Source organism: Lactuca serriola, chromosome 4 (genome assembly GCF_051521515.1).
Source record: "Lactuca serriola cultivar US96UC23 chromosome 4, Lser_US96UC23_V15, whole genome shotgun sequence".
Lineage (NCBI taxonomy): Eukaryota > Viridiplantae > Streptophyta > Magnoliopsida > Asterales > Asteraceae > Lactuca > Lactuca serriola.
The window spans coordinates 94,918,956-95,063,134 of NC_136411.1; positions in this window are offsets into that span (position 1 = coordinate 94,918,956).

Sequence of the window (144,179 nt, forward strand, 5' to 3'; positions counted from 1 at the left end):
CTGAGCGAACTCCAGATAGAACTCTAGCAGATCCCGATCCACCTTCGGGTCCGAAGAAGGGATAGCAGCAGTTGAGTTGAAGCAGTGAAAGATGAATGCCTTTCGAGTGATTGGCATGTCAAACTGTGCATCCTTGGAGTTTTCGAGCCCAAACGACATGACTGGTTCAAGCCAAAGAATACTTGGTTCATCAATAGCACACCTTTGGAGCGAATCAAAGGTCCACTTTGGAAAAATAGACTTCTTTTTCTCCAAGAGCTCCTTTTCTTTTAGCTTCTTCTCCAGGTCAGCCGTTTGCTTCTTGAATTTTTCGGCAAGCTCTTTCTCAGAAAGTTTTGTTTTCTGATAAGGCTTTTCGGGAATTTCACCCATAGTATCTTCATAGTCACCTTCGTCATCAGTATCATCTTCATCGATCTTCTTTTTCCTTTTGCTGACCGAAGCTTCATTAACCTTTAGTTTAGCTGTTGGCTTCGGTTCGGGAGGAGGTTGAGTTTTTTCCTTCTCTCCCCTTGTTTCGACTGGACACCAGTCACCGAAACACCCTCAATATGACTTAGGATGTCCAGTGCAGGTCTGAGTTTCTCAGTCAAATGCCTTCGGATGGTAATGGTCATGATGGGATCATGGGTATCAAGGAGGTGAAGTAAAATTGAATGAACATCACCAACAGAGCTTCGAATGACCTCCTGTTCAGATTTCAAATCATTAAGCTTAGTTGTTGCAGTGCGAAGCATGAGGTTCTGCATCTTTAGCTGAGAGGTTCGTTTGTCCAGCTCATCCATGATACTATTTTCCACAGCCAACTATGCCTCCAGTTGAGTCAAAAGGTCATTGACATTATCATGTAGAGTGGCATTGGCAGCTTTGATGGCTTGACAAGTAGCTTCAAGATTGGACCTTTCATCTTGAAGAGAGTGCTGAAGGTTATCAACCGAAGCATTCACCGGTTGAGAATTCTTTTGAGCAGCCGCCTGCAAAGAATATAAAAACAAATGAGCCTCATAAATTAGTTTATCGACTTTTGCGGTCGCTTCTTTGCATTCGTTCGTTGAAGCCTCAACAGCAAGGGAGTCCTTTTGGCATTGGGAAGTAGAGGCGTCAATAGCCTTAGCTGCAGGAGTGAGATATGCATTATGTTCTTGGACAACTGAGGAGAACAAAGCTTTGGGAGCAGCGTATGAATAGGCACTAGAGGAAGAGGAGGAAAGAAGCTAATTTAGCTTGTCATTAACAGCCTTGAGATGGCGTTTGGTGACAGGAGCATCTTCGTCATCGTCACTCTGGACACGGTAGGGACTGAAGTAAGTGGAATCAAACTCCAAGTCCTCATCTCCAAGAACTAGGGTGGTCTCAGTGGATTGGGTAGGTGATAAGGGTTTTTTAGTGATGGGAGGTTCGGTTGTAACTGGTGGTTCAGTTGTGACAGGAAGTGTGGGTGCTAAAGAATGAGCCCTTATAATAGTTGTGGTAGTGGTAGCTTCTGTGAAGATTGGATCAAGGATGGGAATAGTGGTTGATGGTTAAGAGGCAGTGATGGGAAAAACTGGAGGGATTGAGATTGGTACAGAAACGGGTGGATGAAAAGGGGGTTGGGAGCGAACGGGTACCTCTAGGGTAGGCGAGCGAGGCGGGGTATCACCACAACCCGAAGCCTCCTCATCAAAGCTTTTGCTTTCTGATTCTGAGGGAGTAGTAGATTTGTGTTTAGGAGGAACATACTCTGAGCCCGAATCGCTTAAGGATTGAAGTATGAGTCTCCGAGTGGGCTTCTTCTGCTTCGGTTGGGAAGGAGCAGCCTTTTCTGACTTTCGCTTCGTGGGGATTGGACCCTTGGTGGGTTTAGTGACATTCGCCTCCTTCTGTGTCTCGGTTTTCTTTCCCCTCTTGGTTGGCTTGTCAGCCTCTTCAATGAAGCGAACCATGGCTGGTATGAGTTCCCTTGGACCCGAAGAAGGATGCTTCTTGTATTGTTGAAGAACATTGCTTGCGTCAGACACACAGACAAACATGGCTTCAGGGATCGATCCAATGAAGGAATACTTAGTGGGATCGGTGACGATTATCTTGGTGGTATGAAAAGTTGCGATAGAAGAGAGAAGAGAGTCCGCCATGATTGGAACGTGGAGACGATCCATTTCCCACTTTGTAATAATGGACCAGTACATTCCACATGAGATCTCTGAGTGTATTGATGAAGAATACAAGCTTTGAACCAGTTGTTGCCAGATGACTGTCCCATAGTCCAAATTAATCCCGTGGTACAACCCATAAAGCATAGTCATAAATGACTTGCTTGCTCATTCTGAACCGGTGCTTCGTTCTAAGAGACCTTTAAAAAGAAGAGTGAAAAGGCCATTCCACTGTGGAGGAAGGCAAGACTTATTGAACTTGGTAACTGTGGTTAGGGTTTTAGTGTACCCCATTTGGTAGAACATGGAGAACAGTTGACCAGTAGTGATCGAGTCAGGGTTTACCAGAGTTGGGTCTTGAGAGAGACCAATTAGGGCACAAAAGCGAGTCTTAGAGATGGAGGTCTTCTCATTTAGAATATCAAAGTGAATCTGCTCAGCAGCCTTGTCATAGTAAGCTGTTGAATAGATGTGAGAAAGGCAGGTGATAGGAACAACTTCGACCTTTGAAAGAGCATCGACAAGAGGTGAGTATTTGAGACATTCGACAACATACAACATATAGGGTTCATAGATGAAGGGTGTTAGGTCAATGATGAGGTTTTATTGAGGTTTGATTGTGAGAAGGTTGGAGTGAACAGAGGTATCATGAACAAAAGAGGAGTCTGCCATTGATGAAGCTTGAGAAGAAGATGAACAGTGAGAGAAATCGCCCTTATGCTTTGAGAGAATTTGTAAGTGATAAAAAGGTAAAGAGGAGTGTGCCTGATCCTTTTATACATGTAAGTTGGAGAGAGAAATATCCGGCTGAGATCTTGGATTTAATTAGAAACCGTGCCTGAAGTGACAGAGTGAACAGTTTTCATACCCGATGATGACGCAGAAAAGAGAAAGGTCGTTTCCTTTTTACACGCCATTCCATAAAAAGCGCTTTTTCAAATCGTCAAAACGATTGGATAACTGCTGACTCAGCCTTAACTTTATCCCAAACGTCACCCACATATTTTACATGAACCGTCATCTCCTTGTAACTTTATCGGGCATTGGAGTACTTGTAGAAACGAGGCTGTAACAATTAAGACATCATTAATAGAACCAGATTTTGGAAAATCAAAGATTTTCGTGCATAGAGTGTGAAAGATAAAGAAATAAAACAAAATTTTTGAGGGTTTAAGTGATGTCTTGTTGAGACATAAAGTAACTGATTCTGGGCACGAATCTCTTCCTTCAAAGTCAAGAGAGACTTTAAAGTGCTTGTGTGGTTTCCCATTAAATAACGATCAAGTACTTGTTAAGAAGTATTGAAATGCATCTTTTTAATTAAAGCTTATAAAGGGTGGCTTTCGCTTCAATTCATGATTTTGATACTTGATATAAGACCGAAACTGAACGAAGTACTTGTGAGATCAATGTGATCTATTGAACAAGTAGGTAAGGAAGATATTTATTGACTGGTGGACAAGTGAGAAATCTCAAAAAAAAAAAAACTTATCTAGATCCTTGGGGAAGAAAAATCTTGGTAATAGACATTTTCAGAAGGATCACTCAAAATAAAAAGAGATTTCATATAAGAACTGCAACATAGTGATGTTGTACCGTTAATTCATTAATGGTGTTGAATTATGGGTTTCACTTAGTATGTAGTGACACGAGACTAAGATCATTAACACAGATTTTTGTATAACCATAAACCTCAGTGGTAAATGCTGAGAGTCTCAAGGGTTACATTGGTGAGATGAAGTGTGATGAAGAAAAATGATATAGGTGGTATAAGAAGAAAATGTACCTCTGCTAGAAAAGAAGGACCAAGTAGAAAACTCTAAGCTCAATATGAGAAGAGTAAGGTAGCTCATGATTAGAGTGAATGCAACAGCCTAGTTTGGGAAAACATGATTTGTATGTATCATGTTATTAAGGCTTCACTCAAAATCTATAGAGGCTTTAGTCAACATGCAGCATAATGCATCTAGGGACATGTAAGAAGTTTATAGAAAAGAGATTATACCTTCTGGAGCTTCATCATCGAGAGTAACACTTATACAAAAGAGAGCATTAGATTAAAAAGAAAAGAAAAAATATTTTTGTATTTTGTGAGAATGTTTAATTAAACGAAAAAGAAAAATATTTTTGGGTTGTATAAAAAAACGAAACAGAGAAATATTTTTGGATTTTAAGAAAATAATAAAAAAATAAAGAAAACATAAAAGAAAGTATTTAAAAGAGTGTACAAAAGAATACAATCAAAATGCCTTGATATGAAAAAGAAGTGAACGAATTCATAAGGACCGAACCCGAAATAGACCAAACACTCGGTTCATTTCGGTTCTTGGTCGAGCCGAACCCAAAATAGACCGAACCCAAAATAGACCGAATGTTTGGTTCGTTTTGGTTCGCTCTATTTCACTTCTTACCTTTATTGAAGCGAAGGCAATTTTGGTATAGATTCTGCTTCCATCATTCCTAGGCCTTGCAAGATTTTGTTGAAGCTTGCTTCAGGTAAAGCCTTAGTGAATATATTTGCCAGTTGATCAGTTGTCCTTACGAAGTGAATTTCCACGTTGCCATCTTCCATATGATCTTTGATGAAGTGATACCTCAGTGCTATGTGTTTAGTCTTCGAGTGTTGCACTGGGTTGTGACAAATCCTAATTGTACTTTCAGAGTCATAATATAGTGGGATTTTCTTCATGTTCAGCCCGTAATCTCTAAGTTGACTTTGGATCCATACAACTTGAGATGTGCATGATGCATCAACAATATATTCAGCTTCTGCAGTGGAGAGAGAAACACAGGTTTGTTTCTTTGATTGCCAGCTAACCAATTTACCTTCGACAAATTGGCATCCTCTAGTGGTGCTTTTATGATCTAATCCACAGCCACCTAAGTCAGCATCTGAGAACGCTTGGACAAAGAATCCTGAGTTAGCTGGATACCACAGACCGAGAGAGGAGGTTCGCTTCAAATAGCGAAAGATGTTTTTCACAACAAGCATGTGAGGTTCGCATGGGTTAGCTTGGAATCTGGCACAATAGCAGACTGAGAATATGATGTCAGGTCTGCTGGTTGTGAGATACATTAGTGACCCAATTATTTGACGATAAAGCATCATGTCAGTGGTTGGCTTCTCCAACGAAGGTGTAAGCTTAGTCCCAAAAGCCATTGGAAATTTAACTTTGGAGTCTCCCATCATGCCAAACTTAGCAAGCAATGTCTTTGTGTATGCCTCCTAATTGATAAAAATGCCTTCGGGTCCATTCCTAATGTTTAAGCCAAGGAAAAAGTTAATTGGACCCATTGAGCTCATCTCAAATTTAGTTTCCATCAACTTATTGAATATAGCTGTTAAGTTGGGATTCGTGGAGCCGAAGATGATGTCATCAACATCAATGTGGACTATCATAAGGTGGTTACCCTCTCTCTTACGAAAGAAGGTTGGGTCAACCGAACCTAGTTTGGATTTAGACATTTTCAAGAATCGAGTGAGAGTTTCATACCATGCTCTGGGAGCCTGCTTCAGGCCATATACCGCTTTCTCTAGGATGTAACAGTAATCTGGATGTTTTTCGTTCACGAAACCTGGTGGTTGCTCAACGTACACAGTTTCTTTAAGTTCTCCGTTGAGAAAGACACACTTGACGTCCATCTGATAGACTTCAAAGTTTTTGTGTGCAACATAGGAAAGGAAGATTCAAATTGACTCTAACCTTGCAACTGGAGCGAAGGTCTCTTCATCATCAATACCTTCCTCTTGGCAGTAGCCTTTCACAACCAACCGAGCTTTGTTACGAATCACATTCCCCTCCTTATCCATCTTATTTCTGAAAACCCACTTGAGACCAACAACCGAAGCATCTTTTGGAGTTGGAATTAGACGCCATACTTTGTTTCTTTCAAACTCATTTAACTCGTCTTGCATGGATTGGAACCAGTCAGAATGGTCAAGAGCTGAATTAACAGTTTTTGGCTCAACTTTGGAAACAAAAGAATTGAACATGAAAAATTCTACTTGGGAAAATAGTGCAGCTTGTTTCGCTTTGATCTGAGATCGAGTTAAAACCTTTTTTTGAAGAATCCCCAATAATTTGACTTTGAGGATGGTCTTTGGTCCATTTAACAAATGGTGGGTAGTTTGGATCACAAGAGGGATCCAGTTCTACATTGATCTCTTCCTCCAATTCAGATAGAGTATCATCATCATTGATATGCAAATTCTCCCCCTCGAATGATGACATGAGTTCAATATCTGGATCAGAATGTTCCCCTTCATTTGTTTTTTCGGTAGAGCTGGATGATTGTGATGTTGAATTCTCCCCCTGGAATGAAGAACCGTGATCTTGTTGTAGAGACGAACCCTCCCCCTGGACAGAGGGATGGTCACCAGAAGGTTCGCTTAAGACTAGTGTTCCGGTTGCTTTTGGTTGATTGTCAAGCATCTTTCGTGCAGCATCGTCAATGACTTGCTTTAGACTGTCAACTTTGTTATCTTTTGCCTTAGATTCAGAATCGATAGCCTTTTCAAGTTCATCAAAAAGAAGCATATATTGATCAAAAAGATTTGAGATAGGAGCTGTAACTTGACTAGTCTTTGGAATGATTTCCTGCAGTGCATCTTCAGTAGTCTTCATCTTCTTGAAATAGCTATCATCAAAAGTGACATAGTATGTCTCTTCAATCTTCTTAGAGCACTTGTTCAGAACTATATAGGCCTTCGAGTGCAAGGAGTAGCCCATAAATATTCCTTCATCAGCCTTAGCGTCAAACTTGTTTCGGTTCTCTTTGGAGTTGAAGATGAAGCATCTTGAATCAAACACATGAAAGAATTTCACATTCGGCTTGCAATTGTTCAAGATTTCGTAAGGAGTAATGGAGAATCGCTTGTTTAAATATGACCTGTTCTGAGTGTAACAAGTAGCAGCAACTGCATCAGCCCAGAAATACAGAGGCAATGAAGCAAAGCTTAGCATAGTACGAGCTGCTTCGCACAGAGATCTGTTTCGCCTTTCAACGATTCCATTCTGCTATGGAGTATATGCGGTCGAGAAATTATGAGTCGTTTCCTTGTTAGCCAGAAAATCTTCAAAATCCTTGTTCTTGAATTCCATGCCATTTTCACTCCTGACATTACGAACTACTTTCCTCAGTTGAACTTCTACCTGCTTTATGAAGAGCTTGAGCTTAGGAGTAGCCTCTGATTTATGCTTCAAGAATAACATCCATGTAAAGCGATATAAGTCGTCGACGATGACCAGAATATACTTGTTCCCACCAATACTTTCAATGGAAGAGGGACCGCATAGATCGATATGTAACAACTCCAATGGTTCTATCACCTTTATGTTGATAATAGAAGGATGTCTTTGTCAACTTTGCTTTCCCATTTCACAAGCTGCACATTTGTGTTCTTTGTCGAATTTGAGAACTAGAAGACCTCAAACATGATCTCCTAAAACCAGCTTGTTGATATCCTTGAAATTAAGATGAGAGAGTCTTCGATGCCATAACCAGCTTTTGTCTGAGTGATCCTTCGTTAGTAAGCAGACTGCTGGTTTCCCTCGAATTGGATTGAGGTTTAAAGGGTACATTTCCCCCTTTCGCATCGATTTCAACAAAATGCTATTGGACTTCTTCTCGACTATCATCATCAAACGATACCCTCAATCCAGTCCTAACTACCAGCAGAGATACGCTGATAAGGTTGTGCTGCAATCCCTCAACATATGCCACCTTTCTTATTGATAAATCACCATTCGTAATCATTCTGTAGCCTTTGATAGTTCCATATGAGTTGTTGTTGTACTTCAAAATTTCACCATCCTTGAGAGACCAAAATACCCTCAGTTCTTCATTCCTTCCTTTCATGTGACGTGATCAGCCACTATTAATATACCATTCTTCGTCAAACTACTCGTCACGTATAACCTGCAAAATATTAAGCAAATTTAGGAACCCAAAGTTTCTTGGGTCCTTGTGAGCCTTTTACACGACAGGGAATAGTAAGAGAAACATCAACCAAATAAGTTCTTTTAATTAAAGTAGTTTCATCTTTTCTTTCGTCTCAGGAGACTCACTTCCTCATCATCTTCAGCTATCTTTTCTGCCTTTTTCTTTAGCATACAATCTTTGACGAAGTGATTCTTGCCTCCACAATAATGGCAATCAAATCCTGAGTCTCCACCAATTTTTGCCTCTTTCTTGGATTCTTCTGACTTCGAGCCTATCTTCGGTTCCTCCTTCACTTTTTCAGAACTGTAACTTCCCTGCCAGTTTCGGTTCTTGTTGGTTGGGAACTTTCTTTTGATAAACTTTCTAGGGTTGGAAACCATCAGGGAATACTCTTCACCGGTTAGATCATAGTCAGCAAGATCCAATTCTTCTTCTTCTTAAACAGAACTTTTCCCTTTAGAAACAAGGTCTAACGAACCCAAACTGGAAACAACGTTCGTTTCCTTAGACAGTTCACTTTCATCGGACTTCAGAATTCCCACCAGCTTCGCTATAGAATACAATTTAAACTATTCATGTGCCTTAAATGTGGACATGACTACCATCCATTCAGGTCTTAGACCATTCATGAATATGACCTTCTGTTCAATAACCTTCCTTTCGATCCCATGCTTTATCATCTTACTTAAGAGATGATTAAAGTGATCAAAAGCCTGAACAAGTTTCTCTTCGGGCTTTTGTTTGAAATCACCAAATTCAGAAAGCAACAGAGTTTGTATAGAATGTTCAAGATCTTCATCAGTGGAATACAATTCTTTCAGCCTGTCCCATATCTCTTTAGCTGTAGCGCAAGAACTCACCAAACGGAACGCATCTGAATGCAAAGAAAACCTAATCATTCTTAAGGCCTTGATGTTGCATTGAAACTTCTCCTTCTCGTCTTGAGGAATGTCTTTCACATCATTCACAAGCTGATTGTACTCCTTTTGAGTTTTGACAATCTTTAAGGTGCTTGAGTGAGCAAATGGGCCAACTGTGATAGCTTCCCATATCAAGTATCCATTATCTTCTGAGCCAATCACATAATCTTCGAAGTGGTGTGCCCAAACCTCATAATTCTGAGTGTAAAGTATTGGAATCCTTTTCGTTGATCCGATACTATTGGAGATGTTGATTGGATTGGTTTGCGAGTCATCCATTGACATTGTGATGAAGTTTGATCGATAACCTGTTTAAGATCAAACTTGTAATTTTATCGATTAGAGTAAGATCGACAATTAATGAGATACGTCAATATGGAATGACGGCTCAATTAATATCAATCAATGCGGAATAAAACCCTAATAACTTCTTCGACATAAGAGATGTGTATGAATTACACAGTCTCCTGCTCTGATACCAATTGATGCGAATAAATCTAAGATCGTTTAGATCTTTCGTAGGTAAAAAGATGATGAACAAACAATTCAAACACAATATGATTATGAACACCGTATAGAATCAACGTAAATCTTATGATTCAAATATAGTCACGCCTCAGCAGAGCTCAATGAAGAACCTCCACTATAGAGGCGAGCTAGGGTTTACAAAACTTAATCAGAAAAATAATCAAAGCATTACTCACAAAGGCTGCATGCATGCACCTTAAATACTAAACCCTAGAGTAAAATTCACGGTTGGACAGGCCCAAACCGGATACCAAAACTAGGCTAAGGACCGAGCCCATGACGCAACACAATAAACCCAACATATGATATTTTTTATTTAAGAATGGTACATATGATATTTTGAGGTCTAAAATGGCATATAAAATATTATAAAATTTTATGAAAGATAAATGTGATATTTAGAAACTAAGTTGGATAAATATGAAATAATGATTTTTAATAAATGTATATATGAAAATTCTACCATAAAAATAATAAAAAAGTGATTTATTATAATTATTGAATTTTAAAGAGGAAAGAAAGCATGATTTTTTTATTGTCTAACTAACCTAATTTCCTACCTCATTAAACGAACATACTTTTATATGATTAATTTTAATTATGTGAATAATTTTAATTAAAATACTAATATTGGTGATAATAATAGAGATGATGATAAAAATAATTATAACATATATTAGATAAACTATTCCAAATATCACGATGACAATGATGCTGATGACGATGACGATGATGATGATGACGACGAAGATGATGATGATGATGATGATGATGATGGCGACGATGAGGGTGATGATGATGATGATGATGACGATGATGATATGATGATGATGATGAGTCCTCTTTTGCTAAGAAAATACCAAGCAACCCTTACACTTCTAGTTAATTCCAATTGATCCCAAATTAATTCTGATCAATTATTATTTAATTTAATCTATTTGTAATTAATTTATTAATCATATAATAAACTAATAAATTATTTCCAGTCTCTAATAATCTTAATCTAATCAGTTTCTAGTTATGAGTGTAACCCAAAAAGGATTTTTCTTCTAATTACAAGTTTATACCAATTTAGTTATGAGCTTAAACACCTTAATCCAACAGTCTCCCACTTGGGTAAGTGTATAACTACAATTTCTAGTATAACCCTGAACTAAACAGCAAAGATTGCTTTCCAAAGCTACTCTCGAACTCTGATTCAAATCAGACATTGGCCCAAAGATAAGTGATCAACTACTCCATCATTCTACAAGATATCGTATGGATACGAGGCATATATAATAATCAATCTCATTGCCCAAGATTCTGTTTCTCGATTTCATGATTTCTTATGACGTCACCAGACACTAACTGAACACATCAATGTAGTTCTGGTTTCGCTTAGCACTACAATGTTAACATCAAATCATCCAGGGGCCCAAGGATATCACTTTTCCTGTTAAGGCAAAAGGAATGAATTACTTTGACTATATAGTCATACACTTTACTTACCAAATCATGCATGGAATTACTCTTTATAACATCCAATTACGAGATGCATTTGGGTAAAGCAATCCACAACTGATTCGTAAACTATGGATTATATATCCGCTTTAAGAATAGTAGATATTATCATCATAGAATTACTTGTGATAAAATCCATGAAGTAATCACTAAGCGTGGGTTTATCTGATACTCAAAATCCTATTTTCCAAGTACTCATGAATATTGTAGCAATCCCCATGCAATGCCTAATTTCCATAGACAATCTACAATCAATTCATAATAGTCTTGATTCACTACTTATTTCCAAAAGTATTAACGACTGCAGAATTTGAATAATAATAAAATTATTCAAGGAATAAAACATGTAAAATAAAACACAATAATAAATAACTGAAGAAGGCAGTACCAATACTCATAAATAAATCTCTATTATTTAATCACCAAAAAAGTTACAATTTATTTTGTTACAAAGCTTCAATCTATCAACTAATTATTAAAACTAATGTCATCTCTCAAACAAATGCTCCTAGCATACTGGATGTGCTTAGCCTTTCTCGAAGCTTTTTTAGAAGGATATGTAGGATTCTCTTTTGATGAAACTCGTTTCATCAGGAGATACACATCTTCTACTCTATGTATGATGTAACGATATTTCCTATCATTGGGCTTGGAACTTCTATATCTTTTAGTTCTTTGGTTAAAGAAATTGTGCCTTCCTTCTCTCAAAAGAGTTCCATTGGTTCCTCAATAGTTGGAACTACTACAAGATCCCTTATGAAAATTTTCAACCAATTTGTTTCCTTTAATGCTTCATTTGCTACTATATACTTTGATTCACAAGTACAATTAGACACCGTCTTCTGCTTGGAACTCTTCCACATAACCGCTCCACCATTGAAAGGGAACACCTAAGAAGATTGCGAAAAAAGTTATCTATGTCTATTTGGAAGATGGCATCAATATAATCCTTCAATCTTAATGTATCATTTCCACCAAGAACTAAGAACATTTCTTTTGTTCTTCGCAAATACTTTAGGATATTCTCGAATGTTGTCCAATGGGCTCTACCAGGATTATCCTGAAATCAACTAACCATGCTCAAACTACAAGACACATCAGGATGAGTACATATCATAGCATACATGATCGATGTCATAGAAGATGTATATCAGATTGCACTCATGTCATCTATTTCTTCACCAATATCGGAGCATTGAGTGTTACTTAATTTAATAGTATGATGAATGGGTAAATCCGTTTCATGGAATTTTTCATTCTAAAACATTTCACTATTTTATCCATGTATGTAGTTTGGCTAAGTCCAATAAGACGTCTCTTTGTATCCCTATAAATCCTTCTCCCTGGAATGCATGTCGCTTCCCCTAGATCCTTCATATTGAAACATTCACCAAACCAAGATTTTACCACACTTCCACTAACTTTGATATATACACATGACTCATATTCAATTCTAGAGAATCCAAACTCTTTGACTTTCTTATGGAAACAAAGATTCCAGCCGCAACATACTTGTTTCATTCCATAGATGGGTTTCTCAAACGTACACACTCTATCAAGAAATTTGGCACGTACAAAACCTTCTGGTTGACTTATATAGACGTCCTCAGTTAACTTACCATTTAGGAAAGTGATATTAACATCTATTTTCCATATTTCATAATCATGAAAGGCTGCAATGGCAAGCATTATAGTAATAGATTTAATCTTAGCTATAGTAAGAAGGTCTCATCATAGTCAATCCCTTAGGTTTGAGTAAATCCCTTCGTAACCAACCTAGCTTTGAAAGTATGTACTTTCGCATCCATTTCAGTCTTTTTCTTGAAGATCCATTTTCATCCTACTATCTTTCGACCAAGTATGTGATCAACCAAGTTCCATACTTGTTATCATATATGGATTGAATCTCACTATACATTTCCTCTTTCTGTTTGCCAAACTTAGGGACTACCATTGCTTCCTTGTAGTTAGTAGGTTCATCAAAATTGACCAATTTATTATCACTGATGAACGTGTCTTCATCTGTAGTTATATAGAAGCCATAAAGCTCAGGTGGTATACTCACTTTACCGGATTGACGAAGATGTAATGAATTGCCAAAGGGCTCAGCTAGAATCTCATCCTCATGTTGAGTGCTAGTGTTATCAAATTTTCCTTGATTGGATGACTCTAGATTCTCTTCCAATTTAATAACACTCCCACTATCCTCTTTGAATATAACCTCTTTCTCTCTCTCTCTCTCTCTCTTGCTCTCTCTTTCTCTCTCACTATCTCTATCTCTTTCACAAAAGATTCCCCTTTGATCTATGAAGACCACGCTCTCACTAGGTCTATAGAACAAGTATCCAAAGGATTTATGTGGGTAACCAATGAAAATACACTTCACGGAAGTCGCCCCTTAAAGCTGTAAGTGACATCTTGACGTATATGGTTGTAATGCCCGTAAGTTCAGGCTATGCATTTAACAAATAATAGTTTTAATTATTCATTTCATTGAATAATTAAAATCCTTGAATAGGATTATTATAAATAAATGAAAATTATTCGTACACAATACAAGTTTTATAAATGATAATTATATTTAATTATTGCGAACATGTTTTGTGGAAAAATATTATAAGCTTATAATATTTGTATAAAACCTTATTATATTTTAACAAATTACGTTAAACAACATTTCAATAAGAAGATTATTTGGAATAAATAATCTAAACAAATGTTATAGTAGTCGTGTTTACAAACCCATCAGTATAAAGAAACCTAAAATCTGACGTCGTATGAAGAAGTTATGATTTTTCGAAGATTCACGTTTGGCACAGAATAATCGTGTGTGTCATAAAAAATGAAAAGAAAAGAGGTTACTTATTAGCGAGAACAATGTAGACGAGTGTTAATTTCGACGTGAACATGAATCCTTTGATATAAAGAATGTCGAGAATGGAGCTTGTATGAAGAAGAGACGAAATTCAAAAATTCTTTTACAATGTCATGTTTATAGAATATAAAATTAAAATAGATTGAAAATTAGCTAATAAGATCTAAATAACAGTTGTAGTACTAGAAAATACGAATTTATGGATATAAAGAACGTCAAAAAACAGAACTTGTATGCTAGATATATGATTTTTTTTTTAAATATTGCATATTTCCGAAGACGACAACGTGGCACCACCAAAAGGGTGCCACGCAGTAGTGCCGGAGACCCCCTCTTCCACTGGCCTGATGACGTGACCGAATAAGAGATTTACAAGTGGCTTGATGACGTGGCCCAACAAAAGATCGATATCGTTGTGGCGTGACGTTCCGATCGAAAATTGCTATAAATTGCAACGGAATCCTCCTTCCTTTTTTTGCACACATTCTCTCAACATTCACTCTCAAACCTCTCTCGAACCCCCGAGATCTGACTTTTGAGATTCGAGCATTTCAACGGGGGGTTGCCGCATTAAAAACCTAGAAAAATGAAGTATCTAGCGTTGAATTTATGCCTGCAAAGTTTCTAGGTTTTTGATAAAAAGCATGTAAGTTGACTTGCACTTACTACGCTTGATAAGTGTAATTTATATTTAAAGTTCACCTTTGTTATTATGAACCGATAAATAAGATTTATTAGTAATTCTAGTTATAATACTACTTGATCAACTTAAGGGAGTGATGTCTAGGAAAAATCTTAGTGAGGTGTTTAAAGTGGATTTTCCAAATAGTATATTTATATACCAAACAAATCCTATATCTAATATGATCTTACATAGTCATTCCTTATTTGATAGAACTAGGTATTTTTTAGGATTCTTGAATAATCCAAAAATAGTTAATATAACCTTATAAATTTGAACAAAAACTGAAGCATAGTCATATTCGTACTTAGGTCATTCAAAAGGCAAAAAGTGTAAGTGTTAGGCGAGGAGCTAACATAACCATGAATCTTCCAACTCAACCAGGTGAGTGCATAGTTACTTTCATAGATGATTTTAATAGAAGTATTTAATTAAGAGTATGACTTGTATTGTGAGTGCATGATCACTTTCATGATCATGATTTTAATATAACTATCTATTAAATAACATATATTATGTGAGAAAAATATGGTTATATATGCATTAAATGGTTATTTGGTAATACTACATGAGAATCTTAGCTTAAGTATTATTACATACAAACATTTAATGTATACATAATACTTCCTATTTTGTGCTAAGTGTATACATGTATTATGATAGTATTTCATAAGGAAGTAATTATATTAGTAGTTGATTTCAGGGATTATATTCCTACTGAGTTATAAACTCTGATATATAAAGGATGCTTAGTTCCAATTAAGTTGAATAAGTGAATAGTTATACCCTGTATTGTGATAATATTAGATGAACCAAGAGACTATATTAAAAGGGTATTACACATTGAAAGATGGTCTAGTTATAAACTAAGACTTGTCAAGGAAACCTAGTTCAAAGTAAGTTGAATAACTATGTTGTTTTATATTAGGGTGTGTATGAGATTGGAGCAGACAGTAGAACTCTGTTCTATGACACTAGCATGTGTCGAGATATGGACTACATAGAAAAGTATTTTACTAGTATTCCTCCTCGGTTTAGACAGCAAAAAATGGTGTGTCTGTATCGGACAACGGGTGGGTATGTATGTGTCACAACTAGAAATTTTGGTGCCTTGTAACTACAACACTTATAACAAGTATGAATCAATAACATGAAAGCATGCATGATTCTTATTCTATAACAACAAAACTTCATCAAATACTTCATTCTAGCCCTACAAATGGTCAACAAAGAATTGGAAACCTTTGAAACTCCAATTTGAATTCACATCGGATTAGGATTTCCTTAATGGGCCCTAAATGGACCCATATACATGAAACATGATATTTTGGGCCTTAATGGGTCACAACCAAATTAATTTATCCCTAATAGTTCATAAAAATTATACTTTGATTTATTTGGGTCAAGCATCATCTAACTTAACAATAATATGGGCTTAAGGACAAAAAGCCCAAAATCTTCTCTTTTCCCTCTCCATTCTCGGCCCAAGCCCACCAAGAGGAAGAGTTGACTTTGTGTGTGTGCCACCTCATTTTTACATAGAGGTTTTCCATGCACCTCTCATGTTTTCGTGCAAGTCCACTCAAAGATCACACTTCTCTCCTCTCTCTTCTTCTCTTGGCTGAACACAACACACACACACACAAATTCATTCCATTCTTACAAGATCTCTCAAGAAAACTCTCTCAATTCCTCTCCAAATTTTTGAGATCTGAGAAGCTTTCAAAGAGATTTTGCCACAAAACTCATCATCTAAGGTAAGTTCATACTTGGATCTATGACTTAGAATCTTTTTTTTTTTATCAAGAATCTCTTCTAAATCTATTCCAACTTGTGATCTTGCACCTTAGAAGTAACTAAACTCGAGATCTACCAAGAAGACTTGCTAGGATCGAAATCTTCTTCTTTTCTCTCTTCAAATCCAAAAACACAACTCAAGGTGAGCTTCATACCCCACTTTTTTCGGTTTTCATATGTTTTATGGGGGAGAATACAAGAAAATGTGTAGATCTATGTGTATATGCATGCTATGATTTTATGCATGTATGTGTGTGATTTTATGTGTGTTTTTGTGATGAAAATGCAACCAAAAAGGGTATTTTGTAATATAGTTATAAAGTTTCGAACGAGTAGTATTGAATTCCCCGGAAAAACCAATGTTTTCCGATGTTGAAATGTATTCGTAATTACTGATTCTTGTATGGTCTTAACGAATGAATATTGATTAATCCATATTATATATAGTCCTAATTTTGTCTACTTTGATTTCTCGTAAGCCTTAACAAACGAAGAGAAGGGGAGTATTATGTTCCACTACTATCGTAAGTACCTTAGGCTGTCGTGGATGCGATAGACATGATGATTCAACTCGCACTTGATTATTGTGACCTTACTAGCTTTTCTAAAGGTAGACTCTGGCCCACTAGCACGTAAAAGCAATTGAAAGTCCTTTTATAAAATATTGGGTCATTGAAGGCCCAATAACATATAAGTGTTATCCATTTGGGCCCAAAGATCATGTTGGTGGGCTTGCAAGGCCCAACAAGCATGATTTGAAACCCATAAGTCCAAAGTTTGTAGATTTACTCATTGTAGTCATCACGTATCTATTGAAGTGTTTTTAAATTGATGCTAGCTGTTTTGTATTGATTCGAGACCGACTCAATTCATTTAAAACGATATTTGGTATTGAAGGTGTATTCGTTTTGCTTTTTTTCGGTAGTCGGGTATCTTATATTTTGTCTTAATGAATTAATTTGTTTAAAAGTAATATTTTTACCTTTTCACAACCTTTCTTTTATAAAAATAACACTTTTAGTCCTTTATATAAAAGAATTTCATTTTTAGTCCTTAAAACATTTTTTTTGACACTTTTGTATCATAAACTTGTTGAAAAGACATTTTTAACCCAAAATTTAATTTGTAAACAGCTTTAGCCCTTGCAGAATGATGTTTTCTCGGTTAAAACCCCAAATTTTGCAACATTTACAGTTTTGGCCCAAAATATAAAAAGCTTACATTTTTGATCCTTTTTGAATTTGAAAAGCATTTTTGACCTTTGAAATAGTTTTATTTCACTTCAAATACCCTGTTTTACAGAATATTACAATTCAGCCCCTTAAAACTCCAAATTTCGCAATTTTTGGGCTTATTGGGCCGAAAAGCCCAAATTTAGCCCATTAAGCTATATTTTTACATTTTAAGTCCTTTGAAAATTCTAATATTCAGGAAATTGATTATAGAAACTTTTTTGGCTCTTTTGACCCTCAAGAAATCGTGAATTTATAGTTTTTAACCCAAGTTTTGTATTGTTGACAGTTTAAGTCCTATAATGGGTTTTATGTTAGAATATGTTCCTCATAACCTTATAAGCTATTTTTCTTGACTAGATTAGTGTAAAATAACATAGATTATGTTGGTTTCCTTTCTCATGTCATAGATCTCGAGTTAATACCCCTTTTTGGTTGCATTTTCATCCCAAAAACACACATATATCACACACATACATGCATAAAATCACACATAGCATACGCATACACATAGATCTACACATTTTCTTCGATTCTCCCCCATAAAACATATGAAAACCAAAAAAGAGGGGTCCGAAGCTCACCTTGAGTTGTGTTTTCGGTTTTGAAGAGAGAAAAGAAGAAGATTTCGATCCTAGCAAGTCTTCTTGGTAGATCTCGAGTTTAGTGACTTCTAAGGTGCAAGATCACATGTTGGAATAGATTTAGAAGAGATTTTTGATAAAACAAAGAGTCTAAGTCAAAGATCCAAGTATGAACTTACTTTAGATGATGAGTTTTGTGGAAAAAAAAATTTTGAAAGCTTCTTAGATCTCAAAAATTTGGAGAGGAATTGAGAGAGTTTTCTTGAGAGATCTTGTGAGAATGGAATGAATTTGTGTGTGTGTGTTGTGTTCAGCCAAGAGAAGAAGAGAGAGGAGAGAAGTGTGATCTTTGAGTGGACTTGCACGAAAACATGAGAGGTGCATGGAAAACCTCTATGTAAAAATGAGGTGGCACACACACAAAGTCAACTCTTCCTCTTGGTGGGCTTGGGCCGAGAATGGAGAGGGAAAAGAGAGGATTTTGGGCTTTTTCTCCTTAAGCCCATATTATTGTTAAGTTAGATGATGCTTGACCCAAATAAATCAAAGTATAATTTTTATGACCTATTAGGGCTAAATTAATTTGGTTGTGACCCACTAAGGCCCAAAATATCATGTTTCATGTATATGGGTCCATTTAGGGCCCATTAAGGAAATCCTCGTCCAAAGTGAACTCAAATTGGAATTTCAAAAGGTTTCCAATTCTTTGTTGACCATTTGTAGGGCTAGAATGAAGTATTTGATGAAGTTTTGTTGTTATAGAATAAGCATCATGCACGCTTTCATGTATTGATTCATAGTTGTTATAAGTGTTGTAGTTACAAGGCACCAAAATTTCTAGTTATGACATCATCCCCACGTTAGAGGAATTTCGTCCCGAAATACTTTTGAAAGCTAGATTTGAGAATGCGAGAATAGATGAAGGTACTTCTGTTTTATTTGATCTTCACGTTCCCATGTGAATTCTGGTCCGCGTCTTGCATTCCATCGAACTTTCACAATCGGAAAGCGACTTTGCTTGGTACGCTTCACCTCCCTGTCCATGATTTCAAATGGTTCCTCGAGGAACAGGAGATTCTCGTTGATTTCAATTTCTTCTAATGGGATGACGAGAGTCTCGCCGGATAAGCACTTCTTCAAGTTGGAGACGTGGAACACAGGGTGTACATTGTTGAGCTTGTCGGGTGGTTGCAATCTATAAGCTACTGGACCGATTCGGGCAAGAATCTCGAAGGTTCCAATGTATCGAGGGTTCAGTTTTCCCCGCTTCCGAAAACGAATCACTCCTTTCCAAGGAGAGACTTTTAGTAACACCCTATCTCCGACTTTGAATTCCAAGGGCGTTCGTCGTTTATCGGCGTAGCTCTTTTGTCTGTCTCGTGACGATTGTAGCCGTACTCTGATCTGAATTATCTTCTCGGTCGTCTTGCGTATGATCTCCGGTCCCGTTAAGGCCTTGTTTGGCGTTTGCTCTCTCGCTAGCTGGGTGTCTCTTACCTCAGCCCAACACAACGTTGATCTACACTTGCGCCCGTATAATGCTTCGAAAGGAGCAACTTTGATACTTGAGTGATAACTGTTGTTATACGAGAACTCGATCAAAGGCAAGTGGGTATCCTACGATTTTACAAAGTCTATTACGCACGCGCGAACCATATCTTCTAACGTTTGGATGGTTCGTTCGCTTTGTCCATCCGTTTGTGGGTGGTAGGAAGTGCGCATATCGAGTTGTGTTCCCATAGCTTTCTGAAGCGATTGCCAAAAGCGTGAGGTAAATCTACTATCTCTATCTGAGATGACAGACACCGGTACTCCATGGAGTCTCATAATTTCTTTGATGTAGATTCTTGTCAGGCGCTCCATCTTGTAGGATTATTTTATTGGCAGGAAATGGGCGGATTTCGTTAGTCTATCAACTATTACCCATATTGTGTCCAAATCGTCCGTCGACTTGGGTAGTTTGGTCATAAAATCCATGGTAATCCTTTCCCATTTCCACTCGGGAATTACTGGCTGCTGTAGTAATCCAGAGGGATTCTGATATTCCACTTTTACTTTAGCACAAGTGAGGCACTTGCTCACATAAGTGGCAATCTCTGCCTTCATATTTGGCCACCAATAATGTTGCTTAACATCCGAGTACATTTTGTCTGAACCCAGATGGATGGAGTATCGTGTCTTGTGAGCCTCATTCATGACTACCTCTCTGAATCCCCCAAGTTTAGGGACCCATATGTGGTTCATGAAGTAGTATGCTCCATCTTCCTTCACCTCCAAGTTCTTCTCCATTCCAGGCAGCGCTTCACTTGTCTTGTTTTCCGCCTTCATGGCATCTGACTAGGCCATTCTTATTTGCGAGGTCAGGTGGGATTGGATGGTTATCAAGAGAGTTTTTACATGAAGACTTGAGTATTCTTTCCGACTCAAGGCATCGGCTACTACGTTAGCCTTGCCTGGATGATACTTGATTTCGCACTCGTAGTCGTTTAGCAGTTCGACCAAACAGGTAGTGTCTCCAAATCTTCAGAGCGAAGACCACTACTCCAAGCTCCAGATCGTGGGTCGTATAATTCCTTTCATGCGTCTTTAGCTGCCAGGATGCGTAAGCTATCACCTTTCCATGCTGCATGACTACACAGCCTAAACCCTGATTTGACGCATCGCAGTAGACTATAAAGTCATTCGTTCCTTCGGGTAGCGATAACACCGGCACACTGCAGAGTGCTTGCTTCAGACATCGAGATGCAGCTTCCTGCTTGTCCGTCCATATGAAGGGTACACCCTTTTGCGTAAGCATAGTAAGCGGTTTGGCCGTCCTAGAGAAGTTCTGGATGAATCTCCTGTAATAGCCTGCGAGACCCAGAAACTGGCGAATTTCTGTGGGTGTTATTGGGATTGCCCATCCTTCGATAGCTTGGATTTTAGAAGGATCCACATGAATTCCTTCCTGGCTAACAACATGTCCTAAAAAGTTCACGCTTCGGAGCCAAAACTCGCATTTGGAGAGTTTTGTGTACAACTTTTCGGTTCCCAGGGTTTCTAGGATTTATCCAAGGTGTTGGTTGTGTTCTTCTTCGCTTCGGGAATATACTAGGATATCATCAATGAAAATGATTATGAAATTATCAAGAAAAGGTCGGCAGATTCGATTCATTAGGTCCATGAATGCGGCAGGAGCATGCGTTAGACCGTAGGGCATTACAACAAATTCATAATGTCCGTAACAAGTTCGAAAGGCGGTTTTTGGAATATCCTCCTCTCGTACCTTGAGTTGGTGGTATCCAGATCGCAAATCTATCTTTGTGAAGTAACTAGCTCCTTGGAGCTGGTCGAATATATTGTCCATTCGTGGAAGTGGATATCGGTTTTTGACAGCAAGCTTGTTAAGTTCTCTGTAGTCAATACACATCCTGAATGTACCATCTTTCTTCTTGACAAAGAGAACTGGAGCTCCCCAAGGTGAGAAACTGGGTCGGATGAATCCTTTATCCAAAATCTCACTGAGTTGAATGGACAACTCTTGCATCTCCGCAGGAGCCAATCTGTCGGACGATTTGGCGATGGGGGTAGCTCTTGGTACAAGGTCAATTCGAAACTCGACTTGTCTTTCTGGGGGTATCCCCGGAAGATCATCAGGAAAAACATCTAGGAATTCACAAGCTACTGGAATGTCTTGAATGTTGACCTCTTTCTTGGATTTGTCTACTATGTGAGCTAGGAATGTTAAGTCCTTCTTTCGTAGGTGCTTCTGCACCTTAATGCACGAGATAAGACGAAGGTTCGTGCTGGGTTTGTCCCCGTAAACAACTAGGGGTTCGCGATTTGGAAGATGAAGGCGAACGACCTTCTCGTGACACATAATTTCAGCATGGTGGGGGCTTAACCAATCCATGCCAATAATCACATCAAAACTCCTAATGGAAATAGGCATTAAGTTTATTTGAAAGACGTGGTGATTTAAGGCTAGGCTACATCCGATATAGATTCCCCCACTGGATTCTGTCTTCCCATTAGCCATTTCCACCGTGAAGGTTTCATGAAGCTTCTAGGGTTGTTGATTTAACAAGTGTTAGAATTTATTGCTCACAAAACTCCGTTCTGCTCCGGTGTCAAATAGGATGTATGCATAAGTGTGGTTTAGGAGAAACATACCAGTAACAACAGTGGGATCCTGAACCGCTTCTCCCTGACCCATAGCTAGCACCCTACCTGTTCGTGCATTCTCAGAGTTGTTGGTGTTGGGGCAATTCCGATGGATATGCCCTGTCCTTCCACATCCGTAGCAAGTGGGGCTTGATCCCGTGTTATGGTTGTTGTTGTATGTGTTGTTGTTGTTGTTGTGGTTGTTGTTATGGTTGTTGTTGTTGTTGTTGTTTCATTGTGGTTGATTCTGGGGAGGATAGGTCCTGCAATACTTTGCAGTGTGACCCTTCCGATTGCAACTGGTGCAATGCATTTCCCTGCAGTCGCTGTTATGGTGGTAGTTGCACTTGTTGCACTTTGGGAGATTCCTAGAATACTGCCTAGGAGCACTTGGATTAGCTGAGACTGGAGCATGTGGTGTCAAGGGTACTTGAGTGGTTGCAGTGTTGACCGTTGCCGTTTTTGCTTCTTTGCCGATTCCGAGCCTTGTCACCCTTTTCTCTTGTTGTTCTTTCCTTTCTTGTTGTCATTCTCTTTCTTGCCCTCGATTTCCGCTGGCTTCTCGCCCTTTTTGTTGTTGTGGTCGTACAGCTTCTCGGCCAATCTCTTGGCGCTGTCCCCAGACGATCACATTTCCTTGGATCGGGGAGGTCAATCCCCAGACGAATCGTTCGATTTTTTTCCTTGAAACATAATCATGCCAAGGCAAAATAATGATAGCTCACTAAACTTTGATATGTATGCATCTATATCAGAGTTTCGGATAGTAAGATCCCATAGCTCTTGCTCCATCTTCTGAATTTCGCCACGAGGGCAGTACTCAGCCATCAGCATTTCCTTCAGCTCCGTCCATGGCATCGAGTTGGCTACAGGGAGAGTCATGGCCTCTATATGTCCATTCCACTAGGTGAGAGCCTGGTCGACAAAGGTGCACGCGGCATACTTCACTTTCAATTCCTCGGGGCATTCACAAATTTCGAACACTGATTCCACCTTCTCAATCCACCTTTTCAGGGCTATCACACCACCCGTGCCATTAAAGGTTTGCGGCTTGGCATTGGTGAAATCCTTATAGGAGCATGTTTTGGTCGGTCCTTGATTGATCCTGTTGTTCGAAATTCCTGCCCCTTGTCCGTTGACTCCTCCATTGTTCCCTTGGTGAATCTGCGCCATTGTTGCGGTGACCACAACAGACACAGCTGCTTGGAATGCAGCTGAGTCAACCTCTGGAGGGGATGGTCCAGGGTTACTGCAAGTTGGTCGTCGAGGCATCTTTCTGTCATGGAACGGAAAGATGTTGAGTGCCTATGGTTTCGTGAGATGGTGATCCTATAAACTAAGTGTGTGGCACGAACTTACGCAATTTCACAATTTAGCATACAATCGTGGATATATATAACACATAGCAGATTACAACATCACAGTGGAACACATATAACTTTTCATTAATATTATCCGCATTTTTGATACATGAAAATTTTGCTTGGAAGAGCAATACATAAGTGGTGCAATTTCGGCAGCACAACGGCTCTATGAGTAGTGTAATAACTTAAACATAGAGTCGGGGTACATAGCATAGATCCTACTGACATAGTACTAAATACGGGTATGACTAGTCCTAGTCATGGTGGGTCCTATATAGCAGGTAGTAGAGTAGGTCCTCTTAGTAAGGATGACGACGACGCTCAATCGTCGAGGTGACGCACCAGAATTTCAGCCAGTTCATCCGCCTCTTGGGTGATTACCTCTAATTTTCGCTTGGCTCGCGTAGCCCTTGCCTTGGCCATGATGAGTTGAAGCTTCAAGCTGATAACTGCCCCCTCGAGAGAGCGTATATAGTCTGTATCCACCCCTTGAAACATGCAGAAATTTGACGGGGCTTTCGACTGGTGAGGTCCACTACGCGCCTCCTCTAAGCTCTTTTCTTCATCTGGCTCCCAGTCCAGATCATCATAATCGAAATCAACTATCACGTATTCGTCCTGTTCCTCTTCAGGTCCAATGTTGTGTGCCCCTCCTTGATCTACCTCTGGCTCATCCTCGATCATCCTGTGTGCTACTAGGACCTGGTGATACTGAAGGCCCTGGTGTTCTCCTTCCATGTTGACTGAGAAGAAGCATGTGAATAACTATCGTTACTCCTATGATGCTTCTATTATTGTATAGATTGAGTCGCTGTTCTCTTTTTGGTGCTAAAGGGGTACGCTTTTAGGTTTTTCCTACCATCGCGATTTCCTTGGGACACGTGATAGTTGTACCTTAGAGGAAATGTAGTTGATCAGGCTACATCCTCTCCTTGATACAACTGTGAACAGTCCCGACTTTCCCGAGATGATAGCATTATCTTGTTTGGTTTGGTATTATATTTTGTTTCCTAATTCACACAGGCAAAGATGTTTTTATAGTTGTGTTTTTATTTGTGTTGTTTTGTTCAGAGTTGGGTTAGTCCCTTTTTTTGGTTTACAATTGCATATCAATGTGTGGTTAGATATGCTAGTTCACTATAAACAATGCTCTGATACCAACCTGTCACATCCCCGAACGAGACGGCGGAAACGTCCGAGGGCTCGCGTGACTTTAATTGAATATGATCACAATGAATATACATGAATCATAACATAAGCGTCACCATGCATCAATATATTACAACTGGGATTGTTCACATCAAGTACATTGTTTTAACACTACACATTCATAACGTAAATAGTTTGAGTACATTTAACAACATAACATCTAACATTACATCTTACCTCTTCCACTTACCTGTTACCTGAGAATACAAGTTATTTTGGAAAAACGTAAACATATGAAATGTTGGTGAGTTCATAAGCAATGTTGTGATAAAATGATTGGTGTATTTTGTAAAAGCCAGAAAATCCGATATTTTCTGAAAAGACTTTTGTTTATCAAAGTGTGAAGATCCATAAGTTGATGCATGAATGATTTTAAAAACACACACACATGCATATATATATATATATATATATATATATATATGTGTGTGTGTGTGTGTGTATGTGTGTGTGTGTGTGTATATATATATATATATATATGTGTGTGTGTGTGTGTGTGTTTTTAAAATCATTCATGCATCAACTTATGGATCTTCTCACTTTGATAAACAAAAGTCTTTTTTCAGAAAATATCGGATTTTCTGGGTTTTACAAAATACACCAATCATTTTATCACAATATTGCTTATGAACTCAACAACATTTCGTATGTTGACGTTTTTCCAAAATAACTTGTATTTTCAGGTAACAGGTAAGCTGAAGAGGTAAGAAGTAATGTTAGATGTTATGTTGTTAAATGTACTCAAACTATTTAGGTTATGAATGTGTAGTGTTATAACAATGTACTTGATGTTAACAATCCTAGTTGTAATATATTGATGCATGGTGACACTTTTGTTATGATTCATGTATATTCATTGTGATGATATTTAATTAATGTCACGCGAGACCTCGGACGTTTCCGCCGTCTGGTTCAGGGGTGTGACAGTATGGTCATCTTCCGGAGTAAAATGATGACTAAAGACTAAACTATCTTTCACTATATGGAAAAGGATTGTATATTTATTCATGCACTCTATCCCCCTCATTGTTGTCATTATTGAATTATATTGTTGAGGAATCCCCTAGGTAGTAGAGTCTACTCATTTCTCATAGTGATCCATCAGGCTTGATCTTAACTGATCATTGTTATAGGATCAATTCGTGAGAATCAAAGGGATTGTTACTAAGGGTACCTTCTTTTAAAGATTCCATATGTCATATGGTATATCTATATCTTGTGACAACAATTGATTTTAAAGGGTTAATAGATATGATTTGTTATCGTTAACATATTATGGGATTCAAAATCCTATGTGTTTCACCAAGTTTCCCAAAGCTGACCCACTTCAATTTTATGTATCATGGGTAATTGTGTTATGGATATTGAAACTTTATTAGGATAAAGAATGATTTAAGAGACAAAATGCAATAGTATTTAGGAATATTTGGTCTTTACATTGTAATTTATGTTTTGTATTGATTATGACATCCTTAAGGTTTGTTATTTTGAAATAACAATTGTACTCAAAATGTTTTAATCAAATGGGACAAATTTCGCAAACAAAGATACCATGGTTTGAAAGCGTAAAGAAAATTTTCTGGCTCTAAAAAATATGGAATGTCACAATGATGTTCATCAAACTCTACACCAAAGGTATCTTCAATGACTCTAGTTCTTCGATTCATGAGTCTATAATCTACATGATTTGTTATGTATCCAAAAAAATTAATTCATCTGCCTTTGGCTGGAACATCATCAAATTATCTATATTGTTCTTCATAAACACCTACAACCAAAAATCTGAAAATGTTGACATTATGTTTACGATTGTTCACACATTTTTATGGATTTTTTTTGAGATGTTTGCTGAGAATGCTTTGATTATGAAGAAAGCAGTCGGTGGAAACAGCTTCAACCCAGAAGGATAGAGATAAGTGGGCAAAGTTTAATGTTAAATAGACAATCTCTACGATGATTCTATTCCTTCTTTCGACAACACCATCTTGTTTAGGTGTATAGGGAGTGAAGGTTTGTATCGATCATATACATTTTAAGAATGAATAAAAAACATAAAACTAATATAAGAAAAATAATAAATAGAAAGTAAATATAACAAAATTTCTCCAAATTGTTCTTTCACCAAAAAATAGTTTTGTATGCACCTGGAAGACGGGTTTGTAACAAAGAGGAGTGACACAAATCCACAATCACGACATTAGGGTTTGCCCTAATGTTGTATACATACTAATATATACATGTATATTCCTTAACTGAAGGGATTGCATCTATTCCATACTAAGAACCAATCTTATCACCCAGATACCAGATATGTGATCTATTCTCTTATCTATATCATTACCTAATATATAAAAGATTATAATCAGATAACTGGGCTATAAGCTGACACTAATAAGCTTCATACGCTGGTGCTATAGATGTAGTAAATGCAAACGCTGATGTATCAGCATGTCGCGTGTTTGACTCATTAGATCATAAAGTGTGACCTTAACATCTTCCCTATCTGATGGTGCCAAAACTAAAATTCTTCTTAAGATTCATTGGAAGAGCCATTGTAGAACTTGTCAGCTTCCTTTAAGATTTCAAACTTGACTATCTCAATTGATCAAGCTTAAGTTTATCCACTCTTTTACTATGCTCTAGTGATATCATTATATGATATCCTCATTCCACTTCATGGTGAGCTAGTCCATCCAAGTGAAGATGAAACAAATGTTCAATGGGAGCCAAGGAAGGTCATCAGTTCCTTGAAAACACATATGATTCTGACTGTGAATATAAAATATACTAGGCTGTAGTTCTGGAATGAACATATATTAGACTGGTTCAATACCCACCGGTAATTCATTCTTGATATACCGAGTTTATAAGGGAGAAGAAACTTGGTATTTTTGGATTGTATGGGAGCACCAGTTCTGCCTGAGGAGGATGGTCTTGATTGACTAGCTGATGATGAACCAACTGATGGCACATGATTTAGCTTCTTGACTTTTTTGAGTAGTTGTTGTATTGCCAAATTCACTTCTTAAGCGTGAACAACCTTTTGTTTCTCGATTATTCCTTGAATTTGCATCCACTCGTTATAGCTAAATTTGACTAGCTTACGAGCATAAACAACTTTATTTTATTCATAGTATGCTTTCTTTGTAACCAAGTGAAGCTTCAGTGACTCATTCCTCATTTTGGTGCATCTCACTTTTATGATAGGATCAGGCTTTGATCTACGAGTAAGAATATCTCCAAACTTCTTCATATCGATTTGGTCATTCAAGTCTAAAACAATATGTTGTTTCTCCACATTATTATTGAAAAATTTTCTTGACCTAATTATCTGTGGTTTGAACATTAGCATTCTCATCAGCGGAGGCAAGAGCTTGAGCTAGTTTGGTAGACGTAGATTTTGTTTTTCTTTCTTGTTACTTTTGATGAACGACAACATTATATTCTAACATTATTTATCTAACTTCCTCAAACGGTAAACTCCATGTTTCCGCTAATTCATTTAGATCAAAGATGAATTTTCTTTTTTTTAGTAGGATATGATAAAAGATCACCAAAAGAGCTTGCAGCTTCAGCATCATAAGCCCCCCTCCCCTTCGAGAAGGAAGCTTTCCTGTTTCGGGGATTGAGGTGTTTATTGTTAGATTTAATATTACTATCAGTTCCTCGAGGAACAACTTGAGAAATCTTCCCCTCAAAACAAGAACCCGGATAGAAAATATTTAAGGGAGCAATAGGAATAACAGTTTGTAGCATGAAACCAAGATCAAGAAGCACTTCAAAGTCATCTGTCTCTGATTGGTCACCATATTCAGCTTTAGCCTCAACCCTTCCAGCCATCTCTAGCTATGATGCAATCACCACCTGCATGTGCATTGGTTGAATAACCTCTTGATTATTGTAACAGCCCGAAATCTCAGGTATTGTTTAATTATGTTTTTGGGGTGAGTTAAGAGGGGACTCGGTGAGTTGGAGCCTAGACTCGCCGAGTAGGATCGCAGACTTGGTCGCGGGTCCGTGACTGGACTCGACGAGTCCAGATATGGACTCGGCGAGTCGACGCTGTTCAGCAGAAACCCTAACCGTTCGGTTTTGGATCGTATATAATGCTCTCATATGCCGTCATTGTCCGTCTTTAGTCGATTGAGAGGAACCCTAAACGGCTGTGGGCATCTAGAGCAAGATTGGAGGATATTAGGGCTTGAAGAAATTGTTGGGCAAGGAGGAGAAGGGTTTTGGCTAAAGGAACAACAAGGGATTCGAGTTCTACGGTTTGGAGACACAGAGAGGGCATATTCCAGGTAATATTTTGGATTCCTTTATGTTATTTGATGTGTATACGAATCTAGGGTTTATGAAACCCATTTAGTGATTAGATGGGTTATTATGTTATTACCCAGACGTTTATACCCCAGTAATAAGGTGTTTAGAAGTCCAGAAAGTCCCATGATTGTATATCTCGGGACCATACGAAATTCAGGAAGCAGTTGATCGTCTGCATGGCATGGACTCGCCGAGTTGTTCTTCAGACTCGGCGAGTAGCTTGAAGATTTACTGGGACTCGCCGAGTTGTTCTTCAGACTCGGCGAGTGGAGTCGGGGTGGCCCCGCGATTCTTCCAGGAGTAACTCGTCGGGTCGAGGAGGATACTCGACGAGTAGATAAGGAATCTCAGAAAGTTGGAGGACGTCTAGACTCGCCGAGTCGCCATGGTACTCGCCGAGTCCGGTCGAGTTGACCGTTGACCGTTGACCAGAGTTGACCTAAGTCTGACTTCTTAGGGATAGTCACACTTAGAAGATATAAGTATTAATGAGATATGTGATGTTATAGGGAGGTTGTAGCTCGTCGGTTGTGCACGAGTCATTTCGGGATTTGCTAGCATTCAACCTTTACGAGGTGAGTCTTCTCACTATACTGTACCCGGAAGGGTTTGACTGTGTGACCGGAAGGTCGGATATGATATGTGATATGTACGTTATATGTGGTAAGTTATTTGTTATATGTGCTATGTATGTTATGGGCCGGAAGGCGAATATGTTATGGGCCGGAAGGCAATATGTTATGGGCCGGAAGGCGATATGTTGTGTGATGGACCGGAAGGTCGGCGTGGGTAGGACCGGAAGGTTTACCCAGCAGGGACAAAAGTCCCCTGAGACACATGGACCGGAAGGTCAGGGCCTGGAAAGGCGTATGTGCGTAAGTTGTATATTGGGGAACTCACTAAGCATTTATGCTTACAGTTGTTGTGCATGTATTTCAGGCACTAGCGAGGACTATGGGAAGGCGCCGGCGTGATCGATACACACTGAAGAATGCTTTTATGATCTTGGGATTTTGATTATTTGTATTTGACAGAATACTTAAACTATTTATGCTTTGTTTTGAATGGAAATAAATATATTTTTAAAATGAAAAATTTGTTTGAAAATTTGCGTTGTTACAATTGGTATCAGAGCCTTGGTTTGAGAGATTCGGGTGCACCTTCGGGGGTAACTGAACTCAAACCGAGGATTTGAGGAAATTTTTTAAAATAAAGGCATAAACTTTTGTAAATGGTTTTGTGGTAAGCAAGAAAGAAGCAGTGTGTACGATCAGTCAGCGCCCGAATGGTAAAGATCCCCAAAATACCTTACAATATTATATGATATGAATTGTTATGCATGCTAGAAGGCTAGGTATTCATGATAGGACTAGAGTGGCCTGATTTGTGATGCCTTAGTCTAGGGAAGTTTGCCTATATGAGATGCGTTGCTAGTATGCGGGTAGATAGTGCATATCAGAAGTAGAGTACTCACTATCCGGAGTTTGGGGAGGAAGACTTGGGATGAACGCTGATGCGGTGTGGTCGGTAGTATTGGGCCCGTACTACCGAGGACACCGGGTCAGTGGGAGACCCAAGTAAGAATCCCTGGATATCGGGGACTGAGTAGGGTTGCGTATCGAGTACGATTATACTCGGTGGAGTCTCTGATAGTTTTATGTTGTATTTCAGAGACATCATGGTTAGACCGCGCCACGGAGCGAGTTCGAGCGGTGTGAGTGACGAGGAGATTCGTCAGATGATTCACGAGGAGGTAGCGGCGGCGATCCGGGCTGAGATCCCGGAGATGTTTGGGTCTATTAAGACCACACTGATGGAGACGTTCGATGAGCGGTACGCCGCATTGACTGAGGCTGCAACCGCTGCAGCTACCGCAGCTGTGGCCGCTGCTAGGCCACAGGGGGGTGACTCGTTGCTGTTCCGAGAGTTCAGCAACACGAAGCCACCAGAGTTCGATGGGACGCAGGATCCGATTGCTGCGATGAGGTGGATCGCGGATATAGAGGGGTGCTTCTACACTTGTTCATGCCCTGAACACCTAAGGGTACGGTTCGCATTGAACCAGCTCCGTCTGGGAGCGAAGGACTGGTGGAAGTTCGTGACGGCGAACTTCACTTTGGCAGAGACTACAGCAGTAACATGGGAGGGGTTTACTGCCATGTTCAGAGATGAGTACGTTCCCCCGGTGGAGAGGGAACGATTGGTTCAGGAGTTCTTAACCCTCAAGCAGGGTACTGATTTTGTTGCGGTGATCACGCGAAAGTTTCATGAGAGGGCGATGTTCTGCCCCGAGCTGGTGTCCACTGATCAGGCTCGGATGAGCGAGTACTTGGGAGTGTTGAGGAGGGATATCCGGGAGTTTGTGTCAAACTCCACTTACCATACTTTTGCTGAGCTTCAGGCGAATGCCAGGAAGCGCGAGATCGAGTTGGAGACCCAGGCCAGGGAGGAGGCCGAGTCTCAGCGGGTGAACCGGCGACCGGCTCAGTTCCAGCCGGCAGCCAAGCGGATAAAGTCCGCCGATGCGAGCAAAGGAGGTTCGAAGGGCCGCACTTGCGGAAAGTGCGGCAAGGGTCATGAGGGGGCGTGTCGATCTGGTGCTTGCTACAAGTGTGGCAAGGAGGGGCACATTGCTAGGGAGTGTCCCAAGGGATTTACGGTTTGCTTTCATTGCAACCAGACAGGCCATAGGAAGGCTGAGTGCCCTCAGCTTCTTCAGGGATCTGCACCTGCTGCCGGAGCTACTGCGACTCGACCGGTGAAGGCCGAGGCCCCGAGGGCTCGGGGAAGAGCCTTTCAGCTGACTGCGGAGGAGGTCCGCGCTGCGCCTGATGTTGTGGCAGGTATGTTGTAATTCATGTAATTATTTTAATGTCGAGATGTTATGCTTATGTTATTATATGCGTAGGTACTTTTCTTGTGAACTCTGTGCCTGCCTTAGTGTTATTTGACTCGGGTGCGAGTAGGTCCTTTGTGTCCTTAGCTTTTAGTCAGCATATCAGCGTTAGTCGGGAGTCGTTGAGTCGACCTTTGAGAGTTTCTATAGCTGACGAGAAAGTGATTTGTGCCACGGAGGTTCTTCGGGGATGTGTACTAGAGATTTTCGGGGTTGAATTCCCGATTGACCTGATTCCTATTGCGATGGGTGATGTTTGTGTCATCGTGGGCATGGACTGGTTGAGCCGATTCGGCGCTGTCATCGACTGTGAGCGTCAGTTGGTGACTATACGAGACCATAGTGGGGGAGTTCTTTCGGTGTACGGCGAGGGTACCCGTTCGGGATCAGCTTTTTGTTCGGCCGCTAGGGCGAGGCAGTGTCTACAGCAGGGCTGTAAGGATTTTGTGGCGTATGTGATGGATACGCGGGAGGTTTCCGAGAGACCGAAATCAGTTGAGGAGGTCCCTGTGGTGCGTGAGTTTCCAGATGTTTTCCCCGAGGAGCTGCCGGGAGTACCTCCTGTGAGGCAAGTAGAGTTTGGTATCGATCTGGTTCCGGGGGCCGCGCCTATTGCTAAAGTGCCTTATCGTCTTGCACCTCCAGAGATGCAAGAGTTGTCCTCGCAGCTCCAGGAGCTGTTGGGGAAGGGATTCATTCGGCCGAGCAGCTTGCCGTGGGGAGCACCTATTCTGTTCGTCAAGAAGAAGAATGGTTCACACCGGATGTGTATTGATTACTGGGTGTTGAACAAGTTGACGGTCAAGAACCGTTACCCGTTGCCGAGGATCGATGATTTATTCGATCAGTTGCAGGGAGCGTCTTGGTTTTCCAAGATCGATCTGAGGTCAGGGTACCATCAGGTGAGAGTGCGGGACGAGGATGTCCAGAAGACAGCGTTTAGGACGCGATATGGGCATTATGAGTTTGTGGTGATGCCTTTCGGGCTCACCAATGCCCCGACTGTGTTCATGGATCTCATGAATAGGGTATGCAGACCGATGTTGGATCGGTCAGTGATTGTATTTATCGACGACATTCTGGTGTATTCTAGATCTAGAGAGCAGCATGAGGAGCATTTGAGGGAGGTCCTTGAGGTATTGAGGTCGGAGAAGCTTTATGCAAAGTTCTCCAAATGTGACTTCTGGCTGCGAGAGGTCCAATTTCTAGGACATGTTGTCAATCAGAAAGGGATATTGGTCGATCCGGCCAAGGTTGAGGCGGTAATGAGTTGGGAGGTGCCGAAGTCACCCTCTGAGATCAGGAGCTTCCTTGGGTTGGCAGGGTATTATCGGAGGTTCATTAAGGATTTCTCCAAGATCGCAGTGCCGCTCACCAGATTGACCCGGAAGGGTGTTGCATTCTCATGGGGGCCCGAGCAGCAGACCTCCTTTGAGACGCATCGATTTCGGAACTGGGTGCAGTGTTGATGCAGAGGGGCCATGTGATAGCATATGCGTCGAGGCAGCTGAAGCCTCATGAGGCGAGATATCCCACGCATGATTTAGAGTTGGGAGCAGTAGTGTTCGCTCTCAAGATTTGGCGTCACTACCTGTATGGGGTTCGATGTACGATATATACGGACCATAAGAGCTTGAAGTATTTGATGGATCAGCCCAACCTAAATATGCGTCAGAGGAGGTGGTTGGATGTGGTCAAGGATTATGATTGTGAGATCCTGTACCACCCAGGTAAGGCTAATGTGGTAGCTGACGCGTTGAGCCGCAGGGCGGAGAGCACTCCATTGCGAGATGTATGCTTGAGACTGACTGTGATGACTCCAGTATTGGATGCTATTCGTGGGGCGCAGGCCGAAGCTGTGCGACCAGAAATGCAGAAGAAAGAGCGGGTCGTGGGATTAATTTCAGAGTTCGTTAAGGATGGGCGAGGGCTTATGACATTTCAGGGTCGGATTTGGGTACCGTTTGTGGGCGGTACGCGTATTACTTTGATGGAAGAGGCTCATAGATCGAAATTCTCGATCCATCCCGGTGCTACGAAGATGTATTTGGACCTGAGGAAAGAGTATTGGTGGCCCTGTATGAAGAGGGACGTTGCATGGTTCGTCGAGCGGTACTTGACCTGCCGTAGGGTTAAGGCTGAGCACCAGAGACCGCATGGCAAGTTACAGCCATTGGAGATCCCCGAGTGGAAGTGGGAGCAGATCACTATGGATTTCATCACCAAATTGCCGAGAACTGCCAGGGGAGTTGATGCAATTTGGGTGATTGTGGATAGGTTGACGAAGAGTGCACACTTCCTTGCCATCAGCGAGAGTTCTTCAGCGGAGAAGTTGGCAGAGATATATGTGAGAGAAGTGGTATCTCGGCATGGGGTGCCGATCTCGATTGTTTCAGACCGTGATGTGCGCTTCACTTCCAGGTTCTGGAAGAAATTCCATGAGGAGCTGGGTACTAAATTGCATTTTAGTACCGCATACCATCCCCAGACAGACGGTCAGAGCGAGCGGACGATTCAGACGCTGGAGGACATGCTTCGAGCGTGTGTGTTAGACTTCGGGGGTAGCTGGGATGCATATTTACCCTTAGCAGAGTTTTCCTACAACAACAGCCATCATTCGAGCATTGGTATGCCACCTTTTGAGCTGTTGTATGGTAGGAGGTGTCGGACCCCCATTTGCTGGGGAGAGGTGGGACAGAGAGTGATGGGCAGCACGGAGATCGTGCTCCAGACGACAGAGCACATTCAGCAAGTTAGACAAAGGTTATTGACCGCCCAGAGCCGGCAGAAGAGTTATGCAGACAGGCGCCGATCCGAGCTTGACTTTCAGGTCGGCGACTTCGTTCTCCTGAAGGTCTCTCCTTGGAAAGGAGTGATTCGATTCAGGAAGAGGGGCAAGTTGGGGCCCCGGTATATTGGGCCATTTCGTGTGATTGCAAGGATAGGCCGGGTAGCCTATCGGTTGGAGTTGCCAGCGGAGTTGGGTCAGATCCACGACACTTTTCATGTGTCGCAGTTGAGGAAGTGCATAGCCGATGAGTCGGCAGTGGTTCCATTGGAGGATATTCAGGTGGATGCGAGCCTGAATTACGCGGAGAGACCAGTGGCTATCAGAGATCGAAAGATCAAGGTTCTGAGGAACAAGGAGGTACCTCTGGTGTTGGTTCAATGGCAACACCGTAAGGGATCGGAAATGACTTGGGAACCGGAACGCGAGATGCGGGAGCAGCATCCGGAACTATTTGCAGAGTGAGACTTCGAGGGCGAAGTCTAATCCAAGTGGGGGAGAGTTGTAACAGCCCGAAATCTCAGGTATTGTTTAATTATGTTTTTGGGGTGAGTTAAGAGGGGACTCGGCGAGTTGGAGCCTAGACTCGCCGAGTAGGATCGCAGACTTGGTCGCGGGTCCGCGACTGGACTCGACGAGTCCAGATATGGACTCGGCGAGTCGACGCTGTTCAGCAGAAACCCTAACCGTTCGGTTTTGGATCGTATATAATGCTCTCATATGCCGTCATTGTCCGTCTTTAGTCGATTGAGAGGAACCCTAAACGGCTGTGGGCATCTAGAGCAAGATTGGAGGATATTAGGGCTTGAAGAAATTGTTGGGCAAGGAGGAGAAGGGTTTTGGCTAAAGGAACATCAAGGGATTCGAGTTCTACGGTTTGGAGACACAGAGAGGGCATATTCCAGGTAATATTTCGGATTCCTTTATGTTATTTGATGTGTATACGAATCTAGGGTTTATGAAACCCATTTAGTGATTAGATGGGTTATTATGTTATTACCCAGACGTTTATACCCCAGTAATAAGGTGTTTAGGAGTCCAGAAAGTCCCATGATTGTATATCTCGGGACCATACGAAATTCAGGAAGCAGTTGATCGTCTGCATGGCATGGACTCGCCGAGTTGTTCTTCAGACTCGGCGAGTAGCTTGAAGATTTACTAGGACTCGCTGAGTTGTTCTTCAGACTCGGCGAGTGGAGTCGGGGTGGCCCCACGATTCTTCCAGGAGTAACTCGTCGGGTCGAGGAGGATACTCGACGAGTAGATAAGGAATCTCAGAAAGTTGGAGGACGTCTAGACTTGCCGAGTCGCCATGGTACTCGCTGAGTCCGGTCGAGTTGACCGTTGACCGTTGACCAGAGTTGACCTAAGTCTGACTTCTTAGGGATAGTCACACTTAGAAGATATAAGTATTAATGAGATATGTGATGTTATAGGGAGGTTGTAGCTCGTCGGTTGTGCACGAGTCATTTCGGGATTTGCTAGCGTTCAACCTTTACGAGGTGAGTCTTCTCACTATACTGTACCCGGAAGGGTTTGACTGTGTGACCGGAAGGTCGGATATGATATGTGATATGTACGTTATATGTGGTAAGTTATTTGTTATATGTGCTATGTATGTTATTGGCCGGAAGGCGAATATGTTATGGGCCGGAAGGCAATATGTTATGGGCCGGAAGGCGATATGTTGTGTGATGGACCGGAAGGTCGGCGTGGGTAGGACCAGAAGGTTTACCCAGCAGGGACGGAAGTCCCCTGAGACACATGGACCGGAAGGTCAGGGCCTGGAAAGGCGTATGTGCGTAAGTTGTATATTGGGGAACTCACTAAGCATTTATGCTTACAGTTGTTGTGCATGTATTTCAGGCACTAGCGAGGACCGTGGGAAGGCGCCGGCGTGATCGATACACACTGAAGAATGCTTTTATGATCTTGGGATTTTGATTATTTGTATTTGACAGAATACTTAAACTATTTATGCTTTGTTTTGAATGGAAATAAATATATTTTTAAAATGAAAAATTTGTTTGAAAATTTGCGTTGTTACAATTATTCTCCCCCGTTTTGGTTGTATCAGATTGGGGAGGAGAGTTAGGAGACGGTGAAGGAGTTCTTGGAGGAGGATGAGATGGTTGTGGAGGTGGTGGAGGAATATTTGTTGATGGAGGTGGAGGTAGTGGAGGATTATCACATGGAGAGTTTGGTAGCCTGTCATCAACAACCATATCATCATCATCATCATCATCATCATCACCTAAAGCCCTGCATCGCTTCATTGTGCCCATATCCCTTTCAACTTTTGTTAATCTTCTTTCAACTATAGTTATCTGTCACACCCCGAAAACCAAAGGCGGAAACGTTTCCGGGGTTGACTCCATGTTGTGTATCAAATCCAATGTACATAGTAATCACTGTAAACAACCATTACATTACATATATCTGAAAGTTTACATTTGGTTCAAAAGTAAATTGTACAAAAGTTATACATATATCATATGAACATAACGAGACGAGTCTCCCACGCACTCCGTCTTCACCAAAAGAGATCACCAAGTACCTGTCTAATGTGGACCTGAGAATACAAGCAGTTTGAAAATCAGCATAAAGCTGGTGAGTTCATAAGCGGTTTTTGTTTTATGAAAATGTATCGATTTCCTTTAGTTTTCCAAAAAGGTTTGTTATCCAAGAAAATCCCATATTTTCTTATGTTAAATAGTTTCGTTATCTTTCATTACAGTTCAGTTACGCGTTTTAAGTTAACCCCAGGAAAATCCCATATTTTCCTAAATACAAGATTGATTGAATAACACAAAGTATAGTTTAATACACAAAACTATATATTGAAAATCATAGGATTACTATCCCGAATTAGACAAGGATACTATAATATAGACGAACTGTAGATAGAAAGTATTTTGAAAACCTTGGGACTAACATCCCGAACCAGTTACTAGATAGTTTGATATACTAGAAGATATAGATTGTAAACCATGGGACTACTAACCCGAATAAGATTGTTTGGTAAAACCGTGGGATCACTATCCCGAATTTGATATAAGATAGTTGGATAAAATCATGGGATTATCATCCCGTACAAGATATAGTTTCAAAACCATGGGATTACCATCTCGAACGAGATATAGATACAAAACCATGGGATTATCATCCCGAACAAGATATAGATATAAAACCATGGGAGTATCATCCCGAACAAGATATAGATACAAAACCATGGGATTATCATCCCGAACAAGATATAGATTCTAAACAAAATCCCAGCTGTGAATAAATTTATATTAATACGTATTGTGAGTCAGGTAACCATACTGATACGACAACGAGACCTCCATGATGTTAGTCAGACGTCAGACGATATACAAAATTTGTCACCCCAGGCGTGCCCGCCTAACTGTAGGTAGCAGTTAAGGTGTGGGATTGTCAGTCCCGAATAGATCTATTCACAAACTCCTAGCTCTCCCTTCAGGAGACTCTGGTTACACTTCCGGGGAGGATTTACTAATCATCCATAAAGGGTAGTGACTATCTCACAAACTAGTACTAAATTATTCATAGGTTTCTCATACGATACTAAACATACAAAGATTATGAAACATGATACAGTGAAAATAGATACATACAATGAGATTATCTGGCAATACATACAAATAATACGGAGATAAACTGAATCAGACATAGTTTATCTAATATCTTTATATAGATATAAAACAAACGTTAAAGAACCCCAAATTATTCCCATAATAATTTGATTAGTTTGGTTGTTTTCTTAACTAAAATCCATTTAGTTGTAATTGATAAATCATTCCTTATGCTCAACATAATACATAAGGAGTAAAAGAGTTTATAAGTTTGCCAGATATTATTTGAAACACGTCAATGTTATAATTCGAAAACAATTATAGTTTGCTTGTATTCCCCCCCTGAAAACATTGAAAAAACACGGAAAAAGGCGTAGGGGTATGAACTCACCGGACGAGAAATGTGACGATTTGGATGCTAAGCGTTGATTCGGGGCTTGTAAACGCACGAGGCTCCTAAGTATAATGTAAAGATACGCATTTGTATCTAATTAGGACTTAGATTGATTATTTGATAGGGACAATTGCTTCTAGTCGCGAAAACACTCCGATACAAGTGTTTGGAGGGACCCGGGTGACATTTAGGGACACATATAGTTAGGATAATGAATTGGGACATCAAAGGAATACTCCTTAGGGAGTTTACGGCCATAATGACCCTCTCCCCATGAGTTTACGGCCATAAACTCATGGTGGGGTGAGTTATGGCACAAAATGGCTTCAAACACTTAGGGGATAATTTCTAGGCTTGGTTTAAGGACTTGGAATTATTTTTAAACACCAAAATGACATACATAAGGGAGTTTACGGCCTAGCATAGGCTCCTGGCTGTAAACTCCTAAATACCCAAGAAAAATTGTGTTTTCGGTTTCCAAACAAATCACATGTGATTGCTAAAATTGTTTCAAGGCCTTATATGAAATTTTATGGAACATTTGAGGATTTTTTGGAGTTTACGGCCTATGAGACCCACCTCATGGCCGTAAACTCTTCTATAGGGTGATTCAAGATGTTTTAAGGCTAAAAACTTGCATGAAAGGGCTTCTAAAATTCATCTAAAGGCTTTAGGGGTGTTTAGTTGGCATTCTAACACCATGAATCAAGGAGTTTACGGCCTAAGCACAAGCCTTGGCCGTAAACTCATATAAATCCCTCAAATAATGTGTTTAAGGTCCTTAAACTATTTTTGGTTGGTTCTATGATTTATTCCAAGGCTTTTGGTGGTGTTGGATGGCTTTCTAACACTTTGAAATTGATTTTACACCATGTTTTAAGGAGTTTACGGCCCAAGCACTTGCCTTGGCCGTAAACTCACAATGATACCTCAAAAATTATGTTTCAAGTGTCCAAATGCTAATACCAATATTCTATAATTCATATCTAAGCCTTATCAGGAATTTGGAAGGGTTTAAGGTCAAGAAAACCCCATACATATGAGTTTACGGCCCAAGCTTGTGCCTTGGCTGTAAACTCCTTCAAATCCATCAAAACTCATGTTTTAAATGTTATAAGTTAAATTCATGAAGCCATTAAGCCATATCTAAAGTCCAAAATTGTCTAGGAAGGGGTTTAAGGGCTCAAAACCCTTCAAACTTAGTGTTTACGGCCTAGGTAGCTTCCTGGGCCGTAAACTCATATATTGTGTCCAATTTCATGTTTAAATCTCGAATTTGGAAGCCAAATATGCTATAGATTAAGGTTAGGAAGGTACCTTAGGGATTTGAGGCCTTAAAATTGAGTTTTGGACCCTTAAACTTGGATTTAGGAGAGAGGTTAGAGAGAGAGAGTAGAGAGAGAGGGAAAAAGCTTTAAATGAAAGGTTTAACATGTTTATATAGTTCCCAATACTTGGACACGGTGGAATTCTACCCGATACCAGCCTTAAACGAGGCTTTAGGTCGCACCCGATTAAGCTTCCGTCACCCGACGGGGACGTTTCTAAAAATTATGAAATAAACATTTTTGGGCTAAATTCATGAGTTTCTAAATGTTTTGGACACTCATTGAATTAAAATAAACATATAAATTTAACTAACTAAACCCAAAAACAAAATCGGAACGTTTCGACATACGGCGAGTTATACGGGTATAATGGGTTTTCGGCGATGAACAACTTCGGGTTGTTACATTATCCTTCTTTTACATTGACTAAGTAATCTACACAATTGAAAAGAGTTGGGGAAGCACAACATTTTGAAATTTTGATATAGATGCTTCCTGATCACCCTGATTAAGACCATCACTAATAATAGGTGTTAGCGTAGGGGAACCGTCTCAACTTGAGGAATAGTATCTGTTTGAGGAGATGTAAGTGGTTTTAGAAAAAGTTTATCTTGGATTATTGGATCAGTAGTATCTCCAACAAGAGGGGTTGATCCACGACTTACAATGTCATCAACAGAGGAAGAGGATGAAGAAGTAGTTGAAAAACAAATGTGCTTGTTCAACTATTGAGGAGAGTTCATTTTCTTAGTGAAGTCTTCTTCGATGTCAACTGCTGATTTTTCATCATATTTTCACGATATTCTTTCTCATCATCCCCTTCTTTATTACCAACTACTGAATCATCATCATTCTCATCATTATTATCTTCTTCATCACCAACATCATCATTATCATCATCCTTATCATCACTATCTTCTTCATTACTAGCGGCATCATTATCTTTATCCTCTTCATAGTCTGAGGATTCAACCACATACGGTTCTCAATCTACTTTTGCATTCTTGCAATAATAGGAAAATTACCCTTACATGGAACATCATTGATAATATTTAAGGAGAAGGCATGAATTGGAATAATAATTCCATGACTATCAATACAACCTTCTTTTCGAGACATTATCAAACAAGACCAACGAGGATAAGGAACTTTTAATGGCTTCTTGCCTCTGGTAATGCAGTCAATCGTTTGATCAAGAAATTTTGAGCAAAGTCAATTGTTTTGTTGTAAAAGATGGAGTATATAATCCGTTACTGAAAGAGATTCAGTTGATCCAAACTCCCAATCTTGTGTCCAATACATTTTCCAATTACACCTGTTAAGTACTTCTACCTACATTAAAACATTGACGAAGATTTTTCTTGTATGGATCACGAGCGAGGCCTGGAAAATGGAAGTTATAACCTAATTCTTCACGAACATATTTGCAACTTTCTTCGGAGGGAGTTTCAAAGTAACTTTCTAATCGAGGAAGACAAAGAGCAGTTTGAAAGGATTCCACATTAATGGTAATCCTATATTGTCCATCTCTAATGGTTTCAGTGATGGTTCAAGCAACAATATCAACAGAGCATGTATAGTAAAAATCACATACTTATTTAGGGAAGAAAGGTTCCAGAAATCACAGAAAGCATGTCGAAGAAGACCACTATTGAGATAGTTGACAAAATATTCGATTCCTGAATTTGCAAACTGCTTTGGATTTTCATTTGAGAATGCCACATTGGTGGATTGAATGATGATGGTAGATTCAGGAGCATGAGGACCTTGATGATATTAGCATTGGGGGAAAACTCATACAAGGGATTTGACATGGTGAAAGCTTTGAGGGAGATGAAGATTTGGTGTCTTTTTGAGAGAGAGAGAGAGAGATTAATTGCTTCAATTGCTTGTAAATGTTACATAGGATGAAGAATTTCCAATTGATACCCAAAAAAGTTTCTTCCTTTTTATGTAATTATGAGTGACGATATATGCGCCGTAAAGATCTCGTATCCGAAGATAATGAAGAATATTTTATAAGTTATCCAGAGTGTTATTGTTGAGACCAAAAAGTTACATTGGTGAGACAAGTCATCAGTAGCAATGAACATCAACTTAAGTGATCAGCGAATGAATTTATGATGATCATTTAGTTAGTTTATGATATCTCATGATAGTGCGTGCTAAAGCTACCATTCAGTGACATAGTATTGCGAGATCTCATTAACATGTGGTTTCATACACTGAATCATAAATCACTTTTATTTGAAGAAAAGTGGCAAGAGTGGATAGGTGTGTATAACATATCACAGGCAATGATATACCCATCAGCATAGATTTGTCAAGCTCTCATCAGTTTATGCTACATTACGCTAAATCTTAAAACTTTAAATAAGAATATAAGGACAAGAATGGATTGGTGCGTGTGATAGCCTACGGTACATAGACTAACCATCGGCACTGCCTTTTAAAGTTTTATCAGTGTGTGGTTTGAAACAGTGAATCATCAAGTTCTGTATTAGATGACTTTTCGAGAGAATGGATTGCTTTAGTTACGCTGAGGTGAAATCAGTGTGAATCGTTAACAATTTAACTCATCTACAAGAAGTGGTTTAAAGTTTCGTATCATAAAGTAAGTTTCAATCTAGAATCAAAGATTCACAGTTAATTCATAATGGTACCATGTCGTACCTCAAACTAGGAGGTCAGGGATATGAACAATCGTTTGTCATCTAAGGACCTGACAAGCATCTCTTATGCTGATGACTAGGCTTATAATTGCCACCATCAGATTCGTTTTTTTTAAATGGTTCTAAAGAATAAACAAGATAAGAATACAAACAAAATAGTTAGTTAAAAAAGAAAACAGATTAAATAGTGAAATATGTGTAGTTTTTTCAAAAAAGGTGATAAGTACTCATTCCATAAAATCTTTGGAATTGAATGGTCATTAATGCACTTCCATTTTCTGAGATATCTACCACTTGATTTTAAGCTATAAAAGAGTACAAAAAAAATTCAACCATATCGCACAAAGAAAACACAATTCATAGTAAACAAGGAAAGAGAATGTGTTTAATCATTGAGGTTCTGTAGATTGATTCCAAGCTTCATGTTCACCAAGAAAAAAAAAGAACATGAACCATATTTGTAACCAACAAGTTAGAGGTATCCAATCTTTGTAACCTTCGAGGGATGACAATCACGAAGATAAAACTTGAAGGTTCCATTAATTGATACCCCTGAGGGAAGAGAAGGTGGGATCTTTGTCTTCTTAAAGATGGCTTTGGATCTTTGAGGTGATGGAGTTACAGTGACTCTGTCTTGGTAAGTTAGCCGTGACACCTCACGGAACTCCACTTCATTTCATTGCAACCGAAATAGTTTGTACAAGGAAGAGGAGATATGTGTACAAAGGAATGCTTAGTTGCATAGTTATCCCTCATCTGTTCTAATTAGTATAAAGCAACATGCTAAGTAACATGTGTATCAGCGTCAATGAGAGGGCAGTTGTTGCTGAAGAAAAGATGCAGAGTCATCATCAACTGGCTCCACAAGGAGGGTGATGTATTCAAGGATTGACACGCTGATCTTAATCCGTTAACATAAATGTTGAGATGAAGACATAATTTCCTGACACAAACATTGGAAAGAGAGGAACAAACATTGGCAATGTTAGTAGAAAAATGTGTATTTACAATGTATACACCTTCAGTTAAACAAAAGAAAATTTTAATGCACAAAAATATATAATATGTAAAAAGTAGCAACTTACGTTCATAAATTTTAAAAGTAGCAAAGCATAAAACAAAAATAATGTATCAGCGTCTAAACCAATAAATCAAACCATATAAGCATCGTTCTCCCAAAAACTAGAAAGCACGACTTTGTTTACAGAATCAAACACTTTTTCCTCATGAAGGTTGAAAAGAACTTTGTAACCATCCTCAAAAAAGTTGACTGATGAAGATGAAGTTGCCTTTCAGACCCTCTACATAAAAAACATCCTTCAGCTTAATCGTTCTACATTCAAAAGTTCCAACACCTATTACAACTCTTCCACTATTATCACCAAAAGTTACCATTAGACCATCCTTCTCTACAAAATTTGTTAAGAGTGACTTCTAACCGATCACGTGTCTAGAGCTTCTACTGACAAGGTACCAAGTTTGTCCTAGATTTGTACCTGTTCTGGTGCTAGTGTGAAAACTATCAACATCAGGTATGCCATCAGGGGATTCAGTTATAACAACCATAAGAACCTTGATATTCATCCCACCATATTTAGATGTTTCTTCTTCTTCTACCCATTCTTTAAGATCCACTTGTTTTGCAATGAAGGCTTTAGGCAGAGAGATGTTTTCCTTTTTCATGTGAGCTACCAAATTTTTGTACAAGACTTCATAGTTCTTAGAGCTCTAGGCTTCTTTCATATCCTTTCATAGTTCTCAAAGCTGTACTTTGAAGTAGTAAACCATAGTCTGTATTAGTAAAATGTAGTCTTACAAATAAATAAAACTATATCGTGAATGTTTCTTGAATTTGTATGTTATACTAGTGTACCCTGTACTTAGAGAAGTAGTGTATCGTAGTAGTAGTGTTTGTATGAAAAACGTTTTGTATGAATGCCTGGAATCCACCAGTTGTAGTGTAAAGTAGTTCATTGTATGTAAAGTAGTGTAATGTTGTTTCATTATTTAAAATAAAACCTTTCAAGTTGTGTAAATCCCGTAAACTAATAATTTAGTTGATACTATTGTGAGTTTCCTATAACCTTTCTTGATATGCTAGTGGCCTCTATAACGTTCTTCAGGCGTCAGACTGTTATGACATTTGTCACCCCAGGCCTGCCGGCCCAACTGTAGCTAGCAGTTCAGGTGCGGGATTTTCAGTCCCGTATATATCTATACACAAATTCATGCTCTCCTCCAAAGGGACTCTCGTTATAATTTATAGGACTTGGAACTGTAGTCTGATGAGTAAAGTGAAGTAGTGCCTCATAATCCTGTATTAACTAGTTTATGTTTAGTGTATTAGTGTTCTATTGTACTTGAAGTTGTATGTATTATTATGTAGCGGTGTCCTTTATAATGTAAAATAATTGTACTTAAATAATTATTTTAGTAGTGTATCTTTGGATTAATGAAATAGAGTAGTGTTCTATAAACTATACCTATTATAGTTTATATACTTGTTTCTGTATTGTTCTTGAATTTCTAAAATTGTGTAGTGATTCTCAAACTATACCAATTATAGTTTAATTGTGTACTCTATAATGAACTAAATATCTTTCCAATTTGTCAATATATGAAAATTAGTGATAAAAGATTTGTATACAATTTCCTTTTGCTCTGCATTTCACAAAAGGGTGATCAATATGTTTTATACTCACCTATATTCCTAAAATATAATCAAGATTAAAAAGGCAGTCGAATACATAATTCTATCCTAAACCCACAACCAAACAAGGAACAGGATCTTGGGCGGAATTTGCAATTCTATGTTTGTTGAAGCTTATTTATATAAAAATATATATGAATCTGTTTTGTTAGAAATGTAGCAGTAATCAGTCTGAAACAATCACAATGGTTTGGAAATGGTTTGAAAGCATTTGAATATTATCACAAGGGTTCTTGTGTTTTACTTGTATCTTCCCCCTAAAAACATTGAAAATAGTGAAAACGTAGGAGTATGAACTCACCTCTAGTGTGCTCGAGCTTGGATAGTGAACTTGTAGCGACGATCCTCAGGCTAGTGTACGTTGGGATAATGGTATCCTAATATTATTTAAATATCTATTCGTATATAAATTAGCAAAATAATTATTTAAAGTGTTAAACAACGCTTAATCTATGTAAGAAATAATTACGGAGAATTATTTGGAGTGTTGAGAAAGGTTTTCGGTCTAGCCTTCACTGAAAGCCTTGATTTCGGTCTTAAAACCTCAACCGAGAACCAAGTTCTCGGTCTTATGGTGTTTTTGGTTAGAAACATGTTCTCGATCAAAGGCGTTTTCGGTCAGCTGGAAGATTTGAAGGTAGTTCTTGGTGTTCTTGGTGAAAAATATGAAGATTTAAAGGATTTTTCTTGAAGATTGGAAGGTTCTTGGATGATGTTTGAGAGCAAATGAGAGTATTTTCGGTTTGAAATGAGTGAAAATGACTAAGTTTTTGAGTGAAAATATATATTGTTGTTGGGTTTTCGGCCAGGAAGGGATTCTCGGCCGAAATCTACTTTCGGTCCGAGGAGTTTGCGGCCGAGAAGGGTTTTCGGTGCGAGGGTTCTCGGTTCCAAAGGGAAAATGCTGATTTTTAAGTGTATTTTCTTCTAAACACTTATATAAAAACATCATTTATATAATCTAAATCATATTCTAACCCTCAAGAATTTAACGAAATGAACAAAACCTCAAATTTTATTTATAGACTTTGACTTTTATTGACTTGAAAAAATAACGGGTTGTTATATTACATGTCAAAGCTAGTGGGAGCATAAGTGTTATGCTAGTAAGAATATTATTATCATGATAGTGGGAGCATGATTATTATGTGAAGTGTTGCAAGGTAGCAATACTAGATATAGGAAACAAAGGTTAAGAATTTACAAAGTTGAAAAAATTTGAATAGTAGTTTCGCTATAGTAAGGGAGAGGATACATATGCTTTATTTCGAATCTAAAAGTCTAGATTGAAGTATTAATCAAACTTATTCATGGATATATGAATACCATGTTGAAATATTTCAACATTGGAAATTCTATATATGGAAATATTATAGCACAAGACCGGTCAGGTATCATGTCTTTATGTAAGACATTATGAATAGTGTTCCATATGCTTCGGGTATAGGATCGACTGCATACGTAATAATATTTACATGTTCTAATTTTCCAAATGCCTAGGGCATTGAGAGAGAAAAGGGACCAGAACTGGTTATGACTGAAAGTTATTAACAAACTGTTAAGGACAACCCAAGGTTCGTTAAGGATTGGTCACTTGTGGGCAGTTGGAAGTATAGTAATGGATGAACCATGTTGATATTATTATGAATAGACATGATTCTATTTATAATGAATTGTCATATTGCATATATGGAAATGGTTCCATAATGGAGTTGGATATCAAGAATCTATATGTAAGTTAGAAACTTTTATGAAAGAAGGATGTTCAAAGGAATGTTCTTTAAAAATGAGACTTCGTATCTATGGAATTGTCTTTAAAAATGAGACTTCGTATATAAGCTTTGAATCTAATAGATTACAGTAAGTGGCAAGGAGTTGGTATTCTTACAATTGTGATAAGGATTTGGAACTGTGAAATGAGTGTCATTGGAAATGTTTACAATTGATCTATTTAACAAAGTAAGGAGAATAGGTAAACATAGTGTGCATGCTTGGAGCATGGGATGACTATCGTATTAATTCAATAATTAAGTTGATCAGCAGAAACATTATACAATGAATAATTTGTAATCGATATGGTGATTAAATAAAATGTGCTTTATTTATATTCAAAAGTTTTGAGACCATATTGGATTCGATTATTCTTGTGTTTACTTTTGCATGTTTTGACTTCCCGAATAATAAGATTATTCAAACAATCCATAGTCGATCATACTTTGGAAGAAGGTATTGAGGCAAGACTGTAATGAATCCGTTTGTAGATTGTCTAAGTGTTAGACATAGCACTAGTTTGCTGCAGTATTCATGAGTACTCATGTAATAAGATTTGAGTATTGGATTAAACCCAAGCTCATCTGAATCACTTCATGGATTTTATCACAATTGATTGTAAGACGATAATATCTCATATGAGTTGTAGTTTGCAAGTCGATTGCACATTGATGACGGGTAAATGCACCAGTAACTTGGTGTTATAAAATGTATTTTTCTGTGTGATTTGATGAGTAAATAGAGCAAGCATATGAGTCAAATTTTATCCGTTACTTTTACCCTAAGAGGGATAAAACCGATATCTGTAGGCCCCTTGATGATTTAGTGATAACACTCTAGGCGCTTAGCCAAGCCTGGACTATTTTGATTTGTTTAATTAGTCGATCGTTATAAATCGAAATAGGGAAACAACACTTGGATAGAGAGAATGATTATAATCCTTGTCACATATCCATACGATATCTAGAATGGAGGAATATAGGATCCCTTATCTAATGGATGCGCCACTGACTAGGTCAGAGTTCGACAGCGGCTTTTGAGAGCTATAATTGCTAGTCGGGTTTTGAAGTTGTACTTGCAGTTATAGTTATTTGACTTATCCAAGTGGTAGATTGTTGGATTAGGTGTCTAAGTCCATAAATATAATTGATATGTAGTTGACCTGAGAATAACATGGTCCATTTTGGGTTGCCTTCACAAGAACAATTTGACAGGATGGATATTTGAGAAAGAGGTTATTTGTGATTTATTCATATATTAAAACTATAATATAATAAATGAGAAATCATATTATTTAATAAATATTTGTCAAGAATAAATTTGGAATTAATTTAGTGGTTAAAATAGGTTAATTAAATTAAGCGGACTGATTAAGTAAATTAGTAATACATATAGTTTGGGCCATGATGGACTAAGTTTATGTGAGAGTGAATGAAGTGTTAGTCAATAAGTCTTATCATATGGATTATTGGATTAAAGTCCCAAGGAATGAATTAGGTTTTACAAGTTGAAACCCTAGGAATTCCATACTATAAAAGTATCCCCTTAGCTCCAAACTCTCTCTCAAAGTCCTTTATTTGTTCATGGTGTTTGTGACTTGTCTGAGGTATCACACTTGAGGTGCTAAGCTCTTGAAAGGCCAACAACTACAAGCTACAAATAAGAGGTATTCTTCTAACTAGTTTTATGATTCATGTACCAAATTTGTATGCTAGACAGGTTTCATGCTTTGGATAATGTTTTGTTGCATCTATAACTAGAGAAAACATAGATGCAAAGCATTAGGGTTGTATGTGCACCATACAAGTGTTATAGTACTTAAAAACCAACAAAAGGCTCTAAACCTATGGCTTTGGGACCCCATAAAGAGAGAAAAAACTTTAGAAGTGTAACCAAAAACTAGCTAGATATTCCTCTAAGCTCTTCTCTTTATACTAACTCATAAAAAGAAGGGACCGTACATCCATTAAATGTGACCGTAAGGACATGCAAGGGTGTATGGGATGTAAGAACAAGTCAAACACTCAAATTTCCCAGTCCATAAGAAGGTAACGACATTGATCAAGAAAAAGGGACATATGGTGTCCTTCACTAAAGGTATAAATATCTAGTTGCATGCCAACTAAATGATTAAATTAAAGTCCAAAAAAGTTGTACATAACATGTATATATATATATATATATATATATATATATATATATATATATATATACACACACACACAAACACACACATATTGTTGAGTCCAAGTGATTGCGTCATTGGGCTTAGTAGTTCGGTCCATTAGTGTTCTCGGTCAGGGCCTGTCCAGCCTTGTTTTTGATTTAGGGTTTAATATATATAGTGCATGCATGCGTTATATTAAGTACGCTTTCGATGATCATTCTACTTATCGTACTGTAACCCTAGTGTAACGAACTAATTTTCTAGTCCAAAAATTTCTTTTTTTTAACTAACTCATAAAAACATTCATGAGAAAATACTGTGAAAACACATCATCCCATAAAACCATGTAGCATGTCTGTAAACCCAAGTCATAAAACAATAACATGTCAGAGTACAATCCCCGAATATCCATAGTGTGGAAAACAACGAGTGTGTGTATGATGTGCCGCTACCGTGCCAACTCCTTCCCCTTCGCTGAAGAGGTACCTAAAACCAAAACTATAAACTGTAAACACGAAGCATAGTGAGTTCCTCCATTGTACCACATACCATACAATCACATGACATATACATACTGTCAGGCATATCAGGGTGCCCGACCTACCCCTTCGGTCCTCTCGACCGGAAGTTACCTAGCATACCTGGGTGCTGGCCTCCCCTTCAGTCCTCTTGACCGGATACTGCCTAGCATACCTGGGTGCTGGCCTCCCTAGCGGTCATCTCGACCGGGTACTGCCAAGCATACCTGGGTGCTGGCCTCCCCTTCGGTCCTCTCGACCGGATGCTAGGGACTATTTCACCCCTCTACTACTACCACATAGCGTGTAACACATAACCATATTCTATCTAGTATGACTAGGTATAACCACCCCCTTTGGCCCTATCGACCAGTAACCTTGGGGACTATCTCCCCTACTGCTACTAGCATCTAATATCATATCATACTAGCTCATAACATATCAGGTAGTAGCAAACCTAGATGAATATCCCAAAGATAATCATCTAACATACAACTCCTACTGGTGGGCCAGCATTCTGGCCGTAGACCCAGCGCTACTGGAAGGTAACTCACCTCGTATGAGTAGCTGCTGATAATCTGTGCAGGAAACCTCTGTCTGCTGCTGCTCCGGAAATCCTCTGGCTATAATCCCCACAAAACACTCACTCAGAATCTGATATCTACTCTTAGGGTAAAATGACTATTTTACCCGCAACCAAGTCCAAGTCAAATTCAACTTCCAGTTGACCCAACTCGCCGAGTTGGGTCGTCAACTCGTCGAGTCCCTAACCCCTTAACCTTCCTTGTCCATGATTCGACTCGTCGAGATTGGCAACGACTCGGCAAGTTCCTCCTCTATATGAACATCGAATGAACCTTCATCCGACTCGCCGAGTTGTATGAACAACTCGTCGAGTTCACCATCATGTCATGAACAAGTTTTGTCCTTGACTCGCTGAGTTGTATGAACAACTCGTCGAGTTCATCTTCAACCATAAGGAGATTGCCTTGGACTCGCCGAGTCTGGTCTAGCACTCGTCGAGTCCCATGAACTCCAGGTCTAAGGCTAAGTCCAATACGTTGGGTCCCCCTTCGAACCTTCTACAACCCTTCTAGCACCCAACTGAGTTCTTTTGACCCTCAACAGATATGGTACTTTATGCCTTGGACTCGTCGACTCCCAAGAACGGACTCAACGAGTCAATAATGTCCATGACCTATTTCCTCGATTTCTGATGTACAAACTTTGACCAAATTATAGATCCAAGCCCCTAAGATCGATCTAAAAGGCTCTAAAATGGATCTTATGTTGCATGGGACCTTCCTTGGATGCAAAAGCAACCCAAATCTGCCTTGTGACTCCTCCGAAGACTTAGATCCGAAGTCTTCACCCCCAAAGATGTTTGCAATCATGGTTGGCCACCTCGTATGGCTTTAAAAAACCCTAAATCTTCCCCAAAAGGGATCTAACAAATGAACAATCAAGGTACATACTTTATACCTTTCAAAGACTAAAAATGATGCACCAAACTCGAATCCTTCAGTCACCTCTTGATCCTTCTATGCGTTTCCTTCTTCTTTGTGAACAAAACTACCAAAGTCACCACAAAAACCTTAGATCTTGCACCAAAACACTTAGGGTTTGCTATGGAAGGTTTCTGGGAGCAATAGGGACGAGTGGTGGCTGATAGAGATGATTAAATAGGGTGCAAACCCTCAGATTAGGGTTTTGTCTAGTCAGAGCCTACTCGTCGAGTCCGGGACCCGACTCGACTAGTCCATCAATTAAATCCCGCGTCCCATCCCGCTTCTACTCGGCGAGTTGGTCCTTTAACTCTCCGAGTCCAAGGCTAAAAATGCAAAATACTTAAATAAATTACATACCAAGAGCCAGGTGCTACACCTAGCCTATCTCTATAGTAGCAATTCATATTGAATACTTTTGAGATAGAGCATATTAATCATTCGACTCACGTTTGATTCATCTTTCTGTTCATCGTTTTCCATTCTTATCATTATCTTTTATTATATGTTTGAATCTATCGATCTAAGAGAATTTTATTCTCGTCAATTGGTATCAGAGCAGGAGACTGTGTAATATATACGCATCTCTTCTGTTGGAAGAATAATTCTTAGGGTTTCCGCTTTTATCGAAACTGTAGGAACAATCATCTCTTCATTCACGTTGTTTCTTGCTTTTGATAAAACCCTAATTCAATCTTTACAATTCTGATTCTTAGCAAATACCTAAAAAGATCATCATGTCTCTCGACGATTCACAAACCAATGCAATCAGTATCTCCAACAGCATTGGATCCACAACTAGAATCCCTATTCTTTACACTCAAGATTATGAAGTTTGGACGCATCACTTTGAATACTACGTTGTTGGTTCTAAAGACAATGGTTATCTTATCTAGGAAGCAATAACATTGGGTCCTTTTGTTTATTCAGGTACAAATAGAAAAATAAAGACTCAAAAGGGGTACAACCAACTCTTAACTGACGTGGAGAAGTTTCCTCAAGACGAAAAAGAAAAGTTGTTATGTAATGTTATGGCCATGAGAATGATCAGATTTGCATTGTAGTCTGATACATTTTGTCTGGTAAGCACATTCACCACATCAAAAGAGATTTGGAATAGACTCAAAGAGTTGTATTCAACTGATGAAGACATGAAACATTCCATCCAAACTCTATTGCTTTCTGAGTTCGGTGCTTTCCAACAAAAGCGAGATAAAAAACTTATTCAGGCATTCGATCGTTTCAACCATCTTTTGAGCAAGATGATTAAGCATGGTATTGGAAGAGAAGTGATCGAACAAAAGGTCACATTTCTGAATGGTTTAAGACCCGAATGGATGGTCATAGCTTCAACTGTGAAAGCTCATGAACAGTTTAAGAGCTATTCATTAGCAAAGATAGTGGGCATTCTCAAGTCTCATGAAAGTATTGTGACAAAAGAAGCAAAAGTGGTGTCTGGTATGTGATCCTTGGCCCTTCTCTCTAAGGTGAAGAATGTGGCAGAAGATGAAGAGGAATCAGAGATGTCAGAATGCGATCAGACAAGCAAAGAATATGTGATGATGGTTTCCAGCCCAAAGAGGTTTGCTCGCTAAAAGTTCCCTGTTGCCAAGAACCGAAACTGGTAAGGAAGCTACAGCTCAGATATGATGTCACACCCCAAAACCATGAACAGCAGAAACGTTCTGGGGCGGAGGACGTCATGTTCAGTATCACAATAAGGAAAAGTAGTAAACAAGCAACAACATCATCCATTGCATTAATATTATAATTTCATACAAGTGTGTTCTGTCAAGTTCTATAGACACCAAAATATAAATCAAAATGAAAGATGAGTCTTGAACGAGCTCCATCTTCTCTAAACCTTGCACTGGTACCTGTCTACTGGTGACCTGAGGATACAAGTTATTTTGAAAGAGAGTATTAACCTTAAAGCTGGTGAGATCATAAGTATTTTTGTGTCTGAATTTGTAAGAAAGTATTTGTAAGTATGTGAAGTGTAAGTATGTAAAAGTTTTGAACCTCCTAGAAAACCCTATGTTTCCTACTAAAAGCAGCCTTCTACCAAGGCATCTAGTATCGGTGTGTGTCTCTTGTAAGAGTGTATTTTCCCAAATCCGACTATCATTAACCAAAAACATAGCTTTTACATTACCGTGCATCGTGTGAAAGTTCACGAAGTGAATGTGATGGGAAAATATTATAGTATTATAGTATTGTAATAAGTAACTACTACTGTACTAACTACCTTAAACCAATTGTAATTTAAAGTATGTCATCGGCCTGTATCCTACTACCGACTCTAGTAAAACGACGATGTAAGACGCCATAAGAAATGACATTTGGCACCCATAGACTTACAAGTCCCACTATAGCAAGCAGCAGGGTGTAGGATAGTCAATCCCGTATAGATCTATACGCAAACTCATACGCTACCCAATTAAGGAGATTCTGGATACAAAAACGGCCATGGCAGGTAGTGTCATGCCCCGTTTAGTGGCTCACATAACTGCATGAATGTATATGTAATGAATGTGCTAGCTATATTATATGTTCTCCCTCTGTCTAGCCTGTATGTTTTGTAATGTACTGTGTGTACTAGTTGTATTGTGTGTTCTCTCTTTACCTAGCAAGTAGTGAAATGTACTGAGTGTACTAGTTGTATTGTGTGTTCTCTCTCTATCTAGCAAGTATTGAAATGTACTGTGTGTACTAGCTGTATCGTGTGTTCTCTCTCTATATAGCAAGTATTGACTAATGAATGAAATGACTCATTGTATGATGCTCCGTTCTAGTAATAGTATTAGTAACTTCCTAAACTATGCCTATCATAGTTTACTAGTAATATGACCTATATGTACGAACATGAACGTATACCCTTGCTACCCAAGGGTATTGAATCGACTGATAGAACTTTTATGTCTATATATGTATACATAATATATAACTAATATTTAGACGACCTTCGGACGGATAACCGATGCCCTAAAGCCACATCCCAACGAGGATAAGGATATAAAGCGAGCTAGCCTTCCTAAGTCCTTTAAACATTACTTATATAACTATACATATATAGGCATGCAATTGACAATATAAAAGTATAAAATAAGTTTTGTAAAACCTTATAAAAGTTTAACAACTAAGAAAAGATGACTTTATGTCAGTTTGGAAAACGGTTTTTAAAGTAGTTTATTTGATAAGAACAGTTTTAAGTATAAGGAAAACCTTTGTTTGAAACACAACTATAACAGGGTTTGAAAAGAAACATTCAGTATGTAAGATAGTTTAATAAGGAGTTTTAAACGAGTAAAAATGTTTTGGAAAGCCATTTGAAGTAATCTGTTTGGTAAAACAGCTAAAAGTGCAGTAAATCCATTTATATGCTAGTTATTAATCACGTATGATTGATATAATAGCTAGCATGATTCAACTTGTATCCCCCCATAAAATCATTTAAAAAGTTAATTAAGGGGTATGAACTCACCTGTAGTGAGTGGTTGGGATGAACGGACTGTATAGGATGCTAAGTGTCAAGTGAAGACTTGAGCACATAGAAGGATGCTAATCAACATATAATAAAACATATATGTATTCAATTATTCATTAAACAACTAATTAAACAAGTTAAGACATCCTAAGGCATGTAAAACACTTTATCTAAGTGTTATAAGTCCTAAGGATTGCATCTAAGGTTTGTAGGACTTGGCTATGGGAGTTTACGGTTTTGTGACCATAACTCATTGAGTTTACGGTCGTAAACCCATGAGTTTACGCCCGTAAACTAATGCTTCTTTGACCACTTTGAGTTTTGAAGCCTTATAATTCGTTAGAAGCAATTCTACTCCTGTTGGATTAGTGTCTAAGTCCATAACTATTTTGGTATGTACTTGACCCGATGGTGGATGGTCCTTTTGGGTTGGCTTCACCAAAGCAACTTAATTGGATGAATTATGGAGAGAGAGGATTAATTATGATTTATTAATATATTATGAGAATAATATATTAAAGGAGAAATCATATTGTTTAATTAATAATGGTCAATAATTAATAAGAATTAATTTTGTGGCTAAAAGAAACTAATTAAATAAAGGGGACTAGAACTGTCAATTGTGTGATAGTTGAATATTGAGCTAATGAACTTCATAGAGGATGGAGTGGACGAATTCTATGGGGAAACCCATTAGAAATCGTCCAAGGCCTCTAAGGAGGGAGTCTATGGGTTGCTTAGGGCCTATGCAGTCAAATTAGGGTTTCCTTGTTAGATAACCCTAATAGCCTCACTATTTAAGGATCTCTAGGGCACCAAAAAAGTGGCCAACTAATTCCTTAGGGTTTCTACACATTTTTTGGGTGCCTCCTCTCTTATCATTATTTATCCTCTTGCTCTTGGTGTTTGTGAGCTATTAGAGGAGTGACACTTATGACTCTAAGCTTTTTAAAGCCATTACAAAGGAGGATTTGAGATTGTTATTTCTATATAACAATCAAGGTATGATCTAAACCCCAATCTTATGTTAATATGATTAATTGTATGCTAGATCTAGGGTTTATAGCTTTAGGTATTCAATTGCATGTTCATTAGAAAAACTAGATCCAAAAGCTATTAGGGTTTGCATGTACAACATAGGAATGATGTTTCGCTCAAAACCCATCAGTGGTATCAGAGCCATGGTTGTTTTTTTTGATGTATTTGATGCTATTGTGAATTATCCTTGCTTAAAGATCGAAATTTAGGGTTTCTGGGGGCTGAACTCGCCGAGTCCATAGATGAACTCGCCAAGTCCATGGTGAACTCGCAGAGTCCATGCGTGACTCGACGAGTTAGCTGGTCAAAAAGAGGGAAAATCGGGATTTTGTGCTCTTTTGGCTGTGGGATAGTTACCAAAACGTTTTTATTGATATAAATCAGATTTTTATGATATTGGGTGATTATCTTTGCCAAAATTAAAGATAAATTCATATTAGTTAGATAATTATTTCCTTATATGATTAGATTTAATTATTTGAATTATTTGGTGATCTAGAATATTCTTGATAATGTTTGGAAAAGTTTCAAATTAATCCCTTTAGGTTTTATAGTTTAAATTTGAACTTAAAAGTTTTGTTTTTGAAATTTAAATAAGTTAAACCCTAATGTTTTGAAATGTTTCAAAACTTGCCCTCAAGTTTTGGAATTTAAAAGTTGATTAAAAGTTTAATTTAGAAATGTTAAATTCTAAAACCCTAGTATTGTTTTGAAAAGTTCAAATTACACCCTTATGGTTTTATTAATTAATTAAAGTGTATAATTAAAGGAGATTTAATAAACACATAAAGTTTTGGTTTACATTTAATTAAATTAAAAGTATAATTTATTAAATTAGACCACCTAGTATTTTAAAAGTGTAAAATACACCCTATATTATATATATATATATATATATATATATATATATATATATATATATATATATATATATATAACACTAAAAGTCTAGTATTATATATGTATGAGTAAACAGCCAACCTTACCGTTAGTAGGCCTCATTCACGAAGCTGGTCTATAAGGGGTGTTTAAGGAAATTGCCTATAAAATGGCGATTGAGTGGGTATCCACTCTTACCCACCGCACTCTTGACTAGTGAAGGGTCGTTAGCCGAACGGGTAGGATAGGACACAAACCTTCCATTATGAGTATAATGAAGTACAAAAGTAACTAAATGCTTTTACAAAATTCCCAATCTTAGTTACTTTAGGCAAAAGTGAATTGATGCAATTCCATGAAATTACACTTTGTGCCCTTGCGAAAACGTTACTGCAGCGTGTGTGGTTAACCGACACACTAAATGGTTCTAAGCAAAGGTAGCAAAGGGTGACTAATTGTTTATCATAGTTTGGTGGAGCGTGTGTGGTTAACCAGCACATCGAATAGGTGACTATAACATTGGGGGCACCATGTAAGTTTGCATGGTTACTCACACCCTGTTTTGTGATCCTCGGCTTCCCAGTCACAAATAGAGTGGCATATCGAGATTTAAACATGTCGTTGAAAAGTTCAATGAATCTCAAAAGATCTAGGAATTTTCAATAGATTTAAAACTTATTTTTTTTTATGGTGGAAATTGGTAAATCGTCATTTACCTACCTTCAAATATTCTACAACTGGATTACAACATCCCTCTTCTAGGTTGTAGAGTATTGTGTTGGATCCTAGCCTCGATGTTTCATTTGGGTGTCACATCGAGGATCCTAATCAACTTTACTTGAATTTTCTCCCGTTTTGTAGATGTCAAAGTAAGACAACTATGGTCTTCCCAAATCCCATGGAACCTGCTTTCCAAATGAAAATGATGTTCCACGATATGATCAAGGAACAAGAGATCATGCTTCACTTCCTCCACCTCCTCTAATTATTCTCCTTAACCCACAAGTTCGAAGGCTTGAAAAGTTCAAGCTAACTCAAGCCCTTTTGGCAAGTAAACATGGGAAACTTGTGTGCGTACACGTCTTAGAGATGAAGTCATACATTGTGCTTCCTGAATCATATAGTGAGTTCGTTAGAGAGTACTATATGATGGATCATGATGTGACCCTCATTGATTTGACCTATTTGCTTATAGCTGTTGAATCAGCAATGATTTGGCGAGCTGGTCGAGCAAATTTGTCTGGTGAATCAAACTCCCAAACTTCAATTGACATCGAAAATGGTGACATTGGAGATCCAGAAAAGGTAAATTCTGAGATAGTTCCATGTTCCATTCCAAAAGAGTCCATTTGCTTCTATTGCCAAAAGAAGGGGCATTGGAGATGAAGCTGCCCTATTTACCTAGGAGATCTAAGAGATGGGAGAGTCAAAACGTATGGATATACTTTAGGTAAAATCCATTAACTAACTCTTTTAAGTTTCTATTCTAGATTCTTAATACATGATGTGATAAGATTACATTTGATGTTTTGTAGGATCGAAGAAAAGAAAGGAAGGTTAAGGGAAGAAGTGAGCTGAATCTAATCGTGGAGAAATGGATTTCGATCGCATTGCTTGAAGATTAGAATCTTAAGCTACTACTTGGAGTTAGAATAGATTGCTTAGGAATATTTAACAACATAGTTTTTCAGTTGAATTGCATTGTAAGCACAAATTTTTCCGCAATAAAATAAATTTTGATTTTATATTATTTATTTATCCTTGCAATGGCGTGTATGAAAAATTGATGTTTGTAAGTTTCTATTATTAGCAATAATGGATTTGATTCTTAATTATGTTAATTGTGGAAAGGTCAAGAATTTACCAAATAGCGAAAGTTTCTCATCGACCAAGTTTCAATTGGACAGAAACTTGGAATCATACAACTTGGTTGCATGATGAATGAGAAATTTCATATTTGGAAATTAGACTAATTGGTTCACAAAGTGTCAAGTGAAGGACTAGGAGATTGAGTGCACAAGGTTGTGCGTTGATGAAGTCCACCACAAGAGTAACAAAGATATTCGTCATGATTTACTAAGGTTAAGTAAATATGATTATACTTATGAGATTAAGTGTAATTGTCAGTTGATTGAAAGAGTTTCAAAAAATAGCAGAACGAATAAAGAAGAATCAAGTAGGCAGAAAGATAAAAGTTTCTCTATTCTAAGAAGAAGGGAGAGTACCTTTTATTATATTTTATGATAGGTCTTAATGATTAAGAACCATATCTCAATTGATCCTCTAAGTGAGTCTTAGTGCAATTGTATGTCTGAGAAGGGGAATCAAGAATTGAAGAAATGATTAAATCAAGAAGTCAATCATACTTCGTTTCAATATCAAGTCTTAAAGTTAAGATTATGAATTGAGAGACAAGTCTTAAGAAGGTTTATAGCATTCATCAAATGTGGAATTTGAAAAGGTTTTCTTATTCTTGCACATTTGAAATTGGAAAGTTGTGATGTCTTCAATAAGACAAAGAACAACTAGGACCAATTTTGTGAAGTGTTTTGATAAAAGCTACACTAACTCTTGAATATTTGTTTGTCGAGAAATGTTTATTGACAAAAGAATCTTATATGTCAAGGAGTCAGTGGGAGTCTTAATGGTCTTGAAAAGTTTCAAGAACTAATCAAGAATAAGCTTATCGGTCATCACTAGCACACGACTTGAGGTTTACAACCTATCGTGTTGACATTATTTTGTGTCTGTTCCATTCCAATTGAGTTAATTATGCATGTGAGTTCTATGAGTTCTCATTTGAACGCATAAAAGGCAAGCACCTTGATCAATGAAAAATACATTGATAGGAAAGGGAGAGCTACTTAACTACTTGGAAGACATGGTGGGCACTCGTGTTACCTTAAGGCAAGAAATCAAGATTGAGAAAGTTCAGTCCATATGAGTTTGGATTTGTCGCAAACTTTGGTTTTGACAAATTTGCATGGATAGGAACACATACACCATTAAAATCTAAGTGTCATAAGATTTCCTCCTTCATGAAAATGACTGTGAGGAAATGCTTTCACTAAGAGAGATTTTAAGAAGATAGTGATTGTGAAAATTGTATTCTCGAATTCGATTATGGTAACTCTATCCCTATCCATAATTCGAATTGTGAGATTTAGAAATTAGTCTGAATTGTTTAGACACACATATGAGATATCTAAGGTAAAGGTGTATAATTTTAAGAAACTTGGATAAAGGATTATCAAAGCATTAGGTATTAGAAATATGAACTTCAGAAATTCAATAAGTATTGTTTTCTGGAAGTTCAGTTGTTTTCTAAAACATGTAAAAGCTAGTGCGAGCATAAGTGTTATGCTTATATGATAATAATCATCATGATAGTGGGAGCATAAATGTTGTGCTTGTATGATTATTAAGGCAAGTATTGCAAGTTAGCAATATTAATTATAGAAAACAAGAGTTATACTTTGCAAAGTCGTAAGGGTTGAAAAATTGTTTTGCTATAATTAAGGGAGAGAATATTGTACTTCGTTTCAAAATCTAAAGCTTAGATTGAGAAATTTTAATAAATTTAGTCAAAGGATACATGGTGTGTTCTTAAAATTCTGATTATGATTACGGTATCCTTCTTCATAGTTCAAATTGTAAGAATAAGACACATAAAATATTATGGCAGAAGATTGATGAAGTATCATATCTTTATGTAAGACATTATGCGTCGTGTCCCATACGCTTCGGGTATAGAATTGATTGCTAGTGCTATTATATTTGACCATTCTAAAATTTTCCAAATGTCTAACGCATTTAGAGGGAGAAAGGACTAGAATCGGTTTTGACTAGAATAATTAAGAAACTATCAAAGGATGATCCAAAGCTCGCTGAGGATTGGTCGCTTGTAAGTAGTTGGAAGTATGGTATTGGATGACATTATTATGAATAGATAAGATTCTATTAAGAATGAATTGTCATATGGCAAATATGGAAATTTTTCCATATTGGGAGTTGGATATTGAGAATCTATATCTAGATTAGAAACTTTTATGCAAGAAGGATGTTCAATGGAATGTACTTTGAGTGAGAGACATCATATCTATAGAATAGTTTCTGATAGAGATTGGTCAAGTCTTGATGATTTTGAGCAATGACTATACGAAAGAATCATTGCATAAAATGTTAGAATCTAGCATAAGTAACAAGAATTTGATATTCTTACACTCATGATAAGGATTGGGAGTTGTGAAATGAGTATGATTGGAAATGTGTTCATTTGATCTATTTCACAAAGTAAGGACCGTAGGTAAACATTGTGTGCACGCTGAGAGCATGGGACAAGTGTAGTAATAATTCAAGTAAGAAGTTGGTTACATGAAACAACAAATAATGAGTAATCAATATGGTGATTAAATAAAATGTTTTATTTATACCCAGAGTTTGGGGCCATATGGGATTAGTATTATTCTTGTGTTTCACTTTGCATGTTTTGACTTCCTGAATAATTAAATTGGTTCAAAACAATCAAATTATTTGAACGGACCACAGTCGTTCATATGTTGGAAGTAGGTATGAATGAAGACTGCCGTGAATTGGTGTGTGGATTGTCTCAAGTGTATTAGACATAAGCAAATGTTTGTTGCAACGTTCATGAGTGCTTATGAATATGATTTGAGCATTGGATTAAACCCACGCTCACTTGGATCACTTCATGGATTTTATCACGAGTGATTGGTGAGACGATAACATCTTATATTCTTGAAACCGAGATGTGTGAGTTGTATCTTGCGAGTCGGTTACACATTGATAATATGTAAACACACCAGTAACTTGGTGTCATAAAACATATTGTTGTGTGTGATTCAGTGAGTTAGTGCAAGCAAGCATTGAATCAAAGTTTATTCGTCCCTTTTATCCAAAGTAGGATGAAAGCGATATCTGTGGGCCCCTCGATGATTTAGTGATGGCACCTAAGCGCATGGCCAAGCCGGGACTAATTTGATGTGTTCAATCGTAGTCTGTTGTCAGTCGTCAGAAATCGGAAATTGGGAACAACATTATAGAGATAATGATTTCAATCCATGTCTCAGTCTATATGATATCTAGAATGGAGGAATATATGATCCCTTATCTAAAGGACGCGTATCTGATAAGGTCACAGTTGATAGCAGCTTTTGAAAGCTACGATTGCAGATCAGGATCTGAAGTCATATGCATAATAGTTATTAGACTTATCCAAGTAGGAGAATTTTGGATTAGTGTCTAAGTCCATAACTATTTTGGTATGTACTTGAGCCGATGGCGCATGGTCCTTTTGGGTTGCCTTCACCAAAGCAACTTGATAGGATGAATTATGGAGAGAGAGGATTAATTATGATTTATTAAGATATTATGAGAATAATATATTAAAGGAGAAATCATATTGTTTAATTAATATTGGTCAATAGTTAAAAAGACTTAATTTTGTGGCTAAAAGAGACTAACTAAATAAAGGGGACTAGAACTGTCAATTGTGTGATAGTTGAATATTGAGCTAATGGACTCCATAGAGGATGGAGTGGACGAATTCTATGGGGAAACCCATTAGAATTCGTCCAAGGCCTCTAAGGAGGGAGTCCATGGGTTGCTTAGGGCCTAAGCAGTCAAATTAGGGTTTCCTTGTTAGATAACCCTAATAGCCTCACTATTTAAGGATCCCTAGGGCACCAAAAACGTGGCCAACTAATTCCTTAGGGTTTCTACACGTTTTTTGGGTGCCTCCTCTCTTATCATTCTTCATCCTCTTGCTCTTGGTGTTTGTGAGCCATTAGATGAGTGACAGTTGTGACTCTAAGCTTTCTAAAGCCATTAGAAAGGAGGATTTGAGATTGTTATTGCTACATAACAATCAAGGTAAGATCTAAACCCCAATCTTATGTTAATATGATAAATTATATGCTAGATCTAGGGTTTATAGCTTTGGATATTCAATTGCATGTTCATTAGACAAACTAGATCCAAAACCTATTAGGGTTTGCATGTACACCATAGGAATGATGTTTTGCTCAAAACCCATCAGCATAAGTCTATGGAAGTGTTTGTGGCATCAAATCACTCCTATATGTAGTTTACGGCCCATGGACCACTATTCCATGTGTTTATGGCCGTAAACACATATGATCTAAGGTATTTTCACGTTTTCAAGTCCTAAACACATCAAGGAAGGGGTCTAAACTAGTTTCCAAAGCTTGAGAAGGCACTAGGGCCACTTTGGCACACTTTTTAGGGTTTACGATCCAAGAACATCTTGGACCATAAACACCTTTGATCTTCACTTTCTTGGGTGTTTTCTTGATATATGGAAGTATAAGAAGCCTTAAGATACTCTAGGATAGAAGTACTTACAAGATAGAGGCTTGAAATGGTACCAAAAGGCCAAGAACACTAGTGTGTTTTCTTAGTGTTCTTGGTGAAACTTGAAGATCTAACCTTTTGGAACATTTTTATGGATGGAAGTGTTTTAAAACACTAGATTAAGTGATATACCAACTTGAAAGGGTTAGAAACAGTTACTAGGTTGAAGATCTAGAAGGAAAATTCGAGGCTACTTGAGAGAGAATTGAGTTTCGATCTTGAAAAGTGAAAAAGTGATTTAAATGGCTAAGTGCCATATATATACTCTTGGGGTTTACGGTCCAAAAGCCATTTGGGCCATAAACTCCAAACTCTTGGAGTTTTTGGAACTTTATTTTTGCATAATAAACCCTAGGGCATCCTCTCTCCTGATATCTCCTAAAAGGGTTAATCCTAACATACTCAAACTTATTCCAAAAAGCTTGAAAGTTTGCAGAAACTGTTCTGACTACTATTGAAGTGAAGGGTTGTACATAATGGAAATTTTGGATAGTCACATCATCTCCCCGTTAGAAGGAATTTCGTCCCGAAATTAGAATTTTGGTAAAGGAAGTAAGCTTGAATAATCGAGCCAAAAAGTCGGGATACTTCCTAATCGATTGATTCTGACGATCCCAAGTGAATTAGGGTCCTTGGTTGGCATTCCAGCGAACCTTCACTAAAGGGAAACAGCAATGAATCATTCGCATGACCTCTCGTTCCATGGTCACTACGATTTTTCCACGCATGTGAGGCTATTATGGAACTCGATCTCTTCGAGTGGGATTTCAAGAGTCTCGTCGGATAGATACTTTTTGCAAGTTCGAGACGTGAAGGGTAGAATGTATGTTTCTAAGCTCGCGGGGTAGATTGAGTTTGTGAGATATAGGGCCGATTATGGCAAGAATCTCGGAGGTCCTAACGATCTTGAATTAGCTTTCCACGCTTTATGAAGCATATTATGCCTTCCCAGAGTGAGACTTCCAAAAGAATTTGGTCTCTCATCTTCCAAGTCAAGGGCCACTCCCTTCTGGGTCAAAGTCATAAGAGGTTCCGTAATTTGCGAGGAGCTCTAATTGAACTACGACAGTAGGTCTGCAAGACCTAGAATTTGGCGAATTCCCATCGGCGCCTTCCAAGTCAATTGTTTCCATGGTTTTTTTTGTAGGTTCTCTTTATGATTTCCTTCTTACTACGAGAGTAGATAAGTAAGTCATTTACAAAGACAATGACGAACTGATCCAAGTAAGAATGGCGTACCCTATTCATTAAGTTCCTGAATACTACGGACGTATTGGTCCTATCTGAGGGGAATCACTACGGACTCGTAGTGTCCGCATCGAGTTCGGAAGGTTGCATTGAGGACAACCTTCACTAACACTCGAAATTGGTGATATTCGGATTTCAGGTCCATTTCTTATAGGTAATTCATTCCCTGCGTTTGATTAGCCCACACATTCATGCAAGGCAGAGATAATGATTTCCAATTGAAATCTTGACGAGGTCTCCGATAGTCGATGTACTTATGATATTATCCGTCCACCTTTCTGAGGAATAAGATCGGAGTTCTCCAGGGCGAGGAGCTTGGTCTTCCTATTCTTTTGCCGATTAGTTCGCTAAGTTGTTCGGATTGTTCTTGTATATTTGTAGGTGTTTAGACTGTAAGGCGATCTGGTTGCAGGAGTTGTACTGGGTTTTAAGTTTGTTCACATGACGAAGCGATTACTCGTAGTCTTGGGCAGTCTCCGTCCTAAAGTTCATATTAGAATTCATACATGGTTCACCGATCACAATCTCGTGCATACGAGTCATATATAATTAAGGTTGAAAAGATAATCGAATAAATGATTCTTCTTTAAGCTCACATCCCAACGAGGAAGAGAAGTTAAAGGGGAATCATTAATTCTAAATCTGTAGAACCTTGATTATATACCACCCTTGTGTATACATCCTTCATTGATAGATTAACCGTAAGAGTACTTGTATTGAACTTGACGTACTATACGAGTGGTACTTCGGGGAGGTTTGTTGAGGTTCCATCGGAAAGGATAAGAAATATGAGGTACTCTACGCATGAGTACTTCGGAGCTCTGAAATGACGGCTTCGCTGGAAAGACGATTTCGGAGAAAGAGATGTACGTACGGAACTGGTATTGCGAATCAAATTGAATCTAGTTGCATGATATCAGACTCACTTGGGAATAAAGACATTAGACTTGATCATAAAGGCGTTACAGACAAAACCCAATAGTGCAACTTTTAACAGAGTTATAGTACTATAGATTCACTACTAGACTATTGCTGCGAACTAGGCATACTACAAAAGACAAGTATACGCAGCACGAGCATCCCTTCACTGATGGGATCTCACAAAAGATAAGACTCAAGTTGCACTAGTTTTAAAAAGTTTATGAGTCTGTTACAACGAATGCCTTAGATACTTTAACGTGGGTCTGACGTAGTCTCTCCTGTAGCTGCGATCCTTAGTATCCTTTCGTCTGCGCTAGAGTTCTTCGTTATCGGGCAGTCCTTCTTGAGGTGCCCAATTTCACCGCAATGGTTACATATCTGGATAGCAACAACATTGGTTGTGGAAGTGATGTGTCGAGTTAGAGTTATGTGGACACGAGTGTTCTCCTTGTTCATCCACTTTGAAACTTTCCTTTCATAGGGTCTAGTTTTAACACCACCATCACAAGCCTGGTTGACTCTGATGTCAGGGGCTTAAGTGATGGGTTGTGTCGGTGCTCCATAGCTACGAGCATGGTGCCCTTTTTTAGGCAATTGCAACATTGCATTTCATGGCAAGCCCCATGATGATGAAAACTACACTTATCACACTATATAATTTTTCCTTCGTATGGTCTGCTCGGTACTGGGATGGCAGGGGTTTCCACTTGTTGTTGTTGCATGGCAAGTCTTTGGGATCGCTTGCGTTCCTTCTGGGCTTGGCGCTTTCGTTTCTTGTTCTCTGTTTTTCGGTTTTGCGAGTCTGCAACTGTTATCATTTGATGACTTCTTGGAATGATACTACGATCGAGATTTTCAACCCCTTCATCAGCATTGCTTGCGTTGATAGCGCTACGGTTTGCAAGGACGGCTGTCACGACAGCCATCACGGCAGTTGTAACTGCGGCTTGGAAAGTAGCGGTGTCCATAGGAAAGGAAGGGTTTTCGTCGCTTGGCTGACTGTTTCCGGATGACGACATGATTCTGTAACACAAAAGATAAGGATTTTGTAAGTGATTTTGGTTGACCCCAGATGTACTTCGATTGCTCAAGTAAAGAGTAAGAGTATGTTCTCGAAGGTTTGACTTACATCCCTATGAGGCAGTCCTAGTAAAGAGTGGAAGTAAGTTCGTAGAATGGTCTTAAGAAGCTTGACGTTTAAAACAGGGTACCATCGGTTGGTAAATAACATGATCCAACCCTTGAAAAACAATTGGGAATGATCCCTGAGCTAAAATTACCCTAGTTCAATAAATCGACTAGGGTGGGTTTCAAATAGACTCCCATGATAGCATGATGAAAGTATTTGAATAAAGAATGAAACAGAAGTTAGCCGACTGTCAATATCTTTGATATGCATGACGCAAAAGTTCGGGAAAAATTGACCTTGTAGAAGGTCTCACATCATATCCAGAGTAGAAAGGTTTTGGCCGCATAAAGGCCTAACTAAAAGTACCTACAGTACAAGATAGTTTCATAGAAAAATGCCACATAGGACATAGATATGAAAAACAATTTCTTTCAATAGGGAAAGAAAGTAAGGCATCTACTACTAGTGACGGTCATCCCTCTGGTGATCCCTTAGTTTAGCCAGTTGACGTTCCACATCAAGTAGGTGTCTTTGGTACACCCTCTGGCGTACTCGGAGTTGTATGACTTCGGCTCGTGATTCAGCCAGTGCTTGAAGCAGGGTTTCATGGTCTCTCTTAGATCTCTCACGAGCATCTTCCAGGCGAATGGTGCGGAGGGTATGCATTCTCATATTGGCGATAACTTTTGTGATCTGATGTAGGGTTGTCCTGCCTTGAATCTCATTTCGGGCCACTATGCGGACCAGGATTGGCAAGACTCTGTCTGCTGAGCCCCCATCACTCAGGTCATAAAAGCTTCAGTCTCCATTAAATAGCATGGGCTGATCCTGTCATTGGCTCCATGTTTCCAAGCATTCCACCCACGGGGGCGTCGGGCCTTTAAAAGCCGGACGAGGGTTAGGATTTGGAACAAGAGCCATCGGGGGTAGATTCTCTACTTCAGGCTCGGAATCAGAACCATTTCCTAAGCCTTCATCCTGGTGACCATCCTTAGGGATTGGGTGGTCATTTCCAGGATCAACATCAAACCCGCCTTCATTACCTTGGTTAGGGAAGTACAAGTTGTCGTATGGATGGAATCCATCCATATTATCTACGCGAGAAAAGTTATATAAGAATCTAGCACATAAGTAGCTTATAGTAACACAAAATACTCCTATAGTATTTTAGGTTTATGTTCTATTGTTCTCATTGTGGTATTGTTGGTAAGATTTTAGACTTCTTGCAACCTCACAACCACACTTAGGCATATGCTAGTCAACCCTCAGATAATATAGTTGATCAGGCTATATCTTCCCAATTTTGACTATATGTTTGTAAGTCTGCCTTTGCTGCCCAACAATCGTAATTCTTTTGTACTGTCCTAGTGACAATGATTTTAGTATGAATGCAGGCACGTATACTTAATTAAATATTTTATTATTTAAAGTATAAACTCTTGGTCGGAGTATTTTAATCCCTTTGTATTTATAGTCTGTATATCTTTTATGGATTGATATACATAATTCACTATAAACAATGCTCTGATACCAATCTGTCAGACCCCTAAACCATGAACGGCGGAAACGTTCTGGGGCGGAGGAGGTCATGTTCAGTATCACAACAAGGAAAAGTAGTAAACAAGCAACAACATCATCCATTGCATTAATAATATAATTTTATACAAGTGTGTTCTGTCAAGTTATATAGACACCAAAATATAAATCAAAATGAAAGATGAGTCTTGAATGAGCTCCATCTTCTCTAAACCTTGCACTGGTACCTGTCTACTGGTGACCTGAGGATACAAGTTATTTTGAAAGAGAGTATCAGCTTTAAAGCTGGTGAGATCATAAGTATTTTAGTGTCTAAATTTGTAAGAAAGTATTTGTAAGTATGTGAAGTGTAAGGATGTAAGAGTTTTGAACCTCCTAGAAAACCCTATGTTTTCTACTAAAAGTAGCCTTCTACCAAGGCATCTAGTATCTGTGTGTGTCTCTTGTAAGAGTGTATTTTCCCAAATCCGACTATCATTAACCAAAAACATAGCGTTTACATTGCCGTGCATCGTGTGGAAGTTCATGAAGTGAATGTAATGGGAAAATATTATAGTACTCTAGTATTATAGTAAGTAACTACTACTGTACTAACTACCTTAAACCAATTGTAATTTAATGTAGGTCATCGGCCTGTATCCTACTACCGACTCTAGTAAAACGACGATGTAAGACGCCGTAAGAAATGACATTTGGCACCCGTAGACTTGCAAGTCCCACTATAGCGAGCAGCAGGGTGTAGGATAGTCAATCCAGTATATATCTATATGCAAACTCATACGCTCCCCAATTAAGGAGATTTTGGATACAAAAATGGCCATGGCAGGTAGTGCCATGCCCCGTTTAGTGGCTCACATAATTGCATGAATGTATATGTAATGAATGTGTTAGCTGTATTATATGTTCTCCCTCTGTCTAGCCTGTATGTTTTGTAATGTACTGTGTGTACTAGCTGTATTGTGTGTTCTCTCTTTACCTAGCAAGTAGTGAAATGTACTGAGTGTACTAGCTGTATTGTGTGTTCTCTCTCTATCTAGCAAGTATTGAAATGTACTGTGTGTACTAGCTGTATCGTGTGTTTTCTCTCTATATAGCAAGTATTGACTAATGAATGAAATGACTCATTGTATGATGCTCCGTTCTAGTAATAGTATTAGTAACTTCCTAAACTATGCCTATCATAGTTTACTAGTAATATGACCTATATGTACGAACATGAACGTATACCCTTGCTACCCAAGGGTATTGAATCTACTGATAGAACTTTTATGTCTATATATGTATACATAATATATAACTAATATTTAGACGACCTTCGGACGGATAACCGATGCCCTAAAGCCACATCCCAACGAGGATAAGGATATAAAGCGAGCTAGCCTTCCTAAGTCCTTTAAACATTACTTATATAACTATACATATATAGGCATGCAATTGACAATATAAAAGTATAAAATAAGTTTTGTAAAACCTTATAAAAGTTTAACAACTAAGAAAAGATGACTTTATGTCAGTTTGGAAAACGGTTTTTAAAGTAGTTTATTTGATAAGAACAGTTTTAAGTATAAGGAAAACCTTTGTTTGAAACACAACTGTAACAGGGTTTGAAAAGAAACATTCAGTATGTAAGATAGTTTAATAAGGAGTTTTAAACGAGTAAAAATGTTTTGGAAAGCCATTTGAAGTAATCTGTTTGGTAAAACAGCTAAAAGTGCAGTAAATCCATTTATATGCTAGTTATTAATCACGTATGATTGATATAATAGCTAGCATGATTCAACTTGTATCCCCCCATAAAATCGTTTAAAAAGTTAATTAAGGGGTATGAACTCACCTGTAGTGAGTGGTTGGGATGAACGGACTGTATAGGATGCTAAGTGTCAAGTGAAGACTTGAGCACATAGAAGGATGCTAATCAACATATAATAAAACATATATGTATTCAATTATTCATTAAACAACTAATTAAACAAGTTAAGACATCCTAAGGCATGTAAAACAGTTTATCTAAGTGTTATAAGTCCTAAGGATTGCATCTAAGGTTTGTAGGACTTGGCTATGGGAGTTTACGGTTTTGTGACCATAACTCATTGAGTTTACGGTCGTAAACCCATGAGTTTACGCCCGTAAACTAATGCTTCTTTGACCACTTTGAGTTTTGAAGCCTTATAATTCGTTAGAAGCAATTCTACTCCTGTTGGATTAGTGTCTAAGTCCATAACTATTTTGGTATGTACTTGACCCGATGGTGGATGGTCCTTTTGGGTTGGCTTCACCAAAGCAACTTAATTGGATGAATTATGGAGAGAGAGGATTAATTATAATTTATTAATATATTATGAGAATAATATATTAAAGGAGAAATCATATTGTTTAATTAATAATGGTCAATAATTAATAAGAATTAATTTTGTGGCTAAAAGAAACTAATTAAATAAAGGGGACTAGAACTGTCAATTGTGTGATAGTTGAATATTGAGCTAATGAACTTCATAGAGGATGGAGTGGACGAATTCTATGGGGAAACCCATTAGAAATCGTCCAAGGCCTCTAAGGAGGGAGTCTATGGGTTGCAATTGACAATATAAAAGGATAAGGCGTGCAATTGACAATATAAAAGTATAAAACAAGTTTTGTAAAACCTTATAAAAGTTTAACCACTAAGAAAAGATGACATGATGTCAGTTTGTAAAACGGTTTTGAAAGTAGTTTATTTGATAAGAACAGTTTTAAGTATAAGGAAAACCTTTGTTTGAAACACAACTGTAAAAGGGTTTGAAAAGAAACATTCAATATGTAAGACAGTTTAATAAGGAGTTTTAAACGATTAAAAATGTTTTGGAAAGCCATTTGAAGGAATCTGTTTGGTAAAACAGCTGAAAGTGTAGTAAATCCATTTATATGCTAGTTATTAATCACATGTGATTGATATAATAACTAGCATGATTCAACTTGTATCCCCTCCCCATAAAATCATTTAAAAACAATTAAAAAGTTAATTAAGGGGTATGAACTCACCGGTAGTGAGTGATTGGGATGAACGGACTGTATAGGATGCTAAGTGTCAAGTGAAGACGTGAGCACACACAAGGATCCTAATCAACATATAATAACACATATATGTATTCAATTAGTCAGTAAACAACTAATTAACCAAGTTAAGACATCCTAAGGCATGTAAAACACTTGATCTAAGTGTTATAACTCCTAAGGATTGCATCTAAGGTATGTAGGACTTGGCTATTGAGTTTAGGGTTCAAGAGGACCCTCTATGGGTTTACGGTTTTGCGACCATAACTCATTGAGTTTATGGTCGTAAACCCATGAGTGTACAGCCCTAAACTTATACTTCTTTGACCACTTTGAGTTTTGAAGCCTTATAAGTCCTTAGAAGCAATTCTACTTGAAGCATAAGTCTATGGAAGTGTTTGTGGCATCAAATCACTCCTATATGTAGTTTACGGCCCATGGACCACTATTCCATGTGTTTACGGCCGTAAACACATATGATCTAAGGTCTTTTGACGTTTTCAAGTCCTAAACACATCAAGGAAGGGGTCTAAACTAGTTTTCAAAGTTTGAGAAGGGACTAGGGCCACTTTGGCACACTTTTTAGGGTTTACGGTCCAAAAACATCTTGGACCGTAAACACCTTTGATCTTCACTTTCTTGGGTGTTTTATTGATATATGGAAGTATAAAAAGCCTTAAGATAGTCTAGCATAGAAGTACTTACAAGATAGAGACCTAAAATGGTACCAAAAGGCCAAGAACACTAGTATGTGTTCTTGGTGTTCTTGGTGAAACTTGAAGATCTAAACTTTTTTAACATTTTTACGGATAGAAGTGTGTTAAAACACTAGATTAAGTGATATACCAACTTAAAGGGTTAGAAACACTTACTAGGTTGAAGATCTAGAAGGAAAATTCAAAGCTACTTGAGAGAGAATTGAGTTTGGATCTTGAAAAGTGAAAAAGTGATTTAAATGGCTAAGTTCCATATATATACTCTTGGGGTTTACGGTCCAAAATCCATTTGGGCCGTAAACTCCAAGATCTTGGATTTTTTGGAAGTTTATTGTTGCACAATAAACCCTAGGGCATCCTCTCTCCAGATATCTCCTAAAAGGGTTAATCCTAACATGCTCAAACTTACTCCAAAAAGCTTGAAAGTTTGCAGAAACTGTTCTGACTTCTATTGAAGTGAAGGGTTGTACATAATAGAAATTCCGAGTTGTCACATATGGCAAAATTGGACAACAAAAGCAGTCCTCCAAAAGAAGAAGAGAAGAGGGAGAGCAAGCTGGTGGGAGACTCTAGATATGATTGCAATTTCTGCCAAGGCAAAAACCACTTTGCCAAAGACTGGATGTTAAGAAAGCTGTCAAAGAAGAAGGAGGGTGAAGAGGATGAAACATATCATATGCGCAAGCTGGAGGAGATAAAGAAGAAGAAATCTACTAACAATTCTATGAATACTTTGATTGTGCAGGAGAATGTTGAGGACGATGAGTCCAGTGGCGTGGTGGTCTGGTCTATAGACTCAAAAGATGAGGAAGTACGTAAAGCCACGCATGGTAGGGCGTTTGTGGCAAAAGAAGGTAGCACTGAGTTCATTCGGAGATGCTTGATGGTGGAAGCTGGAGTTTCACAGGTGAGAGGCTGCACAACCGAAGGCGAGCATGATGAGGTGAATCAGAATGAAGAGAGGTTTTTTGTAGCCAAACCTGTGAGTGAAAGGAACGCCGACTGTGATCAGTTGATCAAGAAGGTAGAATCCATTCTCGAATCACTTAAAATACCTGTAACAAACTATGAAAAGGAATTAAATGAATAAAAACTCAAATTTTCTAGTTTAAGTGGATGGTTTGTGCAAACACGCCTCACATATGCTAACTTAACCGATCAACTTAGTAGGGAAACATTCAAGAGTGAGGAGCGAAGGATGTGGATCGAGAAGACGAAGTTAGATTTAGTTAGAACGAGAGATGAGTTGAATTATTTACAACGAGACAATTTGAATTTTTTAAAACAACGAAATATTTTTTGTTTAATAGCTAAACGTCTTTACACTAACATTACTCATTTGCATTTGAATTGTGATATTGGCAAAAAGGTTCACAAAATGATTTTGCCGTTTCTTGAATTTAAGGAGGATGAAGTTGATGTAGATTGCTACAATTGTGAATCTATTGTATCATCAGATGAGGTTTCAGATGCTTACAGGATTGGTCTTGACAAAATTGAGACCTTTATTAAGTCCAAAGACCATAAGGACATGCTTAGGAATTTGTTGGACGAAAATGACAAATTGAACATAAAGACCGAAACTATGCACAAATTTGACTCATTAAGTACCAAATTAAGTTCATAAAATAAGATGAATATGGAAAATTCTTCTGAATTTCATGAGGACATTGATATGAGTGAAATTTATGTAGAGGATGAGGTTGATTGCTCTAAATTCATCAAAAGAGAACCCAAACCAGCAAAACCTCTCATATCTGAAAACTCAGTTGCATTCGCTCGTATGTCCAAGGACAAGTCCAAAGTCCTTAAGGAAAAGGCAGTGGTATACAAAAAGTTGCAAATTATACCTAATCAAGTCTATGCCACCACCAGAGTTACCAAGAAGCAAACCGTTGAACCAAATTACTTAGTAGATGAAGACAATGCTGATGGGTGTGATAAATTTTTCTGGTCAGCTCCCATTGACAATGCAGATGAAGTACAAGCCTTTAATTAAGGGTAGATATGTGGCTGAACTTCTCAACATGCCTTCAACCGTTGATAAGCCAAGTACAAGAGGTACTAAAGAAATTCAAGGAGAAACAGAAAAAGCATCTGGAGAATCATCTCCAAGCGGAGCCTGTGAAGATGAACCGAAACCAAAGACAAATATTCACAAATCTCAAAAAGAACTTGTTGAGCGAAAACGTCAAAGGAACAAAAAGTACTAGAAGAATCTCAAAGAGAGAAAGCAGTTCTGGAATTCTCAAAATGCTAACCAGTTTCCCAAGGTATCAAATCTACAAGCAAAAGCAAACCCTCACCCAAACAAAGGTCCATGCATTCACTGTCATTCATGCAGCCAAATGAACTGAAGAAACAGCTTTGGTGTTGAATTTAGAAGAAACATGAACCGAAAGACCAGCTTTAGTCCTAAAGTCAGTCAACAACCAAAGATGGAGCCTGTCAAGGATATCAAAGGAAAGGGAAAGTTGGTCTCGCACCCTGAAGTTCATACCAAGAAGACATTAGCTAACCCTACGACTCTAAAGACAAGCTTAAAAGAGAATCAAAGCAAAAAGACAAAGTGAACTTCAGATAAACCAAAACAAGAAAATAATAAAATCAAAGTTTTTACCATCAAAAGAAAAGATGAAACCACGTTAATAAAAAGAACATATTTGGTTGATCTTTCTGTAGCTATTCCATGTCCTGTAAAAGGCTCACGAGGACCCAAGAAACTTTGTGTTCCTAAATCTACTTAATTTTTGCAAGTAATAAGTGACGAGAAGTTTGATGATGAATGGTACATTGATAGTGGCTGCTCACATCACATGACAGGAAGGAGGGAAGAACTAAGGGAGTTTCGGTCCCTTAAGGATAGTGGATGTGTCAGATACATGAATAATTCATATGGCGCTATCAAAGGCTATGGAATGATCACAAACGGAGAATTCTCAATCAGGAAGGTTGCATATGTTGAAGGATTACAGCACAATCTCATCAGCGTTTCACAACTGGTCGTAGTAACTGGCATGAAAGTTTCATTCGATGATGAAGGTTCTGAGATTGTCGAAAAGAAGACGAAGACCGTCCTGTTGAAATCCAATCAAAAACGAGAGATGCATCCTCTAAATCTTAACCCAATTCGAGGAAAGCCAGTTGTATGTCTTTTGTAAAAAGCACACTTTGACGAAAGTTGGCTATGGCACTGAAGGCTCTCACATCTCAACTTTAAGGATATCAATAAGTTGGTTATCGGTGATCATGTACGAGGACTTCCCCGTCTCAAATTTGATAAGGAACACTTGTGCGCTGCATGCAAAATGGGAAAGCAAAGCCGAAAGAGTCATCCCACATCGAATTGTGCAGTCCTTTAGCAATCGAAAGCATCGATGGTAGTAAGTACATCTTAGTTGATGTAAATGAATTTTCACTTTTACTTGGTTTTTCTTTCTTAAACAGAAACCAGAGGCGACTCCTAAGCTCAAAGCATTTATAAAGCAAGTGGAGCTTCAACTGCGAAAGATGGTTAGAAACATCAGAAGTGACAACGGGCTGGAATTTAAAAATCAAGAGTTCAAACAATTTCTTGTTGATAAGGGAGTAACTTACAATTTCTCAGTTCCCTACACTCCACAACAGAAAGACATTGTTGAAAGGCGAAACCGCTCTTTGTGTGAAGCATCTCGAACCATGCTTACCTTCGCTTCCTTACCTCTACTTCTGGGCCGACGCAATAGCTGCTGCTTGCTATACCCAGAACCAATCCTTCCTCAACAAGCGCTTTTCCATCACTCCATACGAAATCTTGAATAATCGCAATCCTAATGTCAAGTTCTTCCATGTGTTCAGTTCAAGGTGATTTATTTTCAACTCCAAATAGAATCAAAACAAGTTCGATCTTAAGGGAGATGAAGGGATCTTCCTTGGTTAATCATTGACTTCAAAGGCATATAGGGTTCTGAGTAAGCGTTCAAAGAAAATTGAAGAAACCTAATATGTCACCTTTGATGATGATTATGTGAAGAAACTTCAATCAAATAAAGGACCAACAGAGGAAATCTTTCTAGCATCAGGTTAAGTCTCATTCCCGATGTCCAATCTATTTGAAGAATTCATATTGCTCTTTGATGAACCAGAGAAAGTAATAAATTCTGAGACAAAGGCAGTTGACAACAAGATTGACAACTTGAAGAAAGTTATAGATGAAGCAGCAAAAGAAATGGAAAGCGAACATTAAGAACCAACCGAACAGCCATGTCTAAGCGAACCTCCAAAAGAAAATTCTATATTCCAAGGATAGGGTTCATCCACATCAGATAACCCTGATTCGTCTTTCCAGGAGGAAAATCCATCACCAACAAAGACCCATGACGTCTCATTCGACGGGGAGCATTCTGATCGTGATGTTGAACTCATCTCATCATTCGAGGGGGCAGATCATAATACGAATAATGATTCGGATTTTCAATCAGAAATGGAAGAGGAAATTAATGCCGAATTAGATCCAACCTTTAATCCAAACTATCCTCCTCTCGCAAAATGGACAAGAGATCGTCTAAAAACTCAAGTAATTGGTGAAGCATCTGAGGGAGTCCCTACTCGATCTCAAATAAAAGTGGAGCAAACTGCTCTGTTCTCTCAAGTAGAATTTTGCATGTTTAACACGTTGGTCTCAAAAATAGAACTGAAAACGGTTAATATTGCACTCGATCACTTAGATTGGGTACAGACAATGCAAGAAGAACTCCATGAGTTTGAGAGAAATCGAGTTTGGAGATTAATTCCCACACCAAAGGATGCATCTGTAGTTGGCCTAAAATGAGTTTTCACAAACAAAATGAACAAAGAAAGGAATGTGATTCGTAATAAAGCGAGATTGGTTGTGAAATCATATTGTCAAGAAGAAGGTATAGACTAGGAAGACACTGTGACAACCCAAGTTGTCCCGTTACATTTCCCCGTTACCGTTAACGGAATATTCCACTGTATAAAAGTTCCGTTAATTAGAGGGCATCAATTTAATAAACATTCCATTGGGTTACATTTAGCATGCCGTTAAGTCGTGATAAAAGGAAATAAAACACAGGACACACATTTCCATTTATTTGGAAAATGTTAAGTTTTATCATTACGACCACTAAATCGGGTGCGACGAAAAACCCCGTTTAAAGGTTAAATATCAGGTAAAACTCCACTAAGCCCCGACTGTGAAACCTATATAAGGGTGAGTAGAGTCCATTGGAGACTTTTTACACACTCTCTCTATATACTCTCTCTCTAGACCCGTTTTCGCCCCGAATCCGCAACCAAACGCTTCCAAATTGTAAGTCCGCTTACCCTAGCTTATTCTAAACATAGTGATTCATGTTTATAGCCCAAAAATCATCCAAGAAGGCATGGGATAAGGAGTTTACGGCCCAGGAACACTCTAGGGCCGTAAACCCTTAAAATGGTGCCAAACATGCCTTTAAACTTGCCCTTAAGCTTGGAAACTAATTAGGGATCTAGCCTAGGAGTGTTTAAACATTAAAACTCATGGATTTAGGGGACAAATGAGAGTTTACGGCCCATGCACAAGCTTAGGCCGTAAACACCTCAAAATCTTGTATAAAGGCCCCAAAAACAATCCCAAACCTCCCTAAGGTTTAACACATAATTTAGGGACTCATCCTCTTGAGTTTAGACCCTTGAAACACTCCAAAATGATTTATTAAAGGGAGTTTACGGCCCAGACAAGGGTCAAGGCCGTAAACACCCTTAAACATGCCCAAAATAATTGTTTTGCCCCCCAAATGGCCTTATACATTTACCATAAAATACTAGGAGGGGATTTAAGGGCTTAAACTCAAGGAAATGAGGGATGACTTGGAGTTCACGGCCCAAGCATTTATCTAGGCTGTAAACTCCCCAAAACCCACTCAAATGTTGGTTTTAATCCCCCAAATTAGCACCAAACTTCATAAGAAAATTCTAGAAAGGCAATAGGGGCTTTAAACTTCCCAAAACTCTAAGGATTAGAGTTTATGGTCGTAAACTCCTTTAGGAGTGGTCCTTTGGTTGTAAACTCATAGAATATTCCCTTAGAGGCCTCAAACCCACTCATGCCTTTTGGGAAAAGTGCTTAGAATAAATCAATGAGCAAGCTAGAAGCATAAAACACCCAAGAATATGACCTTGGGAGTTTACGGCCGTAAACTCCCTTAGGTTGGGCCGTAAACTCCAAGATTGGTCCATGTTAATGCTTTAAATCCATTCACACACTTGATATTTGAGTTTAGCAAAGTTCCACAACTGATAAGAGACCCTTAGCACCCTTAAACGCTACCCGGGACCCCAAACACTCAACCAAAAGTGTTTTCCGCTCCTTCGAGCGTGTATAATTGTTTAATCAGTATTAAATATACTAATTGTATGTGAACATATGTTATCATATGTTAAATAGGTCATTGTGTGTGTTCAAGTCCTTGTGTGACACCGAACGCCCAAACGGCACTTTCGTCGGACCTACTTACACCAGGTGAGTTCATACCCCTGAATGAACCTTTTAAATGTTTTTACATGTTTTATAGGGGGGGAATACAAGTTAAACATGCCAGTTGTCATATCAATCACATGTGATTGATAACCCGCATGCACAAGATTTTACCACTGTACACTGTTTTACCGAGTAGGACATTATAAATGGCTTTCAAAAAGGGTTTTTCGCTTGTTCAAGTTCTTACTTTTATTGCTTATCAAAGATCCATTTTCAAACTGATTTATAACAGATTCCCAAAGATTTCTAAAGGTTTTCACACTTATTTTATCAAAGAATACAAATGCGATTTTCCTGAGTAATAAGGTTCTCCAAGGTCTTCATGAATGCTTTTACTTGTTAGTTACTGCTGCTTCACTTTATTTATTTTAAATTCCTACTCGATAATGCTTTCACTTCGCGATACGCTTATAGCGGATTTTGTCTCTATATCGCTCATACTCGTAGCCTCTTATACTTGATAGACGTTCTTACTTCACTTATTGTCGTCACTACTTCGTAATACACTTATACTTGGTAAACTTATACTTCACGATTCGATTATCCCACACCGTACGCTTATACTTCACGTCTCGGATGATTCACTGTATGCTTATACTTCACGACTCAGATATTTCACTGTACGCTTATACTTCACGACTCAGATATTTCACCGTACACTTATACTTCACTGTATGATTCCACTTAATACCCATTCAAGCATAGTTAGATGTATGTTTGTGCTTGTGTAGATGCATATAAATAATGGTTGAAGGACTTAGGAAGGTTTGTCCGCCCTATTTCCTTTTCTTCGTTGAGATGTGGTCTGGTAGGATCGGATGTCCATCCGAGGGTCATTTGATTCATTAGTTATATACTATGTATACAAGCTTAGGTATACGGGTTACTTCAGTCAGTTCAGTTAAGAGTCTCTACCTCAAGTCTACACTTACATTCGAAACCCACTATTGGGAAGTCTCTACCTCTAGTTCAGCACTTTCATCAGAAACCCACTATTTGGGATGCATCTTCAGGACACGGCCTTCTCCGTCGTCTAGTTGGTAATCAGAGTCTCCTGTAGGGAGAGCAGACATTGTGTGTATAGATCTATACGGGATTGACACCCCCGCACCCTGACTGCTAGCTACAGTCCACGGCTCACCAAGCCAAGGGGTGACAAATGTCACATTATATAGACGCTTGTAGGGCGTCTGGTACTCTAATGTCGGTTAGTATGGTTACGAGTATCCCGGGTTACCTTATAATTCATGGCTTTAAGGTAACGGTATTTCGTCAGCTATTTACACTGTATGCTAGTAACTCATTTTCAGAGTCACACTGTTTTGACCTTACGAGACGTATCTTTCATTTGATGCTGTCTGGGGTCTGTATTCATTGTAATCACAGAATCCACTGTATTCACTGTATCCACTGTGTTCACTGTTTTAGACCTCGCTAGACGTATCTTTCATTTGATATTGTCTGTGGTCTGTATTCATTGTTTTGGACCGTACTAGTTGTACCTTGCATTTGGTACATTCTGGGGTCTGTGTCTTCACTTGTTAGACTGAACCAGGCGTGTCGTTCGTTTGATACTTACCTGGAGTCTATGGTTCCTTGCTTTAGTCAGCAGTCCTCACTGCTGAGGCATATGATATTCCCTGGTGTCGTTTGCTTTCCTCAATAATCAAATTCAGTATTTTGATAATGATAGCAACTTAAGGAAAACTACTTTTTACCACACATCACTGACCAGTCTTGGTAGAAGGCTGCTTTATTTGAAGAAAATATAGGATTTTCTGGAAAGGACTCTAATACACTGAAACCTCTTAAACTATTACTTTATTAAGTTATTTGAATGAAATGTCACTAAATGCTTATGAACTCACCTGCATTTGTAAAAATGCTGATACTCGCTTTTCAAATAACTTGTATTCTCAGGTTAGCATTAGACAGGTACATCCTGGAGCTGTTGATGAAGATAGCTTAGTACCACGCTGTATTTATTCTATTACTTGTATACTTTGAATTGTTGTAATGTAACCATGTAAAATTATTACTATTAATGCAATGTTTTGTTGTACTTTGATTACTATATTCATGTGTTGTGATACTTGACATGACGTCATCCACCCCAGAACGTTTCCTCCGTTCCGGTTTTGGGGTGTGACAGATTGGTATCAGAGCATTGTTTATAGTGAGCTAAGTATATCAATTCATAAAAGATATACAACCTATAAACAGAATGGGATAAAACACTCTGACCAAGAATTATACTTTAAAATAAAACCATATTTTACCAAAGTATAATAACCTCCAGAATCTAAACACTCGAACAGAAGTATCACAAGAAGATCAATAATAAAAGTCTTCGGATGTTGAGCATTACAGTCAAACCTGGGCAGTTATGTAATCATAAGCTGGGATAAATGTAACCTGGTCAACTACATTTATCCGAGATGTGATGAACGTGTGCTTGGGAGTGATAGTGGTGTACAACAGGTCTGAAACTTACCAACTAGGAATTCTAGAGCCAAACATAAAGTTAAAATACTATAGGAGTATTTTAGAAAAATAAAAGATCTACACTAATCCCAGAATCATAATCAGAAGATAAGACTCAAAAAAGAATTAAAATACCATAGGGGTATTTTAGAATCTATAAACAACCTTGCGTGAATAACTAAAAAGATCCTTATTGATATACCTACAACTACAGAGGGCGTACTCCCAAGGTTATATATAATAAGGACCCCATAGGCTGAGAATGTGTGGTTTCGCTCTACTTCCTTTTCCTTGTTTGGATGTGGATCCCGAGTAGTATCACATATTCGAAGGCCTATCGGATCTAAGTTATATATGATTTGTATACCCTGTGTAATCGTAGCAGGACTCGATACGGATCATATAGTGAAATGTTAATAATCTCTTAGGATTCTTTAGACATTTCCATTCTCGCATGAACCCTGTAGACAACCCTATCCACTTCAGTGCTTGACAGAAGAGTTGATGTAGACCCAGAAGAGGTTCATTGAGAAGAGTTTCTGTTCGGAAATAAATGAATTGGGTCGAGACTATTGAATTCACCAGGTGCCTATATTCTTTTAAGGACACTGGTGAGAGATTCGCCTAAAACTTCCGAGATTCCAGTCATCCATCATGAAGCGGTGACACCCAGAGTCGGAATCAGAAGGAAGGCGGAGTAGAAATTCAATATGTCCATACGAGAAGAGAACCCGAGGAAACTACCCGAAGGAAGCCAACGCCGATTCCAGCCAAAGACACGAGGCAGACCGAGGGAGCCAGTGCATGGAACCCGGGAATTGTCTTTTCCTCGTGTTCGTCACACTAATACACCCATAAAATAATACAATTTAGTGAGTTAGTGATTACACTACTCACGCTATATGTTAGGTGAATCGTCTTTTCCCGTTGCCAGATACACGATTAGGGCGGATCCCCGCACCGTATTGAGAGTGCTTAACCATGAGCTTTCATGAACCTCTCTTTTCACAATTTCGTTTCGAACCGTTCTCAAATCTCTCCAGGTCGGAGAGTGAAACAATTCCCAGTATAAAGATAACTTAGTAGGAACGACTCACATCTTATGGCCTTTTTCCGATACTCATACTCTTACCTTGATTACCAGGACTACATCATAGGGATGTAGGTCGACACTCAGACAACCAGTACCCGAGGCACGGGAAAAATTTATGCCTAATACGTTCAAGACAGAAATGTCCTGGGTTAGCCATCGTCTCTCATTACCTTGTATTCCTTTCCGTGTGGAAAAACCATGCCACCGAAGAAGCGTAACCAATCCGCAAGCATGAAACCTGCCCTCTTATTCGATGAAGCTACGTTCCAAGCTGCAGTCTCAGCAGCCGTAGCAGCTGTCATGGCTCATCTGAATGCTAACACCGCCAATGTTAGCAAGGGCCCTGTCGGGATTTCCAATTTTTGCAATGGACAACAACAACCAACACTTCCACACTCAGCCACCCAAGAACCTCCACTGAACCCACTAAAGAGAAAACTCAAGATAGAGGAGGGAAGTACCTCGGCTCAAGGACTTTCCGAAGGGCAACGAGCTGAGGCAGTCTATACACCTGTCAATCCTTCCCTCCCGACCTCAAGAAAACCATACCTAGGAGACCTTCCCCACTGCAGCAAGTGCAACTACCATCATCATGGTGCCTGACGGGAACTCTATTGTGCTAGGTGCCACATGTTGGGGCATACTGCTCATGTCTGCAGAACCCCGGTTAAGTTCATTACATCAACCACCAATGTGGCGACCCGTGCAGTTTGCCACCTATGTGGTAAAATGGGACACTTCAAGAGGGACTGCCCAACCGAAGAGAAAGACAAAAACACAGAAGGAGCCTGACACTACTGCTTAGGGAGAAGTGGCAAGGAAACTCGTTAGATTTTGGTACGTCTCTCGATCCCGGATAACTAAACTAAGAACAATAAAAGACTAATTCAAGTGTAAATTCTTCTCAGTAAGGCGAAAGTCACAGCACTGTTATAAAATTTAAAATTCATTAGGTAAAACTATAATGGCTAAACATATACGTTACGACCGTGTAGATTTAAGATGGACAGACCTAGAGTGAGCGAATGCCGCCTCATTTCATGTTCCTTGTTTGGTTGTGGATTTAGGGCGGGGTCGCTCAGTCAACAGTCCTCCCCACCTTAAATATACATGACTAGTATATGTGAGGCGATTATAGAAATGCCTCGTGAGAATCCGTTCATGAAAAGATACTCTATTCAGAAACACTTAGAACTCTCTATAGTTCCGCGTCGACTCTATCGGTCCGAGTATCCGCGGTAGTGATACATAGGACGAAACCCGAGACACCTAGAACTTGTGTGGCTGTTCGGCACATGACTCTATCGATCTTCACTTTATATCATGTCGAAGTGTGCCAACTTCGACGACTCTATTGATCATGGTTTGACATCGTGCAACCATGTGTTCATTCTTGGTGCTGTGTAAAAAGAACTTTCTCCATAGCCATATCGGCAAATAAAGGTTCTTCCGAACCTAAACCTAACACAAATAACTCAAACCTAATGCGATCCGTCAATCGTTCCTCTTATCTCAAACTTTCCGAAGTACCCAAGGGAAGGTACCGCACACTGTTGACCGACCCCTCGTAGTCAGATAAACACCGAAGCGAAAGGCACTGCAGATAGTCTAAGAAGACGACCACCATCCGAAGCATACTCCGTAAATTCCCCGGGACACCCTATACCCACTAGATTTGACCTAGACCGTGAAAGCTCAGAACCTTCGGAGGAGTAGTTGCAGATTATGCTCGCACTGCTTAGGCACTTCGCCCACCTCGTTATAGACGAGTGGTGCCTATCATCCTCCACTCCCTCGCATGGAGGAAATCGTCGTCGCCCTGTAAACGATGAAATACATTCTCCGAAGTGAACACTAGGATACCGAGAACCACAGGATAACCTTCGCAGCCAAGAATATTTGGTCAAAAGTGCGAAAGTAGCTTTGTTAAACCTCGTGACCCAGATCCCGTAGAGATCATAGACTTGACACCAGCCCTGGCGTTAGTCGAGGGGTTATGCAGGAATATGCTCTTTCCGCACTGGAATCAACCAAGTCTTAGAGAACCCTTGGACTACTAGGTGTTCCACGAATACTATCTTGCGCAGGGATAGTAGAACCACGTCCCGAGATAGTCCAACACTCGTCTGGTGAAACCCTATCTCCCCGATCCTCAGGGTTTCCGTAGCTCAAGGTTCGTTAGTGCAGGTCCATTTTGCACAAGCTTGAGATAGACACTCTACAGCAAACCGATAACCATAGTCACGCAACCCACTCAACGATCTAGAAAGCCTCTATCAGCCAGTTGGCAGAAAACACGAAACTGAAGACCACTTGAGATTCCTAAGAACCAACCTGAAGGACTACACTACCAGTACGAAAGAGAACGTTAGGAACTTCGAAATGGCGATCACGCCAGTGATGATCTTGCCATAGAAGTACACTATGTTCTAAGTACTGAAAGGCTCTACCCTTCCGAGAGCGTAGGACCATCCGAGAATCCTCATGGAGACATGGTCCAACCCTTTTCAGGCCACTACTACCTTCGGATATGCTGCAAGATTCACACCCGATCGATCCACTTCTTAGACTTGATATGTGTTTCCCGACAACACTCTTCATGCCTCAATCATCTTTTTTGAATCCATCGAGAACCCTAACCTTGTAGATACACCAGTTGGAACCCACTAGCTACACTAGACGGAATCCGCATCCCGTATGTGAAGGTCTGTGAGAGTGACAAACACAAACTAGAGATCACTTGGGAATGCGAGGACAACCGTATAGGAAGTGCTCCCTTACACCTACTCGGCCATTCATACCTACTTCCTTGTCTAGACTTGAATTTCGGGACGAAATTCCCTCTAACGGGGGGATGATGTGACAACCCAAGTTGTCCCGTTACATTTCCCCGTTACCCTTAACGGAATATTCCACTGTATATAAAAGTTCCGTTAATTAGAGGGCATCAATTTAATAAACATTCCATTGGGTTACATTTAGCATGCCGTTAAGTCGTGATAAAAGGAAATAAAACACAGGACACACATTTCCATTTATTTGGAAAATGTTAAGTTTTATCATTACGACCACTAAATCGGGTGCGACCAAAAACCCCGTTTAACGGTTAAGTATCAGGTAAAACTCCACTAAGCCCCGACTGTGAAACCTATATAAGGGTGAGTAGAGTCCATTGGAGACTTTTTACACACTCTCTCTATATACTCTCTCTCTAGACCCGTTTTCGCCCCGAATCCGCAACCAAACGCTTCCAAATTGTAAGTCCGCTTACCCTAGCTTATTCTAAACATAGTGATTCATGTTTATAGCCCAAAAATCATCCAAGAAGGCATGGGATAAGGAGTTTACGGCCCAGGAACACTCTAGGGCCGTAAACCCTTAAAATGGTGCCAAACATGCCTTTAAACTTGCCCTTAAGCTTGGAAACTAATTAGGGATCTAGCCTGGGAGTGTTTAAACATTAAAACTCATGGATTTAGGGGACAAAGGAGAGTTTACGGCCCAAGCACAAGCTTAGGCCGTAAACACCTCAAAATCTTGTATAAAGGCCCCAAAAACACTCCCAAACCTCCTTAGGGCTTAACACATAATTTAGGGACTCATCCTCTTGAGTTTAGACCCTTGAAACACTCCAAAATGATTTATTAAAGGGAGTTTACGGCCCAAACAAGGGTCAAGGCCGTAAACACCCTTAAACATGCCCAAAATAATTGTTTTGCCCCCCAAATGGCCTTATACATTTACCATAAAATACTAGGAGGGGATTTAAGGGCTTAAACTCAAGGAAATGAGGGATGACTTGGAGTTCACGGCCCAAGCATTTATCTAGGCTGTAAACTCCCCAAAACCCACTCAAATGTTGGTTTTAATCCCCCAAATTAGCACCAAACTTCATAAGAAAATTCTAGAAAGGCAATAGGGGCTTTAAACTTCCCAAAACTCTAAGGATTAGAGTTTACGGTCGTAAACTCCTTTAGGAGTGGTCCTTTGGCCCTAAACTCATAGAACATGCCCTTAGAGGCCTCAAACCCACTCATGCATTTTGGGAAAAGTGCTTAGAATAAATCAATGAGCAAGCTAGAAGCATAAAACACCCAAGAATATGACCTTGGGAGTTTACGGCCGTAAACTCCCTTTGGTTGGGCTGTAAACTCCAAGATTGGTCCATGTTAATGCTTTAAATCCATTCACACACTTGATATTTGAGTTTAGCAAAGTTCCACAACTGATAAGAGACCCTTAGCACCCTTAAACGCTACCCGGGACCCCAAACACTCAACCAAAAGTGTTTTCCGCTCCTTTGAGCATGTATAATTGTTTAATTAGTATTAAATATACTAATTGTATGTGAACATATGTTACCATATGTTAAATAGGTCATTGTGTGTGTTCAAGTCCTTGCGTGACACCGAACGCCCAAACGGCACTTTCGTCGGACCTACTTACACCAGGTGAGTTCATACCCCTGAATGAACCTTTTAAATGTTTTTACATGTTTTATAGGGGGGAATACAAGTTAAACATGCTAGTTGTCATATCAATCACATGTGATTGATAACCCGCATGCACAAGATTTTACCACTGTACACTGTTTTACCGAGTAGGACATTACAAATGGCTTTCAAAAAGGGTTTTTCACTTGTTCAAGTTCTTACTTTTATTGCTTATCAAAGATCCATTTTCAAACTGATTTATAACAGATTCCCAAAGATTTCTAAAGGTTTTCACACTTATTTTATCAAAGAATACAAATGCGATTTTCCTGAGTAATAAGGTTCTCCAAGGTCTTCATGAATGATTTTACTTGTTAGTTACTGCTGCTTCACTTTATTTATTTTAAATTCCTACTCGATAATGCTTTCACTTCGCGATACGCTTATACCAGATTTTGTCTCTATATCGCTCATACTCGTAGCCTCTTATACTTGATAGACGTTCTTACTTCACTTATTGTCGTCTCTGCTTCGTAATACACTTATACTTGGTAAACTTATACTTCACGATTCGATTATCCCACACTGTACGCTTATACTTCACGTCTCGGATGATTCACTGTACGCTTATACTTCACGACACAGATATTTCACTGTACGCTTATACTTCACGACTCAGTTATTTCACCGTACCCTTATACTTCACTGTATGATTCCACTTAATACCCATTCAAGCATAGTTAGATGTATGTTTGTACTTGTGTAGATGCATATAAATAATGGTGAAGGACTTAGGAAGGTTTGTCCGCCCTATTTCCTTTTCTTCGTTGAGATGTGGTCTGGTGGGATCGGATGTCCATTCGAGGGTCATTTGATTCATTAGTTATATACTATGTATACAAGCTTAGGCATACGGGTTACTTCAGTCAATTCAGTTAAGAGTCTCTACCTCAAGTCTACACTTACATTAGAAACCCACTATTGGGAAGTCTCTACCTCTAGTTCAACACTTTCATCAGAAACCCACTATTTGGGATGCATCTTTAGGACACGGCCTTCTCCGTCGTCTAGTTGGTAATCAGAGTCTCCTGTAGGGAGAGCAGACATTGTGTGTATAGATCTATACGGGATTGACACCCCCGCACCCTGACTGCTAGCTACAGTCCACGGCTCACCAAGCCAAGGGGTGACAAATGTCACATTATATAGACGCTTGTAGGGCGTCTGGTACTCTAGTGTCGGTTAGTATGGTTACGAGTATCCCGGGTTACCTTATAATTCATGGCTTTAAGGTAACGGTATTTCGTCAGCTATTTACACTGTATGCTGGTAACTCATTTTCAGAGTCACACTGTTTTGACCTTACGAGACGTATCTTTCATTTGATGCTGTCTGGGGTCTGTATTCACTGTAATCACAGAATCCACTGTATTCACTGTATCCACCGTGTTCACTGTTTTAGACCTCGCTAGACGTATCTTTCATTTGATATTGTCTGTGGTCTGTATTCATTGTTTTGGACCTTACTAGTTGTACCTTGCATTTGGTGCCTTCTGGGGTCTGTGTCTTCACTTGTTAGACTGAACCAGGCGTGTCGTTCGTTTGATACTTTCCTGGAGTCTATGGTTCCTTGCCTTAGTCAGCAGTCCTCACTGCTGAGGCATATGATATTCCCTGGTGTCGTTTGCTTTCCTCAATAATCAAATTCAGTATTTTGATAGTGATAGCAACTTAAGGAAAACTACTTTTTACCACACATCATTGACCAGTCTTGGTAGAAGGCTGCTTTATTTGAAGAAAATATAGGATTTTCTGGAAAGGACTCTAATACACTGAAACCTCTTAAACTATTACTTTATTAAGTTATTTGAATGAAATGTCACTAAATGCTTATGAACTCACCAGCATTTGTAAAAATGCTGATACTCGCTTTTCAAATAACTTGTATTCTCAGGTTAGCATTAGACAGGTACATCCCAGAGCTGTTGATGAAGATAGCTTAGTACCACGCTGTATTTATTCTATTACTTGTATACTTTGAATTGTTGTAATGTAACCATGTAAAATTATTACTATTAATGCAATGTTTTGTTGTACTTTGATTACTATATTCATGTGTTGTGATACTTGACAGGACGTCATCCACCCCAGAACGTTTCCGTCGTTCCGGTTTTGGGGTGTGACAAACACCTTCGCTCCAGTGGCAAGGTTAGAATCAGTGCGAATCTTTATGGCATATGACGCACACAAAAGCTTTGAAGTGTTTCAAATGGATGTCAAGTGTGCATTCCTGAATGGAGAACTAGAGGAGACTGTATATGTTGAGCAACCACCAGGTTTCATGAACGAAAAGTATCTTGATCACTACTATATTCTAGATAATGTCGTCTATGGGTTGACGCAAGCTCCTAGAGCCTGGTATGAAACCCTTACTTAATTTCTAAAAATATAAAAGTTTAAATAAGGTTCGATTGACCCAACCTTCTTTCGTAAGAAAGAGGGTGACCACTTAATGATCGTCCAAATTTATGTCGATGACATCATCTTCGGTTCCAATCCCAGCCTAACAACTGAATTTGGGAAATTGATTGAGACTAAGTTTGAGATGAGTTCAATGGGTCCAATTAACTTTTTCCGTGGCTTAAATATTAGACAAGGACCCGAAGGCATATTTATCAATCAGGAGGTCTACACGAAGGCACTGCTAGCAAAGTTTGGCATGGTGGGTGATTCCAATGTAAAGGTTCCCATGACATTTAGAATGAAGTTAACACCATCATTGGAGAAATCGGCTGTTGATATGACTCTTTATCGGAAAATGATAGAGTCTCTAATGTATCTAATAGCTAGTCCACCAGACATAATGTTTTCAGTTTGTTCGTGTGCCAGGTTCCAAGCTAATCCACACGAACCTCATATGGTGGCTGTTAAGAACATCTTCAGATACTTGAAGCGAACCTCTTCTCTCGGTCTGTGGTATCCTGCTAAATAAGAATTTTTCGTACAAGCATTCTCTGATGCTGATCTTGGAGGATGTGGTTTAGACCGAAAGAACACTACATGGGGATGTCAATTCCTAGATGGTAAACTCGTCAGTTGACAATCTAAGAAAGAAACATGCGTTTTGCTTTCTACAGCCAAAGTTGAGTATATTGTTGCAACATCTTGCACTTCCCAAGTCATTTGGATCCAAAGCCAATTAAGAGATTATGGCCTGAATATGAAGAGGATTCCTCTTTATTGCGACTGTGAAAGCGCCATCAGGATTTATCATAATCCAGTTCAACATTTGAAGATGAAACATATAGTACTGAGATATCATTTCATCAAGGATCACGTAGAAGACGGGAATGTTGAAATTCACTTCATTTGGTCCTCTGATAAATTGGCTGACATCTTTCCTAAGGCCTTGTCTGAAGCATCATTTAATAAAATACTACAAGACTTAGGAATGATGGAAACTGAGTCAGTTCCAAAACCACACTCGTTTCATTATGTATAACTTTCGTTTTCGTTTTTTTTAATTCTAACAACCGAAATGAGCCGAACGCTCGGTCTATTTCAGCTCCTAATTTTTTGGCAACCGAAAGGGAGCAATTGTTTCATCTTCTGGTTTGGAACTCACATATCCTTTGTATAGTATGTATATGTTTTACTTTATTTCTTCAAATTCATAAAACTCAAAAGTATTTTCTTTTCTGTTTTTATTTCTTTTTCAGGAAACTCTTAAAATCTAAAAATATTTTATTTTTATAATTCAGTATCACAGGTGAAATCTCATGAGGGAGCTGGGGCAGGTATAAATTTTCTATCTATGTACTAGCTAAGTGTCCTTAGAAGCATGTTGTTGCATGTCGACCAAAGCCTTCAAGACTTTGAGTGAAGCCTTAATGATTCGATATATACCAATCGGTTCTTCCCAATTAGGCTGATAATATCACAAAAGTCATGAGCTACCTTACTCTTCTCATATCGAGTTAAGAGTTATCTGCTTAGTCTATTTTAATAGGAGAGGTACTTTCAGTTCTTTAACCACCTATTATTATTTCTCCATCTCATTTCAGCTCATAATCGTAACCCTTAAGACTCTCAGCTTTTACCACTGAGGTTTATGGTTACTCAACATCTGTGTTGATGATCTTAGTTTTGTTTCACCATACGCTAAGTGAGACCTAAAAACCAATGCCTTAAACGAATTGACGGTCTGCACTTTGAAATCTTTTTTATTTTTGTGCGATCTTTATGAATTGTCTAACACCAAGAATTTTCTTCCCAATAGATCCACTTTTTATTTTTTTAAGATTTCCACATCGCTCTCACCGAGTCACTTAATATATTATCTCACCTACTTGCTCAATAGGCCTCTTTGGTCTCACAAGTACTTCATCCGACTTTCGGTTTTATGTTAAGTATTGAAGTTCGGTTGAAGAGAAGCCACCCATAATAGCATATATTTGAAAAGATGCGTTTCAATGTTTCTTAATAAACATTTGATTGTATTTCAACGGGAAACCACATGGACACTTCTAAGTCTGTCTTGACTTTGAAGGAAGCGATTCGTGCCCGGGATCCATAGTTTCGTGTCTATATAGACATCACTTAAATCCGACAAATAATTTGTTTTATTTCTTTTCAATTGGCACACTCTTGCATGGAGATCTTTATGATCTTTCATAAGTCATAGTCGTGGTACAAAATGGTATTTGTCAAATACAGCGTTCAGTTCAATTTGCTTTGACGTTAAATCCATATGAAGCGAAAGGGTGACTCGACATTTAAAGAGAAGATGATGGGGAATTTGGATCGTTTCAAAATTTAAAGAGAAGATGAAAGGATAAGGTTTTAAAAAGCTCGTGAATTTGAATCGTTTCGATCTCACGCTGCCTGACACACTTTTCTGGGTAACAGTTGTCAAATCGCGCCTTTTCAGGCGATACGTCAGCCGATTGTGCACTCATAACTCTGAATTTCTCTATCACATGGTAATGGTATAAAGCAATTTCTCAACTTCTGTTTATAATCTTATCACCTCCAAATCCTCTCAAGAGCTATACGGCGTATTCTCTATCTACTCTTCATCTTCCTCCTCAAGATCATCAATGGCGGATTCCTCTTCTGTTCATGAAAGGACTGCTCAGTCATCTCTTCTTGCAATCAAACCCGATCAGAATCTCATCATTGATTTCTCACCTATCTAGTATGATCCATACATGTTGCAAGTGGTTGAATGCCTCAAATATTCACCACTTGTTGTTGCACTGACGAAGGTGGAGTACGTTCCGATATCGTTGCTTTCACAAGTCTACTCCACTGCTGCTTGTTACTAAGGAAGGTTATCGATGACTCCATGATCACAAAGCGTCGATTTCAAAGACTCAATTCTGCTTGTTACTAAGGAAGGTTATCGATGACTCCATGATCAACCCTGATACTGTTTCGAATACTCAACTCTTCACAATGTTCTATCATATGGGGTATACTGAGATTCTCACCACTGTTACCAAGTTCAAGAATTCATGTCTTCCTCCTCAGTGGAATGGACTTTTTACACTTCTCTTCAAGGGCTTATCGAAGCGGGTTGCTAGTTCAGATGTGGTGAGCAAGGCATTTATGACCCTTCTTTATCGTTTGTACCATGGGGTTAACATGGACCTTGGATCCATCTTATGATCGTAACTGGTTCAAAGTCTTAGATCTGCTACACGCTACTCCAAAATCTCCTGTGCTAGGTTTTGCACGCTAGTCACTCACTGGGCGATGGAGAAATTTCAAGTTCCAATAATGGCTGACTCCTTGATGTCATCAATTGCTATGTTTCATATGACGAAGATCATCGTTTCTGGTCCATCAAGGTTTATCTTTATTGGTTCGGTTTCGGAGTCAATGTACCGTTGTGTCTCCACTGAAAGCAAACTGATGAATGAGTACAAGAAACTCCCTTCTTCAGGTCTAAGCCAACTTACTCTTGAAATGAAAAGTTCGCTCGATGCAGCAGACAAACCGGCGAAATGAGGAAAGAAGCCAGAAAAGAAAGGAGAAAAGGAAGGTCAATCTTCTAAAGTTTCTACTCCGAAGAAGCGAAAGCCTGATCAAGCCACTCCTTCGGCTTCAAAGAAATGTAAGACAAAGAAGAAGGATCTCAAGCAAAAGGCTCCTTCATCAAGTGACTCAGATTATTTTCCTTCTGATCCATAGCCCGAACCTGAATCTAATGATAATGTCTCTCATCATGAAAGTTCACCAAGAGATAATTCGCCTCCTCCCTCACCACATCATGAAGGTTACCGAAACGCACCGTCTCCTTCTCCTACTCAATCGGTTCCAATTACTATTGCTCCTTGTCCTCCACCCATTTCTTCTTCCACTACAACCTCAATTCCCATTCCAACTCCTTTATTCACTGAGGTTACCACAACAGCAACTACAACCACTACACCCACCACTCAACCACAAGTCCGCGTCAACGTATCTGATATGGGGGCACCTACTTCAGAATCTCAACCACCAATTACTTCTCAACCTTTATCCCCACCTCCTTCACACGAAGCTGATACTGTTCTTGGCGGAGCCGAAATGGAATTTGATTCGGTTTATTTTAGCCCATATCGTGTACAAAGTGATGATGACGATGATGCTCTGGTCACGAAGAAGCATCTAAAGAATCTAAATGACAAGCTTTATCAGATGCTCTCTTCTTTTTCCTCTCCTCTAACTTAGGCATATTTTATAGCTACAATCAAGGCTCTTTTGGCAATCTTTGTCAAAGAGCATGACACAACCATTTCCCATGCTGTTGAAGTTGTGGATGCTTCCACTGCTTCCTGTCAGAAAGCTTCTATGGAATTTGATGAATCCACAAGAGATTGCAAGCAGGCGACCACATATGTCGAAAAAATAATTTATGATGCCCATGTTGTCTTAATTCCCTTCAGGCTGCAGCACAGAAGAACGCTCATATGGTGAATGCTTCGGTTGATACTCTTACTAGCTCGCTACAGGATGAAAAGAAGCATTTTGAGGAAGCACCCCTCGCCATCAAATCCAACTATAATGAGCTTCAATCTTACATCAATCAGGATCTCAATAAACTTCAAGCTGATCTAGCCATGGAGAATAAAATCATGGATGAATTGGCTCTCAAGACCACTGCTATCAAAACTCAAGCTCTAAAGCTTAACCAGGCTTTAAAAGAGAATGACGAACTCAAGTCAGAGCGAGCGGTCATCAAGAGTAGTGTTGGTGATGTGCACTCCATCCTTCTGCATCTTCTGGAGGCGCATGACTCAGTTCTCACCATCTCGGTTCGACACCACTTGGCTGAGAAGTTGCGTCCTACTTTAGACATTCTAAGCAGAATAGAAGGTGTTCCAGAATCAGTTCTTCCTCCGCAACAAGCGGAGAAGATGTTAGCCAAGGTCAATCTTAAGAACCTCCACTAGGCAAACCTATCCCACAACCAAGACTCACTGCTGAACCGAAGGGTAATGAAGTTTCGGGCAGTATGAGGGGCAAACGAAAGAAACAAATTGGTGATGATGATGAGGATGAAATCAAAGATGTGTTCGAAAGCGAAGGGAAAGCCACCAAATCTGAAAATCTTAAAGTCTAACAAAATGAACGAGAGATTGTGGAAAAGCTTCATAAGGAAAATGAAGAAATTGAAAGAGAAAAGAAGCAAAAAGAAGCGAACGATGGCATGGAACGAAGGAAATCCATGTTCCCTCTATGGACGATGGAAAAACTTCTAAAGGAAGTGATTGAATTGCCAAGCACACATTGTCTCGAACCAGTCCTTTCTTTTAATCTTGAAAATTCCAAGGATTCGCAGTTTGACATGCCGATCACCCGAAAGGCATTTATATTTCATTGATTTGAGTCAACTGTTGTCTTCCTTCTCTTGATCCAAAGGTTGATCGAGGCTTGATCGAGTATTATTTTACATTCTCTCAACCACAACACCTTACTTGGAGTAATAAGAAGATCACAAGGGTTAAGGTGTTAAAACCTACTTCGGCGGGGAAGTTCATCAACATCAAATTCAGAGTGACTCGAGGTACAGACAGTTCGGTCTATATCATTTCCTTTGCTGATCTGCCAAATCTGAGCCCTCATGACTGTAACCTTTTCAATAATATCTTACTGACCAATCAACATGAATATGAGCCAATAATTGATCATATCAAGTAACTGCTGGTCTGTTATATTCTTGAAGTCACGAAGATGGATCTGGAGATCGCCACTTCCCTGAGAAAGAATCCCACTATCAAACCAGTTGGAAAGGCAAGGGATATCAATGTAATGATGATAGGGAAGATTGATCTACATTTCCACACAGTCATGTTCACCAGGGGCGATGGTCAGAAATGCCTGTTTGCTATTGCTGACAAACACTTGTTGTCCACCTCATGCTTGGAGCATATTCTTAAGATCATATATAGGTGCGATCAGAACAGTGATGTAGACAAGAAGATGTTTACGGATATGCTTTGGTGGTATATCAACTTTCGTCAAACTCTCCTTGCCCTCATACTGAAGTTATTCAAGACTATGAAGAAAACAACCATTGCTCAACCAAAGTGATCTCTCGCCTCAATTGACGCAAAAGGGGAGATTGTTGAGTCTAACTGATTGCGTAATTAGGCTTAGTAGTTCAGTCAATTAGTGTTCTCGGTCTGGGCTTGTTCAGCCATGTTTCTGATTTAGGGTTTGGTATACATAGTGCATGCATGCATTATATTAATTAGGTTTTTGATTATCATTCTACTTATCATACTGTAACCCTAGCCTATCTCTACAGTAGCGATTCATATTGAATTCTTCTGAGATAGAACATATTAATCATTCGACACACGTTTGATTCATCTTTGTGTTCATCGTTGTCCATTCTTGTCATTATCTTTTATTATCTGTTTGAATCTATCGATCTAAGAGAATTTTATTCTCATCATATATATATATATATATATATATATATATATATATATATATATATATATATATATATATATAATTTAAATATAACTAGTTTTTTTCTTTTATTATTATTTCCTCGAAACAATAATTCTCATTAATTTGGTAAATTATTATTTTCATAAATTAATAATTTTTCAGTTAAATACAAGTGTTGATAATATTTATCAATATCAAATTATTTTAATAAATAATCAATTAGTAGAAATTTGCTATCAGGTGTGACCCTATATGATCGTATGTTATTAGCAAATATCATTCTAAAATGACACTTGGGTATAAATGAGAGAACAAAATAGATCTAATGCGCAGGGACAAGGTTCGAAAACTCAAACCTTGAGTGAATGCTTAAGATCAATGTATGCATACTAATAAATGTTCAAGTCAAGGCTGGAAAGACCAGTCAAGTCTTCGATAATATATTCAACAAATGATCAAGCCATGAATGAAGTATGAGAATAAATGATCAAGGTAAAGCTAGTAAATGAAGAATAAGAAGAATGTTTGAAAGAAGTCTAGAATAACAGAGTAAATGCGAAAAAGTTAAGTAAAAGATATGTATTTGACTTTGCATTGAAAGCTCCTATAAATAGGAGTGAAAGTTAAAGCAAATTAACTACAAAGCTTACATAGGACTAGACAATAGAGATGATTCTGACATTCTGATTCAGCATTCATTCCTAACATGAGTGTCATTCCGGAATGCCTTTTGCTTCGCATCTTCCTTTCTATTGGTCCGGACAGATTCCAGACCACTCTCCACCATTAACTCCGGACCATTCATTTCGGAACCCTAGGATTTCAGACTTCAGACTTAGGATTATTAGAGGTTTACTTTCAGGTTCCAACAATCTCCCCCAAAGTGAACTTAGCAATCCATTCAATTTAAATTGCTTCTTCCTTAATGAAAGTGTAAGCTTGGAATAACCATTCTCTAACTTTGATATATCAGGTCAATTGACTTACAAACTTTTCCTTGACCTTTTCCAGAGATTTAGACTTTGAGGCACAAGATATGAACTTCTACAGAGCTTTTGTTGGAACTAGGTGTTTGTCAAGGACACATAAAAAGTCCTTCTTGTTTGTCTTCCTGGTTATGTAGAGAAACCCTAGAACCGGATCATCAATTGGACCATCCTCAAGGAGCTCAACTTCCGAAAGAACATAATTGATCTTCGCAACGAAGTCTTCAATTCTGTAGAGGTGAGCCAGATCATAGTCGCATCTGCAGAATTCAGTGACGTAATCTTTCAGGAAGCTTAGAGCGGCATGAAAAGCACCCATGCCGATATCGCTGTTTTGCATTCTTCGAAATTACGCAGCCAGGGTCAGGATGTCATTCGTATTCAAGGAAGGGAAGTCTGCATCAGTAATGGTTCCGTGGGAAGGCTTGTTCCGGAGGACATGAAATCAAAACAGTGGGTAGTTAAGATCGAATTTCATGAGGAGTTTGCTTTCAAATCCATGGACTTGATTGCTTCTCTTTCTGGTCCATACCTCATTAAATGGTTGAGCATTCTTGGAATAGAATGTTTCAAGCCTCTCAAGTTCGGTTCGGATGACTACTTCCGGATCATCAGTTGGGTGAAACGGAGTAAACTTGATGTGGTACATGCTATAGGGAGAGAGAGGAAGATCGAGCTGTTAGGAATCGTTGGATGGAAGATCGTAGTACATACATGGAACAATTTATTGGTCTCGGAGTATGCCTTCACGGTAGACAGGAGATATCCAACACATCGGATCAGCATTATCCTTAAGTGCTTGAATTCTAATGTTGTCCTATATTTCCTGATTGATTTCCTCATGGGACCTTCCATGATTTTGCTTGATAGGATGTCCGGAATGGAAGGCTTGTTGATCATTAGTCATGGGCTTTTTGCCTTTGTCTCGTTTTAGAGCTTCCATGATGACCTGCATATTTTCGTCCACTGCATATTCCGGAGTGGGGTTTGGAAGAGGGTCTTCCGGAATATCATCAGGGATCCAGAGTGGAGAACCCTGGTCTATTTCAGCAACTTTTGGGGCTGGAATTGGTGGGATCATTAAAGGAGTGGATCTGAAGGCTTGAGCTATGAGGAAGGACTTGGTTTTGGCCATTTGAATGGCCCTTTGAAGATCATCTGGTAAAGAGGATGGCCAAGATGTTGCAGACCATATCCTCTTCTCTTCCTCAGTCATTGCCTTTGGAAATAGTTTCTTTGGAGCCTCGAGGCCTAGAACTCCTTTAGTGACATATTTCTCTTCTTCATTATCAACTTCCTCTTTGGAGGAGTTTCCTAGCATTTCGGAGACGACTTGAACTTCATCTTCGGAATTTACGTCTTCATCTCGGAGTGTAAATTCCAAGGCGGGTTTCCAAGGTTGGCTTGGGCCTTCTCCTCCTCTTGCATCGAGAAACCTTCGGACCGGTGCAAGCATTAAAGACTCCTTTACATCATCAAAATTCTCAAACACCTTTTGGAGACCAGTGTTGAGTTGTTTGGTAAGATTATCATAGGCCGCAAATGTAGGTGCTTGAGCAACCATGTGATCGAATAGATGCCCCATGACGGCTAACATCTCATCAAAATTTCGATTCGGAACATCAACAATGTTCCAAGTGGATCGAAGAAGTTTGATGAGGACTTTTTGGATGATAAGATTCATCTCGTCCTTATTGTTTATCTCCTTCTCTAGTCTCTGGATCTATTTCTCATGACGCGCATGGGTCTGCTTAATGAGATCATTGGTAGCAGACACCAATTCGTCATGGACTTTGATCATGGAGGTGATGGTGTCAAGGTAGTGTTCGACCGAAGCATCGTATTTCACTTCAACTTCTTCCAGAGAGTGCTTGAGCCAGATGGAGATCAGTTGGTCAAGTTGGGCTTCACGTTCTGCAACTGATGGTCCGGACAGGTGAGACAAAGAATGTAGGATGGCATCAAGTTTCGAATCAAGTCCGAAGACTTTTTGATCCATTTTCTTGTTCAGCGTTGTTACGGATGTTTCAATAGATGACACCTTCTTCATAGTGTTTGAGACGTTGGTCTGAATCTCGAGAAGAGAAAAGGGGTAAATATAGTCACCAGTTGATGATTTGAAATCAGAGTATGAGTTTTATAGAGGAGCTTGGCGTGAAGAAGTATTTGTGGATGTACCCGGCTTGGTTTCAACATCATCTTCATGCATTTTGGAGTTAAGTTCACCATCCGCAGTGGTTGATGAAGATAATCTGAAGTCAAAGGCAGACTTAGAGGTAGATGGCTTGGATTGAAGACGGACGGATGACATGAAGTGGGTATCCGGAACTGATTTTACTTCATCAGAGAGCATGTCTTCTTCAGAGAGTTCTTCATCCGGATCAGTCTGGAAGACGTTGGTGTGCGTCGTGATTGGTGGTTGTTCCAAAGCCAGTTCTTGATCAACATCATCATCGGTAGGAGGAACGTAAGGTATATTACTTTGATAAGCCCTTTTGTACATAGAGGTAAGAGTGGCTTCCACCTGAGCGCGTGTCAGATCTGGATGTCTAGAAACGGCACTGTTCACATAGTCTTCCCATTTGGGATCATTAGCACCTGGTCGTCCTGTACATCTTCCGTGTATCAGACCAGTTGAGGCATCCGGAGTTGGAGAGACTGCTCAATCTCCAAAATGCTTAGGGTCCATAACTATTATCAACACCCACATCACCGTTTTGGGAAAGAATTAGGTTATTAAAAGAGACTCGTGGGTGTGTTCCAGTGGGCTGCAAGGAACTATGATTAACACCGACATCACCTTTTTGGGAAGGTGACGGTGGATTATGTGGTGACTCCCCGTGAGTGTATGCAAGTGATGATGAAACATTGAGGGGTACCTCAGATGAGTGGACAGGAGGGGTACTCGGATGGCCAGAGTTAGCTTGAATGTCATGAGCATCTTCCTTTGGAGAGGAAGAGATGACTTTGGTTCCCTTTTTAGGCTTTGGTTTTGTGGGAGAACTCTTGCGTTTGGCAGATTTCTTAACCTTAGGTCCAGACATGGTAGGATTGGCCTCTTTCGAAGTGGGCTTAACTGAGACTGGAGCAGGTTGTGTTGGGTTAAACACAACCAAAGTCTCTAAGTGTTGTTTGAGAAAAATGGAATCGGAAGGGATTAAGGCCAACATGTGGTCTAGAAGTCGTCTAACCGGACCAAAAGAGGATTGGTCCGGAATTCTATAGGCCTTTACGACTTTGAAGGAAACACATACCTCCAGAGGAATTGTGGAGACTGGAATTGGTTTGGAAAGCTCATTGAAGATCTATTGAGACGTCAGTGCCCAGAATCTAGGGCATGAAATTTCATTGTCCTTCCTCTTGATGGAAAAATGTGCAGAAATCTTGCCATAAGACCTCCGGAAGATCAACAAGGTTGTCACGTCCGGAGTAGATGTTATAGACAACGTGAAGCCAATCCTTGCTAAGTGTATCGGTTCCTCCGTGCTTGCCCGATAGCCCACGAATTATGAAGTGCATCAGCATTATCCAGAGTCCTGAGATGGCTGATTTCTTGAAATCTTTGGCCCTGTGATCTTGATTTTAGTCAATGTGGTTAAGAAAGATCTGAAACTTTTCAGTGGTTGGTTCTTGGACAGTGAATCCTTTGGGATTTGGCTTAACACCGATGGCCTTGAGAAAGGTTTGTGAAGATGATGGGAACAATTCGATCTTCTTGGAATTGATTTTCTTGGGAATGGAAGATGGGAACGATTTGATCGCCAATGATTTGTGTCTCCAATGTACCGTCGACTTCTTTGATTTCTGTAAAAGCTTTGTAAAGATGATGAAGTGCAAGAGGAGGCTCATGAAATTTAGTGATGGGGGTGGAGATGGGATGGTTTGCGATGAACTCCACCATAACACGAATCGATTCAACATAATCTTCAGGGTTGAGGGAAAAAAATTGCATCGTGTCTCTGAGAAACGGTTCAGGTGAGGTTGATGAAGATGAACCCTTTGATCGTTTCTTCTTGGAATTGAATTACTTGGGAATGGAAGCGGTTGGACCAGTTTTTGGTGGTGAAAGAGGGGAAGCCATTGTTGCATAGTGATGAATGCTTGAAGAACACAAAGAACTCAGAGAATTTTGGGGGTTTTGGAAGTATAGGGTGCGTAAAGAGGTAAAAGGATTAATCAATGGGTATTTATAGGTAAGGTAAGTGGGTCGGGTCAGGGAAGTTAAGGATGAGGATCCAATTTCAAAGCGGGTCACATTAAATAGGTAAATCTATTTAGGGGGTTAAGTTGACTTGGGAGGGGAAAGGTTGGGTGCTTGATGGCTTGAAATGGAAACCCTAAACAGAGAATAAATGGTTGCTTTATGGGTCGTGCAGACGTGTTACCAAATTCGAGGAAGATAGGATAATGATCTTCTCAAAAAGTAACTATTGCAAAAACGTTTCGCCTTATTAACCTCTGGAATTCCGGATGAGTGATTTCGGACAGTGTATGATCCGGATGATAAAGAGTTGTGTTTCGGAACATAGTTGTATTTGAAAAGTGGTTCGGAATTAGATGTAATCCAGAGTGAGTTTTGGTTCCGGAACAAAGAAAGTTTAGTGTGATTTTGGAAAGAAAAGTTTCAAATTACAGAGTGAGTTTTGGTTCCAGAGTAGTGATTTGAAAATGGTGTTCTAAACATGATTTTGAAAAAAAATTCGCTAAGAAATCTAAGAAAAGTTTCCAGAGTAAATTTGAGGAAAACTTCCGGAGTGAATTTGAAAAAGTTTCCGGAATAAGATTTTGAAAGCATTCATGAGTGAGAGTTGAGAAAACTTCCGGGGTAAATTTTGAAATTCCGAAGTGCAGAGTGCAATACCTTTCCAGAGTGGAATTCTGGGATGCCATTTTAAAGTATATTATGAGATGATAATCCGATTACAATAACAACGTGGACTTTGAATAACAATCAATCAGGATGAACTGTATAGCTTAATATTCAAGTGATTGTCGGAAATAAATACAAGTAAAATGATCCTATGTATTCCGAGAGAAAGTAGTTCCAAGATGAAAAGATTTTAAGATAGGAATTAATTTTCTTTCCAATACTTCTATCAAAGAGAACAGATCTCTTGAAATAATTGGGGATCTGGTATCATCGTACCCATTTTGTTCAGAAAACCATTGAATTTAGTTACGCCTAATGCCTTAGTAAAGATATCAGTGATCTCATTATCAGATGGAACAAAAATGAGTTCAATGTTACCATTTAGAACATGATCTTTTATGAAATGGTACCTTATATCAATGTGCTTAGTCATTGAGTGCTGAATTGGATTGTGAGAAATCGCAATGACACTTTAAGAATCACAATAGATAGGAATGTGTTGAAAGTGGTAACCATAATCCAAGAGTTGATATTTCATCCACAGAACCTGAGATGTACAACTGGCAGCAGCGATGTATTCGGCTTCGGCTGTAGAGAGTGCAATGCAGTTATGTTTCTTGGATGACCAACTAACCAAATGTCCACCTAAGAATTAACAGCCACCTAAAGTGATTTTTCTATCAAGTTGAATACCACCATAGTTTGAATCTGAGTAGGCTTGGATTAGGAAGCTCTAATTTTATGGGTACCAGATTCCGAGACTCTTTGTACTCTTAAGGTATCGGAAAATTTGTTTCACAGCCAGGAGACGAGACAATTTTTGATTGAGTTAAAATCTGGCACACAAACATGATATCCGGATGACTTGCTGTGAGATTCAGAAGGGATCCAATCATTCTGCGGTACTTCTTTTCATCAACTGAAACACTTGAGGGATCTGCAAAGATCTTGTCATCGAAGCCCATGGGTACCTTGGATGAGGCACTGGTGTCCATTGAGTATTTCTTGAGGAGTTCTGAAATATACTTCTCTTGGTAAATAAACATTCCTCTTTTAATGTGTTTGATTTGGAGGCCAAGAAAGAAGTTTAACTCCCGATTCATGCCCATTTGGAGTCGATTGATCATAAGTTTAGTAAAGTTAACAACCATAGATGAATCCGTAGATCCAAAAATGATATCGTCCACATAAATTTGTACCAGCATGAGATGTTTTGCATTTGATATTTGGAACAAGGTAGGATCTAGAATTCCTCTTTGGAAACCGGAGCGCTTGAGAAAGTTGGTGAGGGTCTCGTACCATGCCCGAGTAGCTTGCTTGAGTCTGTAGACTGCCTTCCGGAGTTTGTAACAGTAGTTCGAAAAGGAATGATTAATAAAACATGGATGTTGTTGAAGGTACACTTTAGTGTCGAGTTCACCATTAAGAAAATAACTCTTAACATCCATTTGGTAAACTTTGAAGCCTTTGTGAGCAGCATAAGCAAGAAGGATTCTGATGGCTTCAAGACGTGCAACCGATGCAAAGGTCTCATCGTAGTCGAGTCCTTCAATCTGTGTAAATCCTTTTGCCACCAATCTTCATTTATTCCAAATAATGACTCCTGCATCATCAAGCTTGTTGCAAAATACCCATCTTGTGCTGACAATGGGATGATCCGAAGGAGGTGGTACAAGAGTCCAAACTTCATTTCGGTCAAATTCTGCTAGTTCTTCTTGCATGGCTGTAATCCAATCAGCATGCTCTAATGCTTCCTTTATGGATTTGGGTTCAACCATGGATATAAATGTAGATAAGTGACATTCGTTTTGAATACTTGTAGTAGAACGAGTCTGTACACCAGCATTAAGGCTTCCAATTACTTGATTTGGAGGGTGATCCTTTGTCCAGACGTGTAACCTAGGAAGTTCTTGTGTATCCATGGATCCGATACCAACAGTTGAATTGATTTTCTCCCCCTGAATTATTTGATTGTGAGGGTGATGCTCCCCTAAAATTCTGAACCAAAGAGATTGACATCGTCATCAGAAGGGAACTCAAAGAAGTGTTCATTATCATCAATGTTGATAGGATTGGAGTCATCGAAATTAGCAGCTGCATCTTGGAAGCCATCCACATTTGATTAGATAGAGGGATGATCATTCTCCCCCCTCAATCTGAGAAGGTTGAAATGGTTCGGAATCAAATGGAGAGAGGCTTGGGATCAAACCAGAGACATTTTGCGAGGTAAGGGCTTCCGAAGGAGAGATTTGATTGGAACTAGGAGTAGGCTGTGTTCGGGATTCTGAATCAAGTGCGGTTTCGGATGGACCAATGAGAGTATCAAAGTCAACTTCAAGAATTGTTTGACTGTCCGGACATCCTGGCGGAGGAGCAATGGACTCCATAATCTGAGTTGTGATGTGGGTTGGGCCAGAATTTCGAACGAAGTTGTCATCAAGGGTAACGTCAAAGCTTTCTTCCAGATGACGAGTTCTCCGGTTAAGAACTGTGTAAGCTTTTGATTTTGAGGAGTACCCAAGAAAGATGGATTCATCAGCTGTAGGTTGGAACTTGGTAAGTTGATCACGGTTCTTCTTGATGAAGCATTTGCATCCAAAAACATGTAGAAACGAGATTGTTGGCTTCCGACCGTTCATAGCTTTGTATGGTGTCATGTTGAGGCATCGATTGATGATACTCCAGTTTTGAGTAAAGCATGCAGTGGACATGGCTGCAGCCCAAAGATAGAGTGGTAGATTTGTGAAGTTTAGCATAGATCGAGCAACTTCAATTAGAGTTCTATTTTGTCTTTCAACTAAACTGTTTTGTTGTGGAGTATACGGAGCTGAGAAGTTGAGATCGATCCCTTTTTCAGTGAGAAATTTCTCAATGGTGGAATTAGTGAATTCTGATCCATTGTCACTTAGGATTCTCCTAACTGGGAGTTTGATAAGAACTTTTATTCCTTTGATGAAGTTTATGAGCTCTGGAGTTGTTTCGGATTTCAGTATTAGAAAGAAGACCCAACTGAACCTTGTGAAATCATCAACAATCACAAGAATGTATTTCTTGTGATGAAGACTTTCTACAGTGGAAGGTCCACAAAGATCAATGTGCTGAAGTTCCAATGGTTCCGAAATGGTTTTTCGATGATAACGGGATGACCCTTCTTCGATTACTTGTCACACTCACAGGCAGCACACAAATGATCATTTTCAAATTTGATAAGAGGTAAACCTGTCACCAACTCACAAGATATGAGATCATTCATGTACCGAAAGTGTAGGTGAGCGAGCCTTCAGTGCCATAACCAACTAACATCAGGAAATGCTTTGGTGAGAAGGCAGAGTTGCGGTTTGCCAATAATCCTGGTGATGTCGAGTGGGTACATGTTCTTGTTGCATAGCGACTTGATTAAGCTTTCTTTCCGGTCTTTAGACATTACATAGCTGTATTTTTTGGAAAATTCAATGCGTCGATTTGAATCAGTGAGTTGAGCAACACTTATCAAATTATGCTTCAAATTAGCTACATAAGCCACATTTGAAATAAAGAAGTTTCCATTGGTGAGAATTCCATGACCACGAATTTGGGAGCTGGAGTTGCTGCCATATGTCACGTAACCAGCGTTTAGAGAAAGTTTCAGATCTCGCAGAAAGTCTTTCTGCCCCTTCATGTGCATGGAGCAAGCACTATCAATATACCATATTGTTTCTTGCTCTGAAGCACAAAGTGTCTACAAAATCAGTTTGTAGTGGAGTTTTGGGATCCGAATTAGACTTTGGGACATAGACATGGACATTGGACTTTGATTGTGACTTAGGAACAATCCTGTGTATTTGGGTGGTATTTCTAGAATTCTTTGGAAACAGATAGAATTATAATTTCTTTTCATCTATCCAGTAGTCATGGTCAATGACTTGGGTTATCCTAATCATCTTCTTCGGACCATTGACTTCCGAAGGGTTGGAAACAATGGTATCCTTCAGAAGTGTTGCTTCATCAACAACATATTTCACTTTCCATACAAGATTTTTCTTTGAAGTGTTTGAAAAATTCGTTTTCTTTGCATTTGTGGATTTGTTTGATGATGCATTGGTTTTTGAAAGATTTGGTTTAAAAATTATGCCATCAGATTTAGCAATAAAAACCGATGAAACGGTCCAAGGAAAAGTGTTTTGGACAGTCATGGAATTTACACGAGAGTTAGGCTGAGTAGAACTGCCTACGTTCTTGGGTTCTACACGACTGAGAGAATCAGAAGGTCGTTATAGGATCTTAGTGGGAGCGAAGAAGTTTTGACTGTGGGTTGATGCATGAGAGTTATGGGTTACACTTGGTTCGGAGTTTTCAATGAACCTAGAATTTTTTCTGGTCTTAACTTCCTTCTTATGTGCATGTCTAGCATCTACTTTGGGATCTATGATGTCCTTCGTATTCAACTAGGTTTTTTTTAGAGTAAGACGAGGATCTTGAAGTTTGTCCAATAGATGGATGACTAAACTCAGGAGAAATGGGAACCAATTTTGTTTTTGAGACTACTAAGGAGTCAGATTCACAAGAATCCGAGGAGATACAACTTGATTTTTCAACTTTATCATCTGAGGATACCCATACAAACTCAGAGGTGTCAGTTTCAGTTCTCACCAGAATGATTTCTTCAATCACATAATTGTTCACATGATTATTCCTAGCGACATAATCTATGCAATTTGAAAGACTATGATGAAATTTCGAAGTTTGATTCAGGTCCAGGTTTATCAGAGGCGGAAGTAGCGTGGAATCACGGCACTTGACAACAATTGGTTTGAACTCAGGAAGTAGGGACCCAAAATGGTCTGGAGTCTCAAGAAGTGGTGACAAGGGAGAAACAGCAGTGTACAAATGTTTGATCTTCAAAACCTCTCCCATGAATGCCAAGTTTTGCAATTCCTTCAAGGGACTAGCAATTGGTTTCAGAAACTCGCTTCCGAGACCAGGTGCTTTAGACCATGGATGATGAAAATTATGTGTCATCCAAATGTCAGCTTCAATCATGTCTATGGAATTATGCAACGCATCTATCTTACCATTAAGACGTTAGTTATCAGGAATCAAAACATTTCGTTCGGAATAGGTGATTTCACATTTATCTTACAAAATGATACATTCATCGTTTGGCATTACAAGTTCATGCTCTCTAAAGACTCGATTTTCAATTTTTTATCCTCAAAACGTAACCTAAGACGATTTAATTCACACTCCTTCTTCTCACTCACGTTTATTGCTGATTCAAAGGCTTTATAGATGGTGCTCATGTATGTTTGAATCTGGGTTAGATAAGGTTCAAAGAGAGACAAATGAAAATTGTTATCAGAGATCATGGATTTTACCTGTTGAATGATGCTTTGACTAGGTGGGTCATTGGTGGCGATGTAGCAGTAGTGAGGTTCAGCAACATCATCTTTATCTTCTGACCCAGAGGAACAATAACCTTCATCACACTCAACTGTTTGTCTTGCCATTAGACACGTCTTCCTTCTAGTGACCATGTCATCATCATCCCCGGATGACCAATATCCTTCAACATCTCTCGAGACTATTATCATAAATGTTTTTTCGCTTTCAACCACCTCTTGATCTTTTCGGACGTAGTAGGTTGAATCCTTTAGTTTTGGTTTTGAGGGACATCAGTCAGACAATCTTTAGCAAAATGGTTTGCATGTCCACACTTGTGATACACAATTTTTGGTTTTTCCGATTTTGAACTTTGAGAAGGTTCCGGAGTAGAGGTTGGCTTGGAGAGGTTTGGTTTGTATGCTGGAGGAATTTCCGAAGATGGTTTAGGTTCCGGAGCTAAGTATGGTTGAGGGTTGTTGTGGCGAGGAGCATGAAATCGGTTTTATATGGTTTTTCAGAGGGATTGAAAGGACATTTGTATTTCATTGAGAGTAATACAAACTCCAGTTCAAAACAGATTTCAGAGTCCATAGCTTCTGAATCATCGAAGGGATAGATTTGTGTGGGTAAGATAGGTGCGGTTGATTGAACAGGTGGAACAATCGATCTAAAAGGATCCGAAGTAGTCAAGATCCTCGATCTGTCTAAACCCACGAACCACCAATCTCGCCTTATTGCACACTATGACTCCGGAATCATCCTGCTTATTGCGATATACCCAGTGTGTGTCAAGAGACTTTTTGCCCTTAGGTAGTTCAACCAGCGTCCAAACCTCGAGCTTTTCAAATTGATTTAACTCTTTGTGTATTGCAACTACCCAGCTTGGCTCATTTAAAGCAATTTCAATGTTCTTTGGCTCTATTTGAGAGATGAAGCAAGAGTAGAGACATGTATTTACATCTTTACTTTGACTTCGCGTTCTTACTCCATCACCAAGCTGACCAATGACATTTTCGATCAGATGATCGCGTTGAATACGGGAAGGTATCTCCTGGATGATATCATTAAGTGATTGTAAATGTTGATAACTCCATCATTTTCTTAATGATCCACTTCAGACGAACCTGTCTCATTAGAAGGATTTTCCACAAACTCATTAGCAATTTGCTTAAGAAATAGAAGTTTCATAAAAGTTTAAGTAGCATCGGAAGCATCTCTGGATATGAACTTTCTTTCAACACGAGTAAGAGGTGTAGCATCAGCATCTGGAGCATTTTGTTAACTTGGAGATTCTGGACAAGTAATTGGAACAGATGACTCCACCGTAGAAATTGCAGAAGACACTATCGGCGGTCTATAAACAACTTCTTCGTCTTCTTCTTCAGGTACAGTCTGCGATCCAGAAGTACAACCAGATTAACTATCTGAACACACATTGAACGATTTGAACAAAGATGTGTAACCAAACAGCCAATCAGGACCCACTCTGTAACAACCCGAAGTTGTTCATCACCGAAAACCCGTTCTACCCGTAAAACTCGCCGAATATCAATTCTTTCCAATTTCGTTTTTGGGTTAAATTAATTAAACTTATATGTTTATTTGATGCTAATGAGTGTCCAAACCCCTTAAGAACTTATGAAATTAGCCCTAAATAGTTACTTCAAAAATTTTAGAAACGTTCTCGCCGATGTTACGGAAACTTAATCGGGTGCGACCAAAAGCCCCGTTTAATGCCGGTATCGGGTAGAATTCCACCGTGTCCAAGTTTTGCGACCTATATAAACGTTTTAAACCTTTCATTTGAAGGTTTTTCTCTCTCTCACTAATCTCTCTCTCTAACCTCTCTCCTAAATTCGAGTTTAAGGGTCCAAAATCTCAAATTTAGGGCTTCTAATCACCAAGGTACCTTCCCTAACTTGTTGTACAACCTCATTAGCCTTCAAATCCGAACTTAAACTTTGATTTTGGACCTCAAACATGAGTTTACGGCCAAGGAGCATGCTTGGGCCGTAAACTCATAATAAGAGGGTTTTTATGCCTTTAAACCCTCCTAAACAATTTTGGGACTTAGATATGGCTTAATGGCTTAATGGACTAGATTAGAATGCCTTTAACATGGATTTTGAAGAGTAAACATGAGTTTACTGCCCAAGATCATGCTTGGGCCGTAAACTCATATATATGGGGGTTTTTATGACCTTAAACCCTTCCAAAACACTAATAAGGCTTAGATATGAATTTTAGAATATTGGTTTTAGCCTTAGAACACATTAAACATATATTTTGAGGGGCAAATGCGAGTTTACGGCCAAGGCTTATGCTTGGGCCGAAAACTCCATAACATGGGGAGTAAACTCAATGTAAAGTGTTAAAATGCCACTTTAACACCCCTAAAGCCTTAGGATAAATTCTAGAAGTGTATACAAGCAAGTTTTAGGCCTTAAAACATAATAAATCACACCCCAAGAGAGTTCACGGCCATGAGAGGGGTCATGGGCCGTAAACTCTCAAAAACACATCAAAAGTCCCTTAAAAATTCATGTAAGGCCTTGGAACAATTTTAGGAATCACATGTGATTTATTTGGAGTCATTAAAACACTTATTCAAGCGTGCATAGAAGTTTACGGCCGTAAGTTCCATGCTAAGGCCGTAAACTCCCTTAAGTGTTGTCATTGGTTTTTTAAATCAATTCCAAGCCTTGAAACCAACCCTAGAAATTTTCCCCTTAAGTGTTTCAAGCCATGAGTTTACGGCCGTAAACTCATGGGGAATGGGTTTTATAGGCCGAAAACTCTTGTATGAGTTTACTCTTGAAGAGTAAACTCAATTTCCCGGTCATTCAAGTCCTTAAATGCCACCCGGGTCCCTCCAAACACTTGCAATGGGGTGTTTCCGCGACTAAAAGTGTTTCTCCCTAACAACTAAATAATCGAAGTCCTAATTAGATACAAATGTGTATCTTTTCATTATACATAGGAACCTCGTGCGTTTGCAAGTCCCGAACCAACGTTTAACATCCGAAATCGTCACATTTCTCGTCCGGTGAGTTCATATCCCTACGCTTTTTCCGTGTTTTTCAATGTTTTCAGGGGGGAATACAAGCAAACTATAAATGTTTTCAAAACATAACTTTGATGTATTTCAAATAATATCTGGCAAACTTATAAATACTTTTACCCCTTATGTATTATGCTGAGCATAAGGGATGATTTATCAACTACAACTAAATGCATTTTAGTTAACGAAATAACCAAACTAATCAAATTATTATGGGAATAATTTGGGGTTCTTTAGTTTTCATTTTATCATGTACTGATATGTGTATAAAGTTATTAGATAAACTATGTCTGATTCAGTTTATCTCCACATCATTTGAATGTATTGCCAGATAATTTCATTGTATGTATTTGTATTCACTGTATTATGTTTCATAATCTTTTATATATGTTTGATATCGTATGAGAACCCTGTGAATAATTTAGTACTAGCTTGTGTGTTCGTCACTACCCTTTATGGATGATCAGTAAATCCTCCCCGGAAGTGTAACCAGAGTCTCCTAGAGGGAGAGCGAGGAATTTGTGAATACATCTATTCGGGACTGACAATCCCACACCTTAACTGCTAGCTACAGTTAGGCGGGCACGCCTGGGGTGACAAATTCTGGATATCGTCCGACGCCTGGCAAGCGTCAAGGAGGTCTCGTTGTCGTATCAGCATGGTTACCCGATTCACAATACGTATTAATATAAGATTATTCACGACTTTGGTTTTTGGATTTGATTTTATATCAATCTTCTATCTTTAGATCTTATATCTAGTACGGGATGGTAATCCCATGGTTTTTGGTCTATAGGGTTCATATCTATTACAGGATGTTATTCCTATGGTTAGAATCTATATCTAGTTCGGGATAGTGATCCCATGGTTTTATCAAATTATCTTATATCTAGTTCGGGATAGTAATCCCATGGTTTTTAACAAACTATCTTGTATCTACTCCGGGATGGTAGTCCCATGGTTTTTAGACTATATTTTCAAGTATACAAACTATCTTGTATCTAGTCCGGGATGATAGTCGCATGGTATTAAATCTATATGTAGTACGGGATGTTAGTCTCAAGGTTTTCAAACTATTTTCCATCTACAGTTCACGTATATTAAATTATTTTATATCTAATTCGGGATAGTAATCCCAAGATTTTCAATATATAGTTTTGTGTATTAAACTATACTATGTGATATTAAATCGGTCTTGTAATTAGGAAAATATGGGATTTTCCTGGGGTAACATATAACGCGTAATTGAACTGTAATGAAAGATAACTAAACTGTTTTACATAAGAAAATCTGAAATTTTCTTGGATAACAAACCTTTTCGGAAAACTAAAGGAAATCGGTACATTTTTTAGAAAACAAACATCTTATGAACTCACCAACTTTATGCTGATTTTTAAATCGCTTGTATTCTCAGGTCCACATTAGGCAGGTACCCGGTGATATCTTTTGGTGAAGACGGAGCGCTCAGAAGACTCGTCTCTACTTTTGTTCATATGATATATGTATAACACTTGTACAATTTACTTTTGAAACAAATGTAAACTATCAAATATATGTAATGTAATGGTTGTTTACTGGGCTTACTATGTGCATTGGATTTGATAGTCAACGTGGAGTCAACCCCGGAAATGTTTCCGCCTTTGGTTTTCGGGGTGTGATAGATTGGTATCAGAGCCCTTGTTTATAGTGAACGGAGTATACCAAACCTTACATGGTATAAAACTATAAACATTAAAGGGCCTAAGTGATCAAAACTAAAAGTATCCTTCAAACTATATGTATTTTCAAAAGTATACAAGTATACCAAGCCGTCGAGATCCGTAACTACCAGTAGAACAAAACATAAGTAAACGGGTGTTGTACGCAGCGGTTAAACCTGGGCAGTTATGTAGTCGTGTCTAGGGTCAATATAGCCTGGCCAACTATATTTATTCGAGACACGGCCAACATGTGCTTGGGAGTGACTGTGGTACGCAGCATACCTAAAACTTACCCAATACCCCAAACAACGAGTCGTCGTTGCAGTGAATCATGAAATACTATGGGAGTATTTCTCGACCCGAACCTTGATAGAAAATCCTCGTATACGCGTTGTTCCTTGATCATTCCTCTAGCGATAAAATTATCTGCCTTGATAACTCTTTCCCTGCTTTATCGCTTAATATGATGCTATATCCGTCTTGATGAGATATCCCATGTTCCATATCTCTTAATTCAATTCAGAGGACTTATGATCCTCTCTTTCCTGATCATTTTAGATCACGATGCCTCCAAGGAAGAGACCCAGCTCGAAGAACACCAACAAACCTCCGCCACCACCTCCTCCTGAATTTGACCCTGTGATGTTCCAGGCAACTGTCAATGCCGCGGTGGCAGCTGCTATGTCTGAAAGGAACTCGGATGGTTCTGGTGGTACTCAAACCCAAAATCAAGAGAACAGTCAGGGACACCGAAAAGGGGGTTCCTATAAAGACTTCATGAACGCGAAGCCCACATCCTTTGATGGAACTGGAGGTGTCATTTCCCGCACCCGATGGTTCGAGAAAATCGAATCAATCTTTGAGATATGTGCCTGTTCGGAATCTGACAAAGTAAAGGTCGCCGCCTGCACCTTCCTTGACAAAGCCCTGACATGGTGGAACGGCCGAGTCAAATCCTTAACTCTACCTGTAGCGAATGTTATGGGTTGGGAAGCTATGAAGGAGCTTCTACACGCAGAGTATTGCCCTCAGGGCGAAATTCAGAAGCTAGAACACGAACTCTGGAACCTAAAGATGAAGGGTTCCGACATAGCCTCTTATACTTCAAGATTTGATGATTTGGCGTTACTCTGTCCGGGAATGGTTACCCCGGAGAGTAAAAAGATTGAGAGGTTCATCTGGGGGTTGACCCAGCCAACCAAAGGGAATGTCTTGGTTGCGAAGCCAGACACCTATGACAGCGCTAAATGTCTTGCGCAAACCCTGATTGATAACGAAGACAACTCTGATGAGGAGGCTACCACTCCCGAGCCAGTCACCGGTGGAGGTGGAAGCAAAAAGAAATTCTGGAACAAGAGGAAGGCCCAGAGTACGCAAGGGTCTTCTAAGAAACAGCAAACAGTAGCAGTCCATGCTGCTACTACCCCTGTTGTTGTTTCAGCTGTCGGGTCCACGGCCCAAACTCCTACCAGTGGATACACTGGTACCCTTCCTTGGTGTGGTAACTGCAGCTACCACCACCGCATTCCAGGTCCATGTCACGAAAGGATCTGTGACAATTGCGGCAAGAAGGGCCATCTTGCTCGAACCTGCAGAAAACCAGCCAAATCAACGAACCAACCATCCGGAGCGGGAATCAGTCCAGCCTACTACAATTGTGGCAAAGTAGGGCACTTCAAAAGAAATTGCCCCAAAGCAGCTACAACCGCTGATCCCGCTGTCGCCGCAGGTATACTCCTCTTTGACAATTCTTATACCTGCAACTCTTTTCGATTCTAGTACCAGAAGGGAAACTTGTTATCTATCCATCCGATCAATTTCTAAACTTAATCCTTTGTTTGTAATCGAAATTGAGTACAATCGAGACGGCTAACCAGTGAGATAGAGAACACTAACTTCGTACCTATAGATTGAATCCTCAGTCCGGAGGATTATTCTGTTCCATTCGATTTAAATAGGGGAAACTTTTCACGAAATACTTTGATGCTATGTTTGACATGAAATGACCGAGTCTCATTCATGTTGATATCCTTGGTTTCGAAAGGGTCGCTCGTCTAGATCTTTTCCCCGACCCGACTCTCGTGATCTTCGGCATCAAACCTTCGTATCATTTCATTAAGCTCAAAAGTTTTCCCGATAGGAATTGTCGTGTATCCCTAGTTTCTGTGATCATTAAGAAACGGGAAGTCAGCAGCTCTTTCCCCTAAATGTCTTTCCCGAAGAATTCTCGAGAATTCCTTTCGAACGTTTAGTTTAGTTCCGCATCGGCCTAATCTCTGGATCTACCTCGTGACCGAATCTCAGTGAGAATGACGTGTTCAAAACAGTGACCAAGAACTGATATGATCACTACGGATTAGTAGTGGTATCCTTTCGGTCAAATCTCTTTCCCTCGATTATGTAGCCAAGCAAAGTAGTTGTAACCGTGCACTTTTCCAACGTCTAAGGCGATAGGAAATTAGTCGGCACCAAAAATACCCATAGAAACCTGTCGATTCTTGGGTCCCATCGACTAATATCGTAGTCTTACCCATAAATTTCTTCTAAAGCCATCAAACCCTGAGCTACCCGGCTCCTTGAAGATGTGCTTTCCTATTGGAGCGTGTGTTCTGTTGATGGCTTTATCCCAGAAAAGCATGATATGCTTTGAGAAGTGTGAAATATTTCCCTCGTGATACATTAGACCCTTCGTGATCCTCATAGAATCGATTCCGTAACCTTCCAACTTCAGCTACCCTCAGAACTTAGTAACATCCATCCGTTACTGCACGTCTCGAAACCTTAGAAGTATCTACCCAACGAAACCCTAGTGATTCCTTTGAGAAGACTGAAGTCATCAAGGTTCGGAACCTCCATGGGATAACCAATTGAGATTATGGATTAAGAGAGTCAACGTACGAAACAAAGACACGTCCCGATAGTGAGAATTCTCTAGAACGCCCAGCAGAGATCTGATCCCACATGAGAACGTGAAGATCCGAGGCAACAAATCCATTCGTGTCTCATTCCAATTCATGATCTATATCTTATTCTTTGAATTTCGGAACGAAATTCCCTCTAACGGGGGGATAATGTAACAACCCGAAGTTGTTCATCACCGAAAACCCGTTCTACCCGTAAAACTCGCCGAATATCAATTCGTTCCAATTTCGTTTTTGGGTTAAATTAATTAAACTTATATGTTTATTTGATGCTAATGAGTGTCCAAACCCCTTAAGAACTTATGAAATTAGCCCTAAATAGTTACTTCAAAAATTTTAGAAACGTTCCCGCCGAGTTACGGAAACTTAATCGGGTGCGACCAAAAGCCCCGTTTAATGCCGGTATCGGGTAGAATTCCACCGTGTCCAAGTTTTGCGACCTATATAAACGTGTTAAACCTTTCATTTGAAGCTTTTTTTCTCTCTCACTACTCTCTCTCTCTAACCTCTCTCCTAAATTCAAGTTTAAGGGTCCAAAATCTCAAATTTAGGGCTTCTAATCACCAAGGTACCTTCCCTAACTTGTTGTACAGCCTCATTAGCCTTCAAATCCGAACATAAACTTTGATTTTGGACCTCAAACATGAGTTTACGGCCAAGAGGCATGATTGGGCCGTAAACTCATAATAAGAGGGTTTTTATGCCTTTAAACCCTCCTAAATAATTTTGGGACTTAGATATGGCTTAATGGCTTAATGGACTGGACTTAGAATGCCTTTAACATGGATTTTGAAGAGTAAACATGAGTTTACTGCCCAAGATCATGCTTGGGCCGTAAACTCATATATATGGGGGTTTTTATGACCTTAAACCCTTCCAAAACACTAATAAGGCTTAGATATGAATTTTAGAATATTGGTTTTAGCCTTAGAACACATTAAACATATATTTTGAGGGGCAAATGAGAGTTTACGGCCAAGGCTTATGCTTGGGCCGTAAACTCCATAACATGGGGAGTAAACTCAATGTAAAGTGTTAAAAAGCCACTTTAACACCCCTAAAGCCTTAGGATAAATTCTAGAAGTGTACACAAGCAAGTTTTAGGCCTTAAAACATAATAAATCACACCCCAAGAGAGTTCACGGCCATGAGAGGGGTCATGGGCCATAAACTCTCAAAAACACATCAAAAGTCCCTTAAAAATTCATGTAAGGCCTTGGAACAATTTTAGGAATCACATGTGATTTATTTGGAGTCATTAAAACACTTATTCAAGGGTGCATAGGAGTTTATGGCCGTAAGCTCCATGCTAAGGCCGTAAACTCCCTTAAGTATTGTCATTGGTGTTTTAAATCAATTCCAAGCCTTGAAACCAACCCTAGAAATTTTCCCCTTAAGTGTTTCAAGCCATTTTACACCATAAACCACCCCACCATGAGTTTACGGCCGTAAAATCATGTGGAATGGGTGTTATAGGCCGAAAACTCTTGTATGAGTTTACTCTTGAAGAGTAAACTCCATTTCCCGGTCATTCAAGTCCTTAAATGCCACCCGGGTCCCTCCAAACACTTGCAATGGGGTGTTTCCGCGACTAAAAGTGTTTGTCCCTAACAATTAAATAATCGAAGTCCTAATTAGATACAAATGTGTATCTTTTCATTATACATAGGAACCTCGTGCGTTTGCAAGTCCCGAACCAACGTTTAACATCCAAAATCGTCACATTTCTCGTCCGGTGAGTTCATATCCCTACGCTTTTTCCGTGTTTTTCAATGTTTTCAGGGGGGAATACAAGCAAACTATAAATGTTTTCAAAACATAACTTTGATGTATTTCAAATAATATCTGGCAAACTTATAAATACTTTTACCCCTTATGTATTATGCTGAGCATAAGGGATGATTTATCAACTACAACTAAATGCATTTTAGTTAACGAAATAACCAAACTAATCAAATTATTATGGGAATAATTTGGGGTTCTTTAGTTTTCGTTTTATCATGTACTGATATGTGTATAAAGTTATTAGATAAACTATGTCTGATTCAGTTTATCTCCGCATCATTTGAATGTATTGCCAGATAATTTCATTGTATGTATTTGTATTCACTGTATTATGTTTCATAATCTTTTATATATGTTTGATATCGTATGAGAACCCTGTGAATAATTTAGTACTAGCTTGTGTGTTCGTCACTACCCTTTATGGATGATCAGTAAATCCTCCCCGGAAGTGTAACCAAAGTCTCCTGGAGGGAGAGCGAGGAATTTGTGAATACATCTATTCGGGACTGACAATCTCACACCTTAACTGCTAGCTAGAGTTAGGCGGGCACGCCTGGGGTGACAAATTCTGGATATCGTCCGACGCCTGGCAAGCGTCAAGGAGGTCTCGTTGTCGTATCAGCATGGTTACCCGACTCACAATACGTATTAATATAAGATTATTCACGACTTTGGTTTTTGGATTTGATTTTATATCAATCTTCTATCTTTAGATCTTATATCTAGTACGGGATGGTAATCCCATGGTTTTTGGTCTATAGGGTTCATATCTATTACAGGATGTTATTCCTATGGTTAGAATCTATATCTAGTTCGGGATAGTGATCCCATGGTTTTATCAAATTATCTTATATCTAGTTCGGGATAGTAATCCCATGGTTTTTAACAAACTATCTTGTATCTAGTCCGGGATGGTAGTCCCATGGTTTTCAGTCTATATTTTCAAGTATATCAAACTATCTTGTATCTAGTCCGGGATGATAGTCCCATGGTATTAAATCTATATGTAGTATGGGATGTTAGTCTCAAGGTTTTCAAACTATTTTCCATCTACAGTTCACGTATATTAAATTATTTTATATCTAATTCGGGATAGTAATCCCAAGATTTTCAATATATAGTTTTGTGTATTAAACTATACTATGTGATATTAAATCGGTCTTGTAATTAGGAAAATATGGGATTTTCCTGGGGTAACATATAACGCGTAATTGAACTGTAATGAAAGATAACTAAACTGTTTTACATAAGAAAATATGGGATTTTCTTGGATAACAAACCTTTTCGGAAAACTAAAGGAAATCGGTACATTTTTTAGAAAACAAACATCTTATGAACTCACCAGCTTTATGCTGATTTTCAAACCGCTTGTATTCTCAGGTCTACATTAGGCAGGTACCCGGCAATATCTTTTGGTGAAGACGAAGCGCTCAGAAGACTCGTCTCTACTTTTTTTCATATGATACATGTATAACACTTGTACAATTTACTTTTGAAACAAATGTAAACTATCAAATATATGTAATGTAATGGCTGTTTACTGTGCTTACTATGTGCATTGGATTTGATACTCAACGTGGAGTCAACCCCGGAAATGTTTCCGCCTTTGGTTTTTGGGGTGTGACACACTCTAGCATCCATTTCATTCTCCTCCAACCAGCGCACATCGAAGGATTCTACAATTTGCTTTGTTCTTTTGTTGTAGACCCTGTACGCAGTGCGATCAGCATACCCCACAAAATAGCAGTCATCAGCTTTGGCAATGAACTTTCGGTTGGACTCCAGGTGAAGAAGGGTGCAAGGGCAGCCAAATACACATAAGTGACTGGCCGATGGCTTGTGACCATAGAGAATTGCGTACGGAGTCTTCATCTCGGTTTTGTTGATCAAAACACAATTCTGAACATAGCAAGCAGTGTTGATCGCCTCAACCCAAAAGAAAACAGGTAGTTTGGAGTCACAAAGCATCGTCCTTGCAGCGTCTTGCAATGCTCGATTTCTCCGCTCAGCAACACCATTTTGTTGAGGCGTGCGAACGGATCTATATTGACGCGCAATTCTCTTTTCCGTGCAAAAGTGATCAAGAACCGCATGCTTGAATTCTGTTCCATTATTAGTTCGAAGCGCCATCACCTGGTGATTTGTTTGGTTCTCAATCATCACAATGAACTTCTTAATCAGATCAGATACCCCAACTTTGTTGGATAAGAAAAAGACCCACGTAAAACACTAGAAATCATCAATCACAACCAGACAGTACGAATTTATGTTGATACTAAGGACATTGGCCGGACCAAGTAAGTCCATATCCAATAATTGGAGCACCTGGCTGATTGAATTGACCTTTTTTGGCAGGTTTGGTTTTCTGTGATGCTTTCCCTGGGCACATGACACACACTTTCGAATGTTATGAAGTCTCTAACAGGTAGGCCACGCACCATTTCATTTTTAGCAAGACTATTTAGATTCTTAGCGTTCGCATGACCGAGTTGTCGGTTCCATAGCATAGCATTTTGCTCTAAGACTTTTGAAAAGAGGCAGGTGCCTTGTTCAGGAATGTTGCTATTCATGTCGATGATGTATGCATTTCCATCCCACTTTGATTTAAGAAGAATCCACTCATTCGGGATGAAAATGTCTGGTTTCAGTATCAGACATTCCTTATCAGTGAAGTGAGTTGAATAACCCTTGTCACAAATCTGGGAGACGCTCAACAAGCTATGTTTTAACTCGAGAGCATAGTTGACGTTCTCGAAACTCAGCACTCCATTTGACACAATTCCTTTCTGGGTGATTTTTCCACCTTCTCCGCCTGCAAAGGAAACGTATCCCCCATTAAAAGTTTTAGTGCCGTTCAACTTGGAGATGTCTCCTGTCATATGTCGGGAGCAGCCGCTGTCGACATACCAAGGTCTGACGACATTCCTCCGCAACTGTCCCTCCAAAATGAGCGGGATTATTTAGATTTGGGGACCCAGGTCATTACTTTCTTGGGTTGACCCTTAACGATCACAGATTTATCTTTAGAACCTTTTGATTTTGAATCATCATTTAAAACACTTTCATAGGATGATGATGACTGGTTGGAAGTAGATTTGGGCACCCACTGGTATTTATGTTTTTTTAAAATCACTAGTGATTTTGAAACATTTTTCTTTCCTTTTGCTTTGAGCATTTTGATTTTCGACCAGAATTAGTTGAAGATCCAGATCTGCTCTTTGATGAAACCGACCTCGGCTTAGCCTTGTTCGATTTTGGCAAACTATTTGGGAATTTGTTATTGAAAACATGTTTGTTCTTTTTAAAAACTGACCTTTTCTTTTTTTGATTAGCCTTCCAATCAATATCTCGAGGGCGAGATCTCGAATACTTTCTAGTTAAATACCCTCCTCGAGACTCGTTTTCTCCTCTTGGTGAACAATTCCTAGAGATGTGACCGGCAGTACCACTGTTAAAACAAATTTGCCTATTATTATTGTAACTGGCATTGACTTTGACTGATTTACTATCTTTACTGACACCCTTACTTTTCCCACAAGAACATGTGCAAGAATCAGATTGTGTGATTGATGAGGGTGAACCATGTTGTGTGATTGGTGAGGTGGATGTGCTTGAAACATCGGTATTATCAAACAAATCATCAAATATATCAAAAAAGTTTGAGCTATCATTTAGTGATGCAGAAACACCACAAGATACATCATTTATTTTAACATTAGAAACAAAAGTGTTATCATTTGAAATAGAAACAGCAGATTCAGAAACATTTTTATTTTCAGAAACACATCCTTCAGCTTCTTGCTTTGATTGACTTAAAGGTTGATCTGCATGGGAAGTAGAAACATTAGTATTTTCAACATTAATACTACCTCCTGACACAAATCTATATTTAAGAAATGGCTCTTTGTCAAAGGACTGAGCAACCACTGCCAGATTAGCAGTCTCGATGCTGATAGTAGCACTTCCACAACTATTTCACACTGGAACCATTGTTCTATCAATTCTTACCCTTCTGTCTGGCTTCGGACACTCACGAGCAAAATGACCTAGCTCGTGGCAGTTATAACACCGAAGCTTGCCCTTGTTAAACCCAACCTTCTTGTCAGCATTCATCCCCCAGTTGTTCTTTCTTGTCTTCTTTGCAAATTGCTTTGCCCTGAACACTGCCATTGCTATCTGCCAAGTAATATTCATTTCTTCAACATCTTCTGGATGAATTTGATCCAGATCAGCAAATGAGAGTTGAGGTGGAAGCTCTCGAACTACAAAAGCATTGTAGCAATTTACAAGTCCAGTGGCAAGAGCAAAGTTTTCATCGCTTTCTTTGGGATTGGGAGCAACAAAGGTGCAGCAGATGGAGCAAAAAAGGTTTAATTCTTAGGTTGTTGAATGGAAAAGCTTGACTTGGAGAGGAGGTAAAATATGAAAAGGCATTATTTGAAGAAATCCCAAGATTTACAGTCGAGTAGGAATTCACATGATTGATCTCTCTTTGCTTATCATCAAGATCACAGGCTGTGATGATTGCCATAGTTTCAGCAAGACTGAGACGATTGAGATCTTTCGTCTTCTTGATGACGGCCACGTACATATCCCATGCTTTCGTAAGTGAATTCAGCAGCTTTTTGTTTATCTCAGACTTAGTCACTTAAATCCCAGTTGAACTCATTTCAGTGGTGAGTGTGGTAAAACACTGCAACTGGGCTTATAGAGTTTCTCCAAGAACATAATTAAACAAATTGAATTTCTGTCTTAACATGTCTTGGCGACTCTGTTTCATGTCTTCATTAACCTCATAGACCTCAATTAAGGCTTCCCACAATGCCTTGGCTGAATCATACTCTCTGAATCCTTAAGCAATATCAGGAGATAAAGCCATAGTTAAAGTAGCCAACGCCCTTTCCTATTCTTCAACCTTTTTGAAGTCTACATTAGTGTAATCATCATACACTTTGTCAACAATTTGTCCATTCTCAAGAGTAGTAGTGATTATGACTGGTCCTCTGAGAATGCTTTGCCAAATCTTAAAGTCTTTCATCTTGATGTATTTCACTATCCGGTATTTCCATTCCGGGAACCCCTCTGTAGATAACAAGTGTGGAATGCGAGTGGTTGTTCCCATGATTGAATCCAATTCATGATGAATTGTTGTGCTTTGAGAATCCATTTTTTTGTTTTATATTTTTTTATGTTTTTTTTTTAATTTTTAAAATTGAAAAACAAACTTTAATACCAAAACACTAGTTTACGACCGTAAACACAGTTTACGGTTGGCTGGGTTTACGGTTGAGGAGTTTACGGTCGAGTTTCCGGTTGAGGAGTTTACGGTCTTTGAAGATTGCCTTTTTACGGTTTCTGAAGATACACTATTTACGGTCACTGAAGATTGCTTGTTTAATGTTTACGGCCGTGAATAGGAGTTTACGGCCGTGAACTCTTGACCGTAAATGCCCAGATTTTGAGCAAAACATGAATTTTAAGCAGATCTGATCCCCTGTTGCTACGAAGACACCAAATCAGGCCTCAAATAATGATGAAACTAAGCTCCTTTAACCATGAACTTGCTTGTAAGATTATTTCACACCGAATAAGCTATGATACCAATTGTAAGGCCCTGGAAACAAGGATCTTAACCAGTGATCAAGAAACTAACAATTAAATAAGATAAGAATGGAGTAGAAGATGAATGAACTAAGCTTTGCACACGTTAATATCAAAGAAACGTCAGGTACAACTTGGACAATGGCTGTAAACTCTATTGACTGACAACAACTTCTGACAAACTCTGACACGCCCTTTATATAGGGAAAGACTGGCCATAAATAGGTTTATGGCCGTAAACAGACTATTGGCCATAAACAAATCCAAACAACTCTATTACATGACAAAAGACCCATTAAGACCTATACATTAGATAGCCTAGACCAAACCATAAACTAGACCCTTCAATAGTGCATGCATGCATTATATTAATTACGCTTCTTAATTATTATTTCACACATCTTGTACTGTAACCCTAGCACACCTCTACAGTACCAATTCTCATTGAATTCTTCTGGAATGCAGCAGTTTAATCATTCGACGCTTGTTTGATTCATCGTGGTGTTTATCGTTTTCTATTACTTGTTATTGTCTTATTGATATCTATTTGAATCTATCGATCTTAGATAATATTTTTCTCATTAATTGGTATTAGAGTAGGAGACTGTGTGATTCATAAACATCTCTTCTGTTGGAAGAATATTTTTAGGGTTTCCTCTTTTATCAAATCCGTAGGAGCTTTCATCTCCTCATTGACGTTGTTTCTTGCTTTTGATAAAACCCTAATTAATTATTCACAAGTCTGATTCTTAGCAGATATCTAAAAAAATCATCATGTCTCATGATGATTCACAAACCAATCTGATCAATATCTCCAATAGCGTTGGATCCACAACCAGAATCCCGATTCTATACACTCAAGAATATGAAGTTTGGACGCATCGCTTAGAGGATTATGTCGTTGGTTCCGAAGAAAATGGTTATATTATCTGGGAAGCAATAACATTGGGTCCTTTTGTTTAGTCTGGAATAAATAGAACCATTAAGACTCAAAAGAGTACAACAAACTCTTAACTGATGTGGAGAAGATTCCTCAAGACAAAAAAGATAAGTTGTTGTGTAATGTTAAATCCATGAGAATGATCGGATTTGCTTTACAATCCGATACTTTTCGTTTGGTAAGCCCATACACCACGGAAAAAGAGATTTGGGATAGACTTAAAGAGTTGTATTCCACTGATGAGGACCTAGAACATTCTATCCAAACTCTACTGCTCTCTGAGTTCGGTGCTTTCCAACAAAAACCAGATGAAAAACTTATTCAAGCATTCGGTCGTTTTAACCATCTTTTAAGTAAGATTATCAAGCACGGTATTGGAAGAGAAGTGATCTAACAGAAGGTCACATTTCCGAATGGTTTAAGACCCGAATACATGGTTATGGTATCAACAGTGAAGGCTCACGGGCAGTTTAAAACCTATTCATTAGGGAAGATGTTGGGTATTCTCAAGTCTCATGAAAGTGTTGTGAGAAAGGAAGCGAAAGCGGTGTCTAGTATGGGATCCTTGGCCCTTCTCTCTAAGGCGAAGAATGTGTCAGAAGATGAAGAAGAGTCAGAAATGTTAGAAAGTGATCTGACAAGCGAAGAGTATGCAATGATGGTTTCCAACCTGAAGCGGTTTGCTTGCAAAAAGTTCCCTGTTGCCAAGAACCAAAATTGGCAGGGAAGCTACAGCTCAAAAAAGGTGAAAGAGGAGATAAAATAATCCTCAGAAAGAATAAGAAAATAATGAGATCAAATTGGTAGGAGACTCCGGATACGATTGTAACTTCTGCCATCGCAAAAACCACTTTGCCAAAGATTGCATGTTAAGAAAGCTATCGGAGAAGAAGGAGGGTGAAGATGATGAACCATACCATATGCGCAAGCTGGAGGAGATAAAGAAGAAGAAAGCCTATAATAATTCTATGAATGCTTTGATTGTGCATGAAGAAGTACGTAAACCCACGCATGACAGGGCATTTGTGGCAAAAGAAGATAGTATTGAGTTTGTTGGGAGATGCTTGATGGTGACAGCTGGAGTGTCACAAATGAGGGACTACACAACCGAAGGCGAGTATGATGAGATGAATCAAAAGGAAGATAAGTGTTTTGCTGCCAAAGTTGTGAACGAAAGGATCAACGACTGTGAATAGTTGATCAAGAAGGTACAATCCATTCTCGAATCACTTAAAATATCTGTAACAAACTATGAAAAGGAATTAAACGAATTGAAATTCAAATTTTCTAGTTTAAGTGGAAGTCTAATGCACACACGCCTCACAAATGCTAACTTAACCGATCAAATTAGCAGGGTGACATCCAAGAGTGAAGAGCGAAGGATGTGGATAAAGAAGATGGAGTTAGACTTAGTTAGAACGAGAGATGAGTTGACATATTTGCAACGTGACAATTTGAAGTTTTTAAAACAATGAAACATTTTTTGTTTGATTACTAAACGTCTTTACACTAATATTACTCAGTTACATTTGAATTGTGATATTGGCAAAAAGGTTCACAAAATGATTTTTCCCTTTCTTGAATTAAAGGAGGATGAAGTCGACGTTGATTGCTGTAATTGTGAATTCATTGTATCATCAGATGAGGTTTCGGATGATTATAGGATTGGTCTGGACAAAATTGAGTCTTTTATTAAGTCCAAAGACCATAAGGACATGCTTAGGAATTTAATGGACGAAAATGACAAATTGAAAATAATGACCGAAACCATGCACAAACTTGACTCATTGAGTACCAAATTAAGTTCAGAAAATAAGATGAATGTGGAAAATTCTAATGAATTTGTTAAGGACAGTGATATGAGTGAAATTTTTGTAGAGGATAAGGTTGACTGCTCTAAATTCCTCAAAAGCGAACCCAAACCGGAAAAACCACTCATATTAAAAAACTCAGGACAAGTCCAAAGTTCTTAAAGAAAAGTCAGTTTTATATAAAAAGGTGCAAACGGTACCGAATCAAATATATGCCACCACTAGAGTTACCAAGAAGCAAACAGTTTAGCTAACTTCTTTGGTAGAGGAAGACAACGATGATAGGTGTGATAATTTTTTCTGGTGAGCTCCCATTGATAATGCAGACGAAACAGAAGGTCTGTCGGAGCAAACCTCATGGAGAGTTAAGGGTAGATATGTGGCTGAACATCTTAACAAGCCTTCAAGCTTTGACAAGCCAAGTACAAGCGGTACTAAATAAATTCAAGGCGAACTGGTAGAGGCATCAAGGGAATCTTCACCAAGCAAAGCTCGTGAAGATAAACCGAAACCAAAAGCAAACATTCACAAATCTCAAAAACAACTTGCTGAGCAAACACATCAAAGGAACAGAAGGTACCAGAAGAATCTCAAATAGAAAAAGCATTTTTGGAAATCTCAAAACGCTAATCGCGTTCACAAGGTATCGAATCCACAGGGGAAAGTAATCCCTCAGACAAACAAAGGTCCATTCACACACTGTCAGTCTTCCATCATTCTCATCAACAACCAAAGCCGAACCCTGTCAAGGATATCAAAGGAAAGGAAAAGTTACTCTCGCGATCTGAAGTTCATGCTAAGAAAACGTTAACTAACCTTAGGAATCTAAAGACTAGTTTAAATGAGAAATCAAAACAAAAATAAACAGTCTGATTCAAATAAACGAAAACACAAAAACAATAAAATCAAGGTTTTTACCAACAAAAGAAAAGATGAAACCACTTTAATAAAAAGAACATATTTGGTTGATCTTTCTGTTGCAATTCCCTATCCTGCAAAAGGTTCAAAAGGACCCAAGAAACTTTGGGTTGCTAAATCTGCTTAATTTTTGCAGGTTATAAGTGACAAGCAGTTCGATAACGAATGGTACATTGATAGTGGCTGCTCACGTCACATGACAGGAAGGAAGGAAGAGCTAAGGGATTTTGGGGCCCTTAAGGTTGGTGGATGTGTCAAATACGGGAATATTTCATATGGCACGATCAAAGGCTATGAAATGATCACAAACGGTAAATTTTCAATCCGGAAGGGAGCATATGTAAAGGGATTGTAGCAAAATTTCATCAGTGTCTCTCAACTGGTTGTGGGAACTGGCTTCAAATTTTCGTTCGATGATGAAGGTTTGGATACTGTTGAGAAAAGCCAATTGTATGCCTTTTAACGAAAGCACACTCTGATGAAAGTTAGATATGGCACCGAAGGCTATCACATCTCAACTTTAAGGATATCAACAAGTTGGTTATCGGGGATCATGTACAAGGACTTCCACTTCTCAAATTTGATAAGGAACACTTATGCACTGCATGCGGGATGGAAAAGAAAAGCCGAAAGAGTCATCCCACACATGTTAACACAAAGATCATCGAACCACTTGAACTTCTACACATCGACTTGTGTGGTCCTTCAGCAATCAAAAGCATCGGTGGTAGTAGGTACATTTTAGTAATTGTTGATGATTTTTCACGTTTCACTTGGGGTTTCTTTCTTAAACATAAATCAGAGGTGACTCCAAAGGTCAAAGCATTTATAAAGCAAGTGGAACTTCAACTGCGAAAGGTGGTTAGAAATGTCCGAAGTGACAATGGGTTGGAATTCAAAAACCAAGAGTTCGAAGAATTTCTTGTTGATAAGGGAGTGTCTCACAACTTCTCTGCTCCCTGCACTCCACAACAGAGCGACATAGTTGAAAGGCGAAACCGCTCTTTTTGTGAAGGAGCCCGAACAATGCTTAGCTTCGCCTCGTTACCTTTGAACTTATGCACTGATACAATAGCTGCTGGCTGCTATACCCAGAACTGATCCATCCTCAATAAGCGATTTTCCATCACTCCATACGAAATCTTGAATAATTGAAAGCCAAATGTCAATTTCTTCCATGTGTTCGGTTCAAGGTGCTTTATTTTCAACTCCAAAGAGAACTGAAACAAGTTCGATGTAAAGGCAGATGAAGGGATTTTTCTTGGTTACTCGCTAACGTCAAAGGCATATAGGGTTCTGAATAAACGTTCAAAGAAAATTGAAGAAACCTACAATGTCACCTTTGATGATGATTACATGAAGAAACTTCAATCAAGCAAAGGACCAACGGAGGAAAACTTTCCAATTTCCAATCTATTTGAAGAATACATGTTGCTCTTTGATGAACCAAAGAGAGCAATTCATTCTGTGACAAAGGCAGCTGACAACAAGATCGAAAACTTGAGAAAATTATCCATGAAGCAGAAAAAGAAATGGAAAGCGAACATTAAATGCCAACTGAATAGCCAGGTCCAAGGGAACCTCCAAAAGAAAGTTCTATATTCCATGGGGAGGGTTCATTTACATCAAATAACCTTGATTCATCTTTCCAGGGGAAAGTCCATCACCAGCAAAAACCCATGAAGTTCTATTCGAGGGGAAGCATTCTGAACCTGATGTTGAAACCGTCTCATCATTCAAGCGGGAGAATCATAATACAAATGATGATTCAGATACTCAATCAGAATTGGAAGAGGAAATAAATGTCGAATTGGATCATGCCTATGATCCGAACTACCCTCCTCTCAAAAAATTGGCAAGAGATCATCCAAAAACTCAAGTAATTTGTGTATCATCTAAGGGAGTTCTTACTCGGTCTCAAATAAAAGCGAATCAAAATGCTCTGTTCTCTCAAGTAGAATTTTGCATGTTTAATTTGTTCATCTCGAAAATAGAACTAAAAATGGTTAATATTGCACTCGATCACTCCGATTGGGTACAGGCAATGCAAGACGAACTCCATGAGTCTAAGTGAAATCGAGTTTGGAGAATAATTCTCACACCAAAGGATGCATCTGTAGTTTGATTAAAATGGGTTTTCAGAAACAAAATGGAAAAATAAGCGAATGTGATTCGTAATAAAGCAAGGTTGGTTATGGAGGGATATTGTCCGGAAGAAGGTATAGACTATGAAGAAACCTTCTCTCCCATAGCAAGGTTACAATCAGTGCAAATCTTGCTGGCATATGTTGCACACAAAAGCTTTGAAGTATTTTGAATGGATGTCAAGTGTGCCTTCCTGAATGGAGAAATAGATGAGACTATATATGTTGAGCAACCACTGGGTTTCGTGGAAGAAAGGTATCCTGATCATTGCTATATTCTGGATAAAGACGTCTATGGTTTGAAGCAAGCTCCTAGAGCCTGGTATGAAACCCTTACTCGATTTCTAAAAATGTCCAAGTTTAAACTAGGTTCGGTTGACCCAACCTACTTTCGCAAGAAAGAGGGTGACCACTTAATGATCGTCCAAATTTACGTCGATGACATCATCTTCGGTTCCACGAATCCTAGACTAACAGCTGAATTCAGGAAGTTGATGGAGACAAAGTTTGAGATGAGCTCAATGGGTCCAATTAACATTTTCCTTGGCTTGAATATTAGACAGGGACCCACAAGCATATTTATCAATCAGAAGGCTTACACGAAGACCCTACTAGCTAAGTTTGGCATGATGGGAGATTCCAAAGTAAAGGTTCCTATGGCATTTGGAACGAAGTTAACACCATCCTTGGAGAAACCAGTTACTGATTTGACCCTCTATCGGCAAATGATAGGGTCGCTAGTGTATCTAACAGCTAGTAGACCAGATATTATGTTTTATGTTTGTTATTGTGCCAGGTTCCAAGCTAATCCATGCGAACCTCATATGGTGGTTGTTAAAAACATATTCAGATATTTGAAGCGAACCCCATCTCTCGGTCTGTGGTATCGTGCTAAATCAAGAGTTTTCATTCAACCATTCTCTGATGCTGATCTTGGAGGATGCGGTTTGGACCATAAGAGCACTACCGGCAGATGTTAATTCCTCGATGGTAAACTCGTCAGCTGGCAGTCAAAGAAACAAGCATGTGTTTTACTCTCTACAGTCGAAGTTGAATATATTTTTGCAGCATCTTGCACTTCCCAGGTCATTTGGATCCAAAGCCAATTAAGAGTTATGGCCTAAATATGAAGAAGATTCCTCTTTATTGCGATTCTGAAAGCGCCATCAGGATTTGTTATAATCCAGTGCAAATTCCAAGACAAAACACATAGCACTCAGATATCACTTCATCAAGGATCACGTAGAAGATGGGAATGTTGAAATTCACTTTGTTCGTTCCTCTGATCAATTGGCTGACATCTTTACTAAGGCCTTACTGAAGCATCGTTTAGTAAAATACTACAAGGCTTAGGAATGATGGAAGCTGAGTAAGTTCCAAAACTACACTCATTTCATTAAGTATAACTTTCTAATTCACTTTCTGAAAATTCTCTAACAACCGAAATGACCCGAAAGTTCGGTCTATCTCGACACCTGATTCTTCGGGAACCGAAACGAACCGAAGGCTCTGTCTATTTCACCTCTTATAATTTTTCAGAGTGCGCGATTGTTTCATCTTATGGTTACGAACTTACATATCATTTATATACTATGTATATCTTTTTCTTACTCTAATTTATGTCTTCAATTAATTTCCAAAATCCAAAAATATTTTTTCTTTTATGTTTTTTTTTCAGAATTTCTAAAATCAAAAAAAATATTTTCTTTTTACTTAGTTTAATTATTTTTCTTTTCTTTTCTCGAATAATTCGAAAATTCCAAAATATTATACTTCAGTATCACAGATGCACTTACGTGATGGAGCTGGGGCAGGTACAACACTCTTTATCTATGAGCTAGCTAAGTGTCCCTAGAAGCATGTTGGTGCATGTCGATCGAAGCCTCTAAGACTTTAAGTGAAGCCTTACTGATTCAATATATACAAATCGTTTCTTCCCAATTAGGCTGATAAAATCACTCAAGTCATGAGCTACCTTACTCTTCTCACATTGAGTTAAGAGTTATCTACTTGGTCCGTCTTTAATAGCAGAGCTACTTTCGGTTCTTTAACCACCTACTCTTATTTCTCCATCTCATTTCGGTTCATAATCGTAACCCTTGAGACTCCCAGCATTTACCACTGAGGTTTATGGTTACACAACATCTGTGTTGATGATCTTAGTTTCGTTTCACCATGTGCTAAGTGTGACCCAAAATCCAATGCCTTAAATGAATTAACGGTGAACACTCCAAAGTTATAGCTTTTTATCTGTGAATTAACGAAACCACTTTGATGGTCTGTACTTTGAAATCTTTTTATTTTTTTGTGATCTTTATGAATTTTTCAACACCAAGACTTTTCTTCCCAAAAGATCCAGTTTTTATTTTTTTTTAAGATACGAACATAAATATCACCAAGTCACTGAATATATTATCTAAACTACTTGTTTAATAGGCTACACTGGTCTCACACGTACTTCATCCAACATTCGGTCTTACGTCAAGTACTAAAGTTCGGCTGAAGCTAAGCCACCCTGATGTGTGTAAAACCAACTCGTTTTATTCCTACTCTAACAATATAATTTAAACACACAAAGGCAGTGAACCTGTCTTTTAGTGGTATAGTTGAATAAGTAGGGTGTCGAACTCGAGGAACGGAAATTAAACTAATAACTAGTTTTAACCAACAAGTAATAAAAGTAAAAGGGTTTTCTCTAGTTTTACAAGACTAGAAACTTTGACACACTAACTAACATGCAATTAACTAATCAACTAAAACCAAGTAAAATTCACCAAATTTAATAAAAGGTTCCTGCTTAGGTTCAACTCATTCACTCCTATGGTTAATTTTATGGCAAAGCAATAGATTAATTGTTATTGGTTACCGACTAAAGTGATTAGATTCGCATTCGCTATTACCAATCCTTAGAAAATCAATTAATTTAAGCAGTGATCAAGTGTCTAAGCTAATTAATTCCCTAGTTCAATTATTCGGATTAAATAAGACTTGTAATTGGCTAATCAAATTACTAATTCAATTAACCTCTTGTTGTTGGTTTATCAACAAGCTCAAACATTAATTTACCCATTCTTTAATTAATCCTAGTTTCATATTCACTATTCCTAGGCACATAACAAGGTGTTCGCATAAATCATATGAGGTAAACAATTAAGAGATGTTCATGCAGCCTAATTGCCTTCCTATTAATAGAGAATAGTTGTGGTTAATGCATAAGGATCTTTAACAAGCTTAATTTAACAAAATCACCAATAAACAATTAATCAAACCATAAAATTAATCCATAGGAGTAAAATTGTCTTCCCTAAACAGAAACTAGTAAATTTAGCTCATGATTATAGTAGTCATAAAGCTAAAAACGAAGGTAATCAACTCATTGTTCAATTCAAAGATAAAGTGGAAAATTAAACCTAAGTTGCCTTGAATCTTCTAAGAATGAGAGATTAGGGTTCTTCTCACATTCTTCAGGTCTCCAAGGGTCTCCTTAGTCGCAAAGTATCTTCCAAAGAAACCAGAAAAGATAGTGGATTAGGAATTTGACTTCTATTTATAAGATCCTCAAAACAGGGGCAACTCGTCGCGTAGATACCCAACTCGCCAAGAATCTTTGTAAAATCCGTGTACGGCAAGGACTCTACGTATTGCTTCGCGAATATTCGTGGAAACTCGTCGAGTAGATGCTTGGACTCGCCGAGTAACTTCAGGTTTGTACTTCGTTCTTCATTCTCCAGCTTCTAATTGCTTCTCCTTCCTCCTTTTTGTTCCCAAGCATGACTTCTGAACTGAAAATACAATTTAAACATTTTTAAGTACCTTTTGTCCATAATATGCAAATAATTAGCTAATAATTGATTAACATCTATACTAAATATATGGCTAAATATACACATATCACACCCCTTATAGCTTAAATTTGAAAAGATGCCTTTCAATGTTTCTTAATAAACATTTGATCGTATTTCAACGGGAAACCACACGGACACCTCTAAGTCTCTCTTGACTTTGAAGGAAGCAGTTCGTGCCCGGGATCCATAGTTTCCTGTCTAAATAGACATCACTTGAATCCCACAAATACTTTGATTTATTTCTTTTCTATTTGCACACTCTTGCACAAAGATCTTTATGATTTTCCCAATTCTTATTCGTGGTACTAATGGCAATTTTTCACATTTGATGCTTCGGTTGTAAATGTTGTGGTGGTATACTACGTTAAGGCACGAACATTGCCAGCCTTATATGAAGCAAAAGGGTTTGTCATAGTTTGAAAAGGAATTTGACAAGTTTTTGAAGTTGAAAAGGCGGTAAGAAAATAAGATTTCTAACCGAGTCATTGGATAAGATTTGCAACGGGGGCGTGAATTTGAAACGATTCCTAACATCACGCCTGATGATGTCTTCCTAGGGAAACACAGTTGTAAAATCGCGCTTTTTCAGGCGCCGATTCGGAAGATTGTAGCATCATTACTACGGATTTTCTCTCTCCTAGAAATGGTATATAAGGTCTTCTTACACCCCTTGTACCACTTTACCACTTCCAAACTCTCTCAAGAACACACCGACAAATTTCTACTATTCATCTTCTTCTTCACACCTGCAACAATGGTTGAATCTTCATCCGTTCATGAACAAACCGCCTCATCCTCTCTGTTGTCCATCAAGCCCAACCAAAACCCGATTATCGATCTGAAGCCTTTTCTTTATGATCCCTATACGCTCCAAGTGGTTGAATGCCTCAAATATTCACCACTCGTGATCGCTATGACCCAGGTGGAATCAGTTCCGATGTCTTTGCTCTCTCAAGTCTATACAACGGCTTCTTATGACAAAAATAAGGAACGCATTTTCTTTGAAATTTCAATCACAAAACTTCCGTCTCCGGAGTACGATTTTGCTCCCTGTTGGGTTAGCTTCTGATTATTCCTTGGTTAATCCTGACTCCATATCTTCTACTCAGCTTTTCAAAATGTTTTATGATATGGGGTATACTGATCTTCTTACAACAGTGACCAAGTTCAAGAAATCTTGCCTTCCATCACAGTGGAACAAATTATTTACCCTTCTTTTCAAGGAATTTGTTGAAAGGGTTGTTGGGTCAGATGGGGCTAGCAAGGCATTCATGATCTTACTATATGGTCTTTATCATGCCATCAACTTGGACTATGGATCAATTTTATGGTCCCAACTAGTACAAAGCCTCAATTCCTTTTCTCGACATTCTAAAATCTCCTATCGCAGGTTTTAGACCCTTGTCACTCAACGGGCCATTGAGAAGTTTAATGTTCCTATCATCGATGATGCACTGAGATCTTCAATTGGCACCTTCCACACCACCAAGATCATTGTCTCAGATCCAACCAAATTCTTGTTTGTTGGTTCCATTCACGAATCAATGTATCAGTGTGTCTCTGCCGAAAGCAAGGTCATCAGGGAATAAAAAAAAAGCTTCCTTCTTCAGGACCGAGACAACTTACTCCCTAGATGCAGAAATCCCTTGACGAAGTTGACAGACCAGCAAAACGTGGGAAGAAGCCTGGTCAAAAGAAGCAGGATAAAGAAGGTGAATCCTCCAAAGTCTCTAGGCCCAAAAAGCATAAGGTCGAACAAGTAGCTCCTTCTGCATCAAAGAAGGGAAAGGTGAAGAACATGGCAAGGAAACCGAAGGCAGCTGCACCTAGTGATTCAGATTACGTTCCTTCCGATCACGATCAAGAGAAATCGGACGAAGGTAAAGATGCTCACCTTGAAGGATCACCAAGAGGAGATACACCTCCACGTTCTCCATCTCCCGAGGTACCACTTAATGACTCAAATCCAACTCCTCCTCATTCCCCATCTCATACTACAATACCTATTTCCATTGCACCACTTCCACCACCTGCTTCTTCTCAACCTCTAGGTAGTTATAGCGGTCCAAAATCAAATATTGGTCAAGGGCCGATATTTGGGATATAGGTTATCGCGGTGGGATATCAGTATTTTTATATCATGCATAATTAATATATATATATATATATATATATATATATATATATATATATATAACATAAAACATATATAAAAGTAATACAAAAAGTCAAACTTCAAAACTGTCAGTGTTTGAAACATAATCTTACGTAAGCCATGTAATCTTCCTCCAAGTCCACATCAATCAAGGCATCCAATTATTTTATCTAGATCATCCACATCAACTTTAATATCATCATCATTTAATAATTATGTACTTAACACATCAACATGATCAAACCTATAGAAATTAGCAAGTTAACACTTAAGTATGTAACAATTAACATAACAATAAGATCGGATAATACCTAAAACATGACTCTATGACCTAAAACTAACAATTAAGTACTTAATATAATAGCAGGTTCAGTTAAGTTAAGTCCATAAGACTTAAAGCCATGACTTAACACTAAAAAAACAAGTAAAATTACTTAACCAATATCCCACCTGGAAAGCGCCTGGAAATATCGGTAAATGTCGGTTAAATATCGGTAAATATCACCGATATTTGCGGTCCGATATTTGACACCGCTATTTTGAAAAGTATCGATAACCGATATCCCACATCGAAATCACCTGGAAATCACTGATATTAACTTCTTAGCTCAACCTACCTCCATAGCACCTCTCCCTCCATCAATCTTCACTCAAGCAACTTTAACAACAACCAACACACTTGAACCTCTTGTTCATGTCAACGTATATGATACGGGGGCATCTACCTCAGGAATCGAAACCCCTATCACTTCCAAACCCATTTCCCCATCTCCTTCCCCAGACTCTTCCCTAGTTCTTGGTGGAGAAAATGTTGAATTTGAATCTTATTACTACAACCCTTATAGATTTCAAAGTGAGAATGATGATGATGCCCCCCTTACTAAGCAACACTTAAAAGATCTAAATGAAAAACTTGACAAGTTGCTTGCTTCATCTTCCTCTTCCTCCATATCCGATTACTCGGATACTGTTGTTCGAGCCCTAATTGAAACATCCCTCAAACAGCATGATAAGTCTATCCATAAGGTAACCAAGGCTGTGGATGCCTCCGGTTTGTCATATAAGAAAGCATCAAAAGACGTAGCCACATTAATTTCAGATGCCAAGCTTCTTGTGGATTCTCTTAAAGGGGCTGTAGAGAATAACACCAACAAGGTTAACACTGCCATTGATTCGATTTCCAAATCTCTATAGGCTAAGAAAGAAAAATTCAATTTGGTGCAAACCAGTCCTCAAGTCGATCAAACCACTCTTCTTTCCTCTATCACCAGTCATCATGACAAACTTCAAGCAGACCTTACCATGGATAACAAAATTATGGATGAACTTGATCGCAAAACTGCTTTGCTTGAAGTTCAGTCCATTCAGCTAACCCAGAAGAATAAGGAGATTGATTCACTAAATTCAAAGTGAGTTGTCATCAAAGCCTGTGTTTATGATGTCTTCGCCATTCTCTCCAATCTGGTCAGTGCCCATGATTCGGTTCTAACTCTCTCAGTTCGAAACCATTTAACTGAGAAGTTACTTCCTGCTCTTGAAATTTTGAGCCGATTTGAGGGTGTTACGGAGCCAATTATTTCTCCACAAAAAGGGGGAGAAGATTTGCAAAACCCTCCCAAACAACCTTCTACAATTCTAAAAGTCACCACTAAACCGAAGGGTAATGAAGCTTCGGGTCCTAGTGTGAAGGACAAAGCGAAGGGTATTATGGATCAGAGTACCGAAGAAGAGGAAAATGAAGAATAAAGTGAGAAAATAGAGAAAGATGCTCATGACACCTTGGTTTGTAGACAAGATCTCTTTCCACTGTGGTGATTGGAGAAATTAATGAAGGAAGCGTTTGAGTCCCCTAACACTCTTTGGCTTGAACCAGTCATTTCTTTTGACTTTTAGAATACAAAGGATTCTCAATTTGACATGCCTATCACCCGAAAAGCCTTTGTATTTCACTTTTTCGAGTCAATTGCCAATGTTCCTTCTCCTGATCTGAAGGTTGATCGAGATCTAATCAATTACTATCTTGAATTCTCTCAACCACAATACCTGACATGGAGCGCTCAGAAGATTACATCAGTTAAGGTATTGAAACCGACTCATGGGAGTTGGTTTTTAAATGTCAAATTCAAAGTGACCCGAGGATCATACAATCCGGTCCATATGATCTCATTGGCCGATCTACCGAATCTGAATCCACTTGATTGGATCCTTCTCAACAACATTTTGCTGACTAATCAATAGCAATATGAGCCAATTATTGATCACATCAAGAGAATGTTAGCCTCTTACATCATTGAGGTTGAAAAGATGGATCAAGAGATTGCAACCGTTTTAAGGAAGAAGCCAACTGTCAAACCAATTGGGAAGAATGGCGATGTGAACAGAATGTGGATGGGCAAAATTGATTCAAAATATGACATTGTCATGTTCACTAGAGGCAAAGGTCAAAAATTTGTGTTCGCTCTCGACAATAAACACCTGTTCTCCACGACATGTTTGGAGCACATTCTTGACATTATACACAGGTGTAAACAGAGCAGTGAGAATGATAAGAAGAACTTTATGGATATGCTTCGGTGGTACATTTCTTTTCGCCAAACTCTTCTTGCCATCATACCGATGTTATTCAATACGGTGAAGAAAAATACTCTTGCTCAACCAACTTGATCTCACGCCCCAATTCATGCAAATAGGGAGATTGTTGAGTCTAAGAGGTTCCATCATTGGGCTTAGCTCTTAGGTCCATTTGAATACTCAGTAAGGTCCTGTCCAGCCGTGTTTTGTTTTTCGAGTGTATATATATATATATATATATATATATATATATATATATATATATAGTGCATGCATGCATAATATTAATTACCCTTCTTAATTATTATTTTACACATCTTGTATTGTAACCCTAGCACACTTCTACAGTAGCAATTCTCATTGAATTCTTCTGAGGTGGATCAGTTTAATCATTCAACACTCGTTTGATTCGTTGTGGTATTTATCGTTTTCTATTACTTGTTATTGTCTTATTGATATATGTTTGACTCTATCGATCTTAGAGAATAATTTTCTCATCAAGGTCTAGATCTATAATTTGGTCATAATGGCTTAAGTATTAAGTTCTTAGTAGCAAAGGAAAGGGGTTTGGTGCGTATGTTGGGCGTACCAAGTGGTACGTTGCGCATACACAGTCAAACATCAATTTTGGTCAATAATGGAGTACGCCCCACGTACAGGCTGAGTACACCCAGGGTAATCAACTGTGTTGACTAAGTTTTACATTTTTGACTTTTTGACTTTGACCAAGTTTGACCTAAGGGAATTTTCGGTATTTTTAGTGGTATTTAAGATCTGGTTATTATTGTTGAATATGTGACAGGTAGAGCTAGTATTTAGAGTAGAGACTTATTCAGCTACTTGTTCGGAATGATAGGTGAGTTGTCCTCACTATACTTAAGGATCGACGGAACAAAGGTCGGCTCATTCAATTAGATATCATGGTTGTTGTATATTGTTATGTTGAGATATGTGCTCATTGGTTTTGTAATTAGACTGGTAGATATATAGGACTACCTATGTTGTTTGATATGTGTTAGACTGGTAGATATGTAGGACTACCTATGTTTACTTATTATTTATTGATATTGTATATATCAATATGTTATGGTTTACTGTGTTGAGGCTCACTAGTTGGTACTGAAGGACAAGATACCCAGGGCGGTCTGGATAGGATGAAGGCCAGTAAGGCGGCCCAATCAGGCCGAAGTCCCTCAGATCAGTCCAGGTAAGCTAAAGGCCCGGTGCGGCGGACCAGTCAACTTGAAGGCTCATGTATGCATGTTGTTAGTGGTTATGTCGTGTGGTGGTACTTTATCGAACTCACTAAGAGTTGGCTTGCAGTTTCATTTTATTATTTCAGTTAATTTATAGAATCGTGGCAAAACGAAGGCGTGGTCATGCACATCTTCCTGTTTTATGATATTGGATCTTGGGAAAAACTTTGATTATGATTATACTTTAGAAACAATGGTTATGCAAACACTTTTTGGTTGAAATGAGTTTTTTTTTTTTTTTTTGAAAAAATAAATTCCAATGATTTTTTAGATGTTACAAATTTGTATCAAAGCTTTGGTTTGAGAGAATTGGAGGAACATTCATGCAAATCCAGACTCAAACTAGGAAATTGTAAAAGTTTTAAAAATGGTTTTCAAAAATTGTTTTCAAAAGTAACCAAGGAAGAATGTGATGTGTACGATTAGCCGGAGCAAGAAAGTATACCCCAAGTTACCTTACTGTTATGTGATATGATGTTTCTGATGGAATATCATGCTAGTGATAGGCTAGGGTTCTTTAGGAGTTGCATGATAAAATTCTCTTATATAGTATGTCTGATAGCCTAGGGTTACTTCATGTATGAAATTGATATTATTACTGTACTGTATGCATCATAGTTTTTCATGACTAAGATTTTATAGCCTAAGAATGTTTGGTTTAGCTTTCTTTCTTGTTCCTTGTTTGGTGGTGGGCGTAGGTTAGAATCAAGTACTCAAATATGTATAGGCTCCAATGTTATGTATGATTAGCATACACGAGTGATGTAGGGTTGGTGGAAGTTTCATGGATGAGTATATATGTGAGCAGCCGATCAGATGAGAAATTGTTAGCTACTCTCAAGAGAGTGAGGATAGGATATATATATATATATATATATATATATATGTATCCTATTTGTTGTATTTGTGTTGGTCGGTTGTGATGATCTTTGAGACAAGTACGGTTAGCTGTGGAAGGTAGTATGGGCTTGTACTACTGAAAGCACATGACCTATGCGTGTAGCAAAGAGGTCACAAACCCCAAGGGTTTAGTCTCTTCTTGTGACTGTAGCAATGTGTATTGTGGTATATCTGATATATTTTGGTTTATATTTAATATGGTCTTTACGATAGGATCCGGTTCCGGGTTTGGAGCAAGTGGCCAGGATAGGTCAGTGATGACTAATGATCAGATTTTGGAGATAATTGCCATTGAGGTGGATGTTGTTGTCTGGAGGTCTATGCCGGAGATGTTTGGGTTTATCTAGACCACCATGATTGAGTTGTTTGATGATCGTTAAGCTGCTCTTACTGAGGCTACCGCTGCTACAGTTACTACAACTATTGTTGTTGTGGGGATTCGAGGGGAGAGAGCTTTCCACTACTAGAACTCCGACAATACAAAGCCCTTGGGTTTGATAGGTTCAGGGGCCCGACTGTAGCGATGAGGTGGCTATATGATGTAGAGGGTTGTTTCTTCACATGCTCTTGCTTTGTTGACCAGAAGGCCAAGTGCTCCATGAACGTTCTCAGGTTGGAGGCGAAGGATTGGTGGAGATTAGTGACTAGTGCTTACACTTCTGAGCAAAAAGCTATTGTTAACTGGGACAGGTTCTTAGATATGTTATGTGCGAGGTATGTTCCCTTGGTGGAGAGAGAGAGAGAGAGAGAGAGAGTGTGTGTGTGTGTGTGGTTGGCTCAAGAGAACTTGGATTTAAGGCAGACTACTGAGATGGTGATGGACATCACCAAGATATTTACTAAGAAGGAACTCTTCTACCCCAAGTTTGCTGCTTATGAGCAGGCTCGGATGACTTGGTACTTGAGCATGATGAAGACGATATTTGGCAGTTTGTGTCCACCCAGTGTTATTCAACCCTCGTTGACCTTCAAGATGATATTAGGAGATAGGAGATTGAAATAAAGATTGAGACGAGGGAGTTCATTTAGGCTCTTGTTCAGTCACAGCCTTCAGCAAAGCAGTTCAAACCCGTTGACTCGAGATTTGGGGGACAGAGGGACCGCACATGTTGCAATTGCGGCATCATTTGTTGGATACCACAAATGTCACAAGGAAGGGCACTTCACGAGGGATTGTCACCATCCAGCCCCAATGTCGAGCGCCAAGATTTGCTACTACTGTGATCAGGTTGGCAATATGAAGGTCAACTGTTCGTTGCTCGTTGCCAACCCGGCATAGCCTCCAGCGCCGAGTACTCTGAGGATCACTATTGGACACCAAGGTAGGATGGATCCCCCAAGGGCTCGATTTCGTGCTTTCCATATCACTTTAGAGGAGTCCAGGGTGGCGTCGGACATCATTACTGGTATGTTTCTATTTATTATTTTGTCAATTATTTTATGGTATGCTTATGTTATGATTATGCTAGCTACCTTCTTAGTTTATTTTGTGCGTGATCTTGTGCTTTTAAATTCGGGTGCAAGTCGGTCCTTTGTATCTCAGTCTTTTACTATGGGTTTTGATATGACTCTTATAGAGTTGGACTGTCCGTTTCAAGTTTCTATTGCCAATGAACATGGGATATTTGCATCAAGCATTTACCAGGGTTGTGTCTTCGAGATTTTTTGGGTGACTTATTCGGCTGATCTAATTCCTATCCTCATGGGATATGTATGTGTGATAGTAGGGATGGATTTGCTGAGAAATTTTGGGGCTATGTTTGACTACAAGTTTCAGCGATTGGTAGTTCGAACCCCAAGTGGGGGAGAACTGATTATATATGGAGAGTGTACCAGAATTGGGTCAGCCTTTTTGTTCAACTGCCAAGGCTCGACAGTATATTCAACATGGTTTTTTGGGCTACCTAGCATATTTGGTGGACACTCGAGCTGGGAAGAAGGTTTCGGTTTCAGATGTTTTTGTTGTTATAGATTTCACTGACATGTTCCCATAGAAACTACCCGGCATGCCACCTAAGAGGCAGTTTAAGTTCAGGATTGATCTTGTTCCATGTACGGCTCTGGTTGCCAAGCTGTCATACCGATTGGCACCACTGGAGATGCAGGAGTTGTCCTCTCAGCTTAAGGAGCTATTGGGCAAGAATTTTATTAGACCGAGCAGTTCGCCATGGGGAGCAATGACTTTGTTCGTCAAGAAGAAGGATGGTTCACACCGGATGTGCATTGATTACCGAGAGTTAAACAAGTTAACGGTGAAGAACCGATCTCCCCTTCCACAGATTGATGACCTCTTTGATTTCATCAGTTTTAGGGTGCATCTTGGTTCTCTAAGATCGATTTGAGTTCAGAGTATCATCAGATGAGGGTTAGAGAGGAAGAAATGGAGAAGACTGCATTCCATACTCGTTATAGTCATCACGAGTTCGTAGTTATGCCATTTTCGCTCACCAATGCACCTACAACATTTATGGATTTGATGAATTGGGTATGCAGGCCGATGCTTAATTCATCAGTCATTATTTTCATTGATGACATCTTGGTATATTCCAAGACTAGGGAGCAACATGAGAGAACCTTCGAGAGCTTCTAGGAGTTTCGAAGTGTGAGTTTTGGCTACAAGAGGTCCAATTCTTAGGGCATATCATTAACCAGAATGGAATTTTGGTCGATCTTGCCAAGATCGAGGCCGTGATGTAGTTGGAGGTTCCAAAGTCTCCCTTGGAGATAAGGAGTTTCTTGGGTTTAGCAGGGTATTATCGATGATTTATTCAAGACTTCTCCAAGATTGTGGTACCCCTCACGAGTCTGACAAAGAAGGTTGTGGATTTCTGCTAGGGGTCTGAGCAGTAGGCTGTGTTCGAGACACTGATACAAAAGGTGTGTGAAGCCCCAATGTTAACCCTCGTTGAGGGTGTTGAGGATTTTGTCGTGTATTGTGATGCATCCATCACTAGGTTGGGATTTGTTCTTATGCAGCGTGAGAGAGTCATTGTGTATTCTTCTAGGCAGTTGAAGCCGCATGAGGGACGGTATCCGACTCATGATTTGGGGTTGGGAGCAATGGTGTTTGCTCTCCAGATTTGGCAACATTACTTGTATGGGGTCCGGTGTACAATCTACACGGATCACGAGAATTTGATATATCTCATGGATTAGCCAAATTTGAATATGACACACAACATAGGTGGCTTGACCAGGTCAAGTATTATGACTGTGATATTCTATATCAGCCAAGGAAAGTGAAAGTGATCGTTGATGCTTTGAGTCGCAAGACGGCTAGTTCTGCTATTGAGAGCCTGTGTATGAGGATTTCGATTGATTCGCCATTGTGGGATTTTATTAGGGAGCCTTAGGCTGAGGGAGTCAAGAAGGAAAATGTCAAACCCCGAAACCGATGGCAGAAACGTTCCGGGGCGGAGGACGTCAAGAAGTATCGCAACCAATGTACATAGTAAGCATAGTAAACACAAAACATTACATTACATAGATTCATTACATTTGTTTGAAAGTAAAGTAATACAAGTTTTGTAGTTACATAAGTTTAATAAAAAATAATATGAGACTTCCATACGCTCCGTCTTCTGCAAAAGAACGCGGAATAAGACGAGACTTCCATAGGCTCCGTCTTATTTTGAAAGTAAAGTAATACAAGTTTTGTAGTCACATAAGTTTAATCAAAATAAGACGAGACTTCCATAGGCTCCGTCTTCTGCAAAAGAACGCGGGATACCTGTCTAAGGAGAACCTGAGAATACAAGCAGTTTAAAAATCAGCATAAAGTTGGTGAGTTCATAAGCTGTTTGTTTTAGGTAAAAAGATCATATTTCCTGTGGTTTTCTGAAAAGTTGTTATCCAAGAAAATCCCATATTTTCTTATATAAACAGTTTAGTTAAGCTTCTGAATTCCGTTCGATACAACAGTAGATAGTTTAATACGTAAAACTATATATTGAAAAACCATTGGGAATACCATCCAGTACAACAGTAGATATTTTTAATACATAAAAATATAGATTGAAAACCATGGGAATACCATCCCGTATCACAGTAGGTATTTTAATACACAAAACTATAGATTGAAAACCATGGGAATACCATCCCGTACCACAGTAGATATAAAAACTATAGATCAAAGATAGATATAAAATCCATGAATAAACTATATTTTAATACGTATTGTGAGTCGTGTAACCATGCTAATGAGACCCGAGACCTCCTTGACATTCTTCAGGTGTCGGAAGATATCCAGAATTTGTCACCCCAGGCGTGCCCGCCTAACTATACCTAGCAGTTAAGGTGTGGGATTGTCAGTCCCGAATAGATGTATTCACAAATTCCACGCTCTCCCTCCAGGAGACTCTGGTTATACTTTCGGGGAGGATTTACTGATAACCCGAAGGGTATACTGAATACTAATCTCACAAGCTAGTATTAAATTATTCATGGTGTACTCGGTCGTTATCGAATATCATAATCGTTTTGAAACATAATAAAGTATAAACAATTGAATACAAAGAAACTATCTGGCATAATATTCTACTTTAAACAAAGATAAGCTGAATCTGACATAGTTTATCTATTAACATTGCATGAAATCCAAATTCATAAAACGATAACTGTAGATCCTTTATTCCCATAATAATTTGATTGGTTTGATTTGTTTCCTTTACCGTAATTGAAATCCATGTAATTATATTTAATAAAACATCCCTTATGCTCCGAATAATACATAAGGGGTAAAGATATCCAAAAGTTAGCCAGATATTTATAGAATTACATCAGTTTTAAGTTTCGAAAACATTTATAATTTGCTTGTATTCCCCCCTGAAAACATTGAAAAACACGGAAAAAGGCGTAGGGGTATGAACTCACCATACGAGAGATGTGCCGGTTGGATGCTAATTGTCAGTTCGGGGCTTGAAAACACGCGAGGTTCCTATGTAATATGAAGAGATACATAATTTGTATCTAATTAGACCTTGATCTATTAATTAAATAAGGAAAAACACTTCTAGACGTGAAAACACTTCAATTCAAGTGTTTGGAGTAACCCGGGTGGCATCTAAGGGGGTGTATGGCTTAGGCATGGAGTTTACTCTTCAAGAGTAAACTCTTAGAGGAGTTTTCGGCCCGAAACACCACATCCCCATGAGTTTACGGCCGTAAACTCATGGGTGGTTCTCTTGGGTGCTAATTGGCCTTATAACATTTGAGGGATGATGTTAGGTTTGGTTCTAGGGCATTAGAAAGGGATTAAACCAACACATGGACCACTTTAAGGAGTTTACGGCAGTAAACTAAGATTTTACAGCCGTAAGCTCCCTCATACCCATTCCTTTGGTGTTTTGGTGGTCCTAGGTCAATTACATGTGATTCTAACTCAATTTACAAGCCTTGGATGGAATTTAGGGCATCATTTGACCATGTTTTAGGAGTTTACGGCCCAGGAACCTATCCTTGGGGGTTTACGGTCGTGAACTCCTAAGGTAGTGGTGTTTATCAAGTTTAAGGCCTCTAACTCATGTGTGGTTGCTTCTAGACATTAATTCAAGGCTTAGGAGGTGTTTGAGGTGCATCTTAACACCTTAAAAGGAGTTTACTGCCCATGAAAGGGTGTTTACGGTCCAAGCATGATCTTGGGCCGTAAAATCATACTTACCCCCTAAATGTTGAGTTTTTGGTGTTCCTAGTCCATTCCAATAAGTCCTTAAGTCATTTCCAGGCTCCATAAGTGATTTGGGAGGGTTTTGGGGCTCAAAAACCCCTTTTTTGTGTGTTTGCGGCCCAAGACTATTCTAGGCCTGTAAACACATGATGTTGGTCCTATTCCATGATTTGAACTCGAATTTGAAGGCTAAGGATGCTAATTTATGAGTTAGGGTAGTTACCTAATCGATTTGGAGCTTGAATTGAGGT